Source organism: Amia ocellicauda, unplaced genomic scaffold (assembly GCF_036373705.1).
Source record: "Amia ocellicauda isolate fAmiCal2 unplaced genomic scaffold, fAmiCal2.hap1 HAP1_SCAFFOLD_26, whole genome shotgun sequence".
NCBI classification, from domain to species: Eukaryota; Metazoa; Chordata; class Actinopteri; order Amiiformes; family Amiidae; genus Amia; species Amia ocellicauda.
The window spans coordinates 1,929,396-2,066,945 of record NW_027102823.1 but is presented as its reverse complement, the minus strand read 5'-3'; the positions used below and the strand labels follow the sequence as shown (position 1 = coordinate 2,066,945).

The window sequence follows — 137,550 nt, the reverse complement described above, 5'->3', positions numbered from 1 at the left end:
GTGAACTATAAGGTTCAGCAACCCGGCCGCCGACCCCCAGAACAAATATATCATGTCAACTTAATAAAAGCCTGGAAGGACAGGGAAGTGTTGATGTTGACTTACCCCCCTCAGCCACTAGGGACACCGAAGGTGAATATTGCAGCTGCCTTGTCACCTGACCAGTTGAAGGAGGTGAACGACTTGATAATACGTAATAGGGAAGTTTTCTCAGGCATACCGGGGCGTACCCATTTAGTCTCTCACAACATTGTGTCTCTCCCAGGAAAGAAGGTAAATATGAGGCCTTACAGGGTACCAGAAGCTCGCAGGAACACTATTAGAAATGAGGTTAAGGAAATGCTGGAGGCAGGGGTTATTGAAGAATCCCACAGTGAGTGGTCCAGCCCTATAGTCATGGTTTCCAAACCTGATGGCTCCTGGAGATTCTGTAATGATTTTAGAAAGGTTAATGAAATTTCAAAGTTTGATGCATACCCAATGCCCCGAGTAGATGAATTGTTAGAGAATATTGGGAATGCTCACTATATTTCAACTATTGACTTAGCCAAGGGCTACTGGCAGATTCCCTTGACCCCGGGTGCCAAAGAAAAAACAGCCTTTGCAACCCCAGATGGTCTGTTTCACTACACAGTGATGCCCTTTGGCCTGCATGGTGCTCCTGCCACCTTTCAAAGGTTGATGGACCACATACTTAGACCACACAGGACGTATGCGGCAGCATATTTAGATGATGTGGTCATTCACAGTCCAGATTGGGAATCACATTTGTCTCAGCTCCAAGCGGTATTGGATTCAATACATGCAGCAGGCCTGATGGCTAATCCAACCAAATGCAATTTGGGGTTGGAAGAGGCCAAATACTTGGGCTATACAGTAGGGAGGGGTATGGTGAAACGCCAAATATCCAAGGTTGAAGCCATAAACTCTTGGCCTAGGCCTGTCAATAAAAAGCAGGTTAGGGCATTTTTAGGGTTAACTGGGTATTACCGGAGGTTTATTCCCAACTATGCTACCTTAGCGGCCCCTCTGACTGATATGACTAAGGCTACAGAACCCAATATGGTTAGATGGGGTGATACAGCAAACCGGGCTTTCCGGAGCCTACAGGAGGCGCTCTGCCGCAACCCTGTTTTAATGGTACCAGACTTTCAGAAAGAATTTATAGTCCAGATGGACGCCTCTGAGGTGGGGATCGGAGTGGTTTTGTCCCAAAGAATGGGTGATCACGAACACCCGGTGTTGTTCCTTAGCAGAAAGTTGGAATCCAATGAAATAAATTATTTGGTAGTTGAAGAAGAATGTTTGGCAGTGAAGTGGGCTTTGGACAGTCTTCGATACTATTTGTTGGGCAGGCACTTCACCCTGATCACTGACCATGCCCCCCTCACTTGGATGCATCGTTCGAAAGACAGGAATGCCCGTGTGATGAGGTGGTTTTTGAGTCTCCAACATTTTCATTTCACCCTGCAGCACAGGCCAGGGAAGGCCATGGGGAATGTTGATGGGCTGTCCCGGGTGCATGCTTTTTTGCGGCTGTCGCTCGACCTATGGGGTCGCAGCTGGGGGGGAGGATGTGGGACAAACCAAGGGGCAGGGTCATACATGGCAGACATGTCAGGCCAGGTCTGCTGCAAGGTCTGCACTCTAGGGAAGAAAACCGACCCTAGACAACTACACTCCCCAGAAACCCTCAGGCAGCCTAATGTGGTCACTTGGTGCTACTTCCTCAATTATTCACCAAGTATATAAGGCGGAAAGATAGAGTCAAGCTAGAAGGTCAGGCCAGAAGCTAGTTTGATTTCTGTTTGTTATTTACGATGAGAACCTTGGAAACAATGTCAAACGGTATGACCTACGTGCCTGTTCCCTAAAACCATGTGTAGACCTATGGACTCTGTTCTATAATGATATATGTTCTGCTTAGTTAGCCTTTAAGATAACATAGTAATGACTTTCTAGCATGTATGCATGTATGTATGTATATATATATATATATATATGTATGTATGAATGTATGTATGTCCAATTGCTTTGACAATACAAATGAATTGAATTGAGAGGGAGAGAGAGAGAGAGAGAGAGAGAGAGAGAGACAGACAGACTGAAAAACAGACAAACAGACACACACACACACACACAGACATACACACACACACACAGAGCCAGCCAGCCAGCCAGCTCAGCGATGACATCACGAGCCTCTCTCAGCTGACTGCTATGACATCACAGAGCACGTACATTCCGTTGCTTGCCGTCTGACAACCACTCAGTCACCGCCAGCCAGACTGGCTGGCTGGCTGGATGTGGGGGATGCTTGCTGCTGCTGCGTACCTTAGCAAGCTTATTTGCTTGACCGGCCTTCCAACTCCTCTGCCCACATGCCCACCTATGCCCGATCTGCTGTTCACCTGGTCACAGCTCCGCCCCAACAAGGCAGATTCTCCCAAAAATGGTACAAACTGATCCACGTTCCCCTCCACGGAAAGCTTTAGCCCAAAATAAGGGACAAATTCTGTAACAACATAATGGATGCCCACCCAACCTGTGACAAAACTGAGAAAAAAGAAAAACGCCAGTCCTCCTGGGGGAGGGACACACAGCCACCCTGGCTGCCCAATATGTCAGCGCCTACCACAGCCTGAGGAACACAGTGACACACGAGCACCGGCTGTAAATATAATGTAAATACTTGTTTGTTATGCATGTCATTGTATTTCAAAAAAGGAATCTGGAAATAGTAAACCTATTTTCTTTATCTGTATGTATTAAAGATCACATTTTTTTACATTTTCATTTTCTGTACTTCATTACATCTTATTGTGATTCATAATTCTATTATTTATTTTCCGTGTAGATGTATGTATGTATGTATGTATGTATGTATATGTATGTATGTCCAATTGCTTTGACAATACAAATGAATTGAATTGAGAGGGAGAGAGAGAAAGAGAGAGAGAGAGAGAGAGAGAGAGGAATATGAGCTCCTAAAAAACATTTGTTTTTATACATAAGCGGATTTAATTTGTCATTTACAAATGAATATATAGCACTATAAACATACACAGAAGACATGGAATAGAAATTCAGAAGAAAAAGTATTCAAAAAATAATAATTTTAAGAAAAACACAAAAAGAAGAAAGCAGAGAGACAGTTCAGGAAGAAAAGTCAGAAAAGAAAAGCTGAAGACAAGAATTGGAGGTAAGACCTTTCACCTATAGAGACAAATAATTAAACAAAAAAATATGTATTAATAAAATAAATAAGCATTCTCAGTAGTTGACTCAGCCAATGAAAATGCAGAGCTCCAATTTGAATAGAGTGACAGTAGGAGAGAGCCCAACTGCCACTGAGACTGATACAAATCTATCGAACAGCAGTCTGACTGCAGAGCTGCCTTTTGAAATCCGATACCCTGAAGACATTCGCTCTGCACAGGCTAAGAAGGACTACAAACAAGCTGTGATGAGAGCATCTCCTGAGACCCTCATCCTAGACTACACCGGTAAAGGAGAAAACAGGGTCAAGAACAATCTACTGTTCTACACCGCCTTTCACAAAACCCTGTGCCAGACATACCCCAATAACAACAAGAGGGGCATTAGCAGAGGCAGGCAGATCTCAGTGCTGGTAGAGAAAGACACAGACAGTGTGATGCTCACTTTTAATGTATACCACAACGGGACCATCATGGTGCAGGACAGCGAGAGCAGCCTGGACCAATTATCTCTCGGCTTCCACACCTCAAAGCAGCAGACTGAGGTAGAGAAACACGAGCCAGAGCCGGCCACCCTGCAGTCTGCCCCCAGCCACACGGAGCCAGACAGTGCCCCATCTCCCACAGACTGCCCCCCTGTCTCCCCAAAACTCTCCAGCAACATTAAAACACTAAAGGAATGCCTATCAGTGCTGGAGCTGAAGTTTGCGGAGTTCAGGGACTAAAGATGCACCACAAGGCTGAGATCCATAAGCTGAGAGCAGCAGTAAGAGACCAGGAGGAGCAGAGCCAAACCCTGAGGACGGAGCTGCACAGAGCGAGGGAGGAGCTGACCAGGACACCCCAGCACAGCCAGCTGAGGAGCCTGCAGAGCCAGCTGGAGAAGCTAAGAGAGGAGCACAGAGACTGCACTGCACTGACCCCACAACACCTACAACCCCTGACGCACCCACTGACGCACCCACTGATCCACCCACACTCCCCACCACTCCTGACACCCCCACTATCACCAGACCTGCCACTAATACACAAACCCCTGAAACGCCACTCCCCTAAAACACACCCGCTGCCCCCACCACTCCCGACGCAAAACCCGGAGTGGCAGGTCAACACAGAGGTGGTCATTCTGAGCGACTCCAATGGGAAGTTCCTGGATGAGAGGCGCCTCTTCCCTGGGCGAAAAGTGAAAAAGCTTTGGTGCCCGACAGCACAGAGAGCCCTGGAGCTGCTCTCCAAGAGGAGGCTGTGCCAGGTCAAATACATCCTCATCCACACTGGCACTAACGACCTGAGTGCCCGCAGGGGCGATGTGGCCTCAGCCCTGAGACAGGTGGCAAAGAAAGCCACAGAGGAATTCCAAACTGCCAAAATCACCATCTCCACACTGCTGCCCCGCACAGACGTGCCCCTGCACATCATCCAGGCCATCAACGCAGAAGTATCCCGAAGATGTGCCCTCCTCCCCAACGTCCACCTGGCACACCACTGAGACATCCAGCCACATCACCTGTATGACCACGTCCACCTCAACAAGACGGGTGTGAGGAAGGTCCGTTTTTAGTGTTTCTCTGAACACATCCAAGCTTACCTAGGCGCTACATATTATTTTCAATTACCCGTAATTCTGATCTGTATTTTGGCTTGTTAATAGAAGTTATTGAAGTTGGACTCCTAATTCAAAATAACCAATATGTATCTCAACGTAATTTACTGACAGACATCACTCTTTATCACTTTCACTTTTGAAGGAACTGCTTTGTATTCTGTGTATTGTTTTATTGTAGTGCTGCTTCCTTTCTTGGCCAGGTTTTACTTGCAAAAGTGATTTTATTCTCAATGTAAGCTCAAAGTCAAATAGTTTAAATAAGAAAACAATGTATTGAAATGAGAACATCATGAACCTGTGTAATTGTGCTGAAGGACAAGCACTGAAAGCAGAGAGAATTTTGTGTTTGGCATTGAATAGCCTTAAAGAAAACTATGCCGTTTTTGGAAACTTTCATATTTAAGTTGAATGTAGGCAAAAACATTCCAGTCACTCTGAAGAGAGAATACAGTTTACTGTTCGAATAAGTAGCCCCTGAATTGAAGATAAAAATCAAAAGTGCTGTTCGTAATTAGTTTACACTTTTACATCAGATGTCTTGTTTTTGCGTTCCAAATTGAGGAGTTGTGGCATATAATGTAAATGAAGTTACTTCACTAGTAGTGCGATTTCTACGTTGTGTATGTGTGTTTGTATATATGAACTCATACATTTTTTAAAGATTGTATTTGGAAAACAAATTCAGGTATAGCACGTGTCCCCCTTTTGAATGGGTTCTATATATAACATTTTAAAACGAATGGTTCTGTGTAGAACGCTATGTTTGGGGGTTCTTCATGTAACCCCTTTGAAGGGGTTCTACATAGAACCATAAAGGGATCCACCAGAGCGATTACTCGAGGAACCCTTTATGGTTCTGTGCAGAACAATTTCTTCTAAGAGTGTGGAGTGTCGCCACACAATTTCTCTCAGAGGGCTTTTGACCAATGGCAATCCAATCCTGAATGACGTCACCACTATCCTGTTGTACTTTATGGGAGAGATGTATTAAGTAGTTTATAATGAGAAGAATAACAATAATCACCTGTTTTTCATAGGTTTTGTATCCATGGTCTCCTTCATATTAGGAAAGGAAGTTGATCCATAGCCTACTCAGAGACAACTGAGAGTTGGTCTCTGAGCAGCAGCACAAAGGGGTCGAGTCTCTCAATGTCCGTGTGTTGGAGATATTCCACCATATTGGTCCCAGCCTTTAAAACAATGTTAAAGAAGATGTTAAAGATATTGTAGAAATATATTGCAGAAGAGCAGAACTACAATCACACTTTTTCAATGCTATTGCTGTTTTCTACCTCCCTGGTGAGGTACCAATGCGGGAAGTTTGAGAGAGTATTTCTAAAATGTGTATGATCCAATACACACAGTTATTTAAAAAGCTGACGTCTTGTACATGCTCACCAGAACCAAGCCTAATTAAATAACACATTTAATATTAAATAAGTACATGTGCAGTAGCCACTTGGACAATTACAGATCCCCAGGTCAAAACACAACAGAAAGACATGGAAGATCGTATTTTCAAATCACATCTGTGGCCCCCATAACTGTAATTTGGTATTAGTGGGTCAAAGGATTTATTTGGTTCAAGTGATAATAAGATCATATTTTGAAATGAAACACTACAGGATGTCATATTTAAAATGACTGTGAGTACCTTTCATTAGTGACGGTTCTGAGGGGGGCAGGGATTAGTTGAGTGTGCTAATTGGAGCTGTGAAGTGTGCAGAGAAAATACAAATGTTTTCTTTTAATATGAAAACAAAGAACTTTTTTTTAACACCGACCTGGGATTGTGTTTCTTTCCAAGTTTCCTTATTGTTTCTGAGAAGAGACTGTTCACTTGCAAAGTGAACTGGACCCGTGTGACTCGCAGGTAAGGAGAGCCCGTGTTGAACTAAGATGGCTACAGTGAGTTTTCCTGGACAAAGCTCGGGCAAAGGATAGCGCAGAGTGCACCTGCACCTGAGATTGTGTTGAGAAGCTTTGTGATAAGAGCAGGTAAAGAGGGAAAAGAAACACAAGTATTTTCTTTGTTTGAAGAACACATTTTGTTTTAACTGAAACGGGACTACAACTTTTGAAAGGGAAATAGTTGCTAGTGCACTGTATTTTTATTGAGTTTATTAGAAGAAAAAAGCTTATATTTTGGACAGAACGAACTCGTTTGGCATGCAACTAGCAGCAAACGATGTGAAGCAAACAAAACAGTTAGCAAGTTAGCAAGTTAGCAAGTTACAGTCTGTCCTAGGTCCGGGGGTGCTTATGGTTGTTTATGGGTTCCCTTACCTTAGCCAGTGTCATGTACGGGTGTCCGTACCTTACTGGAGTGTTTGTTTTTATTATAATATATATACATAAAATAATATATAATAATGTAATATTTCAGATAAATCGTCACAGTGAGTGACACCAGCATTATTGGTTTTTTGAGAAATAAAAAAACAGAATGTAGAGAAGAAAATGTTGGAAGGAAGTTGGGAGAAAGACTGGTCTCCGAAGGAGCACCGGGACTGGTGGAAGCAACAACAACCAGATAAGACAGAGAAAGGAATTGTGATATTGTGTCAGGTTGGTGAGAATCAAGAAAAGAAAATAACAGAAATGGAAGATCATCATAAACAGTAATGTGAATTGAGAGAAGAAGTTGTGAAAAATACGATAGAATTAATAGAACTACAAGGCAAATTAGAAGGGCAAGAAAAGTGGTCAGAAAAGGTGAAGGTGTAGGTGCGCGATGTGCTGCCATGTTAGCAGCGCGTCGCGACACAGATCACTCCGAGGACGACAGGCCCGATTGGGATGATTTAGATCGCAAAGCATGGGAATATGAAAAAGGAGGTTTTGCTAGCGCTCCTCCCCCATATAATCCGGAATATAAATCAATCACTGATTTTGGTTATAATAATACATTGTATCCAGATCTGACCGCTCTGAAAACGGTCCCAGCTGCACCCATGCAAGTCAAAACTAGACAGAGTAAAGAGGAAGGTCAATCAATAGTCTATACGACTAAACCCATGTCCCCTTCTCCCCAGGAGAAAAAGAAATGATATGGGTGTCCCTCCCAAAATTAAAACCAAACCAGGGTAACACAACTTTTTGGGATATTCTAGATGAAAAGATGGTTATTCACCTCCTTCACCCGCACGATGTACACATCATCGTGAAGGCTAAATGTCCGCCCAACATTTGGATACAGTTACTACGAGAATATCAGACCGGGGAGTGGGCTAATGTAGCCTCTACAGATGAGGAGGAAATAACAGAACTTTTTCACAATGGATCAAGAAAACTGAGATAGTGAAATAATGAAATAATCGAGTGGGATTATTTGACATTTTATTCTAAATAATCATAAGCTTAAATAATAAGTTATAAGGGCTGTTTGAGACACTGCAGGGTCAATAAAACATGCCACAGATCGGATATCTGAATTATCTTTAGATATCAATGTGTATGTGCTTTGTGTGTTTATGAATATGTATAGTTTGAAGGTGATATAAGGTAAATGTCTATGTTTTGGCAATCATTTTAGAATTATATTTAAAAATGTAACAACAGATTTATCATATTCATGAGGATCTTTGGCTCTATACAGAGTGCCTCAAGCATCAGAAATCAGAAAGAAAGACTATTATAAGAAAAGTAATCCAAAATATACATTGAATAAACAGATGGATAATAATAGTAATACATAAATAGTCATGGTGTCTCCACAAGAAGAACCAGAATTTGTTTGTTAAACATCATGTTATGGACAAGCTCTGTCAAAAGTCAAATTCAAGGAAACGAAAGGCTAGAAGAGAGCCTGGTGCAGCCCTGACAGCCTGTGAAAGCAGGAGAATGTAAACAGTCTGGTGACATGTTACAGTCTTTCAGAAAATGTTTGGTTATTGGTGCCTAGCATATAATACCTGAAATGAAAGTCAAAGTAGACCATGGTTTTAAGATGAGTGATGTAGGAAAAGGGTAAGATACCGCAGAAGTATAAGATTACAACTATAGAATAAGTAAGCTCAAGTAATATAAAATGCTTTACAGGAGAAAAGTAAGAATGGAAAGGAAGAGTAAAAGAGAAGGTGTCCTAGGATTATGGGAATCATTATTGAGATCAATGGCCTATTGGCTAATATTTTGTTAGGTACATATATGACTTCAATAAACGAATAATGGAGTGACATCTGTATAAATATAAATAAAACATATTGATAAAAAAACCTGAATACATTTCTTGTAAGAAATTAAGAATAGGAGAAAGAATAGCTGTTAGAATGCAGAGCAATGTTAACCAAAGTTGAAGAGGGTTTGAGTAAGTTGACGAGGGTCTGAGTAAGTTGATAAGGCTTGGGAAGCAGGAAAAGGTGAGTTTGATGTGTGTGAGACAAATGTGCTGCCACTTTTAGCACAGAGAGCTTCTGATGGTGATTGAATGAAACGTGGGAAAATAAATAAACTTGATGTAGGATAAATGAATAAATAATTGAATGAGATATGAGCCGCAGAGACCTCCCACATTGGAAAGTGGACTACAGCAGATAATCCTCTCCTCTCCCAGGGCAGGGTGATTAAGTGGGGACGCGTGTGAAGAGTGCAGGTGGACCCAGGTGAGTTGTGAAAGAAAGAAGAAACAAAAATAATAAGGCACGCGTGCAAACAATCAAAATAATACTAAGTGAATAACAAATTAAACAATAAAGTGAAAGATAATCAACACACAAAATAATGGCAATATAGAACCAAACAAAATACACAAGCCATATTGCATAAAGTGAAGTGAAATATAAATATAATAAGTAATGGTGATTAAGGAGCTAATTAACACCGTCCGTGACATTTACATTGGTTGGGTGTGTGGATACCAGTAATAATTTTTGTTTTATTGAAATACAAAATAATTCTATTTTTCCGAAGTGCTGAACTTTAATACAGTCTAGAAAGATTAATATTTTTTGTCTTGGGCTATATTATTATTACCATAGTTTTTCTATTGTATAAGTATCTTGGAGTAGAGGCATAGGTGGGCATGTGGGCAGAGGAGTAGGAAGGCCGGTCAAGCAAATAAGCTTGCTAAGGTACGCAGCAGCAGCAAGCAGCCCCCACATCCAGCCAGCCAGCCAGTCTGGCTGGCAGTGACTGAGTGGTTGACAGACGGCAAGCAACGGAATGTACGTGCTCTGTGATGTCATAGCAGTCAGCTGAGAGAGGCTCGTGATGTCATCGCTGAGCTGGCTGGCTGGCTGGCTGGCTGGCGGGCTGGCTGGCTCTGTGTGTGTGTGTGTTTGTGTGTGTGTCTGTTTTTCTGTTTGTCAGTCTGTCTGTCTGTCTCTCTCTCTCTCTCTCTCCCTCTCAATTCATTTGTATTGTCAAAAGCAATTGGACATACATACATTCATACATATATATATATATATATATATATATATATATATACATGCATACATACATGCTAGAAAGTCATTACTATGTTATCTTAAAGGCTAACTAAGCAGAACATATATCATTATCGAACAGAGTTCATAGGTCTATACATGGTATTAGTGAACAGGCACGTAGGTCATTCTGTTTGACATTGTCTCCAAGGTTCTCATTGTAAATAACAAAGAGAAATCAAACTACCTTATGGCCTCCTGACCTTCTAGCTTGACCTTATCTTTCTTAAGTATACAAGAGAGAAAAACAGTTGTGAGAAAAGAATTTCTAACTTTCCTTCCACACATACATACATACATACATACATACATACATACATACATACAAACCAGAGGCATGCAAAAAAATATAAAGAGGAAGAAAATGTTGTATAGCACATACAAAAGGGATGGTGATGAAACAAAATACATAGAATATGTTGAGCTGCAAAGAGATCTTAAGAAAGGGATCAGGAAAGCAAAGAGGGAAATAGAAAGAAACATAGCTCTTGGAGCTACAACCAATGCAATGAGCTTTTTTCAAAATTACAACAGCAAGCGGTCAATTAAGGAGGAGGTGAAACAGATAAAGGGCAAAAATGGAGGTATCTTGGAAAACGAACAAGATGTGGCAAATATTCTAAATGAGTATTTCACAGAGGTTTTTACAAAAGAAAAAACAGATGACATGCCACAGGTTGACAATCAATCCAGTCAAACCCTAAGAGAGATCAGGATAAATGAGGAGGAGGTACTAAAGGGACTAGCAGAATTAAAATCAAACAAATCACCTGGGCCAGATGGGATATTTCCAACAGTACTTAAAGAAATGAGGGAAATTATGTATAGGCCGTTAACTCGATTATTTCAAATGACACTTAGAACAGGGGATGTTCCCACTGACTGGAAGACAGCAAATTTCATACCAATCCACAAGAAAGGGGACAAAACTGAGCCAGGAAATTACAGACCAATCAGTCTCACCTGCATCACCTGTAAAATGTTGGAAAAAATGATTAGACAGAAAATAGAGGAGCATCTCAATGAAAACCATATTCTTGGAGATAGTCAACATGGGTTTAGACGAGGCAGATCATGTCTTACTAACTTAATACATTTTTTTGAACATGCAACTGCAGCTGTAGATCACGTGAAAGCATATGATATGATATACTTAGATTTCCAAAAAGCTTTTGATAAGGTTCCACACCAAAGACTGATCCTCAAATTGGAAGCTGTAGGCATTCAGGGTCATGTAAGTAGATGGATTATGAACTGGTTGATGTATAGGAAACAGATTAGAGGAGTCACTTCTAACTGGAGTGAGGTTGTTAGTGGAGTTCCACAGGGATCAGTACTAGGGCCTTTGCTTTTTCTAATCTATATTAATGATCTGGACTCTGGGATACTTAGCAACCTTGTCAAATTTGCAGATGATACTAAAATAGGTGGCTTAGCAGATACAATCTTGGCAGCACATGCTATTCAGAGGAACTTAGATAAATTCAGTTGTGGGCTGACACCTGGCAAATGAAATTCAATGTGGACAAGTGCAAGGTAATACATGCAGTAAAACAAAAATGTCCACTATAATTACACTATGGGAGGTACAGATCTAGATGAAGTAATGCATGAGAAAGACCTAGGAATCTATGTGGATTCACTTTCTCCATCCAAACAATGTGGGGAAGCAATACAAAAGGCATACAGAATGCTAGGGTATATCGTCAAAAGTGTAGAATTTAAGTAATGTTAAGACTGTACAATGCGCTAGACCTCATCTGGAATACTGTGTACAGTTCTGGGCACCACACTTCAAGAAGGATATTGCTGCTTTAGAGACAGTTCAGAGGAGAGCAACCAGACTTATTCCAGGTCTGAAGGGAAAGTCCTACTCGGAGAGACTGAGGGAACTGAACCTTTTCACCCTGGAACAGAGGAGATTACGTGGGGACTTGATCCAAGTCTTCAAAATCATGAAAGGTTCCTCAAACCAGAGGAGCTTTTCCAGATCAGCAGGGACACACGCACCAGGGGACAACAAATGGAAATTGGGCTTCAAGGCATTCAAGATGGAAAGTGGTAGAAGCTGAAAGTTTGAGAACATTTAAAAATAGACTGGATAGGATCCATGGATCACTTAGATATTAATGGACACCAAACGAGCATGATGGGTCGAATGGCCTCCTCTCGTTTGTAAACTTTCTTATATTCTTATGTTCTTATGAATGTTCCCTAAGCATGTTTCAAATGTTCCCTAATTTATGTTACAAATGTGCCTTAGCACCTCTCTCTCTCTCTCTCTCTCTCTCTCTCTGTCTCAATTCAGGATTTAGCATTTCCTCTCCATTTTGATAAGTATCCTTAATCATTTCTGCAAAATACTTCTATGATACCTATGTATGTTTTTTACTTGTACTATATTATACTATCAAGTATCAGTGTACACATACAATGTGACCTGTTACATTAATACAGAGGCCACGGAAGGCCAGATCAGTAATAGCCACTGTCCCCTGATATTACACTTTTTTACAATCACTTTGGCACTCATTTCAGAACCTTGATGTCATTTTTCAAAACTCTAGACACTAAACTCACACCCGATGATCAAAATGCACATTTTTCAATTGCTTGGATACAATACACATCAACCTCAGATCATTTGTTCATTGAACTAAAATGATACAACTTAACGTCAAAGTATTACCATTTCAAAATGCAATTCACACATTACATCTGAGATCACTGTCTATTCATTTCATTACAAAGATCTAACTATCAATTGATACAGCTGCTCAAAATGATAAGTGACTGTTGCATTACTCTTAATGCATAATTTTATGGAAACTGACGAACAGTATTCCATGTTTCGATCATGAAAGTTTCAGGATAATGAGATCCATTGACACCAATAACCGAGGAGCATGAACCAGTTGAACTACATTATCTATGGATGTAATATTTCATCATCATTCATCATCATGTAGCACTTTTCCACACCATGTTTTCAGTGTGGAAGGAAAGTTAGAAATTCTTTCTCTAATACCTGTTTTTCTCTCTTGTATACTTAAGAAAGATAAGGTCAAGCTAGAAGGTCAGGCCAGAAGGTAGTTTGATTTCTGCTTGTTATTTACGATGAGAATCTTGGAGACAATGTCAAACAGTATGATTGAAGTGCCTGCTCCCTAATCCATGTGTTGATCTATGAACTCTGTCCTATAATGATATAAATTCTGCTTAGCTAACTTTTAAGATAACATAGTAATGACTTTCTGATTATAACCAGCTCTTTGATTTTTGTGTATAAAAGCTCTGACTGTTAAAATGAAGGCAGAGCGACTTTGGGATCTTCTTGAGTCACTGTTCCTCTCCACGCTGCGTGTATTAAAGGCATTGCAACTAACGCTCCAACCTGGTTGAAGATGATTGTTCTTCCACATCAGATTTGACATTACTGTACGTATGCAGGCCCTTGTAATTGCTATTCCAATACTGCCAACTGGTTATTGATGATTGATTTCACATTGTGGTACGAGTATCGAGTGAAATGAGTGCTATCCACCCGAGCAACACAGTGATAACATGGAGCCGGCAGGTCATCCAGGTCACAATAGAGGTCAAGCAGTGGGAGGAGGAAGACGTGGTGGTCAAAGGAATGGAAGGGGACATGCACCCCTTCTGAGAGGTGGTCGTGGGCCTCGTCATAGAGGAGGGCTTAGGCCTCACCAGAGAGGCAGCCATGGGCCTCATTTGAGAGGTGTTGGGGGAACGTGGTAGAGGACAAGGCCACGGACCAGACAGCGGCAGCAACAGCAAATAGTGTCCAGTGAAATCCGAGAAATAGTTGTAGAACATGTTGTAAATCATGGCATGACCATGACTGAGGCAGCTACAATGATTCAATCAAACCTCAGAATCAACTCAGGATCAACTGTGGCCTCAATCATCAGAAATGTCCGTACTGAGAAGCGGCAAGTCTTCAGCATGCACTAAACATTAGGCTACTCTCAATTGTCAAATGACTGTATACTGCATACCAATGTGTAGCACAGAGTATAGTGTGCCTTTTGAAAGAAATGCAGACAGAGTGAAGCAGCTGATGACTGAGTATGTTCAGGTATGTTCAGTTTCAAGATGCCTCTTGTGAAAAATGGTTGTGAGAACCTGAACCTGAACACAGGGCTGATGGAAATTTAGAAGTACAGTAATCAATCCTTTGTTTTGCTTTTTACACTAAGCCAGGTGAGGAACACTGCAGTTGACATTTTACTGTAGTTTTGTTCGTTTTTGTAGCTAATTATTTTTGCATGGATTCAAAGAAACCTATGGTGTGATTTGATTGTATTGCATCAATACATTTCAGATTTTGTTCAATGATTCCACTGTGTCTGTAGTATTCTCTCTACTAGTCCTTTTACAGTGATGTATTTATGTGTAGTACCATAATGAAACATGTATCACATATTTTGTACTACAATATTTAATGATTGTACGAACAACTACACAGTGAAACTATCGGTATCTTCTGTGTTACTATGTTACTATGGTATTTCATGATAAATGAGTTATTTGAACCAACAAGTCTGCAAGTGCTAGGTTTCTATAAAGATATGAATGCACAATGCAATGTTTTGAACATTGGACAGCCTGTGTTACAAGTGATGACCGTTTTGAGTTTTGTGTCTAGAGTTTTGAAAAATGACATCAAGGTTCTGAAATTAGTGACAAAGTGATTGTAAAAAACTGTATATTCATCCTATTTAATGTGCTCTTTTAAAATGTACTTTTCTTTTTTATGTTGCCATTTCTGTTCTACCAATGTTTCAGTTGTTAGCCAAAGATTGACAGAGTACATCTCATACACACAGGCCAGACAGCAAAGATTTCTTTTTGAAATTCAATTACAAATGCTGCATGAACTCATCAATACGATTAGAGCTCCTGAAAGCAATATAACTAACTCACTCTACAGCATCTCATTAGCAGTGAAAAGAAACCAAGAAAGTTGGGACAGTCGACTGTTTACCACTATGTAACATCACCTTTTCTTTTAATAACACTTATTAAGCACTTGGGCACTGAAGACACCACTTGGTTAAGTTTAGCAAGCGGGATTTTCCCCCATTCATCCATTATGCATTTCCTCAGCTGCGCAACTGCACAGGGCCTTCGTTGTCTTAATTTGCACTTCATAGTGCGCCACACATTCTCAATTCGGAGACAGGTCAGGACTGCAGGCAGGCCATGCTAGCACCCGCACTCTCTGCCTATGCAACCATGCGCTTGAAATCTGGGCAGAATGTGGTTTGGCGTTATCCTGCTGAAAAATGCAGGTACGTCCCTGGAAAAGATGATGTCTGGATGGCAGCATATGTTGCTCCAAAATGTGTACATCTCTTTCTGCAAAAATGGTGCCCTCACAGATGTGCGAGTTACATGACAGACACTCATACACACTGTCACACCCATACACACACAAACACACACTTTCACAGACAGACACACGCACACACACACACACACACACACACTTTCACAGACAGACAGACAGACACACACACTTTCACACACAATCACTTTCACAGACAGACACACACACACACTTTCACACAGAGACAGACACACACACACTTACATACATACATACATACATACATACAGTGAGGGAAAAAAGTATTTGATCCCCTGCTGATTTTGTACGTTTGCCCACTGACAAAGAAATGATCAGTCTATAATTTTAATGGTAGGTGTATTTTAGCAGTGAGAGACAGAATAACAACAAGAAAATCCAGAAAAACGCATTTCAAAAAAGTTATAAATTGATTTGCATGTTAATGAGGGAAATAAGTATTTGATCCCCTATCAATCAGCAAGATTTCTGGCTCCCAGGTGTCTTTCATACAGGTAACGAGCTGAGATTAGGAGCACTCTCTTAAAGGGAGTGCTCCTAATCTCAGCTCGTTACCTGTATAAAAGACACTTGTCCACAGAAGCAATCAATCAATCAGATTCCAAACTCTCCACCATGGCCAAAGAGCTGTCCAAGGATGTCAGGGACAAGATTGTAGACCTACACAAGACTGGAATGGGCTACAAGACCATCACCAAGCAGCTTGGTGAGAAGGTGACAACAGTTGGTGCGATTATTCGCAAATGGAAGAAACACAAAATAACTGTCAGTCTCCCTCAGTCTGGGGCTCCATGCAAGATCTCACCTCGTGGAGTTTCAATGATCATGAGAACGGTGAGGAATCAGCCCAGAACTACATGGGAGGATCTTGTTAATGATCTCAAGGTAGCTGGGACCATAGTCACCAAGAAAACAATTGGTAACACACTATGCCGTGAAGGACTGAAATCCTGCAGCGCCCGCAAGGTCCCCCTGCTCAAGAAAGCACATGTACAGACCCGTCTGAAGTTTGCCAATGAACATCTGAATGATTCAGAGGAGAACTGGGTGAAAGTGGTCTCAGATGAGACCAAAATCAAGCTCTTTGCCATCAACTCAACTCGCCGTGTTTGGAGGAGGAGGAATGACCCCAAGAACACCATTCCCACCATCAAACATGGAGGTGGAAACATTATGCTTTGGGGCTGTTTTTCTGCTAAGGGGACAGGACAACTGCACCGCATCAAAGGGACGATGGACGGGGCCATGTACCGTCAAATCATGGGTGAGAACCCTAAGCCAGGGCATTGAAAATGGGTCAAATACTTATTTCCCTCATTAACATGCAAATCAATTTTATAACTTTTTTGAAATGCATTTTTCTGGATTTTCTTGTTGTTATTCTGTCTCTCACTGCTAAAATACACCTACCATTAAAATTATAGACTGATCATTTCTTTGTCAGTGGGCAAACGTACAAAATCAGCAGGGGATCAATTACTTTTTTCCCCCACTGTACATACATATATATGGAAAAGAAACATTACAAGTATAAATCACAATAAGATGTAATAAAGTACAGATAAACAAAGTGTAATAAAATGTGATCTGTTTGAAAATGCAGGGACGTCACTGGAAAAGATGATGTCTGGATGGCAGCATATGTTGCTCCAAAATGTGTACATCTCTTCTGCAAAAATGGTGCCCTCACAGATGTGCGAGTTACATGACAGACAGACAGACAGACAGACACTCACACACACTGTCACACCCACACACACACTTTCACAGAGAGACATATACACACACACACACACACACACACACACACTATCACACAGAGACAGGCACACACACGTACAGACACACACACTAACTTTCACACAGAGACAGACACACACACACACACACACACACATACATACATACATATGGAAAAGAAACAATACTTTTATAAATCACAATAAGATGTAATAAAGTACAGAAAAACTAAATGTAAGAAAATGTGATCTTTAATACACACAAATATGTATGGCTGGTCGGATGCGTCTTGGACTCGGGTTCCTCTTCATTACGTATAACGCTTTTGCCTTTTGCTAAAGCTTTCCGTGGAGGGGATCGTGGGTGAGTTTGTACCATTCTTGGGGGGCTCTGCCTTGTTGGGGCGGAGCTGTGATCCAGGTGAACAGCAGATCGGGCATAGGTGGGCATGTGGGCAGAGGAGTAGGAAGGCCGGTCAAGCAAATAAGCTTGCTAAGGTACGCAGCAGCAGCAAGCAGCCCCCCCATCCAGCCAGCCAGCCAGTCTGGCTGGCAGTGACTGAGTGGTTGACAGACGGCAAGCAACGGAATGTACGTGCTCTGTGATGTCATAGCAGTCAGCTGAGAGAGGCTCGTGATGTCATCGCTGAGCTGGCTGGCTGGCTGGCTCTGTGTGTGTGTGTGTCTGTGTCTGTCTGTTTTTCTGTTTGTCAGTCTGTCTGTCTGTCTCTCTCTCTCTCTCTCTCTCTCTCTCAATTCAATTCATTTGTATTGTCAAAGCAATTGGACATACATACACACATACATACATATATGTAGCGTAAGGTACACTTATACATTTCAATTAAAGAAGTGAATTCATAGTATCACCTTATCACGAATCCTGGAGTCTTGTAGAACTCAATTTCTGTAATAATTGGACGCAGACACCAATTCCAAAGATATAAATTGTCAAATTTATTTAAAAACAAAGACTAAATGTAGCACTACACTAATTATACAAAAGGGAAAAACTAATTAAAATTCAACTCTAGATCAACAAATCAAAGACAAATCACTTCCGTGACCAAATCAAAAACCATGGGATCCCATAGGATAACACACAAATCGTTAAACAAAAAAGGTTATAAACACATTGACTACAATACCGGTTAGTAATTCTAGGAATCACTAAGAAACAGTTGAAAGTGCTAAATTGCAGTTCCAGAAGATGAAAAAAAACTGTAACTGATGGGATATGTAGTACTTTATACTCGAGTGGTCTATGCGATTACACCCTGTTGGTGTTATTAAGAACGCCAAGTACCAGAATGCAGAGCGGGACTGTTTTTTGTGCCGTGACTTGTCGGGGGAAAAAGGCGCAGAAAAAACGGACGAGAAGGTGAAGGTAGTATGGCGGTGATGCACGCGTTGGTGAAGTGGGAAAGCGGGGTCGACAAAGACTCTTACAGCGTGATTCCCACTGCTTGCTTTCGCAATTTTGATTTATTCAGCATTGCTGATGATGACGAAGAGACGACTCGAAACTTCAGAGCAGAGTGGAGAGACACGAACAAACCTCCAAAAGGTGGATGGCCTGTCCATGAAGCGCAGATCATTATGACTGGTAACAATGTTTATTTAAAAAAAAAACATTAAAGTCTTTACATGCTATTTGATATATACAATCACAGTATATTTGAAATGAATGTTTAAGTTATTAATGTGTTGTACTTCTAACATACTCTTATAACATGGTAGGTGGTGGTGAGGGCGCTAAAAACTCGTCATACTTGACTGGCATTTGTAAGAACGATTTATTGTGTGTTGTGCTTTACAATAAAATCCCCCAAATCACAAAATAAATTAAACCAGATATAATTTAACTTCAGTTTTGATTCAGTGTTGGCTGTTCATCTTAATTTGTATGGTCAAAGCACAGTATTTTTATGACAAATAAATATAATCCCCAAATATCTGTGGACATAATGCAGGGTTTTATTTATTTTATTTTTATTTTAGGAAAAGAAGGCAAACTAAGAAGAAAACTTAATGACCTAACAAAAATGCCCTCTCCTAAAATGAAGAGAGTACCTAAACCAAACAAAAAACTTCAAATTTCAGATGATAGTGACCTTGATGAACCACAGTTACCGGTGAGATAATTACTGCAAATATTAAATAAATGTATTGCAGGATTGTTTTTTTTTAAATCATTTTCATATATATATATATATATATATATATTCATTTTAAACTCTTTTCCTCTCTGAATACAGCACAAAATAAGAAAAAACCGATGGAGCTTCAAGAATTAGATCCCGTCATATTCTACAGACATTTAAAGAGTCCAGTGAAGTTGAGCTACAGCAAAAAGTTAAGCAGCTCGAAAAGGAAAACACTTAAAAAGACTTAAAAATGAAAACCAATGTCTTCGAAACCGTATGGTTGATGGTAAGTTTTTTTATTTATAGCAAATAATTCCTTACCTTGATAAATGTTATTCTTCAGTAATTTATATTCCAGAGTAATGTATTATAGTTGATCATACTGAAGTAATCTAGAACCACAATACAGACTCTTAATGTGCACTGTCTAATAGTTTAATAATACTGATTATTAAATAAAGTTTTTCAACATAACTTCATAATCCTACATTAATGACTATATGCATTACATTAGACCTGGTAATTCTTGTATTTTATCTTTTTTATATTTTTCGTAGCTAATGTTAATGACCCACAAAAAGGTCAGTTTGCCAATAACATAGAGCAAGTCTCTCAAGTATAATTGCAGGCATTGATGGTTTTGTTTTCACTTTGTATTAAATATATTATTAGAAATGATTATCATTTAATACTAAGGTTTTTTTCTCCAGAGATTCCAGACCTTTTGGACAATCTGAAAAAAATTGTAACAAAAGCCACATTTATCAGCAATGAAGACAAAAGTGTGTCACCATCAAGTGGTTCTGACAGCCCCACAGCAAATTGTTCTGAATCTGACAAAGAATCACCAAAACAGGTATAACACTCTTGGTCTACAATATTACAAAGACAAGGTAAAAATATATATATTGAAAACAAATATTGGTTGTAAACAATCTAATGATGCTACATTATCAGTTATATTCATAGTTATAGTTGATAATAAGAATGTAATTGAATTATGGGTGTCACAGATTCACTGACTTTATTATGTCTGTAAATTAATAAACTTAGAATTGAGACATACTGTGGTCTTTAATAACACATTTCTGTAACAAAATCACAGCCTTACTGATAATGTATTCCACTTAACATAATATAAGAATAGTTTGGGGATAAACTTGTTTTTTATTTACCATTGTCTTTTAGGTGGAAATATTCCCAGGCACTGGAGTTTACATTGACAAACTGTCCTGGATCCTTGCAGAGAGGTGCAGCACGAATACGTCATATGCAAGAACCCTGACGGTTGCTGTCTTTGACTTTCCAACATTATTAAAGAGCAATCTTCGTGGTGGTGGCAGCAAGAGAGATCCAACTTCGGAGAAAAAGACACCTCTGGATCGCTTAAAGGTGGAAGCCATATATGGTATGTAAATGCTGTTGTACAAAATTTCTAACTCTCCTTTTTAACTGTATAGAACACAAAGGGTTAGCATTTGAAATGTTCCTTTGGCCTTTGTTTTAGTTTCAGAGACTAGAGTTAATTTATTAATAAATAATAATACCTTACATGTAGCAGCTGGAAAGATCCCGAAGTGCTCTACAGACTCACTTCACCCACCACCCTCTGGGGTGCAGCCATTTTGTACCAGCAGATTACTACACAGCAGTAAAGGTGGAGTCATAACAAATTTGTTAGACCTGATTGAGGGAAGCCTGACTTAGAATTCAGCCACGTCACTCTTTCAACAACACCTTGTAAATCACCTTGGATTAATGCTTCAGACATATTAATACATAATAATAATGAATAGTGCCATGGGATCCTTGACAATATAAACTTTCATGTCTCATTTAAATTTGACTTTTGAGCAAATACTTCACATTTCAGTCCAGTTGTGCCACATCAATGTAATGCTTAAGCAAGGTATTAATGGAGAAAAGACTGCCTTTGCATAGCTGCTTCGCCAAGTACAGATTTTACTATGAACTAGTGTAAGACAAGTTTAAGAGCATACACCAAAACGTTTAAATACACCCACACACAAAAATGTTGATTTACTGTGGCAATATGTAACTAATGAACCCTTCTCAAAGATATGTGGTATGTTTATTAAAAGATTTTTATATATCTATGTGCAAGTCATTAAATCTATGTGATACATGTTTTTTAGGGGCTACCTTGAAAAAATTGCCCAGTAACCCAAAGAGTGTAATTGGTGGTGCAATTAACAGCAAGATAAATGAACTACGACACAGAATGAAACCAGAGTGAAGATTTGAAGAACCAGATCTGTATTTTTTGTTTTGTTTTCAACAGGGTTGGGGTCAATTCCAATTAAATTTTTAATTCCCTTTTCAATTCAATTCCAATAAAGAATATTCTGTGAATGCAAAAAGTAATTGCAATTTTGAATTGATTTGTAGGAGGAATTGGAACTGAAAAACAGGAATTGACCCCAACCATGGTTTTCAGTGAGTGTTGTACAAATTGATAGGTCAGGGTTTCTGTAAAAACTTAATAGAGGCCAGCAGGCGTGCACGATCTGGGAAAAACTGCTCCACTACAACAGACCTCTTTCCCTTCGTTTTCTCTAAAAACCTCCTGATATCCTTCACTGCAGCTCTGACTCACCGAGGACGAGGAGGCGAGAGAGGAATCCGTGAAGCCGCCCTCACTGTCACTCCGAGCCCGAGGCGTCCCCGGTGGCTGCCGCGATGCTCCAGCGTGTAGCCGGACCTTTCCCCACCAAGCCGCTCGCTACCCCAGCTTCACTACTGTGCCACCACTTCTTTTACTGCCACTATTTACCAACACCGTCCGTGCTCCCTCCCAGCACCTTCTTAGTGCGTTTTTTCCACCCGGTGCCTCGGCTTGTACCGCCGAGCCTGGCCCTGCCTCCTCCTCGGCTACACCCTGTGTGTCTGTCCGCCCGTCTGCTGGCTGCTGAGGTTGTTCCTCGTCACTAACCAGCGCCCCGTGCACCGCCTCAACACCATCTCCCCCCGGCGTCTCGGTCGTCACTATCCCCCGCTGCCTCGACCCCGTCCCCCAGCTGTGCGTCATCGCCTCCGGGCAGCTCTTCCCCCGTCACGGCATCAGTGGTACCATCGGTCCGACCGGCGACTGTCTCCTCCGCCGGGGCTCGATCTCTGTCTGCCCGCTGCATCTGTGGCTGCGGGCCGGTGTCTCTATTCCTCCCCGCGTCGCCCCGCTCCTCCTCCCGCTCCCTGTCCTGTTCGGGACAGTTCCTCACGACATGCCCCTCGCTCCCACACCTGAAACACTTCATGGACTCCGAAGTAGCGAACACGACGTAGTCGGTATTGTCGATCTTAAATTTAAAAATGACATTAAGATCCTCATTGATGTTATTGAGGATCATATACAGCTGCCTTCGGAAGGACACGACGTGTTTCAGTTGCGGGGCTTTGCAGCCCAGCGGGACCCTCTTAATGCCGGACATCAGCTGCCCGAGCCGGTGCGGATGAACGGAGGGACGTTAGACAGCGTTACCTTCCGGGCAGGAGCAGCGAGCGGCAACACCGGGGTGAAAGTGTCGTCTAACACTGTGCCATTAGCCACTAGCTGATTGAGCAGATCAGTGGTTTTTAAGAAGATAACAATGGCAGCAGACTTGATATTTTCACACCCTGCTACCTCCCCAACCGCTAACACACACTGCTCTAGGGGGCAGAACTGCACCGGAGCGATCTTGACTCCATGGCGTCGGGTCAGTTTTTCAAAAGACGCATTCAGGGGGTCCGACCCCCCGACCCGGGAAGAACTACCGGTACTCCCCCCTCCCCTCCCCTGTTCCCCCACAATAAGAAAAGCACTGAAAACAGAAGACAAAATAAACAAACTGAAAAAAGTAAAGCAACAAAAAAACGCAGCCAAAGGACAGAGCTCTCAGCAGCACTCCCGCTCACTGCAGACCCCTCCCACACACTCCCAGCTGAGAGAGAGAGAGAGAGAGAGAGAGAGAGAGAGAGTTAGTGTCTGTCTGTCTCTCTCTCTCTCTCTCTGTAGATGCATCATAGGGAACATATGTAACAATCTCTCTTTTTGTTTACCAAAAATGAGAATGAACGTATTTCAAGTGGGTGTTGCCTTGGTTGGAAACGTTTTAAGATTATTTATGAAGTGTAAAGTGGATTTGTCTCAGTTCTCCGTAGTTTTCAATGTATGTGCCATTCAGTAGCGTTCATGTTACAGATGTGCCCTATGCAGTGGTAGGGTCAATAAAATGTCAGTAAAACTTTATTTTAGCAATTATGGAGGGGAAGAACTGCAAATAGCGGGTCCCCACTAATTATCTAACTTACCAACAACGTTTAAAATTAGGTCTTGCGAAGCTGCCAAATAATGCTGTATAATCGTATGTGTCTTCATACACCGGCTGCTATAGTCTGATAGCTTTGATTATATATACATATTTTCTCGTGAACCACAAATGCTATTTGCTTGATTTTTACAGAGTATGTTATAAATACCATTGTTATGAAGCCTGACAAATTGTATGCTGTAATTATGAATATTTTCAAATCATTTGTTTGTTTTTCCTAACATGTTACAAATGTTCCCTATGTGAAAGATGCATTATATCTTAATAACGTCTAAACAATTAAAGATATACAGATTATTATTTTTGGTAAAGTTATAACACATTGCTATTAACTATGTGTGTCAGTAAAAGTTTAAAAAATCCTAATAATTTTTTATTGATCCTGCAAAATAGGTGTTTAGGGAACATTTGTAACATTAGGGTTACGATTTGCCATAGACGCGGAATGAGTTTGATTGTGATGTTAAATGGGGTTTAAAGACGCAGTCGCCTCGGTGCTGATTACTATTGCTGTGTTTCTCCACTTCTACTCCATGCTTGGGAACGCCCACATCCAGTGACGTCAAAACCGGTGGAAAAGCGGGCCGGTTCAAAAAAGATCAGCTGGATCCCAGGCCGAGCAGCAGCTCCGGCTCCAGCACCGGCACCATGTCGCTGGAAAAGCGCTAAGTGAGCTCACAGTGAGCTCAGTGTAATGTCTGCTCTGGTGAGCTCACAGTGTGACCTAGTCGTGAGTTCACGTCTTCACTGGGTAGTCCATGACAACTTAATTGACTCAATTCTTGGGCTTAATTGGTCAAAATGACCATTGGTTGAAGGTACTCAGGGACTGATGTGTAGAGAGACTTATTAAACCTGCAGGATTGTGGTTTTCCCAGAACAGAATTAACCAGTGTAGCGTTATGTTGGGTGTATTCTGATAAGAGCATTTTAGCTCTGAGCTGAAGCACTGATCTAAAGAAGACCTCTCCCCCCCAAATTTATCAGATTTCCTTAACTCATCAGCATGTGAACTGGTTTACATCAAAGTGACAGTCTTGGGAGGATGGCACCGAGAATAGGCCAAATAGTTTGGAATCCTGCTATGAGATAGGAGAAAGGGGCCTGTAGGTAATAAAAACTCTTTGAAGTGGACGAGAGCCGAAATCCCGACATAGAGCTACGAACCCGGGCCAACCGGCATTTCCAAAAGATGGCATGGATTGACATCAGTCATAAATCAAGCCCCCCTCCAATAGGACACTGGGGGCTGAAACCGAAATCCAATCTAAAAAAATCAAGAACCAATCACCTATTGATCTGACAGACTATAAAGAACAGCGTACGGTCTCTCTCTCTTACTCTCTCTCTCACCTGAACCAGAAACTCGCAACCTGTAGCTCTGTTGCCAGAACCGGAACCAGAAACCAACCAAGTCTTTGCCGGTAACAGAAGAATTAAACTGGGAGAAGGAGATTGAGCCGTACGAAGAATTCTTTTAAAGGACTTTATTAAATAAATAACTTTACAGACCCACCTGATCAGTGGAGTTTTACAGCTGGACAATTGACTAAGTCGACTGAATACGAAAGTGTCAGTCATTTAAATAGCTATTTGAGTCTTAAGAAACTTGACCCTTGGAACGAACAGGGCCCTGCTTTCCTCAAAGACTTTGTCTTCAAGTAACTACGGTGGAACCCTGCTTACAAAGAAGATTTTGTGCACAACCTTGGAGCCTTCAAACCAATGGAAAATCTGTTTGGAAAAGACTCTACATTCGCGAAACCCCAACTTCCAGGTGCATCGACTGAGTGGAAGTTCTTGGACAAAGCCGAACCGGACTGCCTTTGTTCCAAACCACACGGACCTCGTGCCGTGTGCTGTTATCTGAGCCCGAAGCCAGAGAGGCCTCTCTGCGACGAAGTTCACATAAGTTTAACAGTTTGGAGTTTGTGATTCATGACATTTGAGAAATCAATTAGAAATGTTAATCTGTGATTCATAACTCTAGAATGTGTAATATCATTTAGTTTTCTTAAATATAGATGTGTGTTGCATTCAACTGTTTTGTTGATAATTTTAGAAATAAAATCTGTCAACGCCGAGAAATATCTTCTCATTCCTGTTTAACTGTTTAGTCTGAAATTGACACAAGTGAATAGACATTAGATTATTGGTGGCCCTGCCTATCCTTAATCATTGAATAATAATCAGTTAAGGGAAATTGTGGTAACAAGTAATGATAGGATCTTTCTCTGTACCTAAACGTTAATGAGACTGATATATATATATATATATAACGAGAAGTTACCTGACATAAATACTAACCTGCGTAGTTATTTAATGTCTGACTAACAATACTAATGAGAGACTCACCTTCGTCTTACTAACCGGTGTTGTAGTCAATGTGTTTATAACCTTTTTTGTTTAAAGATTTGTGTGTTATCATATGCGATCCCATGGTCTTTGATTTGGTCACGGAAGTGATTTGTCTTTGATTTGTTGATCTAGAGTTGAATTTTAATTAGTTTTTCCCTTTTGTATAATTAGTGTAGTGCTACATTTAGTCTTTGTTTTTGAATAAATTTGACAATTTATATCTGTCTGCGTCCAATTATTACAGAAATTGAGTTCTACAAGACTCCAGGATTCGTGATAAGGTAATACTATAAATTCACTTCTTTAATTGAAATTTATAAGTGTACCTTATACATAATGTATCTATTAAATTAACTGAACAATATGAAGCTAGTAACTATGTTTAATTAGTGCTGGTTTTACAGTTATAAATTGCTCAAATATTGTAAGAAAGACAATTTGACCGCCTGTTCTAAAGTGAAAGTTATATTCACATTAATTATTGCACTAATTCAGTGATATTTATGTTTATTGGCCTAGAATAAGGCAATAATTATGGCTAAACTGCCAACAACACAGTACTAAAGAGAATTGGACTCCCTGTTGTAAAGATTTACACTAGGGGTGTCCCGAAGCACAATACCTTATTCGGAAAGGCACGGATAATGGCTTCAAAACCAATAACGAATAATTTTGCCGAATAATATGCGGCTAAGGCTGAGACAGTCACAGCTTGTGTTTGATGGATAACAGGTGAGCCAGGGGATCATATCACGAAACTTAAATGTCTGAAATCACTAGGCAATAATGTCCGTGTGAAATGAATGTGTGTAAACTTTAGGAATGAAATGAGCGCAAATCAAATAGCAGCTCTCTGCGCTTCTCTCTGAAATCAGAGCTTTAACGGGGTGCTTGAATATGATTTCACTTTTCTAACTTTAGTTAGTGTGTAATGTTGCTGTTTGAGCATAAACAACATCTGCAAAGTTACGAAGCTCAAAGTTCAAAGCAAAGGGAGATATTTGCTGTTAAAGAAATCGTTTTTTAAGGACTACAACAAACGGCTGGGTTAGTGACATCACTAACCCTAGAATTGACATAAACCCCGTCCCCTGAACACAATTCAGAGATTATCAAGACAGAATATGCTAATCAATGGGTAGAAGATAACTAAACATAGTCCAGTTAACATAATAGATGGTGAGGTACATTACTACACACAAATAATATGGTTTGCTAAGTTGTTAATATGAAAGAATGTTGATCCTTCAAATGTTTAATACATGTTAAATAATGGGTAATATGTCCTTACTAATCAGAATTACTAGTGTACTTATGCTTAACTAATGCATCATTCTGGACTATTCAAATAAAGTGTTACCACAGTTCTTAATGACATGCATATTTTGGACATAGTCAGGTGCAAAAACAAGAAGGTTACTTTGTTGTCGGTGTTTGCGCAGAGGTTGCGTATGTTTGCGCACAGATAGCGGATAATCGCTCGCACCTTGGAACCTATTTCCGGGAGCGCGTTGTTGAGCCACCAGGCTCTGTTTTGTGCGGATGGGCGGCCGGAGCGCGTTAAGGGTTTTCTGTTACAACGTTGTCGTTAATAACTAATGATCTTCGCATGCAAGTCAATCAATCAAAACTAACTTGAGCTGGACAATAACTTTATTCTAGAGCTGCTGTAAAGCCAAAACAATCTCTGTCACTTTCATTTCTTATCACTGGAAAGCTGCTTTCAAACAATTCATATTGTTAAAAGCGCTATATAAATGAAGGTGATTGACTTCCCTTGCATAGACTTTTTGTCACTGCTGGTTTTACTGTTCTAAATAACAGTAGGACTTAGCCTAGATTTAATACCAGATTTCTTTGTTTTTTAAGTTCAAATGTATTATTATGTGAATTGGTACTTAAGTAAATGGTGTGTGATTATATGCATGACATTCATTCGGTGACAGTGGAATACAAACAGTCTTACCGGTGTATTCTCAACATCAGTTTCATCTGAATCCGTATATCCGTGTATCATAACAGCTTCACATTATTTATTGGCCCCGACAGTGTAAAAACAAATTAAATGCATTAGATAGGTCTACTTACTGCTCACAAACTTGATAGAGGCAGCGTACACTGGCCAGCCATGTTTTGGCTTTTTCCCTTTCTGCCATCCCACAGCAGCTGAACAGTCAGTTTGCGGGTATCCATCGTCATCCATCTTGGTGTCATCATATTTACGTATGGCTTCGGTTTCCACCTCGCTATACATCCCAGCATCCTCCCCACTGACCCATTGGACCACTGCAAACTTTCTCATCACACCTTGGGCTTTAGAAGAGTTTGGCTTTTAGTGAATTTAGATCACGGCTGTTTCATCAGATCTCACATGGGAAGGTCACAGTTTTGTGTCTTGTGAGTCTGATTGTAGCGTCATGGGCATCATTTTTGCTTTGTAAGACCAGTTTGCCAGACACAGACATAATGCTAGGCCAGCTAAATGTCAGCTGCATGCAAGTTAGCTGCAGATCTGTGAAAGATTAGTACAATCGATAATGAGGGCTGTCGATTTAACGCGGTAATCTGATTCATTAACGTTAGTTGTGAGAAACTAACGCGATTCAAATATTTTAACTCAATTAACCCACCCGCCCCTGACCAACGTAGGTAGATTTGTGTAATGAAATAGATTCAAAACTGAATCGCTTGACAGTAAAAAAAGTAAATGTAGTCTAATGTTAACGGTATAATACCCATTCAACATAAACCAACAAATACATGAATCCAGTTCACGTTACCTAAATACACGAAGCAAGGGCAATATCAAAGTTGTTGCTGGCTCAGTTAGCTCCTAGCAAGGTAACCTTAACTCTTGCAACTGTTGTCTTATTGAACAAACCAACTACTTTGCTTATAAATTACTAAATGAACCAACCTGAATCAACACAAATCCCTGAGTAATAATTACAACAAGATACAATTATTCTTTCCTTCGGGGTGACGTTAGAAATCCATGTTTAATCGATCTGAAACCTCTGTTGAAACTTAAAGCAACGGCCCGTGTTACCGCTGTCTGGCTGCTTCAATGAGTCAGTGATCTGGATTTCTATTGGATCCCGCGCAGCAGTTCAAACATCAACCAATCGGCATATTGTATGGGCTTATGGCCCTAATTCACTTGCCTACATGTAGCGATGTGTTTTCTATTATGCAAAATGGCGAAACGAAAATTGTGTTGCTTTAACAGTTGCCAAGAAGAAAGAATGATTCCTCGTCGTACTCGGACCAGGTGGAAAACAAGGCAAAACTTGTTTTTCCAGCAAAGTTTTGGTCATATTGATAATTTATAGGCCCTAGAAATGTGTGTATTAAATATGATAAACTATAATATATTCATAAATAGGCATTATACTTATTGTTGAACATAATTGTACAAATAATGTTTAGTTTAAGTTATGTTAAGTTTTAAGGTTTTAAAAATGTGTTTAAAATGTTGTAAAATGCATTGACAAACATATCTGAAGGCGAGTAGATTTCCCACTACAGCTGGTCATGTTGTTTTTAAATGCTGCCCGTGAACTGAACAATGAACGAAGTCACCATATCTAAATATTCACAACAAACACCCTTTCGACATGAAACCAAGAAATGAGAGCAATGCTTTCACTGCTCGCCATAGCGTCTCAATGTTAGTGTCCCTCAGCAGGATATGTCGCCCATTTTAGGTTTACAGACATTCTATAAATTAGCAGCCTGGCATTAGTACTGTCAGTAAAATATTATGCATGGCTAATAATTTTATGTCATAATAATATATTCATCTGTAGCCTATGGAGATGGCTTCCATCTCAAGACACCAATATAAATCTAAGCACAACAGCAATGCTAAAATGTAATGTATTATTGTGTCTGTAAAAGTGAAAGGAGCATACAGGTAGACGGTGGGGTGGGTTGTGAACACTAGCTTTAATCTTGATGAACATCCTGGGAATTAATAACAGTCAAAACAGCTTGCCATATTGTTGAACAAGAATATCAACATTTAGAGTAAAACAGGTTTCTTTTGGTACACACTTTGCTTATGATCACTCAAATTTGGATTCTTTCCCATTTGTTACAGAATACCAACCAATCAAACCTGGTGTCTTCAGGTCCCTCAAATGACCATGTCACAGATGCCAGTTGGCTGAACATCCTCGCATTTTCCATGAAGCACAATGTAACAGAGGCTTTAATGGAGGACCTACTGAAGCTGTTAAGGTTATGTAGTGGGGATGCTGCAAGCATCCCAAGTAGCAAGTACATGCTAGAGAAGGAGTTTAAAGATTATGTAGACAAATCAGAATACCATCTGTGAGACAAAGTTTAGAGCTGGGTCAATTTTTTATTTGTATACCTTTGAGGAATCAACTTCAAGCTCTTTTGGAGAATGAGCCTATTCCAAATATTTACAATGACCAAAACAGATGGAATAACAGATTTTTCAGATGGGAAGTTGTACAAATATCTGAAATCAGTTAGTGATTCATTCTTTTCCCTGTCTTTCAATTGTGATGGAGTGCCAGTGTTCCAGTCATCTAAATACAGCATATGGCCCTTACTATGCTCTGTTAATGAATTACCCCCAGAGGAAAGAGATACAAATGTCATACTATGTGCCTTGTGGTTTGGGTCATCAAAACCACAAATGACTAGCTTCCTCAAACCTTTTGTGGAGGAATGCAAAAGTCTTGGACAAACAGGTCTTCAGTGGCAGGATCCAGTAGATCACTCAATCAAAACGACAAAGGTCTATGCATTATGTGCCATATGTGATGCTGTTGCACGACCTTTACTGCAAAATTTCAAGCAGTTTAATGGAGAGTATGGGTGTGGGCACTGTCTTCATCCAGGTGTTCCTTAGAGATCATGACACAACTGTGCAAATAGGTGAGATTGCCAAAAATAATGAACAGAGCATTTTGGGCATAAAAGGGCCATCTCCAATTGTGGACTTGCCAGATTTTGACCTGATCAATGGCATGGTCCCTGATTACATGCATTGTGTGTTGCTGGGGGTTTGCCGGCAAATAGCCACTTTATGGTTTGATTCCAAAAGCTATAGTAAACCATGGTATGTTGGTTTGAACACTGTAACAGTGGATGTAAATCTTTTAGCAATCAAGCCTCTAAGCATTTTTTCCAGAATCCCACGGTCTATTGTTGAGCTAAGGTTTTGGAAAGCTCACGAATGACAGAACTGGCTTTTATATTACAGTTTGCCAGTCCTGGAGGGGATACTTCCAAACAGGTATCTTTGCCACTGGGCTCTACTTGTGGAGGGTGTGAGCATTTTGCTAGGTTCAGACATTAGCCAAGAGGATATTGACCATGCTCATGAGGCTCTTGAGCTTTATGTTAAATCAGTTCAGTCTTTGTATGGCGAAGATCAGGTGACCTACAATATGCATTCACTTCTGCATTTGACTAAGAGTGTTGAGAATTTGGGTCCTCTCTGGGCCCAGTCTGCTTTCATGTTTGAGAGCTATAATGGCTACTTGCTCAAGCAAGTCAAAAGCAGTAATGCAGTGCCTCAGCAGCTTTGCAAAAGAGTAGCATGGTCTCGGGCATTGCCACGCATAGCTAAGGCCTGCTCATCCAATGATGTTTCACCTGAAATTAAATCATTCTACACAGAAATGACCTCTGGTAAACGTCATGTAAAGAATTATACTAGATATGACTTGCACTTGGAGTGCCAAAGATTAGGCCAGTGTCTGAAAATAATATGAATGCATTGCATGCATTGCTAGATGTACCTGGGACCTCTATTGGCAGGTACTACAACAGAATAGTTATCAACGGAGAGGTCATTCAAAGCCAAACATACACAAAGACAAAGAAAAGGAACAACTCGGTTGTGATATTGAAAGATGGCAGTATTTTCACGGTTTCACACTTTCTCTGTGTCAGTGATGACCAATATCACTTATATGCAGTTGGCAAATTTGGAAATTGTACAGTGCAGAAACTGGTTCGAGGATCTGCTGTCAAAATATCACTGACCTTTATGCGGACTGTTCATTTTCCTACAGGATTTGAAAGAGCAGTTGATCTAAGGTTGATTATACAGTATATGACCATGTTTGATTATAGGCATAGGGCTCCACTTAGGACAAGGCAAGAGCATGAGTTAAGTACAGCCTTATACTGCTAAACTGCACTGTGTTCTATACATGTCTTCATATGCTGGACATTCATATTAAATTTGCACTATTTTCCTATGTTTTTACTTCATCAAAAACTATATGCCTTTAGTTGTATGTAGGACATATATGATTAAAAATACATTAATATTATGCAATTTATATATGTGTTTTTTGCAGCATATATGTCCCTTACAATATTCGGTTTGAACATATAAGAATCACAGGTTTTTTTAGGAAAAGGAAAGGATCCAAGTGCAGGCTTTAGCGTTGAAGCAGATAATCCAATAAGGGCAAAACGAGAGAGCATAAACAGGGACAGTCCAGGTCAAACGATCAAGCGAACAGGCTAGTAGAGAGATCCGAAAGGGGTAAACGAGAGAAGGAAGCAAGAGGTCAAAAATACACGGGAAGGCAATCAAGAAACAAGGCTTAGAATTGATTCAGGAGAGAATGCAAGACTTCGCGATGAATCTAGGAAACAGAGGGGTACTGTGTACTGTGAAGGAGAGAGGGATTGAACGAGGTGAATGAAGGATTGACCAATGATAGGAGAGGAGGACAGAACAGGTGCACCTGGTAGGGAAGAATGTGGAAAGACTGGTTTGACTGGACAAAGGACAAGAGAAGCACTAAACTAGTATTTGGGAGAGGGAGACCTCTGGTGGTGAACTAAGGTAGAAGCAGGGGAGACCGTGACAGTCTCCAAGGTTCTCATCGTAAATAACAAACAGAAATCAAACTACCTTCTGGCCTGACCTTCTAGCTTGACCTTATCTTTCTTAAGTATACAAGAGAGATTAACAGGTGTGAGAAAATAATTTCTAACTTTCCTTCCACACATACATACATACATACATACATACATACATACATACGGAAAATAAATAATAGAATTTTGAATCACAATAAGATGTTATCAAGTACAGAAAAAGAAAATGTAATAAAATGTGATCTTAAATACATACAAATAAAGAAAATTGGTTTACTATTTCCAGATTCCTTTTTTGAAATACAATGACATGCATTACAAATGAGTATTTACATTATATTTACAGCCGGTGCTCGTGTGTCACTGTGTCCCTCAGGCTGTGGTAGGCGCTGACATATTGGGCAGCCAGGGTGGCTGTGTGTCCCTCCCCCAGGAGGACTGACCGTTTTTCTTTTTTCTAAGTTTTGTCACAGGTTGGGTGGGCATCCATTATGTTGTTACAGAATGTGTCCCTTATTTTGGGCTAAAGCTTTCCGTGGAGGGGAACGTGGATCAGTTTGTACCATTTTTGGGAAGATCTGCCTTGTTGGGGCGGAGCTGTGATCCAGGTGAACAGCAGATCGGGCATAGGTGGGCATGTGGGCAGAGGAGTAGGAAGGCCGGTCAAGCAAATAAGCTTGCTAAGGTACGCAGCAGCAGCAAGCAGCCCCCCCATCCAGCCAGCCAGCCAGTCTGGCTAGCAGTGACTGAGTGGTTGACAGACGGCAAGCAACGGAATGTACGTGCTCTGTGATGTCATAGCAGTCAGCTGAGAGAGGCTCGTGATGTCATCGCTGAGCTGTCTGTCTGTCTGTCTGTCTCTCTCTCTCTCTCTCTCTCTCTCTTCCTCTCAATTCAATTCATTTGTATTGTCAAAGCAATTGGACATACATACATACATACATACATATATACACTCACCTAAAGGATTATTAGGAACACCATACTAATACTGTGTTTGACCCCCTTTCGCCTTCAGAACTGCCTTAATTCTACGTGGCATTGATTCAACAAGGTGCTGAAAGCATTCTTTAGAAATGTTGGCCCATATTGATAGGATAGCATCTTGCAGTTGATGGAGATTTGTGGGATGCACATCCAGGGCACGAAGCTCCCGTTCCACCACATCCCAAAGATGCTCTATTGGGTTGAGATCTGGTGACTGTGGGGGCCAGTTTAGTACAGTGAACTCATTGTCATGTTCAAGAAACCAATTTGAAATTATTCGACCTTTGTGACATGGTGCATTATCCTGCTGGAAGTAGCCATCAGAGGATGGGTACATGGTGGTCATAAAGGGATGGACATGGTCAGAAACAATGCTCAGGTAGGCCGTGGCATTTAAACGATGACAATTAGCACTAAGGGGCCTAAAGTGTGCCAAGAAAACATCCCCCACACCATTACACCACCACCACCAGCCTGCACAGTGGTAACAAGGCATGATGGATCCATGTTCTCATTCTGTTTACGCCAAATTCTGACTCTACCATCTGAATGTCTCAACAGAAATCGAGACTCATCAGACCAGGCAACATTTTTCCAGTCTTCAACTGTCCAATTTTGGTGAGCTTGTGCAAATTGTAGCCTCTTTTTCCTATTTGTAGTGGAGATGAGTGGTACCCGGTGGGGTCTTCTGCTGTTGTAGCCCGTCCGCCTCAAGGTTGTACGTGTTGTGGCTTCACAAATGCTTTGCTGCATACCTCGGTTGTAACGAGTGGTTATTTCAGTCAAAGTTGCTCTTCTATCAGCTTGAATCAGTCGGCCCATTCTCCTCTGTCCTCTAGCATCAACAAGGCATTTTCGCCCACAGGACTGCTGCATACTGGATGTTTTTCCCTTTTCACACCATTCTTTGTAAACCCTAGAAATGGTTGTGCGTGAAAATCCCAGTTACTGAGCAGATTGTGAAATACTCAGACCGGCCCGTCTGGCACCAACAACCATGCCACGCTCAAAATTGCTTAAATCACCTTTCTTTCCCATTCAGACATTCAGTTTGGAGTTCAGGAGATTGTCTTGACCAGGACCACACCCCTAAATGCATTGAAGCAACTGCCATGTGATTGGTTGGTTAGATAATTGCATTAATGAGAAATTGAACAGGTGTTCCTAATAATCCTTTAGGTGAGTGTATATATATATATATATATATACATACATACATACATCCATACATGCTAGAAAGTCATTACTATGTTATCTTAAAGGCTAACTAAGCAGAACATATATCATTATAGAACAGAGTTCATAGGTCAACACATGGTTTTAGGGAACAGGCACATAGGTCAAACCGTTTGACATTGTCTCCAAGGTTCTCATCGTAAATAACAAACAGAAATCAAACTATCTTCTGGGCTGACCTTCTAGTTTGACCGTATCTTTCTTAAGTATACAAGAGAGAAAAACAGGTGTAAGAAAATAATTTCTAATTTTCCTTCTACACATATATACATACATACATACATATGTAGCGTTATGTTGGGTGTATTTGGATAAGAGCATTTGGGCTCTGAGCTGAAGCACGGATCTAAAGAAGACCTCTCCCCCCCCAAAGTTATCAGATTTCCTTAGCTCATCAGCTTGGAACTGGTTTGCATCAAAGTGACAGTTTTGGGGAGGATGGCACCGAGAAGAGGCCAAATAGTTTGGAATTCTGCTATGAGATGTCTGGAGAAAGGGGCCTGTAGGTGATAAAAACTCTTTGAAGTGGATGAGAGCCGAAATCCCGACATAGAGCTACGAACCCGGGCCAACCGGCATTTCCAAAAGATGGCATGGATTGACATCAGTCATAAATCAAGCCCCCCTCCAATAGGACACTGGGGGCTGAAACCGAAATCCAATCTCAAGAACTCAGGGACCAATCACCTACTGATCTGACAGACTTTAAGGAACAGCGGACAGTCTTTCTCTCTCTCTTTCTCTCACCTGAACCAGAAACTCGCTGCCACAGCTCAACCTGTAGCTCTGTTGCCAGAACCGGAATCAGAAACCAACCAAGTCTTTGCCGGCAACAGAAGAGTTAAACTGGGAGAAGGAGATTGAGCCGTACGAAGAATTCTTTTAAAGGACTTTATTAAATAAATAACTTTACAGACCCACCTGATCAGTGGAGTTTTACAGCTGGACAATTGACTAAGTCGACTGAATACGATAGTGTCAGTCACTTAAATAGCTATTTGAGTCTTAAGAAACTTGACCCTTGGAACAAACAGGGCCCTGCTTTCCTCAAAGACTTCGTCTTCAAGTAACTACGGTGGAACCCTGCTTACAAAGAAGATTTTGTGCACAGTCTTGGAGCATTCAAACCAGTGGAAAATCTGTTTGGAAAAGACTCTACATTCCCGAAACCCCAACTTCCAGGTGCATCGACTGAGTGGAAGTTCTTGGACAAAGCCGAACCAGACTGCCTTTGTTCCAAACCACACAGACCTCGTGCCGTGTGCTGTTATCTGAGCCCGAAGCCAGAGAGGCCTCTCTGCGACGAAGTTCAGATAAGTTTAACAGTTTGGAGTTTGTGATTCATGACATTTGAGAAATCAATTAGAAATGTTAATCTGTGATTCATAACTCTAGAATGTGTAATATCATTTAGTTTTCTTAAATATAAATGTGTGTTGCATTAAACTGTTTTGTTGATAATTTTAGAAATAAAATCTGTCAACGCCGAGAAATATCTTCTCATTCCTGTTTAACTGTTTAGTCTGAAATTGACACAAGTTAATAGACATTAGATTATTGGTGGCCCTGCCTATCCTTAATCATTGAATAATAATCAGTTAAGGGAAATTGTGGTAACAAATAGGATCTTTCTCGGCACCTAAACGTAAATGAGACTGATATATATATAACGAGAAGTTACCTGACATAAATACTAACCTGCGTAGTTATTTAATGTCTGACTAATAATACTAACGAGAGACTCACCTTCGTCTTACTAACCGGTATTGTAGTCAATGTAATTATAACCTTTTTTGTTTAACGATTAGTTAAACGGAATGTACGTGCTCTGTGCTGTCATAGCAGTAAGCTGAGAGAGGCTCGTCATGTCATCACTGAGCTGGCTGGCTGGCTGGCTCTCTGTGTGTGTGTGTGTGTGTATGTGTGTCTCTCTGTCTGTCTGTCTGTCTCTCTCTCTCTCTCTCTCTCTCCCTCTCAATTCAATTCATTTGTATTGTCAAAGCAATTGGACATGCATACATACATACATACATATATATGGAAAATAAACAATATGTGTACATCTCTTTCGGCATTAGTGGTGCCCTCACAGATGTGCAAGTTACATGACAGACAGACAGACAGACACACACACACTTTCACACACAGACAGACAGACACACACAGAAACACACACACATACTTTGACAGACAGACAGACAGACACACGCATATTATGGGTCTTTGTTGGGTAGTGAAATGGATAGCATCAGTCGCAGTGTGGGTAATGTCAGGGAGCCAATCATAGTCCCCGTTATTTGCATATCGTGGCGCAAAGCATTCTGGGAAAAGCAACTAAACACGTTTAGTGATGTATTTGTCCATAGTTTACACATGAGATGAAAGAGACAGTATGACGTATTGAGCACCTGGTATTCCTCATGTGTATGTGAGGGGCAGAGGAACCGGATCCCAAGTGTGCGTCCCAGGTGCTATAGGTTTCAAAGCATGCAGGGGAATAGGCACCCCACCCTGACACCTATAGAAGACTGGATAGGGAGATATAAATAGCAATGGGGAGACTCTTGTACTTGGTGTGGCTCTATCCATATAGTGGGGCCAGCAGCCACTTAGCAGGTGCAGCAATAGAAGCTCAGCCTGGGGAGACTGGATTTAGCATTTCCTCTCCATTTTGATAACTATCCATAATCATTTCTGCAAAATACTTCTATGATACCTATGTATGTTTTTTACTTGTACTATATTATACTATCAAGTATCAGTGTACACATACAATGTGACCTGTTACATTAATACAGAGGCCACGGAAGGCCAGATCACTAATAGCCACTGTCCCCTGATATTACACTTTTTTACAATCACTTTGGCACTCATTTCAGAACCTTGATGTCATTTTTCAAAACTCTAGACACTAAACTCACACCCGATGATCAAAATGCACATTTTTCAAAACTCTAACACTTTTTTACAATTGCTTGGATACAATACACATCAACCTCAGATCATTTGTTCATTGAACTAAAATGACACAACTTAACATCAAAGTATTACCATTTCAAAATGCAATTCACACATTACATCTGAGATCACTGTCTATTCATTTCATTACAAAGATCTAACTATCAATTGATACAGCTGCTCAAAATGATAAGTGACTGTTGCATTACTCTTAATGCATAGTTTTATGGAAACTGACAAACAGTATTCCATGTTTCGATCATGAAAGTTTCAGGATAATGAGATCCATTGACACCAATAACCGAGGAGCATGGTTTCTTAGGGTTACCATAGACTTGACTGTGTCTTCTTGTTTGTGAAGGATCAGGACTGTGTTTTCCTGTCTGGGTTCCCGCAGGCTTAAGTGGGTTTGACCTACTATTAGAAAAAAAAAAAAAAAGGAGCGCTAATTAATTGTTCAATATCTGATACGCCGGTGATAATATAAAATAACATGTTTATAGTTTATAGAAGTTTATAGTGTTTATGGTAAATGAAGAAAAGTCATTAAGTTATATACAAGTTCTATAAATGCAAACATTGAAAAGCATGTTTGTTGTTATTCCTATATAGGATTTAGTATTATTTGTGTTTTCTTGTTTTTTGCTATGTTTTCTCCCCTGTCGTTTATTGTTATTTTGCGGGCTTGCACGCCTTGGTTGTTGTGTACAAAACGATACATAGAAAATGGGAAAACGTGTTACTGTGTGGGAACAGCTCTAGTAAGACGGGCGACCCGCCACTTAAAGGTACACATGTAAGGTACATGTATGATAACTATGGAGTGAAGCGGTGCGTTTGACTGGACAATAGGTGACAGAAAATTAAGGTTTCCAGAAGATGGGACTTTTGATTCAGATAGACTTGAGCACCTAAAAACGGTTTTGCAAAATAGGAATACAAAGCATTAAGAAATGAGAAACCAAAGCTAGCTATCTTAAAACATTTGTTAGAGAAAAGAAAGAAAAGACAACAGGCATAATTCAATCTGAATGCCCCGAAGACAAATTAAATATATATATATATATGTTTTTCAGTATAAATGACAGTCCTCAAGATACTGAAGGAAAATTACTAGATAAGTAATAAATAAGGGTAGTTTGAGACACTGCAGGTCAATATAACATGCCAACCAAAACCATGGTATCTGAATTTACTATGGATATAAATTAATATGTGTCTCTTTGTATGTTTGTACGTTTTCAGTTTGCGCAAGGTAAATGTCCATATTTTGACTTTTTCATGTACTGTATAGTCCAGAATATGACTAAGAGAGTCATAAGTCACAAATAGTTACAGAATGATAGCTAAAAAACGCCAGTTAAATATGTTGTAATAACAGACCTACAAGAAAGTCAGCATTTAACTGTACACAGAATGCTATTGCAAACAGAAATAATAATACAAAATTAAGTTATTTAAATAGGTCTTACGAATACAGAAGTTAAAAGTAACATGTTAGAAATGGAATTAGAGCCAAATTTAGAAATAGGAATCCGAGGCAACCACAAACATTCGGTGAAGGTTTCTTACATATTGATAAATAGATAACCAGATACTCCAGGAAATTAACGATGTGCTCATTTGGAAGCTATGAGTTCCACAATGAAGAGTTTTTAAATCCCTAGAAATAGATCCCTAAATACAATGTGTAGGTAAGAAATTAACTATTGATCAGTTCAATCTGGATTCGGGAACAGTTCTTCTGAACCTGTACTGGTGTAGATTGGACTTCAATAGGAGGAAGTGACACAATAAAGACATGAGCCGCGCAGGAGGACAGTCTTAGTGCCCACGCAGGTTCTTAGTTGGGGAAATCATTGACTGGACACATTTTTTGAAAATGTGCTTTCCTGAAGTACCTGGACATCATTATTGAGATCAATGAAAAGGCTTATTTTCCAAAGATTAAATACATTCATTAACTACAATAATGTAGTGAAATGTATATAAATAGTAATAATACAAATCGATCAAATATAACTTGCATTTTCTTGTAAGAAATTAGGAATAGGAGAAAGAACAGCTGTTGGGATGCAGTGCGATGTTATCCAAAATTGAAAGCGGTTGAGAAAGGAGAGTTTGTTCTGTGTGAGACAAATGTACTGCCACGAGAGACTCTGATGGTGATTGACTGGAATATGAGGGAAAATAATGAAGTTACTACAGGTATAACTAAAGGTGTAACATAACTAATTTAATGAAACATAGTCATGGCAAGTTATAAAACTGTTTGGAAATAGTCCTTTCACAAACAGAAATACCCTATCAATTAGGAAGAGGGGGGCAGGGGGCAAGGGCCGTATGTGCTCCTCTGCTCCCCCTGTTCGCCTGAGCAGACAAGCAGCCTGAGATGAGAGAGAGAGAGAGAGAGAGAGAGAGAGAGAGAGAGAGAGAAGTCAGAGACAAGGCAGAGACTGTAAGTACGTGTAAGGGTTCATAACTTATTACAAACAGAGCAAGAGTGTAATGAATGGTAATTTACACTGCTTGTATTAATAATGATAATAATATTGATGTTGATACAGACGAATACATCACATACTAGATGACAACCGCATAAAACTAATAATAATGAAAATAGGAATAATAGGAGTATGGAAATAATTTCAAATTATGGTTTATTGGTAAAAAATGAATTGAGAAACAAAGATTAATAACTGCCATCATTTACCCAACTACTATTAACTATGGTGTTGAAGGAGCTGCTGTAATAATTATTGTAATGTTCTCAGGTATTTAAGTTAGATAAAAGGACAAAGATAAGCACATTGTTTTGAAACTTTGACAACTCCACACAAAAAGAGTATCTACACTAGGAAGTAAAGCTGATTCAATAAACACAGGAGATATGATGCTGCTGACGACAGCTGAGTGCTGTACTGAAATAATTTGATAAATGAGATAAATTGGAATCAAGATTATTATTATTTTGAATTGTCCCTTTACTAGAAACCTTATAGATTGTGCGAATGTCAACTAATGTGATAGAGATGCCTTTTATAAGGACGATCTCTGATGTTGTGTGAACCACACATTGTGTCTTCAGACTGATTTATTCCACATGGCAGATATGCATATTATGAATCGTGTCCTGAAGGAACCGATGTCTGACCCATATGGAGAAGATGCTGGTGTTCTTGTTGAGACACAGTAGGCCGAGGGCGCGGCTTTAAAGACAGCCTCACAGCAACTTGAACAGACCAATGCTGAGGTCCACTACGCTGAAGTGATGCTTGACTCAGTGGAGAAATAAGTTAAAATACTATAATTAAAGGTTTTCCAGATTATAGGAATCTACAATATATTGTGAAACTGCTCAGATGACGTCCGCAGTAGCACATATTCTTCTATTGATAGTTTAATTTATAATGTACTTTTAGTGGAGATGTCACATTATTCAAATGAATAGAATGACAGCCATGAAGTCAGAATCAGTCCATTGCCCTTCACTTAAGATTTGTACAATGTATAATGTTTATAAATCAAAACGCAACAAATATATGTACAATACAGTTTACAAACTGAATTTGTAAATAAGAATGTTTTGCTGACTTTTGTATTCTCTTTGAAGCAACAAAATGTATGTGTTATGTATGTCGTAACTAGGGTTTGACTTTTATGACCTGGGGCTGGATGAAATTTAATTTGAGATGCACTGTAAAAGCTCCAGGAAATTGCAACTGGCCACTGCACCTTCCATAAGAGAGCTCAAACATTTGCTAATGCATTGGTTGCCTCACAGGCACTCTTTCCCTGGTTTGCCCATGTGGCGCATGGTGTTGGCCACACGGGCAAAGGGGGGATGTGTGCATCAGTCTTTTAAATTGGTTTGCCCCAGGTTTTATAGTAACAGCTTAGCAATATTGTAGAACTTGCCACATTTGTCAAGCTCATAATCCTGCAATATGCAAATAGATTGTGTTCAAAAGCTTAAATGTTGTGGATATGAATATATACTTGTAATAATATATAGGTGTTCTAAATGGGTTGAAGCCTATCCCGTAGGAAGGCTGAAGTAGTAAAAGTAGCAAAAATACAGTTAAGGGATGTTATATGTAGATTTCGCATTCCAGGGAAATTTCCAGTGATAGGAACACTCACTTCACTGGGACAATAGTGCAGGAACTATGCAAAGCCCTGCGAGGTAAACAACATTTTCACTGCCCCATCAGGCTCAGTCAGCTGGAGCAGTGGAGAAACAAAATGGGATATTAAAGAATAAGCTGTCTAATATATGCAAACAAACAGGACTCAAACGTCCAGATCCCCTTCCTATAGTCCTAATGACAATGAAATCGTCAGCAAATTGAGAAAAACAGGTCTTTCTCTGTGTGAGATTATTATGGGATGACTTATGAGACTCTCCATCACTCCTCCATTGTCTGTAAGGGAAATGGACATCCACTTGATGGATGATGCTCTGTTGTCTTTTTGTATGGGACTAACACGTGCTTTCGAAGCTGTCCATTCACAGATGAAAGCCGCCCAGACTGAACCATCCCAGCAGGTTTACCACCCCTTCCAGCAAGGTGACTGTGTATATCAAAGCACACAAGAGAAAGTCCTCCCAACAGCCCAGGTGGACAGGGCCCTACCAGGTGCTCCTGACCACCCACACAGCTGTGAAGTGCCTAGGAACGACGACATGGATCCACTCCTCACACTGCAAACTTGCCAATCGAGGCGAACAGCACAACCCTGGTGGAGAACAGAGGGATAAAGGAATTGTTCTTCCACATCAGATTTGACATTACTGTATGTATGCAGGCCCTTGTAATTGCTTTTCCAATACTGCCAACTGGTTATTGATGATTGATTTCACATTGTGGTACGAGTATCGAGTGAAATGAGTGCTATCCACCTCAACAACACAGCGATAACATGGAGCCGGCAGGTGATCCAGGTCACAATAGAGGTCAAGCAGTGGGAGGAGGAAGACGTGGTGGTCAAAGGTGTAGCGTAAGGTACACTTATAAAATTCAATTAAAGAAGTGAATTTATAGTATCACCTTATCACGAATCCTGGAATCTTGTAGAACTCAATTTCTGTAATAATTGGACGCAGACACCAATTCCAAAGATATAAATTGTCAAATTTATTCAAAAACAAAGACTAAATGTAGCACTACACTAATTATACAAAAGGGAAAAACTAATTAAAATTCAACTCTAGATCAACAAATCAAAGACAAATCACTTCCGTGACCAAATCAAAGACCATGGGATCGCATATGATAACACACAAATCATTAAACAAAAAAGGTTATAAACACATTGACTACAATACCGGTTAGTAAGACGAAGGTGAGTCTCTCATTAGTATTGTTAGTCAGACATTCAATAACTATGCAGGTTAGTATTTATGTCAGGTAACTTCTCGTTATATATATATCAGTCTCATTAACGTTTAGGTGGAGAGAAAGATCCTATCATTACTTGTTACCACAATTTCCCTTAACTGATTATTATTCAATGATTAAGGATAGGCAGGGCCACCTATAATCTGGTGTCTATTAACTTGTGTCAATTTCAGACTAAACAGTTAAACAGGAATGAGAAGATATTTCTCGGCGTTGACAGATTTTATTTCTAAAATTATCAACAAAACAGTTGAATGCAACACACATTTATATTTAAGAAAACTAAATGATATTACACATTCTAGAGTTATGAATCACAGATTAACATTTCTAATTGATTTCTCAAATGTCATGAATCACAAACTCCAAACTGTTAAACTTATGTGAACTTCGTCGCAGAGAGGCCTCTCTGGCTTCGGGCTCAGATAACAGCACACGGCACGAGGTCCGTGTGGTTTGGAACAAAGGCAGTCCGGTTCGGCTTTGTCCAAGAACTTCCACTCAGTCGATGCACCTGGAAGTTGGGGTTTCGCGAATGTAGAGTCTTTTCCAAACAGATTTTCCACTGGTTTGAAGGCTCCAAGGTTGTGCACAAAATCTTCTTTGTAAGCAGGGTTCCACCGTAGTTACTTGAAGACAAAGTCTTTGAGGAAAGCAGGGCCCTGTTCGTTCCAAGGGTCAAGTTTCTTAAGACTCAAATAGCTATTTAAATGACTTTCGTATTCAGTCGACTTAGTCAATTGTCCAGCTGGATGGCTGGGCACAGGCGGGCAGCGCAGTCTGTAAAGTTCTTTATTTAATAAAGTCCTTTAAAAGAATTCTTCGTACGGCTCAATCTCCTTCTCCCAGTTTAACCCTTCTGTTGCTGGTAAAGACTTAGTTGGTTTCTGGTTCCGGTTCTGGCAACAGAGATACAAGTTGAGCTGTGGCAGCGAGTTACTGGTTTAGGTGAGAGAGAGAGAGAGATGCCGTGCGTTACCCTTTATACGCCTGTCAGATCAATAGGTGATTGGTTCTTTAGTTTGTGAGATTGGATTTCGGCTTCAGCCCCCAGTGTCCTATTGGAGGGGGGCTTGATGTATGACTGATGTCAATCCATGCCATCTTTTGGAAATGCCGGTTGGCACGGGTTCGTAGCTCTGTGTCGGGATTTCGGCTCTCGTCCATTTCAAAGAGTTTTTATTTCCTACAGGCCCCCTTCCCCAGACATCTCACAGCAGGGATTCCAAGCTATTTGGCCCATTCTTGGTGCCATCCTCCCAAGACTGTCACTTTGATGTAAACCAGTTCACATGCTGATGAGTTAAGGAAATCTGATAAATTTGGGGGGGAGAGGTCTTCTTTAGATCAGTGCTTCAGCTCAGAGCTAAAATGCTCTTATCAGAATACACCCAACATAACGCTACACTGGTTAATTCTGTTCTGGGAAAACCACAATCCTGCAGGTTTAATAAGTCTCTCTACACATCAGTCCCTGAGTACCTTCAACCAATGGTCATTTTGACCAATTAAGCCCAAGAATTGAGTCAATTAAGTTGTCATGGACTACCCAGTGAAGACGTGAACTAACGACTAGGTCACACTGTGAGCTCACCAGAGCAGACATTACACTGAGCTCACTGTGAGCTCACTTAGCGCTTTTCCAGCGACATGGTGCCGGTGCTGGAGCCGGAGCTGCTGCTCGGCCTGGGATCCAGCTGATCTTTTTTGAACCGGCCCGCTTTTCCACCGGTTTTGACGTCACTGGATGTGGGCGTTCCCAAGCATGGAGTAGAAGTGGAGAAACACAGCAATAGTAATCAGCACCGAGGCGACTGCGTCTTTAAACCCCATTTAACATCACAATCAAACTCATTCCGCGTCTATGGCAAATCGTAACCCTAATGTTACAAATGTTCCCTAAACACCTATTTTGCAGGATCAATAAAAAATTATTAGGATTTTTTAAACTTTTACTGACACACATAGTTAATAGCAATGTGTTATAACTTTACCGAAAATAATAATCTGTATATCTTTAATTGTTTAGACGTTATTAAGATATAATGCATCTTTCACATAGGGAACATTTGTAACATGTTAGGAAAAACAAACAAATGATTTGAAAATATTCATAATTACAGCATACAATTTGTCAGGCTTCATAACAATGGTATTTATAACATACTCTGTAAAAATCAAGCAAATAGCATTTGTGGTTCACGAGAAAATATATATATATATAATCAAAGCTATCAGACTATAGCAGCCGGTGTATGAAGACACATACGATTATACAGCATTATTTGGCAGCTTCGCAAGACCTAATTTTAAACGTTGTTGGTAAGTTAGATAATTAGTGGGGACCCGCTATTTGCAGTTCTTCCCCTCCATAATTGCTAAAATAAAGTTTTACTGACATTTTATTGACCCTACCACTGCATAGGGCACATCTGTAACATGAACGCTACTGAATGGCACATACATTGAAAACTACGGAGAACTGAGACAAATCCACTTTACACTTCATAAATAATCTTAAAACGTTTCCAACCAAGGCAACACCCACTTGAAATACGTTCATTCTCATTTTTGGTAAACAAAAAGAGAGATTGTTACATATGTTCCCTATGATGCATCTACAGAGAGAGAGAGACAGACAGACACTAACTCTCTCTCTCTCTCTCTCTCTCTCTCTCTCTCTCAGCTGGGAGTGTGTGGGAGGGGTCTGCAGTGAGCGGGAGTGCTGCTGAGAGCTCTGTCCTTTGGCTGCGTTTTTTTGTTGCTTTACTTTTTTCAGTTTGTTTATTTTGTCTTCTGTTTTCAGTGCTTTTCTTATTGTGGGGGAACAGGGGAGGGGAGGGGGGAGTACCGGTAGTTCTTCCCGGGTCGGGGGGTCGGACCCCCTGAATGCGTCTTTTGAAAAACTGACCCGACGCCATGGAGTCAAGATCGCTCCGGTGCAGTTCTGCCCCCTAGAGCAGTGTGTGTTAGCGGTTGGGGAGGTAGCAGGGTGTGAAAATATCAAGTCTGCTGCCATTGTTATCTTCTTAAAAACCACTGATCTGCTCAATCAGCTAGTGGCTAATGGCACAGTGTTAGACGACACTTTCACCCCGGTGTTGCCGCTCGCTGCTCCTGCCCGGAAGGTAACGCTGTCTAACGTCCCTCCGTTCATCCGCACCGGCTCGGGCAGCTGATGTCCGGCATTAAGAGGGTCCCGCTGGGCTGCAAAGCCCCGCAACTGAAACACGTCGTGTCCTTCCGAAGGCAGCTGTATATGATCCTCAATAACATCAATGAGGATCTTAATGTCTCCGAAGTTGGATCTCTCTTGCTGCCACCACCACGAAGATTGCTCTTTAGTAATGTTGGAAAGTCAAAGACAGCAACCGTCAGGGTTCTTGCATATGACGTATTCGTGCTGCACCTCTCTGCAAGGATCCAGGACAGTTTGTCAATGTAAACTCCAGTGCCTGGGAATATTTCCACCTAAAAGACAATGGTAAATAAAAAACAAGTTTATCCCCAAACTATTCTTATATTATGTTAAGTGGAATACATTATCAGTAAGGCTGTGATTTTGTTACAGAAATGTGTTATTAAAGACCACAGTATGTCTCAATTCTAAGTTTATTAATTTACAGACATAATAAAGTCAGTGAATCTGTGACACCCATAATTCAATTACATTCTTATTATCAACTATAACTATGAATATAACTGATAATGTAGCATCATTAGATTGTTTACAACCAATATTTGTTTTCAATATATATATTTTTACCTTGTCTTTGTAATATTGTAGACCAAGAGTGTTATACCTGTTTTGGTGATTCTTTGTCAGATTCAGAACAATTTGCTGTGGGGCTGTCAGAACCACTTGATGGTGACACACTTTTGTCTTTATTGCTGATAAATGTGGCTTTTGTTACAATTTTTTTCAGATTGTCCAAAAGGTCTGGAATCTCTGGAGAAAAAAACCTTAGTATTAAATGATAATCATTTCTAGTAATATATTTAATGCAAAGTGAAAACAAAACCATCAATGCCTGCAATTATACTTGAGAGACTTGCTCTATGTTATTGGCAAACTGACCTTTTTGTGGGTCATTAACATTAGCTACGAAAAAAATAAAAAAGATAAAATACAAGAATTTCCAGGTCTAATGTAATGCATATAGTCATTAATGTAGGATTATGAAGTTATGTTGAAAAACTTTATTTAATAATCAGTATTATTAAACTATTAGACAGTGCACATTAAGAGTCTGTATTGTGGTTCTAGATTACTTCAGTATGATCAACTATAATACATTACTCTGGAATCTAAATTACTGAAGAATAACATTTATCAAGGTAAGGAATTATTTGCTATAAATAAAAAAACTTACCATCAACCATACGGTTTCGAAGACATTGGTTTTCATTTTTAAGTCTTGTGTTTTCCTTTTCGAGCTGCTTAACGTTTTGCTGTAGCTCAACTTCACTGGACTCTTTAAATGTCTGTAGAATATGACGGGATCTAATTCTTGAAGCTCCATCGGTTTTCTTTCTTATTTTGTGCTGTATTCAGAGAGGAAAAGAGTTTAAAATGAAAATATATATATATATATGAATATGATTAAAAAAAAACAATCCTGCAATACATTTATTTAATATTTGCAGTAATTATCTCACCGGTAACTGTGGTTCATCAAGGTCACTATCATCTGAAATTTGAAGTTTTTTGTTTGGTTTAGGTACTCTCTTCATTTTAGGAGAGGGCATTTTTGTTAGGTCATTAAGTTTTCTTCTTAGTTCGCCTTCTTTTCCTAAAATAAAAATAAAATAAATAAAACCCTGCATTATGTCCACAGATATTTGGGGATTATATTTATTTGTCATAAAAATACTGTGCTTTGACCATACAAATTAAGATGAACAGCCAACACTGAATCAAAACTGAAGTTAAATTATATCTGGTTTAATTTATTTTGTGATTTGGGGGATTTTATTGTAAAGCACAACACACAATAAATCGTTCTTACAAATGCCAGTCAAGTATGACGAGTTTTTAGCGCCCTCACCACCACCTACCATGTTATAAGAGTATGTTAGACGTACAACACATTAATAACTTAAACATTCATTTCAAATATACTGTGATTGTATATATCATATAGCATGTAAAGACTTTAATGTTTTTTTTTTTTAAATAAACATTGTTACCAGTCATAATGATCTGCGCTTCATGGACAGGCCATCCACCTTTTGGAGGTTTGTTCGTGTCTCTCCACTCTGCTCTGAAGTTTCGAGTCGTCTCTTCGTCATCATCAGCAATGCTGAATAAATCAAAATTGCGAAAGCAAGCAGTGGGAATCACGCTGTAAGAGTCTTTGTCGACCCCGCTTTCCCACTTCACCAACGCGTGCATCACCGCCATACTACCTTCACCTTCTCGTCCGTTTTTCCCCCGACAAGTCACGGCACAAAAAACAGTCCCGCTCTGCATTCTGGTACTTGGCGTTCTTAATAACACCAACAGGGTGTAATCGCATAGACCACTCGAGTATAAAGTACTACATATCCCATCTGTTACAGTTTTTTTTCTTCTTCTGAAACTGCAAGCGCACTACATAAAGTTTGGCAAATGAAGAAATTTGGATGATGAGTTTACAATCTTATAAACAGTATTTAAGTAAACCTAGATATGCAATTCCAAAAAGAACAGCATCGAGATGGAGAAACAGGATACAAAAATAATAATACAATGTTTATACTTTTTGTATTTTAATTACAGTATGTAATTATTGCCTTTTGATTTACATTTACAGAAAAAGAACGGCGGCAAACGTGGACTACCCAACAAGAAGCAACAAAGTTACTAAAATATCAGATTCTCAGGTAAGCTTCATGCAGCCATACATGTATAATTATAAAATCAATCCAAAAAATAGACCTTGTTTACCCTACAACTGATTTGAGTGTTAATTCTATTTAAGATATAAAAAAATATTTTATTTTCTGAACTAATAATCTGTGAACATTCTATTATCTCTATAATTTTAATTAATACATTTATTTTATTATTGGTGGAACATTATGTTTTTCAGCTCAGATGATTTCACATACCATCAATTTTTCTGTTAATAAATGTGCAAAAACAAATCAGATGGATAGGCCCCTACATATGAACATTAAGTTAAAGGCCTAGAGTGAGTGTTCTTCACTTCCAGTCATGGCGGGCCACAATCCAGCTCTTTGTAACTCATCAACAACCAAAGACCTGGGAAAAGGGTTAAATGGCTTCAGTTAAGCCAATTAGGTAATTAAGAGCTCAACTGGAAAAAAAACAGCAGGCATAGGGGTACTTTAGGACCACAGTCACTGATATAACCTACAATGTTGTTGTAATGAAAATCAGCAGACAGTGGGCCTCCTCCAGGACTAAGGTTGAGAAGCACTGGTCTTGAAGACCACAATAACAATCGACCTCAAGGGCTAGGGATATTCGAGGTGATGCTAAACCAGTCCTGAATGTTTAAATATAATGTTATTTTCTTGTAGTGTGCCGTTGCTGTTAATGCAACCAGTTATATTGAGCCATCAAATACAGAAGCTGACGAAAGACATCAACATGTAAATTTAGTTGTAAATTTAAAGTGTGTGTGAAAAGTATTTTGTATATGGAGATTAACCCATAGTTTCACAGATAAATTGTGGACCAGTGATATTCAGGATCTTCAAAACAAGTCCTGAATGCTCAAACTTAACACTTCTTTTTTTAGAGTGTCGTTGCTGTCAATCCAGCCAGTGATGTGGAGCCATCAGATACAGAAGCTGATGAAAAACAACATGTAAATTTCCTAAATTAATATGGTGCATCAAAATACTTATTTAGCACTTTCAACTGTTTCTTTGTGATTCCTAAAATTACTTTACAGGCTGGGGCTGGGGGAAGACACTGCGCCCGCCTGGAGAAGCCTGTACAAGCCCCCCTCAATAAGAGAGCTGGCAATCTGCAGTGGAGGGTGTTACACACCATTATTGCTGTCAATTCTTTTATTACTGTTCTTAACCCTGCTGTGTCCGACGCCTGCCCATTCTGTGCTCAGAGAGAGACCGTGTTTCACTGTTTCAGCACTTGCTCTCGGTTGTCACCCATTTTTAGTCTTTTAACTCGTCTTTTTACTGATCTTAACCTGATTTTTAACACAAAGGTTTTTATTTTAGGGGCGCGATACACCAGAAAGACCAAACATGTGGACCAGCTGGTAAACTTCTTGCTGGGCCAGGCTAAAATGGCCGTCTATAAGACTAGGAAGAACAGAGTGTGTGGGGAGGGCAGTGAGGATGCAGTGAGAGTGTTTGCCATGCTGGTCAAGTGCAGAGTCAGACTAGAGTTTAACTATTACAGGCTGATTTTTGAACAGGTCTGGTGTATTAATGATGCCCTTTGTGAATTGTATGACGGGGAGTTGGTTTTTATTATGTAATTCATTTATAGGGTTTAGTATTTGATGGTTGTTTTGTTGTGTGTATTGGGTTGCTTTCTTTAAAAGTGTACAGATCAGTGGCGGAGTTAATGCTTGTTGGGGGGAGACAAACAAAGGGGAACACTATTTTTTATTTATTTATTTTCTTTTGTATGAATTATTGCGTGTTGCAAACAGGCAATGAAGTCTGATAAAAGTCAAAAAGTCTCTCTCTCTCTCACACACACACACACAGCCAGCAAGACACACAGAGCCAGCCAGCTCAGCGATGACATCACAAACATCTCTCTCAGGTGACTCCTATGACATCACAGAGCACGTACATTCCGTTGCTTGCCGTCTGTCAACCACTCAGTCACTGCCAGCCAGACTGGCTGGCTGACTGGATGGTGGGGCTGCTTGCTGCTGCTGCGTACCTTAGCAAGCTTATTTGCTTGACCGGCCTTCCTCCTCCGCCCACATGCCCACCTATGTCCGATCTGCTGTTCACCTGGATCACAGCTCCGCCCCAACAAGGCAGAGCCCCCCAAGAATGGTACAAACTCACCCACGATCCCCTCCACGGAAAGCTATAGCAAAAGGCAAAAGCATTATACGTAATGAAGAGGAACCCGAGTCCAAGACGCATCCGACCAGCCATACATATTTGTGTGTATTAAAGATCACATTTTATTACATTTAGATTTTCTGTACTTTATTACATCTTTTTGTGATTTTTAAATGTATTGTTTCTTTTCCTTATATATGTATGTATGTATGTATGTATGTGTGTGTGTGTCTGTGTGAAAGTGTATGTGTTTGTGTGTCTCTGTGTGAAAGTGAGTGTGTGTGTGTCTGTCTCTGTGTTTGTGTGTCTGTCTCTGTGTGAAAGTGAGTGTGTGTGCGTGTGTCTGTCTGTGAAAGTGTGTGTGTGTGTGTGGGTGTGACAGTGTGTATGAGTGTCTGTCTGTCATGTAACTCGCACATCTGTGAGGGCACCATTTTTGCAGAAAGAGATGTACACATTTTGGAGCAACATATGCTGCCATCCAGACATCGTCTTTTCCAGGGACATCCCTGCATTTTTCAGCAGGATAACGCCAAACCACATTCTGCCCAGATTACAAGCGCATGGTTGCGTAGGCAGAGAGTGCGGGTGCTAGCATGGCCTGCCTGCAGTCCTGACCTGTCTCCGAATTGAGAATGTGTGGCGCACTATGAAGTGCAAATTAAGACAACGAAGGCCCTGTGCAGTTGCGCAGCTGAGGAAATGCATAATGGATGAATGGGGGGAAATCCCACTTGCTAAACTTAACCAAGTGGTGTCTTCAGTGCCCAAGTGCTTAATAAGTGTTATTAAAAGAAAAGGTGATGTTACATAGTGGTAAACAGTCGACTGTCCCAACTTTCTTGGTTTCTTTTCACTGCTAATGAGATGCTGTAGAGTGAGTTAGTTATATTGCTTTCAGGAGCTCTAATCGTATTGATGAGTTCATGCAGCATTTGTAATTGAATTTCAAAAAGAAATCCTTGCTGTCTGGCCTGTGTGTATGAGATGTACTCTGTCAATCTTTGGCTAACAACTGAAACATTGGTAGAACAGAAATGGCAACATAAAAAAGAAAAGTACATTTTAAAAGAGCACATTAAATAGGATGAATATACAGTTTTTTACAATCACTTTGTCACTAATTTCAGAACCTTGATGTCATTTTTCAAAACTCTAGACACAAAACTCAAAACGGTCATCACTTGTAACACAGGCTGTCCAATGTTCAAAACATTGCATTGTGCATTCATATCTTTAAAGAAACCTTGCACTTGCAGACTTGTTGGTTCAAATAATTCATTTATCATGAAATACCATAGTAACATTTATTTAGATCACCCACACAGAAGATACCGATAGTTTCACTGTGTAGTTGTTCGTACAATCATTAAATATTGTAGTACAAAATATGTGATACATGTTTCATTATGGTACTACACATAAATACATCACTGTAAAAGGACTAGTAGAGAGAATACTACAGACACAGTGGAATCATTGAACAAAATCTGAAATGTATTGATGCAATACAATCAAATCACACCATAGGTTTCTTTGAATCCATGCAACAATAATTAGCTACAAAAAAGAACAAAACTACAGTAAAATGTCAACTGCAGTGTTCCTCACCTGGCTTAGTGTAAAACAAAGGATTGATTACTGTACTTCTGAATTTCCATCAGCCCTGTGTTCAGGTTCAGGTTCTCACAACCATTTTTCACAAGAGGCATCTTGAAACTGAACATACCTGAACATACTCAGTCATCAGCTGCTTCACTCTGTCTGCATTTCTTTCAAAAGGCACACTATACTCTGTGCTACACATTGGTATGCAGTATACAGTCATTTGACAATTGAGAGTAGCCTAATGTTTAGTGCATGCTGAAGACTTGCCGCTTCTCAGTACGGAAATTTCTGATGATTGAGGCCACAGTTGATCCTGAGTTGATTCTGAGGTTTGATTGAATCATTGTAGCTGCCTCAGTCATGGTCATGCCATGATTTACAACATGCTCTACAACTATTTCTCGGATTTCACTGGACACTATTTGCTGTTGCTGCCGCTGTCTGGTCCGTGGCCTTGTCCTCTACCACGTTCCCCCAACACCTCTCAAATGAGGCCCATGGCTGCCTCTCTGGTGAGGCCTAAGCCCTCCTCTATGACGAGGCCCACGACCACCTCTCAGAAGGGGTGCATGTCCCCTTCCATTCCTTTGACCACCACGTCTTCCTCCTCCCACTGCTTGACCTCTATTGTGACCTGGATGACCTGCCGGCTCCATGTTATCACTGTGTTGCTGGGGTGGATAGCACTCATTTCACTCGATACTCGTACCACAATGTGAAATCAATCATCAATAACCAGTTGGCAGTATTGGAAAAGCAATTACAAGGGCCTGCATACATACAGTAATGTCAAATCTGATGTGGAAGAACAATCATCTTCAACCAGGTTGGAGCGTTAGTTGCAATGCCTTTAATACACGCAGCGTGGAGAGGAACAGTGACTCAAGTAGATCCCAAAGTCGCTCTGCCTTCATTTTAACAGTCAGAGCTTTTATACACAAAAATCAAAGAGCTGGTTATAATCAGAAAGTCATTACTATGTTATCTTAAAAGTTAGCTAAGCAGAATTTATATCATTATAGGACAGAGTTCATAGATCAACACATGGATTAGGGAGCAGGCACTTCAATCATACTGTTTGACATTGTCTCCAAGATTCTCATCGTAAATAACAAACAGAAATCAAACTACCTTCTGGCCTGACCTTCTAGCTTGACCTTATCTTTCTTAAGTATACAAGAGAGAAAAACAGGTATTAGAGAAAGAATTTCTAACTTTCCTTCCACACTGCAAACATGGTGTGGAAAAGTGCTACATGATGATGAATGATGATGAAATATTACATCCATAGATAATGTAGTCCAACTGGTTCATGCTCCTCGTTTATTGATGTCAATGGATCTCATTATCCTGAAACTTTCATGATCGAAACATGGAATATTGTTTGTCAGTTTCCATAAAATTATGCATTAAGAGTAATGCAACAGTCACTTATCATTTTGAGCAGCTGTATCAATTGATAGTTAGATCTTTGTAATGAAATGAATAGACAGTGATCTCAGATGTAATGTGTGAATTGCATTTTGAAATGGTAATACTTTGATGTTAAGTTGTGTCATTTTAGTTCAATGAACAAATGATCTGAGGTTGATGTGTATTGTATCCAAGCAATTGTAAAAAAGTGTTAGAGTTTTGAAAAATGTGCATTTTGATCATCGGGTGTGAGTTTAGTGTCTAGAGTTTTGAAAAATGACATCAAGGTTCTGAAATGAGTGCCAAAGTGATTGTAAAAAAGTGTAATATCAGGGGACAGTGGCTATTAGTGATCTGGCCTTCCGTGGCCTCTGTATTAATGTAACAGGTCACATTGTATGTGTACACTGATACTTGATAGTATAATATAGTACAAGTAAAAAACATACATAGGTATCATAGAAGTATTTTGCAGAAATGATTATGGATAGTTATCAAAATGGAGAGGAAATGCTAAATCCAGTCTCCCCAGGCTGAGCTTCTATTGCTGCACCTGCTAAGTGGCTGCTGGCCCCACTATATGGATAGAGCCACACCAAGTACAAGAGTCTCCCCATTGCTATTTATATCTCCCTATCCAGTCTTCTATAGGTGTCAGGGTGGGGTGCCTATTCCCCTGCATGCTTTGAAACCTATAGCACCTGGGACGCACACTTGGGATCCGGTTCCTCTGCCCCTCACATACACATGAGGAATACCAGGTGCTCAATACGTCATACTGTCTCTTTCATCTCATGTGTAAACTATGGACAAATACATGACTAAACGTGTTTAGTTGCTTTTCCCAGAATGCTTTGCGCCACGATATGCAAATAACGGGGACTATGATTGGCTCCCTGACATTACCCACACTGCGACTGATGCTACCCATTTCACTACCCAACAAAGACCCATAATATGCGTGTGTCTGTCTGTCTGTCTGTCAAAGTATGTGTGTGTGTTTCTGTGTGTGTCTGTGTCTGTCTGTCTGTGTGTGAAAGTGTGTGTGTGTCTGTCTGTCTGTCTGTCATGTAACTTGCACATCTGTGAGGGCACCACTAATGCAGAAAGAGATGTACACATATTGTTTATTTTCCATATATATGTATGTATGTATGTATGCATGTCCAATTGCTTTGACAATACAAATGAATTGAATTGAGAGGGAGAGAGAGAGAGTAAGAGAGAGAGAGAGAGAGACAGACAGACAGACAGACAGAGAGACACACACACACACACACACACACACACAGAAAGCCAGCCAGCCAGCTCAGCGATGACATGACGAGCCTCTCTCAGCTTACTGCTATGACATCACAGAGCACGTACATTCCGTTTAACAAATCGTTAAACAAAAAAGGTTATAAACACATTGACTACAACACCGGTTAGTAAGACGAAGGTGAGTCTCTCGTTAGTATTATTAGTCAGACATTAAATAACTACGCAGGTTAGTATTTATGTCAGGTAACTTCTCGTTATATATATATCAGTCTCATTTACGTTTAGGTGCCGAGAAAGATCCTATTTGTTACCACAATTTCCCTTAACTGATTATTATTCAATGATTAAGGATAGGCAGGGCCACCAATAATCTAATGTCTATTAACTTGTGTCAATTTCAGACTAAACAGTTAAACAGGAATGAGAAGATATTTCTCGGCGTTGACAGATTTTATTTCTAAAATTATCAACAAAACAGTTTAATGCAACTCACATTTATATTTAAGAAAACTAAATGATATTACACATTCTAGAGTTATGAATCACAGATTAACATTTCTAATTGATTTCTCAAATGTCATGAATCACAAACTCCAAACTGTTAAACTTATGTGAACTTCGTCGCAGAGAGGCCTCTCTGGCTTCGGGCTCAGATAACAGCACACGGCACGAGGTCCGTGTGGTTTGGAACAAAGGCAGTCCGGTTCGGCTTTGTCCAAGAACTTCCACTCAGTCGATGCACCTGGAAGTTGGGGTTTCGGGAATGTAGAGTCGTTTCCAAACAGATTTTCCATTGGTTTGAAGGCTCCAAGGTTGTGCACAAAATCTTCTTTGTAAGCATGGTTCCACCGTAGTTACTTGAAGACGAAGTCTTTGAGGAAAGCAGGGCCCTGTTTGTTCCAAGGGTCAAGTTTCTTAAGACTCAAATAGCTATTTAAGTGACTGACACTTTCGTATTCAGTCGACTTAGTCAATTGTCCAGCTGTAAAACTCCACTGATCAGGTGGGTCTGTGAAGTTATTTATTTAATAAAGTCCTTTAAAATAATTCTTCGCTCAATCTCCTTCTCATAGTTTAACTCTTCTGTTGCCGGCAAAGACTTGGTTGGTTTCTGATTCCGGTTCTGGCAACAGAGCTACAGGTTGAGCTGTGGCAGCGAGTTTCTGGTTCAGGTGAGAGAGAGAGAGAGAGAAAGACTGTCCGCTGTTCCTTATAGTCTGTCAGATCAGTAGGTGATTGGTCCCTGAGTTCTTGAGATTGGATTTCGGTTTCAGCCCCCAGTGTCCTATTGGAGGGAGGCTTTATTTATGACTGATGTCAATCCATGCCATCTTTTGGAAATGCCGGTTGGCCTGGGTTCGTAGCTCTATGTCGGGATTTCGGCTCTCATCCACTTCAAAGAGTTTTTATCACCTACAGGCCCCTTTCTCCAGACATCTCATAGCAGAATTCCAAACTATTTGGCCTCTTCTCGGTGCCATCCTCCCCAAAACTGTCACTTTGATGCAAACCAGTTCCAAGCTGATGAGCTAAGGAAATCTGATAACTTTGGGGGGGGAGAGGTCTTCTTTAGATCAGTGCTTCAGCTCAGAGCCCAAATGCTCTTATCCAAATACACCCAACATAACGCTACATATGTATGTATGTATGTATATATGTGTAGAAGGAAAATTAGAAATTATTTTCTTACACCTGTTTTTCTCTCTTGTATACTTAAGAAAGATACGGTCAAGCTAGAAGGTCAGCCCAGAAGATAGTTTGATTTCTGTTTGTTATTTACGATGAGAACCTTGGAGACATTGTCAAACGGTATGACCTACGTGCCTGTTCCCTAAAACCATGTGTTGACCTATGAACTCTGTTCTATAATGATATATGTTCTGCTTAGTTAGCCTTTAAGATAACATAGTAATGACTTTCTAGCATGTATGGATGTATGTATGTATGTATATATATATATATATATATATATATATATATATATGTATGTATGTCCAATTGCTTTGACAATACAAATGAATTGAATTGAGAGGAAGAGAGAGAGAGAGAGAGAGAGAGAAAGAGAGAGAGAGAGACAGACAGACAGACAGACAGCTCAGCGATGACATCACGAGCCTCTCTCAGCTGACTGCTATGACATCACAGAGCACGTACATTCCGTTGCTTGTCGTCTGTCAACCACTCAGTCACTGCTAGCCAGACTGTCCCTAAGACAAAGTGTACAATACTTCAATTATATCTCCTCCAGACAGATAAAGAGTATTAAGAGCTACGATGAAGATACCCAGGAGACGTAAAAAGCTTGCATCACCTGGTATTTCCTGGAGGTCACCCATCCAAGTACTAACCAGGCCCTGGCCCGTTTAGTTTCCAAGGTCTGACGAGACCGGGCACGTTCAGGACGGTGTGGCCGCAAGCCGAGATGCCTGGCTGCATGATGTCTCTTAAAGGCTGGCGGGTATTGACGGAATTTCCAGCAAAAAATAAAAAATAAAAAAATAAAAAAATGGAGGGAAAAATAACAGTGCAGGAAAGGGTGTTGAAAGTAGCCGGGAACGTGTACAATTCTTCAATTATATCTCCTCCAGACAGAAAGAGAGTATTAAGAGCTACGATGAAGTTACCCAGGAGACGTAAAAAGCTTGCAGCACCTGGTATTTCTAGGAGATCTCCCATCCAAGTACTGACCAGGCCATGCCCCGTTTAGCTTCCGAGATCTGACGAGACGGGGTGCGTCCAGGACGGTGTAGCCGCAAGCCGAGAGGCCTGGCTGCATGATGTCTCTTAAAGGCTGACGGGTGTTGACGGAACTTCCAGCAAATAAAAAAAGAAAAATGGAGGGAAAAATATCAGTTCAGCAAAGGGTGTTGAAAGTAGCCGGGTACGTGTACATTTCTTCAATTATATCTCCTCCAGACAGAAAGAGAGTATTAAGATCTACGATGATGTTACCCAGGAGACGTATAAAGCTTGCAGCACCTGGTATTTCCAGGAGGTCACCCATCCAAGTACTGACCAGGCCCTGCCCTGTATAGCTTCCGAGATCTGATGAGATCGGTCGCGTTCAGGACGGCGTGGCCGCAAGCCGAGACGCCTGGCAGCATGATGTCTCTTAAAGGCGGGCGGGTTTTGACGGACCTTCCAGCAAAAAAAAAAAGAAAAATGAAAAATGGAGGGAAAAATATCAGTGCAGCAAAGGGTGTTGAAAGTTGCCGGGTACGTGTACATTTCTTCAATTGTATCTTCTCCTGACAGAAAGAGAGTATTAAGAGCTACAATGAAGTTACTCAGGAGACTAAGAAGCTTGCAGCACCAGGTATTTCCAGAAGGTCTCCCATCCAAGTACTGACCAGGTCTTGCCCCGTTTAGCTTCCGAGATCTGATGAGATCGGGCGCGTTCAGGACGGTGTGGCCGCAAACCTAGAGGCCTGGATGTATGAAGTCTCTTAAAGGCTGGCGGGTATTGACGGAAGTTCCAGCAAAAAAAAAAGAAATAAGAAAAATGGAGGGAAAAATATCAGTGCAGCAAAGGGTGTTAAATGTAGCTGGGTACGTGTACAATACTTCAATTATATCTCCTCCAGACAGAAAGCGAGTATGAAGAGCTACGATGAAGTTACCCAAGTGATGTAAAAAGCTTGCAGCACCTGGTATCTCCAGGAGGTCTCCCATCTAAGTACTGACCAGGCCCTGCCCCGTTTAGCTTCCGAGATCTGACGAGATCGTGCGCATTCAGGATGGTGTGGCCACAAGCCGAGATGCCTGGCTGCATGATGTCTCTTAAAGGCTGGAGGATATTGACAGAACTTCCAGCAAAATAAAGAAGAAAAAAGAAAAATGGAGGGAAAAATATCAGTGCAGCAAAGGGAGTTGAAAGTAGCCGGGTACGTGTACAATTCTTCAATTATATCTCCTCCAGACAGAAAGAGAGTATTAAGAGCTATGATGAAGTTACCCAGGAGACGTAAGAAGCTTGCAGCACCTGGTATTTCCAGGAGGTCTCCCATCCAAGTACAGAATAGACACTGCCCCGTTTAGCTTCCGAGATCTGATGAGATTGGGCGCGTTCAGGATGGTGTGGCCGCAAACCAAGAGGCCTGGCTGCATGATGTCTCTTAAAGGCTGGCGGGTATTGACGGAACTGCCAGCAAAAAAAAAAAAGAAAAATAGAGGGAAATATACCAGTGCAGCAAAGGGTGTTGAAAGTAGCCGGGTACGTGTACAATTCTTCAATTATATCTCCTGGAGACAGAAAGAGAGTATTAAGAGCTACGATGAAGTTACCCAGGAGACGTAAAAAGTTTGCAGCACCTGGTATTTCTAGGAGGTCTCCCATCCAAGTACTGACCAGGCCCTGCCCCGTTTAGCTTCCGAGATCTGACGAGATCGGGCGCATTCAGGACGGTGTGGCCGCAAGCCGAGAGGCCTGGCTACATGATGTCTCTTAATGGCTGGCGGGTATTGACGGAACTTCCAGCAAAAAAAAAAAAAAAAAAAAAAGAAAAAGAAAAATGGAGGGAAAAATATCAGTGCAGTAATGGGTTTTGAAAGTAGCCGGGTACGTGTACAATACTTCAATTATATCTCCTCCAGACAGATAGAGAGTATTAAGAGCTACGATAAAGTTACCCAGGAGAAGTAAAAGCTTGCAGCACCAGGTATTTCCAGGAGGTCTCACATTCATGTACTGACCAGGTCCTGCCCCGTTTAGCTTCCGAGATCTGACGAGATCGGGCGCGTTCAGGATGGTGTGGCCGCAAGCCGAGATGCCTGGCTGCATGATGTCTCTTAAAGGCTGGCGGGTATTGACGGAACTGCCAGCAAAAAAAAAAAAGAAAAATAGAGGGAAATATACCAGTGCAGCACAGGGTGTTGAAAGTAGCCGGGTACGTGTACAATTCTTCAATTATATCTCCTGGAGAAAGAAAGAGAGTATTAAGAGCTACGATGAAGTTACCCAGGAGACGTAAAAAGCTTGCAGCACCTGGTATTTCCAGGAGGTCACACATCCAAGTACTGACCAGGCCCTGCCCCGTTTAGCTTCCGAAATCTGATATGATCGGGCGCGTTCAGGACGGTGTGACTACAAGCCAAGAGGCCTGGCTGCATGATGTCTCTTAAAGGCTGGCGGATATTGACGGAACTTCCAGCAAAAAAATAAAATAAAAAGAAAAATGGAGGGAAAAATATCAGTGCAGCAAAGGCTGTTGAAAGTAGCCTAGTACGTGTACAATTCTTCAATTATATCTCCTCCAGACAGAAAGAGAGTATTAAGAGCTACGATGAAGTTACCCAGGAGACGTAAAAAGCTTGCAGCACCTGGTATTTCTAGGAGGTCTCCCATCCAAGTACTGACCAGGCCCTGCCCCGTTTAGCTTCCGAGATCTGACGAGATCGGGCGCATTCAGGACGGTGTGGCCGCAAGCCGAGAGGCCTGGCTACATGATGTCTCTTAATGGCTGGCGGGTATTGACGGAACTTCCAGCAAAAAAAAAAAAAAAAAAAAAGAAAAAGAAAAATGGAGGGAAAAATATCAGTGCAGTAATGGGTTTTGAAAGTAGCCGGGTACGTGTACAATACTTCAATTATATCTCCTCCAGACAGATAGAGAGTATTAAGAGCTACGATAAAGTTACCCAGGAGAAGTAAAAGCTTGCAGCACCAGGTATTTCCAGGAGGTCTCACATTCATGTACTGACCAGGTCCTGCCCCGTTTAGCTTCCGAGATCTGACGAGATCGGGCGCGTTCAGGATGGTGTGGCCGCAAGCCGAGATGCCTGGCTGCATGATGTCTCTTAAAGGCTGGCGGGTATTGACGGAACTGCCAGCAAAAAAAAAAAAGAAAAATAGAGGGAAATATACCAGTGCAGCACAGGGTGTTGAAAGTAGCCGGGTACGTGTACAATTCTTCAATTATATCTCCTGGAGAAAGAAAGAGAGTATTAAGAGCTACGATGAAGTTACCCAGGAGACGTAAAAAGCTTGCAGCACCTGGTATTTCCAGGAGGTCAAACATCCAAGTACTGACCAGGCCCTGCCCCGTTTAGCTTCCGAAATCTGATATGATCGGGCGCGTTCAGGACGGTGTGACTACAAGCCAAGAGGCCTGGCTGCATGATGTCTCTTAAAGGCTGGCGGATATTGACGGAACTTCCAGCAAAAAAATAAAATAAAAAGAAAAATGGAGGGAAAAATATCAGTGCAGCAAAGGCTGTTGAAAGTAGCCTAGTACGTGTACAATTCTTCAATTATATCTCCTCCAGACAGAAAGAGAGTATTAAGAGCTACGATGAAGTTACCCAGGAGACGTAAAAAGCTTGCAGCACCTGGTATTTCTAGGAGGTCTCCCATCCAAGTACTGACCAGGCCCTGCCCCGTTTAGCTTCCGAGATCTGACGAGATCGGGCGCATTCAGGACGGTGTGGCCGCAAGCCGAGAGGCCTGGCTACATGATGTCTCTTAATGGCTGGCGGGTATTGACGGAACTTCCAGCAAAAAAAAAAAAAAAAAAAAAAGAAAAAGAAAAATGGAGGGAAAAATATCAGTGCAGTAATGGGTTTTGAAAGTAGCCGGGTACGTGTACAATACTTCAATTATATCTCCTCCAGACAGATAGAGAGTATTAAGAGCTACGATAAAGTTACCCAGGAGAAGTAAAAGCTTGCAGCACCAGGTATTTCCAGGAGGTCTCACATTCATGTACTGACCAGGTCCTGCCCCGTTTAGCTTCCGAGATCTGACGAGATCGGGCGCGTTCAGGATGGTGTGGCCGCAAGCCGAGATGCCTGGCTGCATGATGTCTCTTAAAGGCTGGCGGGTATTGACGGAACTGCCAGCAAAAAAAAAAAAGAAAAATAGAGGGAAATATACCAGTGCAGCACAGGGTGTTGAAAGTAGCCGGGTACGTGTACAATTCTTCAATTATATCTCCTGGAGAAAGAAAGAGAGTATTAAGAGCTACGATTAAGTTACCCAGGAGACGTAAAAAGCTTGCAGCACCTGGTATTTCCAGGAGGTCACACATCCAAGTACTGACCAGGCCCTGCCCCGTTTAGCTTCCGAAATCTGATATGATCGGGCGCGTTCAGGACGGTGTGACTACAAGCCAAGAGGCCTGGCTGCATGATGTCTCTTAAAGGCTGGCGGATATTGACGGAACTTCCAGCAAAAAAATAAAATAAAAAGAAAAATGGAGGGAAAAATATCAGTGCAGCAAAGGCTGTTGAAAGTAGCCTAGTACGTGTACAATTCTTCAATTATATCTCCTCCAGACAGAAAGAGAGTATTAAGAGCTACGATGAAGTTACCCAGGAGACGTAAAAAGCTTGCAGCACCTGGTATTTCTAGGAGGTCTCCCATCCAAGTACTGACCAGGCCCTGCCCCGTTTAGCTTCCGAGATCTGACGAGATCGGGCGCATTCAGGACGGTGTGGCCGCAAGCCGAGAAGCCTGGCTACATGATGTCTCTTAATGGCTGGCGGGTATTGACGGAACTTCCAGCAAAAAAAAAAAAAAAAAAAAAAGAAAAAGAAAAATGGAGGGAAAAATATCAGTCCAGTAATGGGTTTTGAAAGTAGCCGGGTACGTGTACAATACTTCAATTATATCTCCTCCAGACAGATAGAGAGTATTAAGAGCTACGATAAAGTTACCCAGGAGACGTAAAAGCTTGCAGCACCAGGTATTTCCAGGAGGTCTCACATTCATGTACTGACCAGGTCCTGCCCCGTTTAGCTTCCGAGATCTGACGAGATCAGGCGCGTTCAGGATGGTGTGGCCGCAAGCCGAGATGCCTGGCTGCATGATGTCTCTTAAAGGCTGGCGGGTATTGACGGAACTGCCAGCAAAAAAAAAAAAGAAAAATAGAGGGAAATATACCAGTGCAGCACAGGGTGTTGAAAGTAGCCGGGTACGTGTACAATTCTTCAATTATATCTCCTGGAGAAAGAAAGAGAGTATTAAGAGCTACGATGAAGTTACCCAGGAGAAGTAAAAAGCTTGCAGCACCTGGTATTTCCAGGAGGTCACACATCCAAGTACTGACCAGGCCCTGCCCCGTTTAGCTTCCGAAATCTGATATGATCGGGCGCGTTCAGGACGGTGTGACTACAAGCCAAGAGGCCTGGCTGCATGATGTCTCTTAAAGGCTGGCGGATATTGACGGAACTTCCAGCAAAAAAATAAAATAAAAAGAAAAATGGAGGGAAAAATATCAGTGCAGCAAAGGGTGTTGAAAGTAGCCTAGTACGTGTACAATTCTTCAATTATATCTCCTGGAGACAGAAAGAGAGTATTAAGAGCTACGATGAAGTTACCCAGGAGACGTAAAAGGCTTGCAGCACCTGGTATTTCTAGGAGGTCTCCCATCCAAGTACTGACCAGGCCCTGCCCCGTTTAGCTTCCGAGATCTGACGAGATCGGGCGCAATCAGGACGGTGTGGCCGCAAGCCGAGAGGCCTGGCTGCATGATGTCTCTTAAAGGTTGGCGGGTATTGACGGAACTTCCAGCAAAAAAAAAAAAAAAAAAGAAAAATGGATGGAAAAATATCAGTGCAGCAAAGGGTGTTGACAGTAGCTGGGTACGTGTACAATACTTCAAATATATCTCCTCCAGACAGATAGAGAGTATTAAGAGCTACGATAAAGTTACCCAGGAGACATAAAAGCTTGCAGCACCAGGTATTTCCAGGAGGTCTCACATTCATGTACCGACCAGGTCCTTCCCCGTTTAGCTTCCAAGATCTGACGAGATCGGGCGAGTTCAGGATGGTGTGGCCGCAAGCCGAAAGGCCTGGCTGCATGATGTCTCTTAAAGGTTGGCGGGTATTGACGGAACTTCCAGCAAAAAAAAATAAAAAAAAAATAGAAAAATGGAGGGAAAAATATCAGTGCAGGAAAGGGTGTTGAAAGTAGCCGGGTACGTGTACAATTCTTCAATTATATCTCCTGCAGACTGAAAGAGAGTATTAAGAGCTACGATAAAGTTACCCAGGAGACGTAAAAGCTTGCAGCACCTGGTATTTCCAGGAGGTCTCACATTCAAGTACTGACCAGGTCCTGCCCCGTTTAGCTTCCGAGATCTGACGATATCATGCGCATTCAGGACGGTGTGGCCAAAAGCCGAGAGGCCCGGCTGCATGATGTCTTTTTAAGGCTGGCGGGTATTGACGGAACTTCCAGCAAAAAAAAAAAGAAAAAAGAAAAATGGAGGGAAAAATATCAGTGCAGCAAAGGCTGTTGAAAGTAGCCGGGTACGTGTACAATACTTCAATTATATCTCCTCCAGACAGATAGAGAGTATTAAGAGCTACGATGAAGTTTCCCAGGAGACGTAAAAAGCATGCAGCACCTGGTATTTCCAGGAGGTCTCCCATCCAAGTACTGACCAGGCCCTGCCCCGATTGGCTTCCGAGATCTGACGAGATCGGGCGTGTTCAGGACGGTGTGGCCGCAAGCCAAGAGGCCGGGCTGCATGATGTCTCTTAAAGGCTAGCGGGTATTGACGGAACTTCCAGCAAAAAATAAAAAATAAATAAATAGAAAAATGGAGGGAAAAATATCAGTGCAGGACAGGGTGTTGAAAGTAGCCGGGTACATGTACAATTCTTCAATTATATCTCCTCCAGACTGAATGAGAGTATTAAGAGCTACTCTGAAGTTACCCAGGAGATGTAAAAAGCTTTCAGCACCTGGTATTTCCAGGAGGTCACCCATCCAATTACTGACCAGGCCCTGCCTAGTTTCTCTTCCGAGATCTGACGAGATCTTGCGTCTTCAGGACGGTGTGGCCTCAAGCCAAGAGGCCTGGCTGCATGATGTGTCTTAAAGGCTGGAGGGTATTGATGGAACTTCCAGCAAAAAACAAAAGAAAAAAGAAAAATGGAGGGAAAAATATCAGTGCAGCAAATGGTGTTGACAGTAGCTGGGTACGTGTACAATTCTTCAATTATATCTCCTCCAGACAGATAGAGAGTATTAAGAGCTACGATAAAGTTACCCAGGAGACGTAAAAGCTTGCAGCACCAGGTATTTCCAGGAGGTCTCACATTCAAGTACTGACCAGGTCCTGCCCCGTTTAGCTTCCGAGATCTGACGAGATCGGGCGCGTTCAGGACGGTGTGGCCGCAAGCCGAGATGTCTGGCTGCATGATGTCTCTTAAAGGCTGGCGGGTATTGACGGAACTTCCAGCAAAAAAAAAAAAAAAAAGAAAAATGGATGGAAAAATATCAGTGCAGCAAAGGGTGTTGACAGTAGCTGGGTACGTGTACAATACTTCAATTATATCTCCTCCAGACAGATAGAGAGTATTAAGAGCTACGATAAAGTTACCCAGGAGACGTGAAAGCTTGCAGGACCAGGTATTTCCAGGAGGTCTCACATTCATGTACTGACCAGGTCCTGCCCCGTTTAGCTTCCAAGATCTGACGAGATCGGGCGAGTTCAGGATGGTGTGGCCGCAAGCCGAAAGTCCTGGCTGCATGATGTCTCTTAAAGGTTGGCGGGTATTGACGGAACTTCCAGCAAAAAAAAAAAAAAAAAATGGATGGAAAAATATCAGTGCAGCAAAGGGTGTTGACAGTAGCTGGGTACGTGTACAATACTTCAATTAAATCTCCTCCAGACAGATAGAGAGTATTAAGAGCTACGATAAAGTTACCCAGGAGACGTAAAAGCTTGCAGCACGAGGTATTTCCAGGAGGTCTCACATTCATGTACTGACCAGGTCCTGCCCCATTTAGCTTCCGAGATCTGACGAGATCGGGCGCGTTCAGGATGGTGTGGCTGCAAGCCGAGATGCCTGGCTGCATGATGTCTCTTAAAGGCTGGCGGGTATTGACGGAACTGCCAGCCAAAAAAAAAAAGAAAAATAGAGGGAAAAATACCAGTGCAGCAAAGGGTGTTGAAAGTAGCCGGGTACGTGTACAATTCTTCAATTATATATTCTCCAGACAGAAAGAGAGTATTAAGAGCTACGATGAAGTTCCCCAGGAGACGTAAAAAGCTGGCAGCACCTGGTATTTCCAGAAGGTCTCCCATCCAAGTACTGACCAGGCCCTGCCCCATTTAGTTTCCGAGATCTTCCGAGATCGGGCGGGTTCAGGACTGTGTGTCCGCAAACCGAGAGGCCTGGTTGCATGATGTCTCTTAAAGGCTGGCGGGTATTGACGGAACGTCCAGCAAAAAAAAAAAAAAAAAAAAAAAAAAAAAAAATGGACGGAAAAATATCAGTGCAGCAAAGGATGTTGACAGTAGCTGGGTACGTGTACAATACTTCAATTATATCTCCTCCAGACAGATAGAGAGTATTAAGAGCTACGATAAAGTTACCCAGGAGACGTAAAAGCTTGCAGCACCAGGTATTTCCAGGAGGTCTCACATTCATGTACTGACCAGGTCCTGCCCCGTTTAGCTTCCGAGATCTGACGAGATCGGGCACGTTCAGGATGGTGTGGCCGCAAGCCGAGATGCCTGGCTGCATGATGTCTCTTAAAGGCTGGCGGGTATTGACGGAACTGCCAGCAAAAAAAAAAAAGAAAAATTGAGGGAAATATACCAGTGCAGCAAAGGGTGTTGAAAGTAGCCTAGTACGTGTACAATTCTTCAATTATATCTCCTGGAGACAGAAAGAGAGTATTAAGAGCTACGATGAAGTTACCCAGGAGACGTAAAAGGCTTGCAGCACCTGGTATTTCTAGGAGGTCTCCCATCCAAGTACTGACCAGGCCCTGCCCCGTTTAGCTTCCGAGATCTGACGAGATCGGGCGCATTCAGGACGGTGTGGCCGCAAGCCGAGAGGCCTGGCTGCATTATGTCTCTTAAAGGTTGGCGGGTATTGACGGAACTTCCAGCAGAAAAAAAAAAAAAAAAGAAAAATGGATGGAAAAATATCAGTGCAGCAAAGGATGTTGACAGTAGCTGGGTACGTGTACAATACTTCAATTATATCTCCTCCAGACAGATAGAGAGTATTAAGAGCTACGATAAAGTTACCCAGGAGACGTAAAAGCTTGCAGCACCAGGTATTTCCAGGAGGTCTCACATTCATGTACTGACCAGGTCCTGCCCCGTTTAGCTTCCGAGATCTGACGAGATCGGGCGCGTTCAGGATGGTTTTGCCGCAAGCCGAGATGCCTGGCTGCATGATGTCTCTTAAAGGCTGGCGGGTATTGTCGGAACTGCCAGCAAAAAAAAAAAAAAGAAAAATACAGGGAAATATACCAGTGCAGCAAAGGGTGTTGAAAGTAGCCTAGTACGTGTACAATTCTTCAATTATATCTCCTGGAGACAGAAAGAGAGTATTAAGAGCTACGATGAAGTTACCCAGGAGACGTAAAAGGCTTGCAGCACCTGGTATTTCTAGGAGGTCTCCCATCCAAGTACTGACCAGGCCCTGCCCCGTTTAGCTTCCGAGATCTGACGAGATCGGGCGCATTCAGGACGGTGTGGCCGCAAGCCGAGAGGCCTGGCTGCATTATGTCTCTTAAAGGTTGGCGGGTATTGACGGAACTTCCAGCAAAAAAAAAAAAAAAAAAGAAAAATGGATGGAAAAATATCAGTGCAGCAAAGGGTGTTGACAGTAGCTGGGTACGTGTACAATACTTCAATTATATCTCCTCCAGACAGATAGAGAGTATTAAGAGCTACGATAAAGTTACCCAGGAGACGTAAAAAGCTTGCAGCACCTGGAATTTCTAGGAGGTCTCCCATCCAAGTACTGACCAGGCCCTGCCCCGTTTAGCTTCCGAGATCTGACGAGATCGGGAGCGTTGAGGATGGTGTGGCCGCAAGCCAAGATGCCTGGCTGCATGATGTCTCTTAAAGGTTGGCGGGTATTGACGGAACTGCCAGCAAAAAAAAAAAAGAAAAATAGAGGGAAAAATACCAGTGCAGCAAAGGGTGTTGAAAGTAGCCGGGTACGTGTACAATTCTTCAATTATATCTTCTCCAGACAGAAAGAGAGTATTAAGAGCTACGATGAAGTTACCCAGGAGACGTAAAAAGCTGGCAGCACCTGGTATTTCCAGGAGGTCTCACATTTAAGTACTGACCAGGCCCTGCACCGTTTAGCTTCCGAGATCTGACGAGATCGGGCGCGTTCAGGACGGTGTGGCCGCAAGCCGAAAGCCCTGGCTGCATGATGTCTCTTAAAGGCTGGCGGGTATTGACGGAACTGCCAGCAAAAAAAAAAAAAAAAAAAAAAAAAAAAAGAAAAATGGATGGAAAAATATCAGTGCAGCAAAGGATGTTGACAGTAGCTGGGTACGTGTACAATACTTCAATTATATCTCCTCCAGACAGATAGAGAGTATTAAGAGCTACGATAAAGTTACCCAGGAGACGTAAAAGCTTGCAGCACCAGGTATTTCCAGGAGGTCTCACATTCATGTACTGACCAGGTCCTGCCCCGTTTAGCTTCCGAGATCTGACGAGATCGGGCACGTTCAGGATGGTGTGGCCGCAAGCCGAGATGCCTGGCTGCATGATGTCTCTTAAAGGCTGGCGGGTATTGACGGAACTGCCAGCAAAAAAAAAAAAGAAAAATAGAGGGAAATATACCAGTGCAGCAAAGGGTGTTGAAAGTAGCCTAGTACGTGTACAATTCTTCAATTATATCTCCTGGAGACAGAAAGAGAGTATTAAGAGCTACGATGAAGTTACCCAGGAGACGTAAAAGCTTGCAGCACCAGGTATTTCCAGGAGGTCTCACATTCATGTACTGACCAGGTCCTGCCCCGTTTAGCTTCCGAGATCTGACGAGATCGGGCACGTTCAGGATGGTGTGGCCGCAAGCCGAGATGCCTGGCTGCATGATGTCTCTTAAAGGTTGGCGGGTATTGACAGAACTTCAAGCAAAAAAAAAAAAAATAAAAAAAATAAAAATGGATGGAAAAATATCAGTGCAGCAAAGGGTGTTGACAGTAGCTGGGTACGTGTACAATACTTCAATTATATCTCCTCCAGACAGATAGAGAGTATTAAGAGATACGATAAAGTTACCCAGGAGACGTAAAAGCTTGCAGCACCAGGTATTTCCAGGAGGTCTCACATTCATGTACTGACCAGGTCCTGCCCCGTTTAGCTTCCGAGATCTGACGAGATCGGGCACGTTCAGGATGGTGTGGCCGCAAGCCGAGATGCCTGGCTGCATGATGTCTCTTAAAGGCTGGCGGGTATTGACGGAACTGCCAGGAAAAAAAAAAAAGAAAAATAGAGGGAAATATACCAGTGCAGCAAAGGGTGTTGAAAGTAGCCTAGTACGTGTACAATTCTTCAATTATATCTCCTGGAGACAGAAAGAGAGTATTAAGAGCTACGATGAAGTTACCCAGGAGACGTAAAAGGCTTGCAGCACCTGGTATTTCTAGGAGGTCTCCCATCCAAGTACTGACCAGGCCCTGCCCCGTTTAGCTTCCGATATCTGACGAGATCGGGCGCATTCAGGACGGTGTGGCCGCAAGCCGAGATGCCTGGCTGCATGATGTCTCTTAAAGGTTGGCGGGTATTGACAGAACTTCCAGCAGAAAAAAAAAAAAAAAAGAAAAATGGATGGAAAAATATCAGTGCAGCAAAGGATGTTGACAGTAGCTGGGTACGTGTACAATACTTCAATTATATCTCCTCCAGACAGATAGAGAGTATTAAGAGCTACGATAAAGTTACCCAGGAGACGTAAAAGCTGGCAGCACCAGGTATTTCCAGGAGGTCTCACATTCATGTACTGACCAGGTCCTGCCCCGTTTAGCTTCCGAGATCTGACGAGATCGGGCACGTTCAGGATGGTGTGGCCGCAAGCCGAGATGCCTGGCTGCATGATGTCTCTTAAAGGTTGGCGGGTATTGACAGAACTTCAAGCAAAAAAAAAAAAAAAATAAAAAATAAAAATGGATGGAAAAATATCAGTGCAGCAAAGGGTGTTGACAGTAGCTGGGTACGTGTACAATACTTAAATTATATCTCCTCTGGACAGATAGAGAGTATTAAGAGCTACGATGAAGTTACCCAGGAGACGTAAAAGGCTTGCAGCACCTGGTATTTCTAGGAGGTCTCCCATCCAAGTACTGACCAGGCCCTGCCCCGTTTAGCTTCCGAGATCTGACGAGATCGGGCGCATTCAGGACGGTGTGGCCGCAAGCCCAGAGGCCTGGCTGCATTATGTCTCTTAAAGGTTGGCGGGTATTGACGGAACTTCCAGCAGAAAAAAAAAAAAAAAAAGAAAAATGGATGGAAAAATATCAGTGCAGCAAAGGGTGTTGACAGTAGCTGGGTACGTGTACAATACTTCAATTATATCTCCATCCAGACAGATAGAGAGTATTAAGAGCTACGATAAAGTTACCCAGGAGACGTAAAAGCTTGCAGCACCAGGTATTTCCAGGAGGTCTCACATTCATGTACCGACCAGGTCCTGCCCCGTTTAGCTTCCAAGATCTGACGAGATCGGGCGAGTTCAGGATGGTGTGGCCGCAAGCCGAGACGCCTGGCTGCATGATGTCTCTTAAAGGTTGGCGGGTATTGACAGAACTTCAAGCAAAAAAAAAAAAAAAAAAAAAAAAAAAAATGGATGGAAAAATATCAGTGCAGCAAAGGGTGTTGACAGTAGCTGGGTACGTGTACAATACTTAAATTATATCTCCTCCGGACAGATAGAGAGTATTAAGAGCTACGATGAAGTTCCCCAGGAGACGTAAAAAGCTGGCAGCACCTGGTATTTCCAGGAGGTCTCACATTTAAGTACTGACCAGGTCCTGCCCCGTTTAGCTTCCGAGATCTGACAAGATCGGGCGCGTTCAGGACGGTGTGGCCGCAAGCCGAGATGTCTGGCTGCATGATGTCTCTTAAAGGCTGGCGGGTATTGACGGAACTGCCAGCAAAAAAAAAAAAGAAAAATAGAGGGAAATATACCAGTGCAGCAAAGGGTGTTGAAAGTAGCCGGGTACGTGTACAATTCTTCAATTATATCTCCTGGAGACAGAAAGAGAGTATTAAGAGCTACGATGAAGTTACCCAGGAGACGTAAAAAGCTTGCAGCACCTGGTATTTCTAGGAGGTCTCCCATCCAAGTACTGACCAGGCCCTGCACCGTTTAGCTTCCGAGATCTGACGAGATCGGGCGCATTCAGGACGGTGTGTCCACAAGCCGAAAGCCCTGGCTGCATGATGTCTCTTAAAGGTTGGCGGGTATTGACGGAACTTCCAGCAAAAAAATAAAAGAAAAAAAGAAAAAAGAAAAATGGATGGAAAAATATCAGTGCAGCAAATGGTGTTGACAGTAGCTGGGTACGTGTACAATACTTCAATTATATCTCCTCCAGACAGATAGAGAGTATTAAGAGTTACGATGAAGTTACCCAGGAGACGTAAAAAGCTTGCAGCACCTGGTATTTCTAGGAGGTCTCCCATCCAAGTACTGACCAGGCCCTGCACCGTTTAGCTTCCGAGATCTGACGAGATCGGGCGCGTTCAGGACGGTGTGGCCGCAAGCCGAAAGCCCTGGCTGCATGATGTCTCTTAAAGGCTGGCGGGTATTGACGGAACTGCCAGCAAAAAAAAAAAAAAAAAAAAAAAAAAAAAGAAAAATGGATGGAAAAATATCAGTGCAGCAAAGGATGTTGACAGTAGCTGGGTACGTGTACAATACTTCAATTATATCTCCTCCAGACAAATAGAGAGTATTAAGAGCTACGATAAAGTTACCCAGGAGACGTAAAAGCTTGCAGCACCAGGTATTTCCAGGAGGTCTCACATTCATGTACCGACCAGGTCCTGCCCCGTTTAGCTTCCGAGATCTGACGAGATCGGGCGAGTTCAGGATGGTGTGGCCGCAAGCCGAGACGCCTGGCTGCATGATGTCTCTTAAAGGCTGGCGGGTATTGACGGAACTGCCAGGAAAAAAAAAAAAGAAAAATAGAGGGAAATATACCAGTGCAGCAAAGGGTGTTGAAAGTAGCCTAGTACGTGTACAATTCTTCAATTATATCTCCTGGAGACAGAAAGAGAGTATTAAGAGCTACGATGAAGTTACCCAGGAGACGTAAAAGGCTTGCAGCACCTGGTATTTCTAGGAGGTCTCCCATCCAAGTACTGACCAGGCCCTGCCCCGTTTAGCTTCCGAGATCTGACGAGATCGGGCGCATTCAGGACGGTGTGGCCGCAAGCCGAGAGGCCTGGCTGCATTATGTCTCTTAAAGGTTGGCGGGTATTGACGGAACTTCCAGCAGAAAAAAAAAAAAAAAAGAAAAATGGATGGAAAAATATCAGTGCAGCAAAGGATGTTGACAGTAGCTGGGTACGTGTACAATACTTCAATTATATCTCCTCCAGACAGATAGAGAGTATTAAGAGCTACGATAAAGTTACCCAGGAGACGTAAAAAGCTTGCAGCACCTGGTATTTCTAGGAGGTCTCCCATCCAAGTACTGACCAGGCCCTGCACCGTTTAGCTTCCGAGATCTGACGAGATCGGGCGCATTCAGGACGGTGTGTCCACAAGCCGAAAGCCCTGGCTGCATGATGTCTCTTAAAGATTGGCGGGTATTGACGGAACTTCCAGCAAAAAAATAAAAGAAAAAAAGAAAAAAGAAAAATGGATGGAAAAATATCAGTGCAGCAAATGGTGTTGACAGTAGCTGGGTACGTGTACAACACTTCAATTATATCTCCTCCAGACAGATAGAGAGTATTAAGAGTTACGATGAAGTTACCCAGGAGACGTAAAAAGCTTGCAGCACCTGGTATTTCTAGGAGGTCTCCCATCCAAGTACTGACCAGGCCCTGCACCGTTTAGCTTCCGAGATCTGACGAGATCGGGCGCGTTCAGGACGGTGTGGCCGCAAGCCGAAAGCCCTGGCTGCATGATGTCTCTTAAAGGCTGGCGGGTATTGACGGAACTGCCAGCAAAAAAAAAAAAAAAAAAAAAAAAAAAAAAAGAAAAATGGATGGAAAAATATCAGTGCAGCAAAGGATGTTGACAGTAGCTGGGTACGTGTACAATACTTCAATTATATCTCCTCCAGACAAATAGAGAGTATTAAGAGCTACGATAAAGTTACCCAGGAGACGTAAAAGCTTGCAGCACCAGGTATTTCCAGGAGGTCTCACATTCATGTACCGACCAGGTCCTGCCCCGTTTAGCTTCCGAGATCTGACGAGATCGGGCGAGTTAAGGATGGTGTGGTCGCAAGCCGAGACGCCTGGCTGCATGATGTCTCTTAAAGGCTGGCGGGTATTGACGGAACTGCCAGGAAAAAAAAAAAAGAAAAATAGAGGGAAATATACCAGTGCAGCAAAGGGTGTTGAAAGTAGCCTAGTACGTGTACAATTCTTCAATTATATCTCCTGGAGACAGAAAGAGAGTATTAAGAGCTACGATGAAGTTACCCAGGAGACGTAAAAGGCTTGCAGCACCTGGTATTTCTAGGAGGTCTCCCATCCAAGTACTGACCAGGCCCTGCCCCGTTTAGCTTCCGAGATCTGACGAGATCGGGCGCATTCAGGACGGTGTGGCCGCAAGCCGAGAGGCCTGGCTGCATTATGTCTCTTAAAGGTTGGCGGGTATTGACGGAACTTCCAGCAGAAAAAAAAAAAAAAAAGAAAAATGGATGGAAAAATATCAGTGCAGCAAAGGATGTTGACAGTAGCTGGGTACGTGTACAATACTTCAATTATATCTCCTCCAGACAGATAGAGAGTATTAAGAGCTACGATAAAGTTACCCAGGAGACGTAAAAGGCTTGCAGCACCTGGTATTTCCAGGAGGTCTCACATTCATGTACTGACCAGGTCCTGCCCCGTTTAGCTTCCGAGATCTGACGAGATCGGGCACGTTCAGGATGGTGTGGCCGCAAGCCAAGATGCCTGGCTGCATGATGTCTCTTAAAGGTTGGCGGGTATTGACGGAACTTCCAGCAGAAAAAAAAAAAAAAAAAGAAAAATGGATGGAAAAATATCAGTGCAGCAAAGGGTGTTGACAGTAGCTGGGTACGTGTACAATACTTCAATTATATCTCCATCCAGACAGATAGAGAGTATTAAGAGCTACGATAAAGTTACCCAGGAGACGTAAAAGCTTGCAGCACCAGGTATTTCCAGGAGGTCTCACATTCATGTACCGACCAGGTCCTGCCCCGTTTAGCTTCCAAGATCTGACGAGATCGGGCGAGTTCAGGATGGTGTGGCCGCAAGCCGAGACGCCTGGCTGCATGATGTCTCTTAAAGGTTGGCGGGTATTGACAGAACTTCAAGCAAAAAAAAAAAAAAAAAAAAAAAAAAAAATGGATGGAAAAATATCAGTGCAGCAAAGGGTGTTGACAGTAGCTGGGTACGTGTACAATACTTAAATTATATCTCCTCCGGACAGATAGAGAGTATTAAGAGCTACGATGAAGTTACCCAGGAGACGTAAAAAGCTTGCAGCACCTGGTATTTCTAGGAGGTCTCCCATCCAAGTACTGACCAGGCCCTGCCCCGTTTAGCTTCCGAGATCTGACGAGATCGGGCGCGTTCAGGATGGTGTGGCCGCAAGCCAAGATGCCTGGCTGCATGATGTCTCTTAAAGGCTGGCGGGTATTGCCGGAACTGCCAGCAAAAAAAAAAAAGAAAAATAGAGGGAAAAATACCAGTGCAGCAAAGGGTGTTGAAAGTAGCCGGGTACGTGTACAATTCTTCAATTATATCTTCTCCAGACAGAAAGAGAGTATTAAGAGCTACGATGAAGTTCCCCAGGAGACGTAAAAAGCTGGCAGCACCTGGTATTTCCAGGAGGTCTCACATTTAAGTACTGACCAGGTCCTGCCCCGTTTAGCTTCCGAGATCTGACAAGATCGGGCGCGTTCAGGACGGTGTGGCCGCAAGCCGAGATGTCTGGCTGCATGATGTCTCTTAAAGGCTGGCGGGTATTGACGGAACTGCCAGCAAAAAAAAAAAAGGAAAATAGAGGGAAATATACCAGTGCAGCAAAGGGTGTTGAAAGTAGCCGGGTACGTGTACAATTCTTCAATTATATCTCCTGGAGACAGAAAGAGAGTATTAAGAGCTACGATGAAGTTACCCAGGAGACGTAAAAAGCTTGCAGCACCTGGTATTTCTAGGAGGTCTCCCATCCAAGTACTGACCAGGCCCTGCACCGTTTAGCTTCCGAGATCTGACGAGATCGGGCGCATTCAGGACGGTGTGTCCACAAGCCGAAAGCCCTGGCTGCATGATGTCTCTTAAAGGTTGGCGGGTATTGACGGAACTTCCAGCAAAAAAATAAAAGAAAAAAAGAAAAAAGAAAAATGGATGGAAAAATATCAGTGCAGCAAAGGGTGTTGACAGTAGCCGGGTACGTGTACAATACTTCAATTATATCTCCTCCAGACAGAGAGAGAGTATTAAGAGCTACGATAAAGTTACCCAGGAGACGTAAAAGCTTGCAGCACTAGGTATTTCCAGGAGGTCTCACTATCATGTACTGACCAGGTCCTGCCCCGTTTAGCTTCCGAGATCTGACGAGATCGGGCGCGTTCAGGATGGTGTGGCCGCAAGCCAAGAGGCCTGGCTACATGATGTCTCTTAAAGGTTGGCGGGTATTGACGGAACTTCCAGCAAAAAAAAAAAAAAAAAAAAGAAAAATGGATGGAAAAATATCAGTGCAGCAAATGGTGTTGACAGTAGCTGGGTACGTGTACAATACTTCAATTATATCTCCTCCAGACAGATAGAGAGTATTAAGAGTTACGATGAAGTTACCCAGGAGACGTAAAAAGCTTGCAGCACCTGGTATTTCTAGGAGGTCTCCCATCCAAGTACTGACCAGGCCCTGCCCCGTTTAGCTTCCGAGATCTGACGAGATCGGGCGCATTCAGGACGGTGTGGCCACAAGCCGAAAGGCCTGGCTGCATGATGTCTCTTAAAGGTTGGCGGGTATTGACGGAACTTCCAGCAAAAAAAAAAAAAAAAAAAAATAGAAAAATGGAGGGAAAAATATCAGTGCAGGAAAGGGTGTTGAAAGTAGCCGGGTACGTGTACAATTCTTCAATTATATCTCCTGCAGACTGAAAGAGAGTATTAAGAGCTACGATAAAGTTACCCAGGAGACGTAAAAAGCTTGCAGCACCTGGTATTTCTAGGAGGTCTCCCATCCAAGTACTGACCAGGACCTGACCCGTTTAGCTTCCGAGATCTGACGAGATCGGGCGCATTCAGGACGGTGTGGCCACAAGCCGAAAGGCCTGGCTGCATGATGTCTCTTAAAGGTTGGCGGGTATTGACGGAACTTCCAGCAAAAAAAAAAAAAAAAAATGGATGGAAAAATATCAGTGCAGCAAAGGGTGTTGACAGTAGCTGGGTACGTGTACAATACTTCAATTAAATCTCCTCCAGACAGATAGAGAGTATTAAGAGCTACGATGAAGTTTTCCAGGAGACGTAAAAAGCTTTCAGCACCTGGTATTTCCAGGAGGTCACCCATCCAATTACTGACCAGACCCTGCCCAGTTTTTCTTCCGAGATCTGACGAGATTTTGCATCTTCAGGACGGTGTGGCCTCAAGCCAAGAGGCCTGGCTGCATAATGTCTCTTAAAGGCTGGAGGGTATTGATGGAACTTCCAGCAAGAAACAAAAGAAAAAAGAAAAATGGAGGGAAAAATATCAGTGCAGCAAAGCTTGTTGAAGGTAGCCAGGTACGTGTACAATTCTTCAATTATATCTCCTCCAGACAGATAGAGAGTATTAAGAGCTACGATAAAGTTACCCAGGAGACGTAAAAGCTTGCAGCACCAGGTATTTCCAGGAGGTCTCACATTCAAGTACTGAACAGGTCCTGCCCCGTTTAGCTTCCGAGATCTGACGAGATCGGGCGCGTTCAGGACGGTGTGGCCGCAAGCCGAGATGCCTGGCAGCATGATGTCTCTTAAAGGCTGGCGGGTATTGACGGAACTGCCGGAAAAAAAAAAAAAGAAAAATAGAGGGAAAAATACCAGTGCAGCAAAGGGTGTTGAAAGTAGCCGGGTACGTGTACAATTCTTCAATTATATCTTCTCCAGACAGAAAGAGAGTATTAAGAGCTACGATGAAGTTCCCCAGGAGACGTAAAAAGCTGGCAGCACCTGGTATTTCTAGGAGGTCTCCCATCCAAGTACTGACCAGGTCCTGCCGCGTTTAGCTTCCGAGATCTGACGAGATCGGGCGCGTTCAGGACGGTGTGGCCGCAAGCCGAGAGGCCTGGCTACATGATGTCTCTTAATGGCTGGCGGGTATTGACGGAACTTCCAGCAAAAAAAAAAAAAAAAAAAAAAAGAAAAAGAAAAATGGAGGGAAAAATATCAGTGCAGTAATGGGTTTTGAAAGTAGCCGGGTACGTGTACAATACTTCAATTATATCTCCTCCAGACAGATAGAGAGTATTAAGAGCTACGATAAAGTTACCCAGGAGAAGTAAAAGCTTGCAGCACCAGGTATTTCCAGGAGGTCTCACATTCATGTACTGACCAGGTCCTGCCCCGTTTAGCTTCCGAGATCTGACGAGATCGGGCGCGTTCAGGATGGTGTGGCCGCAAGCCGAGATGCCTGGCTGCATGATGTCTCTTAAAGGCTGGCGGGTATTGACGGAACTGCCAGCAAAAAAAAAAAAGAAAAATAGAGGGAAATATACCAGTGCAGCACAGGGTGTTGAAAGTAGTCGGGTACATGTACAATTCTTCAATTATATCTCCTGGAGAAAGAAAGAGAGTATTAAGAGCTACGATGAAGTTACCCAGGAGACGTAAAAAGCTTGCAGCACCTGGTATTTCCAGGAGGTCACACATCCAAGTACTGACCAGGCCCTGCCCCGTTTAGTTTCCGAAATCTGATATGATCGGGCGCGTTCAGGACGGTGTGACTACAAGCCAAGAGGCCTGGCTGCATGATGTCTCTTAAAGGCTGGCGGATATTGACGGAACTTCCAGCAAAAAAATAAAATAAAAAGAAAAATGGAGGGAAAAATATCAGTGCAGCAAAGGCTGTTGAAAGTAGCCTAGTACGTGTACAATTCTTCAATTATATCTCCTCCAGACAGAAAGAGAGTATTAAGAGCTACGATGAAGTTACCCAGGAGACGTAAAAAGCTTGCAGCACCTGGTATTTCTAGGAGGTCTCCCATCCAAGTACTGACCAGGCCCTGCCCCGTTTAGCTTCCGAGATCTGACGAGATCGGGCGCATTCAGGACGGTGTGGCCGCAAGCCGAGAAGCCTGGCTACATGATGTCTCTTAATGGCTGGCGGGTATTGACGGAACTTCCAGCAAAAAAAAAAAAAAAAAAAAAAAGAAAAAGAAAAATGGAGGGAAAAATATCAGTCCAGTAATGGGTTTTGAAAGTAGCCGGGTACGTGTACAATACTTCAATTATATCTCCCCCAGACAGATAGAGAGTATTAAGAGCTACGATAAAGTTACCCAGGAGACGTAAAAGCTTGCAGCACCAGGTATTTCCAGGAGGTCTCACATTCATGTACCGACCAGGTCCTGCCCCGTTTAGCTTCCGAGATCTGACGAGATCGGGCGCGTTCAGGATGGTGTGGCCGCAAGCCGAGATGCCTGGCTGCATGATGTCTCTTAAAGGCTGGCGGGTATTGACGGAACTGCCAGCAAAAAAAAAAAAGAAAAATAGAGGGAAATATACCAGTGCAGCACAGGGTGTTGAAAGTAGCCGGGTACGTGTACAATTCTTCAATTATATCTTCTCCAGACAGAAAGAGAGTATTAAGAGCTACGATGAAGATCCCCAGGAGACGTAAAAAGCTGGCAGCACCTGGTATTTCCAGGAGGTCTCACATTTAAGTACTGACCAGGTCCTGCCCCGTTTAGCTTCCGAGATCTGACGAGATCGGGCGCGTTCAGGATGGTGTGGCCGCAAGCCGAGATGTCTGGCTGCATGATGTCTCTTAAAGGCTAGCGGGTATTGTCGGAATTTCCAGCAAAAAAAAAAAAGAAAAATAGAGGGAAATATACCAGTGCAGCAAAGGGTGTTGAAAGTAGCCGGGTACGTGTACAATTCTTCAATTATATCTCCTGGAGACAGAAAGAGAGTATTAAGAGCTACGATGAAGTTACCCAGGAGACGTAAAAAGTTTGCAGCACCTGGTATTTCTAGGAGGTCTCCCATCCAAGTACTGACCAGGCCCTGCCCCGTTTAGCTTCCGAGATCTGACGAGATCGGGCGCATTCAGGACGGTGTGGCCGCAAGCCGAGAGGCCTGGCTACGTGATGTCTCTTAATGGCTGGCGGGTATTGACGGAACTTCCAGCAAAAAAAAAAAAAAAAAAAAAAGAAAAAGAAAAATGGAGGGAAAAATATCAGTGCAGTAATGGGTTTTGAAAGTAGCCGGGTACGTGTACAATACTTCAATTATATCTCCTCCAGACAGATAGAGAGTATTAAGAGCTACGATAAAGTTACCCAGGAGAAGTAAAAGCTTGCAGCACCAGGTATTTCCAGGAGGTCTCACATTCATGTACTGACCAGGTCCTGCCCCGTTTAGCTTCCGAGATCTGACGAGATCGGGCGCGTTCAGGATGGTGTGGCCGCAAGCCAAGATGCCTGGCTGCATGATGTCTCTTAAAGGCTGGCGGGTATTGACGGAACTGCCAGCAAAAAAAAAAAAGAAAAATAGAGGGAAATATACCAGTGCAGCACAGGGTGTTGAAAGTAGCCGGGTACGTGTACAATTCTTCAATTATATCTCCTGGAGAAAGAAAGAGAGTATTAAGAGCTACGATGAAGTTACCCAGGAGACGTAAAAAGCTTGCAGCACCTGGTATTTCCAGGAGGTCACACATCCAAGTACTGACCAGGCCCTGCCCCGTTTAGCTTCCGAAATCTGATATGATCGGGCGCGTTCAGGACGGTGTGACTACAAGCCAAGAGGCTTGGCTGCATGATGTCTCTTAAAGGCTGGCGGATATTGACGGAACTTCCAGCAAAAAAATAAAATAAAAAGAAAAATGGAGGGAAAAATATCAGTGCAGCAAAGGCTGTTGAAAGTAGCCTAGTACGTGTACAATTCTTCAATTATATCTCCTCCAGACAGAAAGAGAGTATTAAGAGCTACGATGAAGTTACCCAGGAGACGTAAAAAGCTTGCAGCACCTGGTATTTCTAGGAGGTCTCCCATCCAAGTACTGACCAGGCCCTGACCCGTTTAGCTTCCGAGATCTGACGAGATCGGGCGCATTCAGGACGGTGTGGCCGCAAGCCGAGAAGCCTGGCTACATGATGTCTCTTAATGGCTGGCGGGTATTGACGGAACTTCCAGCAAAAAAAAAAAAAAAAAAAAAAGAAAAAGAAAAATGGAGGGAAAAATATCAGTCCAGTAATGGGTTTTGAAAGTAGCCGGGTACGTGTACAATACTTCAATTATATCTCCTCCAGACAGATAGAGAGTATTAAGAGCTACGATGAAGTTCCCCAGGAGACGTAAAAAGCTGGCAGCACCTGGTATTTCCAGGAGGTCTCACATTTAAGTACTGACCAGGTCCTGCCCCGTTTAGCTTCCGAGATCTGACAAGATCGGGCGCGTTCAGGACGGTGTGGCCGCAAGCCGAGATGTCTGGCTGCATGATGTCTCTTAAAGGCTGGCGGGTATTGACGGAACTGCCAGCAAAAAAAAAAAAGAAAAATAGAGGGAAAAATACCAGTGAAGCAAAGGGTGTTGAAAGTAGCCGGGTACGTGTACAATTCTTCAATTATATCTTCTCCAGACAGAAAGAGAGTATTAAGAGCTACGATGAAGTTCCCCAGGAGACGTAAAAAGCTGGCAGCACCTGGTATCTCCAGGAGGTCTCACATTTAAGTACTGACCAGGTCCTGCCCCGTTTAGCTTCCGAGATCTGACAAGATCGGGCGCGTTCAGGACGGTGTGGCCGCAAGCCGAGATGTCTGGCTGCATGATGTCTCTTAAAGGCTGGCGGGTATTGACGGAACTGCCAGCAAAAAAAAAAAAGAAAAATAGAGGGAAATATACCAGCGCAGCAAAGGGTGTTGAAAGTAGCCGGGTACGTGTACAATTCTTCAATTATATCTCCTGGAGACAGAAAGAGAGTATTAAGAGCTACGATGAAGTTACCCAGGAGACGTAAAAAGCTTGCAGCACCTGGTATTTCTAGGAGGTCTCCCATCCAAGTACTGACCAGGCCCTGCACCGTTTAGCTTCCGAGATCTGACGAGATCGGGCGCATTCAGGACGGTGTGTCCACAAGCCGAAAGCCCTGGCTGCATGATGTCTCTTAAAGGTTGGCGGGTATTGACGGAACTTCCAGCAAAAAAATAAAAGAAAAAAAGAAAAAAGAAAAATGGATGGAAAAATATCAGTGCAGCAAAGGGTGTTGACAGTAGCCGGGTACGTGTACAATACTTCAATTATATCTCCTCCAGACAGAGAGAGAGTATTAAGAGCTACGATAAAGTTACCCAGGAGACGTAAAAGCTTGCAGCACTAGGTATTTCCAGGAGGTCTCACATTCATGTACTGACCAGGTCCTGCCCCGTTTAGCTTCCGAGATCTGACGAGATCGGGCGCGTTCAGGATGGTGTGGCCGCAAGCCGAGATGCCTGGCTGCATGATGTCTCTTAAAGGCTGGCGGGTATTGACAGAACTGTCAGCAAAAAAAAAAAAGAAAAATAGAGGGAAATATACCAGTGCAGCAAAGGGTGTTGAAAGTAGCCGGGTACGTGTACAATTCTTCAATTATATCTCCTCCAGACAGATAGAGAGTATTAAGAGCTACGATGAAGTTTCCCAGGAGACGTAAAAAGCTTGCAGCACCTGGTATTTCTAGGAGGTCTCCCATCCAAGTACTGACCAGGCCCTGCCCCGTTTAGCTTCCGAGATCTGACGAGATCGGGCGCATTCAGGACGGTGTGGCCACAAGCCGAAAGGCCTGGCTGCATGATGTCTCTTAAAGGTTGGCGGGTATTGACGGAACTTCCAGCAAAAAAAAAAAAAAAAAAAAATAGAAAAATGGAGGGAAAAATATCAGTGCAGGAAAGGGTGTTGAAAGTAGCCGGGTACGTGTACAATTCTTCAATTATATCTCCTGCAGACTGAAAGAGAGTATTAAGAGCTACGATAAAGTTACCCAGGAGACGTAAAAGTTTGCAGCACCTGGTATTTCCAGGAGGTCTCACATTCAAGTACTGACCAGGTCCTGCCCCGTTTAGCTTCCGAGATCTGACGATATCATGCGCATTCAGGACGGTGTGGCCGAAAGCCGAGAGGCACGGCTGCATGATGTCTCTTTAAGGCTGGCGGGTATTGACGGAACTTACAGCAAAAAAAAAAAGAAAAAAGAAAAATGGAGGGAAAAATATCAGTGCAGCAAAGGGTTTTGAAAGTAGCCGGGTACGTGTACAATTCTTCAATAATATCTCCTACAGACTGAAAGAGAGTATTAAGAGCTATGATGAAGTTACCCAGGAGACGTAAAAAGCTTGGAGCACCTGGTATTTCCAGGAGGTCACCCATCCAAGTACTGACCAGGCCCTGCCCCGTTAGCTTCCGAAATCTGATGAGATGGGGCGCGTTCAGGACGGTGTGGCCGCAAGCCAAGAGGCCTGGCTGCATGATGTCTCTTAAAGGCTGGCGGGTATTGACGGAACTTCCAGCAAAAAAAAAAAAAAAAAAATGGAAAATGGAGGGAAAAATATCAGTACAGCAAAGGCTGTTGAAAGTAGCCGGGTACATGTACAATTCTTCAATTATATCTCCTCCAGACTGAATGAGAGTATTAAGAGCTATGCTGAAGTTACCCAGGAGATGTAAAAAGCTTTCAGCACCTGGTATTTCCAGGAGGTCACCCATCCAATTACTGACCAGACCCTGCCCAGTTTTTCTTCCGAGATCTGACGAGATTTTGCATCTTCAGGACGGTGTGGCCTCAAGCCAAGAGGCCTGGCTGCATGATGTCTCTTAAAGGCTGGAGGGTATTGATGGAACTTCCAGCAAGAAATAAAAGAAAAAAGAAAAATGGAGGGAAAAATATCAGTGCAGCAAAGCGTGTTGAAGGTAGCCGGGTACGTGTACAATTCTTCAATTATATCTCCTCCAGACAGATAGAGAGTATTAAGAGCTACGATAAAGTTACCCAGGAGACGTAAAAGCTTGCAGCACCAGGTATTTCCAGGAGGTCTCACATTCAAGTACTGAACAGGTCCTGCCCCGTTTAGCTTCCGAGATCTGACGAGATCGGGCGCGTTCAGGACGGTGTGGCCGCAAGGCGAGATGTCTGGCTGCATGACGTCTCTTAAAGGCTGGCGGGTATTGACGGAATTTCCAGCAAAAAAAAAAAAAAAAAAATAGAAAAATGGAGGGAAAAATATCAGTGCAGGAAAGGGTGTTGAAAGTAGCCGGGTACGTGTACAATTCTTCAATTATATCTCCTGGAGACAGAAAGAGATTATTAAGAGCTACGATGAAGTTACCCAGGAGACGTAAAAAGCTTGCAGCACCTGGTATTTCTAGGAGGTCTCCCATCCAAGTACTGACCAGGCCCTGCCCCGTTTAGCTTCCGAGATCTGACGAGATCGGGCGCATTCAGGACGGTGTGGCCGCAAGCTGAGATGCCTGGCTGCATGATGTCTCTTAAAGGCTGGCGGGTATTGACGGAACTGCCAGCAAAAAAAAAAAAGAAAAATAGAGGGAAAAATACCAGTGCAGCAAAGGGTGTTGAAAGTAGCCGGGTACGTGTACAATTCTTCAATTATATCTTCTCCAGACAGAAAGAGAGTATTAAGAGCTACGATGAAGTTCCCCAGGAGACGTAAAAAGCTGGCAGCACCTGGTATTTCCAGGAGGTCTCACATTTAAGTACTGACCAGGTCCTGCCCCGTTTAGCTTCCGAGATCTGACAAGATCGGGCGCGTTCAGGACGGCGTGGCCGCAAGCCGAGATGTCTGGCTGCATGATGTCTCTTAAAGGTTGGCGGGTATTGACGGAACTTCCAGCAAAAAAAAAAAAAAAAAGAAAAATGGATGGAAAAATATCAGTGCAGCAAAGGGTATTGACAGTAGCTGGGTACGTGTACAATTCTTCAATTATATCTCCTCCAGACAGAAAGAGAGAATTAAGAGCTATGATAAAGTTACCCAGGAGACGTAAAAGCTTGCAGCACCAGGTATTTCCAGGAGGTCTCCCATCCAAGTACTGACCAGGTCCTGCCCCGTTTAGCTTCCGAGATCTTACGAGATCGGGCACGTTCAGGACAGTGTGGCCGCAAGCCAAGAGGCCTGGCTGCATGATGTCTCTTAAAGGTTGGCGGGTATTGACGGAACTTCCAGCAAAAAAAAAAAAAAAAAAAAGAAAAAAGAAAAATGGATGGAAAAATATCAGTGCAGCAAAGGGTGTTGACAGTAGCTGGATACGTGTACAATACTTCAATTATATCTCCTCCAGACAGAGAGAGATTATTAAGAGCTACGATAAAGTTACCCAGGAGACGTAAAAGCTTGCAGCACTAGGTATTTCCAGGAGGTCTCACTTTCATGTACTGACCAGGTCCTGCCCCGTTTAGCTTCCGAGATCTGACAAGATCGGGCGCGTTCAGGATGGTGTGGCCGCAAGCCGAGATGCCTGGCTGCATGATGTCTCTTAAAGGCTGGCGGGTATTGACGGAACTGCCAGCAAAAAAAAAAAAGAAAAATAGAGGGAAATATACCAGTGCAGCAAAGGGTGTTGAAAGTAGCCGGGTACGTGTACAATTCTTCAATTATATCTCCTGGAGACAGAAAGAGAGTATTAAGAGGTACGATGAAGTTACCCAGGAGACGTAAAAAGCTTGCAGCACCTGGTATTTCTAGGAGGTCTCCCATCCAAGTACTGACCAGGCCCTGCCCCGTTTAGCTTCCCGAGATCTGACAAGATCGGGCGCGTTCAGGATGGTGTCGCCGCAAGCCGAGATGCCTGGCTGCATGATGTCTCTTAAAGGCTGGCGGGTATTGACGGAACTGCCAGCAAAAAAAAAAAGAAAAATAGAGGGAAATATACCAGTGCAGCAAAGGGTGTTGAAAGTAGCCGGGTACGTGTACAATTCTTCAATTATATCTCCTGGAGACAGAAAGAGAGTATTAAGAGCTACGATGAAGTTACCCAGGAGACGTAAAAAGCTTGCAGCACCTGGTATTTCTAGGAGGTCTCCCATCCAAGTACTGACCAGGCCCTGCCCCGTTTAGCTTGCGAGATCTGACGAGATCGGGCGCATTCAGGACGGTGTGGCCACAAGCCGAAAGGCCTGGCTGCATGATGTCTCTTAAAGGTTGGCGGGTATTGACGGAACTTCCAGCAAAAAAAAAAAAAAAAAAAAAAAAAAGAAAAATGGATGGAAAAATATCAGTGCAGCAAAGGGTGTTGACAGTAGCTGGATACGTGTACAATACTTCAATTATATCTCCTCCAGACAGAGAGAGAGTATTAAGAGCTACGATAAAGTTACCCAGGAGACGTAAAAGCTTGCAGCACTAGGTACTTCCAGGAGGTCTCACTTTCATGTACTGACCAGGTCCTGCCCCGTTTAGCTTCCGAGATCTGACGAGATCGGGCGCGTTCAGGATGGTGTGGCCGCAAGCCGAGATGCCTGGCTGCATGATGTCTCTTAAAGGCTGGCGGGTATTGACGGAACTGCCAGCAAAAAAAAAAAAGAAAAATAGAGGGAAATATACCAGTGCAGCAAAGGGTGTTGAAAGTAGCCGGGTACGTGTACAATTCTTCAATTATATCTCCTGGAGACAGAAAGAGAGTATTAAGAGCTACGATGAAGTTACCCAGGAGACGTAAAAAGCTTGCAGCACCTGGTATTTCTAGGAGGTCTCCCATCCAAGTACTGACCAGGCCCTGCCCCGTTTAGCTTCCGAGATCTGACGAGATCGGGCGCATTCAGGACGGTGTGGCCACAAGCCGAAAGGCCTGGCTGCATGATGTCTCTTAAAGGTTGGCGGGTATTGACGGAACTTCCAGCAAAAAAAAAAAAGAAAAAAAGAAAAAAGAAAAATGGATGGAAAAATATCAGTGCAGCAAAGGGTGTTGACAGTAGCTGGATACGTGTACAATACTTCAATTATATCTCCTCCAGACAGAGAGAGAGAATTAAAAGCTACGATAAAGTTACCCAGGAGACGTAAAAGCTTGCAGCAACAGGTATTTCCAGGAGGTCTCCCATCCAAGTACTGACCAGGTCCTGCCCCTTTTAGCTTCCGAGATCTTACGAGATCGGGCACGTTCAGGACGGTGTGGCCGCAAGCCAAGAGGCCTGGCTGCATGATGTCTCTTAAAGGTTGGCGGGTATTGACGGAACTTCCAGCAAAAAAAAAAAAAAAAAAAAAAAAAAAAAAAATGGATGGAAAAATATCAGTGCAGCAAAGGGTGTTGACAGTAGCTGGATACGTGTACAATACTTCAATTATATCTCCTCCAGACAGAGAGAGAGTATTAAGAGCTACGATAAAGTTACCCAGGAGACGTAAAAGCTTGCAGCACTAGGTACTTCCAGGAGGTCTCACTTTCATGTACTGACCAGGTCCTGCCCCGTTTAGCTTCCGAGATCTGACGAGATCGGGCGCGTTCAGGATGGTGTGGCCGCAAGCCGAGATGCCTGGCTGCATGATGTCTCTTAAAGGCTGGCGGGTATTGACGGAACTGCCAGCAAAAAAAAAAAAGAAAAATAGAGGGAAATATACCAGTGCAGCAAAGGGTGTTGAAAGTAGCCGGGTACGTGTACAATTCTTCAATTATATCTCCTGGAGACAGAAAGAGAGTATTAAGAGCTACGATGAAGTTACCCAGGAGACGTAAAAAGCTTGCAGCACCTGGTATTTCTAGGAGGTCTCCCATCCAAGTACTGACCAGGCCCTGCCCCGTTTAGCTTCCGAGATCTGACAAGATCGGGCGCGTTCAGGATGGTGTGGCCGCAAGCCGAGATGCCTGGCTGCATGATGTCTCTTAAAGGCTGGCGGGTATTGACGGAACTGCCAGCAAAAAAAAAAAGAAAAATAGAGGGAAATATACCAGTGCAGCAAAGGGTGTTGAAAGTAGCCGGGTACGTGTACAATTCTTCAATTATATCTCCTGGAGACAGAAAGAGAGTATTAAGAGCTACGATGAAGTTACCCAGGAGACGTAAAAAGCTTGCAGCACCTGGTATTTCTAGGAGGTCTCCCATCCAAGTACTGACCAGGCCCTGCCCCGTTTAGCTTCCGAGATCTGACGAGATCGGGCGCATTCAGGACGGTAAGGCCACAAGCCGAAAGGCCTGGCTGCATGATGTCTCTTAAAGGTTGGCGGGTATTGTCGGAACTTCCAGCAAAAAAAAAAAGAAAAAAAGAAAAAAGAAAAATGGATGGAAAAATATCAGTGCAGCAAAGGGTGTTGACAGTAGCTGGATACGTGTACAATACTTCAATTATATCTCCTCCAGACAGAGAGAGAGTATTAAGAGCTACGATAAAGTTTCCCAGGAGACGTAAAAGCTTGCAGCACTAGGTATTTCCAGGAGGTCTCACTATCATGTACTGACCAGGTCCTGCCCCGTTTAGCTTCCGAGATCTGACGAGATCGGACGCGTTCAGGATGGTGTGGCCGCAAGCCGAGATGCCTGGCTGCATGATGTCTCTTAAAGGCTGGCGGGTATTGACGGAACTGCCAGCAAAAAAAAAAAAGAAAAATAGAGGGAAATATACCAGTGCAGCAAAGGGTGTTGAAAGTAGCCGGGTACGTGTACAATTCTTCAATTATATCTCCTGGAGACAGAAAGAGAGTATTAAGAGCTACGATGAAGTTACCCAGGAGACGTAAAAAGCTTGCAGCACCTGGTATTTCTAGGAGGTCTCCCATCCAAGTACTGACCAGGCCCTGCCCCATTTAGCTTCCGAGATCTGAGAAGATCGGGCGCGTTCAGGATGGTGTGGCCGCAAGCCGAGATGCCTGGCTGCATGATGTCTCTTAAAGGCTGGCGGGTATTGACGGAACTTCCAGCAAAAAAAAAAAGAAAAATAGAGGGAAATATACCAGTGCAGCAAAGGGTGTTGAAAGTAGCCGGGTACGTGTACAATTCTTCAATTATATCTCCTGGAGACAGAAAGAGAGTATTAAGAGCTACGATGAAGTTACCCAGGAGACGTAAAAAGCTTGCAGCACCTGGTATTTCTAGGAGGTCTCCCATCCAAGTACTGACCAGGCCCTGCCCCGTTTAGCTTCCGAGATCTGACGAGATCGGGCGCATTCAGGACGGTGTGGCCACAAGCCGAAAGGCCTGGCTGCATGATGTCTCTTAAAGGTTGGCGGGTATTGACGGAACTTCCAGCAAAAAAAAAAAAGAAAAAAAGAAAAAAGAAAAATGGATGGAAAAATATCAGTGCAGCAAAGGGTGTTGACAGTAGCTGGATACGTGTACAATACTTCAATTATATCTCCTCCAGACAGAGAGAGAGTTTTAAGAGCTACGATAAAGTTACCCAGGAGACGTAAAAGCTTGCAGCACTAGGTATTTCCAGGAGGTATCACTTTCATGTACTGACCAGGTCCTGCTCCGTTTAGCTTCCGAGATCTGACGAGATCGGGCGCGTTCAGGATGGTGTGGCCGCAAGCCGAGATGCCTGGCTGCATGATGTCTCTTAAAGGCTGGCGGGTATTGACGGAATTTCCAGCAAAAAAAAAAAAAAAAAATAGAAAAATGGAGGTAAAAATATCAGTGCAGGAAAGGGTGTTGAAAGTAGCCGGGTACGTGTACAATTCTTCAATTATATCTCCTGGAGACAGAAAGAGAGTATTAAGAGCTACGATGAAGTTACCCAGGAGACGTAAAAAGCTTGCAGCACCCGGTATTTCTAGGAGGTCTCCCATCCAAGTACTGACCAGGCCCTGCCCCGTTTAGCTTCCGAGATCTGACGAGATCGGGCGCGTTCAGGACGGTGTGGCCACAAGCCGAAAGGCCTGGCTGCATGATGTCTCTTAAAGGTTGGCGGGTATTGACGGAACTTCCAGCAAAAAAAAAAAAAAAAAAAAGAAAAAAGAAAAATGGATGGAAAAATATCAGTGCAGCAAAGGGTGTTGACAGTAGCCGGGTACGTGTACAATACTTCAATTATATCTCCTGCAGACTGAAAGAGAGTATTAAGAGCTACGATAAAGTTACCCAGGAGACGAAAAAGCTAGCAGCACCTGGTATTTCCAGGAGGTCACCCATCCAAGTACTGACCAGGACCTGCCCCGTTTAGCTTCCGAGATCTGATGAGATTGGGCGCGTTCAGGACGGTGCGGCCGCAAGCCAAGAGGCCTGGCTGCATGATGTCTCTTAAAGGCTGACGGGTATTGATGGAACTGCCAGCAAAAAAAAAATGGATAAAGAAAAATGGAGGGAAATATACCAGTGCAGCAAAGGGTGTTGAAAGTAGCCGGGTACGTGTACAATTCTTCAATTATATCTCCTGGAGACAGAAAGAGAGTATTAAGAGCTACGATGAAGTTACCCAGGAGACGTAAAAAGCTTGCAGCACCTGGTATTTCTAGGAGGTCTCCCATCCAAGTACTGACCAGGCCCTGCCCCATTTAGCTTCCGAGATCTGAGAAGATCGGGCGCGTTCAGGATGGTGTGGCCGCAAGCCGAGATGCCTGGCTGCATGATGTCTCTTAAAGGCTGGCGGGTATTGACGGAACTGCCAGCAAAAAAAAAAAGAAAAATAGAGGGAAATATACCAGTGCAGCAAAGGGTGTTGAAAGTAGCCGGGTACGTGTACAATTCTTCAATTATATCTCCTGGAGACAGAAAGAGAGTATTAAGAGCTACGATGAAGTTACCCAGGAGACGTAAAAAGCTTGCAGCACCTGGTATTTCTAGGAGGTCTCCCATCCAAGTACTGACCAGGCCCTGCCCCGTTTAGCTTCCGAGATCTGACGAGATCGGGCGCATTCAGGACGGTGTGGCCACAAGCCGAAAGGCCTGGCTGCATGATGTCTCTTAAAGGTTGGCGGGTATTGACGGAACTTCCAGCAAAAAAAAAAAAAGAAAAAAAGAAAAAAGAAAAATGGATGGAAAAATATCAGTGCAGCAAAGGGTGTTGACAGTAGCTGGATACGTGTACAATACTTCAATTATATCTCCTCCAGACAGAGAGAGAGTATTAAGAGCTACGATAAAGTTACCCAGGAGACGTAAAAGCTTGCAGCACTAGGTATTTCCAGGAGGTATCACTTTCATGTACTGACCAGGTCCTGCCCCGTTTAGCTTCCGAGATCTGACGAGATCGGGCGCGTTCAGGATGGTGTGGCCGCAAGCCGAGATGCCTGGCTGCATGATGTCTCTTAAAGGCTGGCGGGTATTGACGGAATTTCCAGCAAAAAAAAAAAAAAAAAATAGAAAAATGGAGGTAAAAATATCAGTGCAGGAAAGGGTGTTGAAAGTAGCCGGGTACGTGTACAATTCTTCAATTATATCTCCTGGAGACAGAAAGAGAGTATTAAGAGCTACGATGAAGTTACCCAGGAGACGTAAAAAGCTTGCAGCACCTGGTATTTCTAGGAGGTCTCCCATCCAAGTACTGACCAGGCCCTGCCCCGTTTAGCTTCCGAGATCTGACGAGATCGGGTGCGTTCAGGACGGTGTGGCCACAAGCCGAAAGGCCTGGCTGCATGATGTCTCTTAAAGGTTGGCAGGTATTGACGGAACTTCCAGCAAAAAAAAAAAACAAAAAAAGAAAAAAGAAAAATGGATGGAAAAATATCAGTGCAGCAAAGGGTGTTGACAGTAGCCGGGTACGTGTACAATTCTTCAATTATATCTCCTGCAGACTGAAAGAGAGTATTAAGAGCTACGATAAAGTTACCCAGGAGACGAAAAAGCTAGCAGCACCTGGTATTTCCAGGAGGTCACCCATCCAAGTACTGACCAGGACCTGCCCCGTTTAGCTTCCGAGATCTGATGAGATTGGGCGCGTTCAGGACGGTGTGGCCGCAAGCCAAGAGGCCTGGCTGCATGATGTCTCTTAAAGGCTGACGGGTATTGACGGAACTTCCAGCAAAAAAAAAATGGATAAAGAAAAATGGAGGGAAAAATATCAGTGCAGCAATGGGTGTTGAAAGTAGCCGGGTACGTGTACAATACTTCAATTATATCTCCTCCAGACAGAAAGAGAGTATTAAGAGCTACGATGAACTCACCTAAAGGATTATTAGGAACACCATACTAATACTGTGTTTGACCCCCTTTCGCCTTCAGAACTGCTTTAATTCTACGTGGCATTGCTTCAACAAGGTGCTGAAAGCATTCTTTAGAAATGTTGGCCCATATTGATAGGATAGCATCTTGCAGTTGATGGAGATTTGTGGGATGCACATCCAGGGCACGAAGCTCCCGTTCCACCACATCCCAAAGATGCTCCATTGGGTTGAGATCTGGTGACTGTGGGGGCCAGTTTAGTACAGTGAACTCATTGTCATGTTCAAGAAACCAATTTGAAATGATTCGACCTTTGTGACATGGTGCATTATCCTGCTGGAAGTAGCCATCAGAGGATGGGTACATGGTGGTCAAAAAGGGATGGACATGGTCAGAAACAATGCTCAGGTAGGCCGTAGCATTTAAACAATGCCCAATTGGTACTAAGGGGCCTAAAGTGTGCCAAGAAGACATCCCCCACACCATTACACCACCACCACCAGCCTGCACAGTGGTAACAAGACATGATGGATCCATGTTCTCATTCTGTTTACGCCAAATTCTGACTCTACCATCTGAATGTCTCACCTCTTTTTCCTATTTGTAGTGGAGATGAGTGGTACCCGGTGGGGTCTTCTGCTGTTGTAGCCCATCCGCCTCAAGGTTGTACGTGTTGTGGCTTCACAAATGCTTTGCTGCATACCTCGTTTGTAACTAGTGGTTATTTCAGTCAAAGTTGCTCTTCTATCAGCTTGAATCAGTCGGCCCATTCTCCTCTGACCTCTTGCATCAACAAGGCATTTTCGCCCACAGGACTGCCGCATACTGGATGTTTTTCCCTTTTCACACCATTCTTTGTAAACCCTAGAAATGGTTGTGCGTGAAAATCCCAGTAACTGAGCAGATTGTGAAATACTCAGACCGGCCCGTCTGGCACCAACAACCATGCCACGCTCAAAATTGCTTAAATCACCTTTCATTCCCATTCAGACATTCAGTTTGGAGTTCAGGAGATTGTCTTGACCAGGACCACACCCCTAAATGCATTGAAGCAACTGCCATGTGATTGGTTGATTAAATAATTGCATTAATGAGAAATTGAACAGGTGTTCCTAATAATCCTTTAGGTGAGTGTATATGTATGTATGTGTATGTATGTCCAATTGCTTTGACAATACAAATGAAATGAATTGAGAGAGAGAGAGAGAGAGAGAGAGAGAGAGAGAGAGAGGAATATGAGCTCCTAAAAAACATTTGTTTTTATACATAAGCGGATTTAATTTGTGATTTACAAATGAATATATAGCACTATAAACATACACAGAAGACATGGAATAGAAATTCAGAAGAAAAAGTATTCAAAAAATAATAATTTTAAGAGAAACACAAAAAGAAGAAAGCAGAGAGACAGTTCAGGAAGAAAAGTCAGAAAAGAAAAGCTGAAGACAAGAATTGGAGGTAAGAGACAAATAATTAAACAAAAAAATATGTATTAATAAAATAAATAAGCATTCTCAGTAGTTGACTCAGCCAATGAAAATGCAGAGCTCCGATTTGAATAGAGTGACAGTAGGAGAGAGCCCAACTGCCACTGAGACTGATAGAAATCTATCGAACAGCAGTCTGACTGCAGAGCTGCCTTTTGAAATCCGATACCCTGAAGACATTCGCTCTGCACAGGCTAAGAAGGACTACAAACAAGCTGTGATGAGAGCATCTCCTGAGACCCTCATCCTAGACTACACCGGTAAAGGAGAAAACAGGGTCAAGAACAATCTACTGTTCTACACCGCCTTTCACAAAACCCTGTGCCAGACATACCCCAATAACAACAAGAGGGGCATTAGCAGAGGCAGGCAGATCTCAGTGCTGGTAGAGAAAGACACAGACAGTGTGATGCTCACTTTTAATGTATACCACAACGGGACCATCATGGTGCAGGGCAGCGAGAGCAGCCTGGACCAATTAGCTCTCGGCTTCCACACCTCAAAGCAGCAGACTGAGGTAGAGAAACAAGAGCCAGAGCCGGCCACCCTGCAGTCTGCCCCCAGCCACACGGAGCCAGACAGTGCCCCATCTCCCACAGACTGCCCCCCTGTCTCCCCAAAACTCTCCAGCAACATTAAAACACTAAAGGAATGCCTATCAGTGCTGGAGCTGGAGTTTGCGGAGTTCAGGGAGCAGACCTTGAGCACCCTGGCCCAGACCTCCTTGTGTGATCAGCTCCGGGATGAGATGCACAGACTAAAGATGCAGCACAAGGCTGAGATCCATGAGCTGAGAGCAGCAGTGAGAGACCTGGAGGAGCAGAGCCAAACCCTGAGGACGGAGCTGCGCAGAGCGAGGGAGGAGCTGACCTGGACACCCCAGCACAGCTAGCTGAGGAGCCTGCAGAGCCAGCTGGAGGAGCTAAGAGAGGAGCTACACATCACTGGAGCACAGAGACTGCACTGCACTGACCCCACAACACCTCCAACCCCTGACGCACCCACTGATCCACCCACACTCCCCACCACTCCTGACACACCCACTATCACCAGACCTGCCACTAATACACAACCCCCTGAAACGCCACTCCCCCAAAACACACCCGCTGCCCCCACCACTCCCGACACAAACCCGGAGTGGCAGGTCAATGCAGAGGTGGTCATTCTGAGCGAATCCAATGGGAAGTTCCTGGTTGAGAGGCGCCTCTTCCCTGGGCGAAAAGTGAAAAAGCTTTGGTGCTCCACAGCACAGAGAGCCCTGGAGCTGCTCTCCAAGAGGAGGCTTTGCCAAGTCAAACACATCCTCATCCACACCGGCACTAACGACCTGAGTGCCCGCAGGGGTGATGTGGCCTCAGCCCTGAGACAGGTAGCAACGAAAGCCACAGAGGAATTCCCAACTGCCAAAATTTCCATCTCCACACTGCTGCCCCGCACAGACGTGCCCCTGCACATCATCCAGGCCATCAACGCAGAAGTGTCCCGAAGATGTGCCCTCCTCCCCAACGTCCACCTGGCACACCACTGAGACATCCAGCCACATCACCTGTATGACCACGTCCACCTCAACAAGACGGGTGTGAGGATCATCTCAAAGGTCCTCAAGGACACAACCCTGGGCCGAAACCCCACACACCCCCACCTCGAGACCAGGAGCAAACCCCCCAGCCCCCGGCCACATCCCCAGCCACCGGCTCCACCCCAGCCCCAACCCCTGAGACCCCGCGGCCCCATTCCCCACCCCCCCATCCCCAGAGGGCCCGTCCAGCACAGCAGAGCGGACAGCCGGGGACCAGCACAGCCACACAGCCACGCAGCAGCGGCTTCCAGAGCCTGGAGGCCCGATGCTGCCCAGCTGGCCCAGATAAGGCAACTCCTCAGTGTCATCTGTTCCACACTGCTGAGTTAACTGAGCCTCAACACACATATATATGGTTGTGGAGATGGAGAGTAAGAAAAAATGTGATTTAATTATTCTGATATTTTGATGCAAACATAAAATCTTTGAGTGATTATTATGTATATCCATATATAATTATTAATAGTAATATAATATCAGTTGTAGACCACAAATTAAACTTTCTTATGTAGAAGAGACAAGTATAATAAAATATATTAACATGTCCTTTAAAATAAGCAGTTGGAATATGCAGGGTTTACGCTCCTCAACTTTTGGAATGAAGAGCACAGGCCCTGAACTGATCAACACTGTAAATAGTTCAGATGTTTTCATTCTTGTAGAGACTTGGTGCTGTGCAGATATGTCTATACACTGGATGGATACAATGGATATAGGGAGCTGATTGTGCCCTCCTATATAAAACCCAAAGTCAGGTGTGGCAGGGCCTCGTGGGGGATTATCGTGTGGTACAGGGAGGAGCTCCGAGCAGCCCTATGCCCAGTACAGAGAGGAGACACACACCTGTGGATGAAAATCAGAAAAGACACCCTACAAAATAACACAGATATATACCTATGTGCAATTTATATGCCACCCGCAGACTCCCCCTACTATAATGAGGAAGGCTTTCATGAGCTTCAAAACGAAATCTGCCACTTCCAGACCCTGGGCTCTGTACTGCTGTGTGGCGATCTCAATGCCAGGACTGGCAGAGAGATGGACTACATCAATACAGAGGGGAACACACACCTGTTCGGAGACTCCCCGCTGTGCCACACACACACCTCCACACTGACACAGCCACGACAGCGTGGTAAACAAGAGCAGGAAGCAGGTAGTGCGCCTATGTAAAAGCCTGGGTCTATATATCATCAATGGCAGGACCAGGGGGTACTCTCTGGGGAGATTCACATACTGCTCGGCTCTGGGCAGCAGTGTGGTGGACTACGCCATAACTGACCTGGACCCACAAGCCAACAATGCGTTTATAGTCAGACAACAATCTCCACTATCAGACCACAGCCAAATAACACTTTACCTAAAAAGATCAGCGCAGCCACAAGTCAGAGCCAAACTTCCCACAAAACTGGTCTCCCTGCCACCCAGTTAGAGATGGTCAGAGCCCAGCACAGAGAACTACACAAGAGCCCTGAATAGTGATGAGATTGAAAACATGTTAGACAGATATCAATCCTCACACTATCAAATAAACCAAAACGGAATAAACTCAGCCACCAAAACACTGAATGAAATATTTGAGAGACTGGCTTTAAAATCAAACATTAAAACAATTAAAAACCAAAATATGAAATCGTCTAAAAGAAAAAAAGAACAGTGGTGTGACCAGGAGTGTGAAACTTCTAGGAAACACCTGAGACATCTCTCCAACACTAAACACAGAGAGCCCGACAACCAGGAGGCTCGCCTCAGCTACTGCCAGGCCCTGCGGCACTACAAGCAACTCCTCAGTAAGAAAAAAGACCACTATATGGGCAGAATAAATACCCCAAAAACAAAAAATGAAATACCAATTCAAAATGGAGAAATCTGGAAAACACACTTTGAAAAACTTTACCAAAATGTTGAAAACAATCCAAAGCCAGAACAGGTTAAAATATTAAAAAACCTAAATAAATTGGAAGAAATCATTAAGAATAACCAAAATCCCTTAGATAACCCATTTACAATATAGGAACTAAAACATCAACTCAAAATCCTCAAACCCAGGAAAGCCAGCGGCCCCGACAGCATCAGCCCTGAGATGCTGAAGCACAGCAGCCCGCAGCTGCAGGAGGCTCTGCTCAAACTCTTTAACCTGGTGCTGAGAGCCGGGTGTTTCCCTGAGGTCGGGAATCAAGGATTGATCACCCCGATTTTTAAAAGTGGAGACAAATTAGACCCCAATAACTACTGGGGCAGCTGTGTGAGCAGTAACCTGGGGAAGGTGTTCTGCAGTATCATCAACGCCCAGATACTGGCCTTCCTTACCAAGCACAGTGTCCTGAATAAGAGTCAGATTGGCTTCCTACCAAAACACCGCACAACCGATCATATTTACACTCTACACACCCTCATAAATAAATATACCCAAAACAATAAAGGAAAAATATTTGCCTGTTTTGTAGACTTTAGAAAGGCATTTGACTCAATCTGGCACAAGGGATTATTTTATAAACTTCTACAGAGTGGTGTAGGGGGTAAAGTTTATGACATCATTAAATCAATGTATTCTGAAAACAAATGCGGAGTTCAAATTGGCAACTCAAGAACAGAGTTCTTCACTCAGGGGCGGGGAGTGAGACAGGGCTGCAGTCTGAGTCCAACACTGTTCAACATCTACATCATCGAGTTGGCCACAGTGTTGGAGCAGTCTGACGCCCGCAGCCTAACTCTCCATGACACAGAGATCAAGTTCCTGCTCTATGCAGACGACCTGGTGCTGCTGTCGCCCACAGAGCAGGGGCTTCAGCAGAACCTGGCGCTGCTAGAGCAGTACTGTCAGAAATGGGCCCTGGCAGTCAATCTGGACAAGACCAGAGTTATGGTTTTCCAGAAAAAAGCCCCATCTCAGGGAAACAGGTACCGCTTCACTCTGGGCAGCACTGGATTAGAGCACTGCACCAGATACAACTACCTTGGCCTGACCATCAGTGCGTCAGGGAGCTTCAGCCTGGCTATAAACGCATTAAAAGACAAGGCACGCCGGGCATTTTATGCCATAAAGACACAATTTGGGAAAACAACAATACCAATAACTATTTGGATTAAAATATTAAACTCCATCATCCAACCAATCCTGCTATATGGGAGCGAAGTGTGGGGTCCCCTCATGAACCTCAATAACAACAATTGGGACAAAAGCCCCATGGAAATATTCCACCTAGAATTTAATAAAAACATCTTACACGTACACAGAAACGCCCCCACGGCTCTGAGGCTCACAGAGCCCGAACACACAATGACCAAAACAACAACAATTGGGAAAATTGACATGTACCTGAAAAGCAAATACACAAAAGATTAGAGACACGAATTAGAATTACAAAACAAATTGGAATGCTACCGGGCCCTGAATAGAAACATTACATTGGCTGAATACTTAAAAATCCAAAATATAAAAGAGAGACAAAATCTAACTAAATACAGGCTCAGTGACCACAGCCTCGCCATTGAAAAAGGCCGCTACAGAAAATTCTGGGTTGCCAGAGAAGAGCGGCTGTGCAGCCAGTGTGACCTAGGGGAGGTCGAAACACAGGCGCATTTCCTGCTGTCCTGCCCTAAATACACAAAAATCAGGGAGACATACTTTAAAATATTAAAAATGCATATCCCTGAGTTCAGCATGATCCCCGATTGCTGCAAACTCCCCGTCCTGCTGGGAGAGGAGGAGCGCACTGCCTTCTTAGCAGCGCAATATGTATCCACCTGCCACAGCCTGCGAGACAGTGTGTAGACACCAGCCTGTGGCACTCCATTTGCAAAACAAAATAAAAACAGTGATTTTTCTGATGTCATGACACAAATTTTGATACAAACAACAAATATGGTTTATATCCTACTTAATTTTATTTCAATGTGTACTATATTTGTTCCACTGAATCTTGTATTGCAATGTTTTGTCTTGATTGATAGAACATTTGTATCTGCTTTGGCAATATTGTGATAGATCATGCCAATAAAGCACCTTTGAATTGAATTGAAATGAATTGACAGACAGACAGACACACGCACACACACACACACACACACACACACACACACACACACACACACACACACACACACACACACACACACAGAGCCAGCCAGCCAGACAGCCAGCCAGCTCAGCCATGACATCACGAGCCTCTCTCAGCTGACTGCTATGACATCACAGAGCACGTACATTCCATTGCTTGCCGTCTGTCAACCACTCAGTCACTGCCAGCCAGACTGGCTGGCTGGCTGGATGGGGGGGCTGCTTGCTGCTGCTGCGTATCTTAGCAAGCTAATTTGCCTGACCGGCCTTCCTACTCCTATGCCCAAATGCCCACCTAAGCCTCGTTTGTAATGCATGTCATTGTATTTCAAAAAGGAATCTGGAAATAGTAAACCTATTTTCTTTATTTGAATGTATTAAAGATCACATTTTATTACATTTTCTTTTTCTGTACTTCATTACATTATATTGAGATTCATAATTCTATTATTTATTTTCCGTATGTATGTATGTATGTATTATTGTATGGAAGGAAAGTTAGAAATGATTTTCTCAAACCTGTTTTTCTCTCTTGTATACTTAAGAAAGATAAGGTCAAGCTAGAAGGTCAGGAGGCCATAAGGTAGTTTGATTTCTGTTTGTTATTTACGATGAGAACCTTGGAGACAATGTCAAACGGTATGACCTACGTGCCTGTTCCTTAAAACCATGTGTAGATCTATGAACTCTGTTCTATAATGAAATATGTTCTGCTTAGTTAGCCTTTAAGATAACATAGTAATGATTTTCTAGCATGTATGTATGTATGTATGTATGTCCAATTGCTTTGACAATGAATTGAATTGAGAGGGAGAGAGAGAGAGAGAGAGAGAGAGAGAGACAGACAGACTGACAAACACAAACAGACACACACACACACACACACACACACACACACACAGACACACACACAGCCAGCCAGCCAGCTCAGCGATGACATCACAAGCCTCTCTCAGCTGACTGCTATGACATCACAGAGCATGAACATTCCGTTGCTTGCCGTCTGTCAACCACTCAGTCACTGCCAGCCAGACTGGCTGGCTGGCTGGATGGGGGGGCTGCTTGCTGCTGCTGTGTACCTTAGCAAGCTTATTTGCTTGACCGGCCTTCCTACTCCTCTGCCCACATGCCCACCTATGCCCGATCTGCTGTTCACCTGGATCACAGCTCCGCCCCAACAAGGCAGATCCTCCCAAAAATGGTACAAACTGATCCACGTTCCCCTCCACAGAAAGCTTTAGCCCAAAATAAGGGACACATTCTGCCCAATATGTCAGCGCCAACCACAGCCTGAGGGACACAGTGACACACGAGCACCGGCTGTAAATATAATGTAAATACTCGTTTGTAATGCATGTCATTGTATTTCAAAAAAGGAATCTGGAAATGGTATACCTATTTTCTTTATTTGTATGTATTAAAGATCACATTTTATTACATTTTCTTTTTCTGTACTTCATTACATCTTATTGTGATTCATAATTCTATTATTTATTTTCCGTGTATATGTATGTATGTATGTATTGTGACAAACCAAGGGGCAGGGTCATACATGGCAGATATGTCAGGCCAGGTCTGCTGCAAGGTGTGTACTCTAGGGTAGAATACCGACCCTAGGCAACTACACTCCCCAGAAACCCTCAGGCAGCCATTCTAGCACCTAATGTGGTCACTTGGTGTTACTTCCTCAATTATTCACCAGGTATATAAGGCGGGCCTGAGAGAGAGAGAAGTGAGAGACAATAGGGTGAGTTATCTGGAAAACAGAGGTAGCTCATAAGGAGAAAGCCAAGACTTATTTATTCCAGACTTTGTTTAAAATAGAATGATTATGTAAGATTAGTTACAACTCCAGTGTGAGTTAGGTTTTGTTTTCAGATTTGTTTTGTTTGAAGTAAACATACAGGCACAGCCCTGTATTTGCAACCTCCTCCCTGGGTCATGACTGGTTTTTACTCCTAAGAAGATCACAGAGAAGACCCGCACATGTGTACAGCCAAGGCGTTTTGTCACATTTGGTGTAGAATGCGGGCAGCACCTCATGAAACCCAGACTGGCTGAGTGAATTTTTTTATCCAAAAAAAAAAAACTACAGGCTGTAATAGCCCAACAGGAAGCGACCAGGGTGCAGCAGGTGGCTCACCAGGATGCTATGCGGATGCATCAGGAAGCACTGCAGGTCCAGCATGATACAAATAAAATGTTTAGAGAAGAGCAGGAAAAGGTGACTAAAGAGCTGAAAGAGAGTGATGAAGCACTTGCAACCAGGATTGGGCCACAGGGGGCTGCAACCCATTCCACTCCCCGCACCAATCACTTTCTGCAGAAAATGACAAAACAGGACGATGTTGAGGCCTTCCTTATGACCTTTGAGAGGACAGCGGAGAGAGGGATGGCCAAAAGATTCCTGGGCAGGGCTTGTGGCACCTTATCTGGCAGGGGATGCACAGAAAGCGTACTTTGATCTGGAGCTGAAGGACGCCCAGGACTATGATAAATTGAAAGCGGAGATAATGACCCGATTGGGCGTGACCACCGCAGTGAGGGCACATCGGTTTCAGCAGTGGGCCTACCAACCAGGACAACCAATCTGAACGCAGATGTTTGATCTGATCCATCTGGCCAGGAAATGGCTACAGCCAGAGGTCCATTCATCAGCCGAGGTGGTGGAGGCCATAGTCCTTGACAACTACCAACGCTGTTTGCCCAAGGACGTTCGACGCTGGGTTGGCCAGAATGAGGTGCTGTCCGCTGACACCTTGGTGGCCATTGTAGAGCGGTTCTATACAGCCGGAGCAGCAGAGCATGTACCGGAGGTTAAAAACTCGTTCCCCAGGCCATGACGAACCAGCGGACCGGGTAAGATGGTTCCAAAGTTCTCTGGGAAACATGACGCGCTGGGTTGGAAGAAAAGAGCAAGACTGGGGGGGGCAAAGGTGGGGCCTAAAGCCGAGACTAAGGGTTATAGGGGGTCACCATCACAACCAATTGTCTGCTACAATTGTGACAAAGTAGGACATATTGCGGCCCACTGCCCAGGTAGAGAGGAACCAATGCAATGTAATGTGTGTGATATGGGGAAAGAGAAACCGGTATTTTATGCCTGCCCTGTTGGGACGGATGTTTTCATAGGCGGAGTACCTAATCCAAAACACATGTGTACAGTGATAGTCGATGAGAAAGAAGTGGCTGCTCTACTCGACTCTGGCAGTATGGTTACACTGGTCACAGAAAAATTAGTAGCGACCAACAAGCTGGATAGACATCAGGAGCTCAGTATCACATGCACACATGGTGACACACGCCCCTATCCCACAGCCCTTGTAAACATACAGACAGAGGCCGGGAAACTAGATTACGAAGTCGGTGTGGTACCCAACATGCCATATGATGTGATACTGGGACGATATTTTCCTAATTTTGGAAAACTAGATAGAAAACATAGTAAATTGGAAATGCACACTGAAAACTGTAAGCCAGAAGTTGCCTCGATCCCACAACTAGAGCTAAAAGTAGACCTGGTTCCAGTTGAGTCGACAGTGAAGGTTTTGGTTGGGGAAAATTAAACTGAAAACATAGGGGTGGAATGTAGTGACGTAGATGACCCTATGGAGGGTGAGGAACCCAGCACTAGCAGGGTGGGTGAGAATCCATTCATAGAGACCCCTGAAGCTGACAATGTAGAAGTGTCAGTGTTAGAGGGACTCCCCACTGATTTTGGCAGCGCACAGGTGCGAGATCTCACTCTACACTATGCTAAAGAAAATGTGAAGGTAGTAAATGGGACCCCTATGACTACTGCAGACCCGCCAACAGCTTATCCTTATTTTATGGTAAAAAATGACCTATTGTACCGTGTAAATAAGATAGGGGTGGACATTGTGGAGCAATTGCTAGTTCCCACCCCATTCAGACGAACAGTTCTCAATCTGGCACATGGGCATATCCTGGGGGGACATCTGGGGATGGACAAAACCAAGGATAGACTCCTGAGGAGGTTTTACTGGCCAGGCGTACATGCAGACGTGACAGAACATTGTAGCTCATGTCCTGAATGTCAACTACATGCTCCTAAACCAGCCTTCAGAAGCCCACTGGTCCCTTTGCCCATCATAGAGACCCCCTTTGCTAGGATAGCTATGGATGTGGTGGGACCTCTCCCGAAATCAGCCAGAGGGCATCAGTATATACTGGTTATTTTGGATTATGCCACCAGGTACCCAGAAGCCATTCCACTGCGGACCATGGCTTCAAAAGGTATTGCAAAAGAGCTAATGTTGATGTGTAGTAGGGTGGGGATACCGAGGGAGATATTAACAGATCAGGGCACACCCTTTATGTCTAAGGTTATGACCGATCTGTGTAAATTGTTGCAGGTTAAGCAGTTGAGAACATCAGTCTACCACCCACAAACAGATGGGTTGGTTGAGAGATTTAATAGGACCCTGAAGTCCATGCTAAGAAAGGTAATCGATAAGGATGGGAAAAATTGGGAATTCATGCTGCCCTACTTGATGTCTGCCATTAGGGAAGTCCCACAGGCTTCCCTGGGCTTTTCGCCTTTTGAACTGTTATATGGGAGGCACCCCAGGGGGATATTAGACATAGCCCGTGAAACGTGGGAACACGAGTCCACTCCTTTCCGGAGTGTAGTCGAGCACATCAATGCTATGCAAGAGAGAATAGCCACAGTCACTCCCATTGTGAGAGAGCACCTAAGGCAGGCACAGGAACACCAACAATTCGCCTATAATCGTCAGGCTACACTGAGGGTGTTCCAGCCTGGTGATAGGGTGTTGGTGTTGGTTCCCACTGTAGAATGTAAATTTCTGGCTACGTGGATGGGACCTTATGAGATTATAGAGCGAATACGGGAAGTGAACTATAAGGTTCAGCAACCCGGCCGCCGACCCCCAGAACAAATATATCATGTCAACTTAATAAAAGCCTGGAAGGACAGGGAAGTGTTGATGTTGACTTACCCCCCTCAGCCACTAGGGACACCGAAGGTGAATATTGCAGCTGCCTTGTCACCTGACCAGTTGAAGGAGGTGAACGACTTGATAATACGTAATAGGGAAGTTTTCTCAGGCATACCGGGGCGTACCCATTTAGTCTCTCACAACATTGTGTCTCTCCCAGGAAAGAAGGTAAATATGAGGCCTTACAGGGTACCAGAAGCTCGCAGGAACACTATTAGAAATGAGGTTAAGGAAATGCTGGAGGCAGGGGTTATTGAAGAATCCCACAGTGAGTGGTCCAGCCCTATAGTCATGGTTTCCAAACCTGATGGCTCCTGGAGATTCTGTAATGATTTTAGAAAGGTTAATGAAATTTCAAAGTTTGATGCATACCCAATGCCCCGAGTAGATGAATTGTTAGAGAATATTGGGAATGCTCGCTATATTTCAACTATTGACTTAGCCAAGGGCTACTGGCAGATTCCCTTGACCCCGGGTGCCAAAGAAAAAACAGCCTTTGCAACCCCAGATGGTCTGTTTCACTACACAGTGATGCCCTTTGGCCTGCATGGTGCTCCTGCCACCTTTCAAAGGTTGATGGACCACATACTTAGACCACACAGGACGTATGCGGCAGCATATTTAGATGATGTGGTCATTCACAGTCCAGATTGGGAATCACATTTGTCTCAGCTCCAAGCGGTATTGGATTCAATACATGCAGCAGGCCTGATGGCTAATCCAACCAAATGCAATTTGGGGTTGGAAGAGGCCAAATACTTGGGCTATACAGTAGGGAGGGGTATGGTGAAACCCCAAATATCCAAGGTTGAAGCCATAAACTCTTGGCCTAGGCCTGTCAATAAAAAGCAGGTTAGGGCATTTTTAGGGTTAACTGGGTATTACCGGAGGTTTATTCCCAACTATGCTACCTTAGCGGCCCCTCTGACTGATATGACTAAGGCTACAGAACCCAATATGGTTAGATGGGGTGATACAGCAAACCGGGCTTTCCGGAGCCTACAGGAGGCGCTCTGCCGCAACCCCGTTTTAATGGTACCTGACTTTCAGAAAGAATTTATAGTCCAGACGGACGCCTCTGAGGTGGGGATCGGAGTGGTTTTGTCCCAAAGAATGGGTGATCACGAACACCCGGTGTTGTTCCTTAGCAGAAAGTTGGAATCCAATGAAATAAATTATTTGGTAGTTGAAGAAGAATGTTTGGCAGTGAAGTGGGCTTTGGACAGTCTTCGATACTATTTGTTGGGCAGGCACTTCACCCTGATCACTGACCATGCCCCCCTCACTTGGATGCATCGTTCGAAAGACAGGAATGCCCGTGTGATGAGGTGGTTTTTGAGTCTCCAACATTTTCATTTCACCCTGCAGCACAGGCCAGGGAAGGCCATGGGGAATGTTGATGGGCTGTCCCGGGTGCATGCTTTTTTGCGGCTGTCGCTCGACCTATGGGGTCGCAGCTGGGGGGGAGGATGTGGGACAAACCAAGGGGCAGGGTCATACATGGCAGACATGTCAGGCCAGGTCTGCTGCAAGGTCTGCACTCTAGGGAAGAAAACCGACCCTAGACAACTACACTCCCCAGAAACCCTCAGGCAGCCTAATGTGGTCACTTGGTGCTACTTCCTCAATTATTCACCAAGTATATAAGGCGGAAAGATAGAGTCAAGCTAGAAGGTCAGGCCAGAAGCTAGTTTGATTTCTGTTTGTTATTTACGATGAGAACCTTGGAAACAATGTCAAACGGTATGACCTACGTGCCTGTTCCCTAAAACCATGTGTAGACCTATGGACTCTGTTCTATAATGATATATGTTCTGCTTAGTTAGCCTTTAAGATAACATAGTAATGACTTTCTAGCATGTATGCATGTATGTATGTATATATATATATATATATATGTATGTATGAATGTATGTATGTCCAATTGCTTTGACAATACAAATGAATTGAATTGAGAGGGAGAGAGAGAGAGAGAGAGAGAGAGAGAGAGAGACAGACAGACTGAAAAACAGACAAACAGACACACACACACACACACAGACATACACACACACACACACAGAGCCAGCCAGCCAGCCAGCTCAGCGATGACATCACGAGCCTCTCTCAGCTGACTGCTATGACATCACAGAGCACGTACATTCCGTTGCTTGCCGTCTGACAACCACTCAGTCACCGCCAGCCAGACTGGCTGGCTGGCTGGATGTGGGGGATGCTTGCTGCTGCTGCGTACCTTAGCAAGCTTATTTGCTTGACCGGCCTTCCAACTCCTCTGCCCACATGCCCACCTATGCCCGATCTGCTGTTCACCTGGTCACAGCTCCGCCCCAACAAGGCAGATTCTCCCAAAAATGGTACAAACTGATCCACGTTCCCCTCCACGGAAAGCTTTAGCCCAAAATAAGGGACAAATTCTGTAACAACATAATGGATGCCCACCCAACCTGTGACAAAACTGAGAAAAAAGAAAAACGCCAGTCCTCCTGGGGGAGGGACACACAGCCACCCTGGCTGCCCAATATGTCAGCGCCTACCACAGCCTGAGGAACACAGTGACACACGAGCACCGGCTGTAAATATAATGTAAATACTTGTTTGTTATGCATGTCATTGTATTTCAAAAAAGGAATCTGGAAATAGTAAACCTATTTTCTTTATTTGTATGTATTAAAGATCACATTTTTTTACATTTTCATTTTCTGTACTTCATTACATCTTATTGTGATTCATAATTCTATTATTTATTTTCCGTGTAGATGTATGTATGTATGTATGTATGTATGTATATGTATGTATGTCCAATTGCTTTGACAATACAAATGAATTGAATTGAGAGGGAGAGAGAGAAAGAGAGAGAGAGAGAGAGAGAGAGAGGAATATGAGCTCCTAAAAAACATTTGTTTTTATACATAAGCGGATTTAATTTGTCATTTACAAATGAATATATAGCACTATAAACATACACAGAAGACATGGAATAGAAATTCAGAAGAAAAAGTATTCAAAAAATAATAATTTTAAGAGAAACACAAAAAGAAGAAAGCAGAGAGACAGTTCAGGAAGAAAAGTCAGAAAAGAAAAGCTGAAGACAAGAATTGGAGGTAAGACCTTTCACCTATAGAGACAAATAATTAAACAAAAAAATATGTATTAATAAAATAAATAAGCATTCTCAGTAGTTGACTCAGCCAATGAAAATGCAGAGCTCCAATTTGAATAGAGTGACAGTAGGAGAGAGCCCAACTGCCACTGAGACTGATACAAATCTATCGAACAGCAGTCTGACTGCAGAGCTGCCTTTTGAAATCCGATACCCTGAAGACATTCGCTCTGCACAGGCTAAGAAGGACTACAAACAAGCTGTGATGAGAGCATCTCCTGAGACCCTCATCCTAGACTACACCGGTAAAGGAGAAAACAGGGTCAAGAACAATCTACTGTTCTACACCGCCTTTCACAAAACCCTGTGCCAGACATACCCCAATAACAACAAGAGGGGCATTAGCAGAGGCAGGCAGATCTCAGTGCTGGTAGAGAAAGACACAGACAGTGTGATGCTCACTTTTAATGTATACCACAACGGGACCATCATGGTGCAGGACAGCGAGAGCAGCCTGGACCAATTATCTCTCGGCTTCCACACCTCAAAGCAGCAGACTGAGGTAGAGAAACACGAGCCAGAGCCGGCCACCCTGCAGTCTGCCCCCAGCCACACGGAGCCAGACAGTGCCCCATCTCCCACAGACTGCCCCCCTGTCTCCCCAAAACTCTCCAGCAACATTAAAACACTAAAGGAATGCCTATCAGTGCTGGAGCTGAAGTTTGCGGAGTTCAGGGACTAACGATGCACCACAAGGCTGAGATCCATAAGCTGAGAGCAGCAGTAAGAGACCAGGAGGAGCAGAGCCAAACCCTGAGGACGGAGCTGCACAGAGCGAGGGAGGAGCTGACCAGGACACCCCAGCACAGCCAGCTGAGGAGCCTGCAGAGCCAGCTGGAGAAGCTAAGAGAGGAGCACAGAGACTGCACTGCACTGACCCCACAACACCTACAACCCCTGACGCACCCACTGACGCACCCACTGATCCACCCACACTCCCCACCACTCCTGACACCCCCACTATCACCAGACCTGCCACTAATACACAAACCCCTGAAACGCCACTCCCCTAAAACACACCCGCTGCCCCCACCACTCCCGACGCAAAACCCGGAGTGGCAGGTCAACACAGAGGTGGTCATTCTGAGCGACTCCAATGGGAAGTTCCTGGATGAGAGGCGCCTCTTCCCTGGGCGAAAAGTGAAAAAGCTTTGGTGCCCGACAGCACAGAGAGCCCTGGAGCTGCTCTCCAAGAGGAGGCTGTGCCAGGTCAAATACATCCTCATCCACACTGGCACTAACGACCTGAGTGCCCGCAGGGGCGATGTGGCCTCAGCCCTGAGACAGGTGGCAAAGAAAGCCACAGAGGAATTCCAAACTGCCAAAATCACCATCTCCACACTGCTGCCCCGCACAGACGTGCCCCTGCACATCATCCAGGCCATCAACGCAGAAGTATCCCGAAGATGTGCCCTCCTCCCCAACGTCCACCTGGCACACCACTGAGACATCCAGCCACATCACCTGTATGACCACGTCCACCTCAACAAGACGGGTGTGAGGAAGGTCCGTTTTTAGTGTTTCTCTGAACACATCCAAGCTTACCTAGGCGCTACATATTATTTTCAATTACCCGTAATTCTGATCTGTATTTTGGCTTGTTAATAGAAGTTATTGAAGTTGGACTCCTAATTCAAAATAACCAATATGTATCTCAACGTAATTTACTGACAGACATCACTCTTTATCACTTTCACTTTTGAAGGAACTGCTTTGTATTCTGTGTATTGTTTTATTGTAGTGCTGCTTCCTTTCTTGGCCAGGTTTTACTTGCAAAAGTGATTTTATTCTCAATGTAAGCTCAAAGTCAAATAGTTTAAATAAGAAAACAATGTATTGAAATGAGAACATCATGAACCTGTGTAATTGTGCTGAAGGACAAGCACTGAAAGCAGAGAGAATTTTGTGTTTGGCATTGAATAGCCTTAAAGAAAACTATGCCGTTTTTGGAAACTTTCATATTTAAGTTGAATGTAGGCAAAAACATTCCAGTCACTCTGAAGAGAGAATACAGTTTACTGTTCGAATAAGTAGCCCCTGAATTGAAGATAAAAATCAAAAGTGCTGTTCGTAATTAGTTTACACTTTTACATCAGATGTCTTGTTTTTGCGTTCCAAATTGAGGAGTTGTGGCATATAATGTAAATGAAGTTACTTCACTAGTAGTGCGATTTCTACGTTGTGTATGTGTGTTTGTATATATGAACTCATACATTTTTTAAAGATTGTATTTGGAAAACAAATTCAGGTATAGCACGTGTCCCCCTTTTGAATGGGTTCTATATATAACATTTTAAAACGAATGGTTCTGTGTAGAACGCTATGTTTGGGGGTTCTTCATGTAACCCCTTTGAAGGGGTTCTACATAGAACCATAAAGGGATCCACCAGAGCGATTACTCGAGGAACCCTTTATGGTTCTGTGCAGAACAATTTCTTCTAAGAGTGTGGAGTGTCGCCACACAATTTCTCTCAGAGGGCTTTTGACCAATGGCAATCCAATCCTGAATGACGTCACCACTATCCTGTTGTACTTTATGGGAGAGATGTATTAAGTAGTTTATAATGAGAAGAATAACAATAATCACCTGTTTTTCATAGGTTTTGTATCCATGGTCTCCTTCATATTAGGAAAGGAAGTTGATCCATAGCCTACTCAGAGACAACTGAGAGTTGGTCTCTGAGCAGCAGCACAAAGGGGTCGAGTCTCTCAATGTCCGTGTGTTGGAGATATTCCACCATATTGGTCCCAGCCTTTAAAACAATGTTAAAGAAGATGTTAAAGATATTGTAGAAATATATTGCAGAAGAGCAGAACTACAATCACACTTTTTCAATGCTATTGCTGTTTTCTACCTCCCTGGTGAGGTACCAATGCGGGAAGTTTGAGAGAGTATTTCTAAAATGTGTATGATCCAATACACACAGTTATTTAAAAAGCTGACGTCTTGTACATGCTCACCAGAACCAAGCCTAATTAAATAACACATTTAATATTAAATAAGTACATGTGCAGTAGCCACTTGGACAATTACAGATCCCCAGGTCAAAACACAACAGAAAGACATGGAAGATCGTATTTTCAAATCACATCTGTGGCCCCCATAACTGTAATTTGGTATTAGTGGGTCAAAGGATTTATTTGGTTCAAGTGATAATAAGATCATATTTTGAAATGAAACACTACAGGATGTCATATTTAAAATGACTGTGAGTACCTTTCTTTAGTGACGGTTCTGAGGGGGGCAGGGATTAGTTGAGTGTGCTAATTGGAGCTGTGAAGTGTGCAGAGAAAATACAAATGTTTTCTTTTAATATGAAAACAAAGAACTTTTTTTTAACACCGACCTGGGATTGTGTTTCTTTCCAAGTTTCCTTATTGTTTCTGAGAAGAGACTGTTCACTTGCAAAGTGAACTGGACCCGTGTGACTCGCAGGTAAGGAGAGCCCGTGTTGAACTAAGATGGCTACAGTGAGTTTTCCTGGACAAAGCTCGGGCAAAGGATAGCGCAGAGTGCACCTGCACCTGAGATTGTGTTGAGAAGCTTTGTGATAAGAGCAGGTAAAGAGGGAAAAGAAACACAAGTATTTTCTTTGTTTGAAGAACACATTTTGTTTTAACTGAAACGGGACTACAACTTTTGAAAGGGAAATAGTTGCTAGTGCACTGTATTTTTATTGAGTTTATTAGAAGAAAAAAGCTTATATTTTGGACAGAACGAACTCGTTTGGCATGCAACTAGCAGCAAACGATGTGAAGCAAACAAAACAGTTAGCAAGTTAGCAAGTTAGCAAGTTACAGTCTGTCCTAGGTCCGGGGGTGCTTATGGTTGTTTATGGGTTCCCTTACCTTAGCCAGTGTCATGTACGGGTGTCCGTACCTTACTGGAGTGTTTGTTTTTATTATAATATATATACATAAAATAATATATAATAATGTAATATTTCAGATAAATCGTCACAGTGAGTGACACCAGCATTATTGGTTTTTTGAGAAATAAAAAAACAGAATGTAGAGAAGAAAATGTTGGAAGGAAGTTGGGAGAAAGACTGGTCTCCGAAGGAGCACCGGGACTGGTGGAAGCAACAACAACCAGATAAGACAGAGAAAGGAATTGTGATATTGTGTCAGGTTGGTGAGAATCAAGAAAAGAAAATAACAGAAATGGAAGATCATCATAAACAGTAATGTGAATTGAGAGCAGAAGTTGTGAAAAATACGATAGAATTAATAGAACTACAAGGCAAATTAGAAGGGCAAGAAAAGTGGTCAGAAAAGGTGAAGGTGTAGGTGCGCGATGTGCTGCCGTGTTAGCAGCGCGTCGTGACACAGATCACTCCGAGGACGACAGGCCCGATTGGGATGATTTAGATCGCAAAGCATGGGAATATGAAAAAGGAGGTTTTGCTAGCGCTCCTCCCCCATATAATCCGGAATATAAATCAATCACTGATTTTGGTTATAATAATACATTGTATCCAGATCTGACCGCTCTGAAAACGGTCCCAGCTGCACCCATGCAAGTCAAAACTAGACAGAGTAAAGAGGAAGGTCAATCAATAGTCTATACGACTAAAACCCATGTCCCCTTCTCCCCAGGAGAAAAAGAAATGATATGGGTGTCCCTCCCAAAATTAAAACCAAACCAGGGTAACACAACTTTTTGGGATATTCTAGATGAAAAGATGGTTATTCACCTCCTTCACCCGCACGATGTACACATCATCGTGAAGGCTAAATGTCCGCCCAACATTTGGATACAGTTACTACGAGAATATCAGACCGGGGAGTGGGCTAATGTAGCCTCTACAGATGAGGAGGAAATAACAGAACTTTTTCACAATGGATCAAGAAAACTGAGATAGTGAAATAATGAAATAATCGAGTGGGATTATTTGACATTTTATTCTAAATAATCATAAGCTTAAATAATAAGTTATAAGGGCTGTTTGAGACACTGCAGGGTCAATAAAACATGCCACAGATCGGATATCTGAATTATCTTTAGATATCAATGTGTATGTGCTTTGTGTGTTTATGAATATGTATAGTTTGAAGGTGATATAAGGTAAATGTCTATGTTTTGGCAATCATTTTAGAATTATATTTAAAAATGTAACAACAGATTTATCATATTCATGAGGATCTTTGGCTCTATACAGAGTGCCTCAAGCATCAGAAATCAGAAAGAAAGACTATTATAAGAAAAGTAATCCAAAATATACATTGAATAAACAGATGGATAATAATAGTAATACATAAATAGTCATGGTGTCTCCACAAGAAGAACCAGAATTTGTTTGTTAAACATCATGTTATGGACAAGCTCTGTCAAAAGTCAAATTCAAGGAAACGAAAGGCTAGAAGAGAGCCTGGTGCAGCCCTGACAGCCTGTGAAAGCAGGAGAATGTAAACAGTCTGGTGACATGTTACAGTCTTTCAGAAAATGTTTGGTTATTGGTGCCTAGCATATAATACCTGAAATGAAAGTCAAAGTAGACCATGGTTTTAAGATGAGTGATGTAGGAAAAGGGTAAGATACCGCAGAAGTATAAGATTACAACTATAGAATAAGTAAGCTCAAGTAATATAAAATGCTTTACAGGAGAAAAGTAAGAATGGAAAGGAAGAGTAAAAGAGAAGGTGTCCTAGGATTATGGGAATCATTATTGAGATCAATGGCCTATTGGCTAATATTTTGTTAGGTACATATATGACTTCAATAAACGAATAATGGAGTGACATCTGTATAAATATAAATAAAACATATTGATAAAAAAACCTGAATACATTTCTTGTAAGAAATTAAGAATAGGAGAAAGAATAGCTGTTAGAATGCAGAGCAATGTTAACCAAAGTTGAAGAGGGTTTGAGTAAGTTGACGAGGGTCTGAGTAAGTTGATAAGGCTTGGGAAGCAGGAAAAGGTGAGTTTGATGTGTGTGAGACAAATGTGCTGCCACTTTTAGCACAGAGAGCTTCTGATGGTGATTGAATGAAACGTGGGAAAATAAATAAACTTGATGTAGGATAAATGAATAAATAATTGAATGAGATATGAGCCGCAGAGACCTCCCACATTGGAAAGTGGACTACAGCAGATAATCCTCTCCTCTCCCAGGGCAGGGTGATTAAGTGGGGACGCGTGTGAAGAGTGCAGGTGGACCCAGGTGAGTTGTGAAAGAAAGAAGAAACAAAAATAATAAGGCACGCGTGCAAACAATCAAAATAATACTAAGTGAATAACAAATTAAACAATAAAGTGAAAGATAATCAACACACAAAATAATGGCAATATAGAACCAAACAAAATACACAAGCCATATTGCATAAAGTGAAGTGAAATATAAATATAATAAGTAATGGTGATTAAGGAGCTAATTAACACCGTCCGTGACATTTACATTGGTTGGGTGTGTGGATACCAGTAATAATTTTTGTTTTATTGAAATACAAAATAATTCTATTTTTCCGAAGTGCTGAACTTTAATACAGTCTAGAAAGATTAATATTTTTTGTCTTGGGCTATATTATTATTACCATAGTTTTTCTATTGTATAAGTATCTTGGAGTAGAGGCATAGGTGGGCATGTGGGCAGAGGAGTAGGAAGGCCGGTCAAGCAAATAAGCTTGCTAAGGTACGCAGCAGCAGCAAGCAGCCCCCACATCCAGCCAGCCAGCCAGTCTGGCTGGCAGTGACTGAGTGGTTGACAGACGGCAAGCAACGGAATGTACGTGCTCTGTGATGTCATAGCAGTCAGCTGAGAGAGGCTCGTGATGTCATCGCTGAGCTGGCTGGCTGGCTGGCTGGCTGGCGGGCTGGCTGGCTCTGTGTGTGTGTGTGTTTGTGTGTGTGTCTGTTTTTCTGTTTGTCAGTCTGTCTGTCTGTCTCTCTCTCTCTCTCTCTCCCTCTCAATTCATTTGTATTGTCAAAAGCAATTGGACATACATACATTCATACATATATATATATATATATATATATATATATATATATACATGCATACATACATGCTAGAAAGTCATTACTATGTTATCTTAAAGGCTAACTAAGCAGAACATATATCATTATCGAACAGAGTTCATAGGTCTATACATGGTATTAGTGAACAGGCACGTAGGTCATTCTGTTTGACATTGTCTCCAAGGTTCTCATTGTAAATAACAAAGAGAAATCAAACTACCTTATGGCCTCCTGACCTTCTAGCTTGACCTTATCTTTCTTAAGTATACAAGAGAGAAAAACAGTTGTGAGAAAAGAATTTCTAACTTTCCTTCCACACATACATACATACATACATACATACATACATACAAACCAGAGGCATGCAAAAAAATATAAAGAGGAAGAAAATGTTGTATAGCACATACAAAAGGGATGGTGATGAAACAAAATACATAGAATATGTTGAGCTGCAAAGAGATCTTAAGAAAGGGATCAGGAAAGCAAAGAGGGAAATAGAAAGAAACATAGCTCTTGGAGCTACAACCAATGCAATGAGCTTTTTTCAAAATTACAACAGCAAGCGGTCAATTAAGGAGGAGGTGAAACAGATAAAGGGCAAAAATGGAGGTATCTTGGAAAACGAACAAGATGTGGCAAATATTCTAAATGAGTATTTCACAGAGGTTTTTACAAAAGAAAAAACAGATGACATGCCACAGGTTGACAATCAATCCAGTCAAACCCTAAGAGAGATCAGGATAAATGAGGAGGAGGTACTAAAGGGACTAGCAGAATTAAAATCAAACAAATCACCTGGGCCAGATGGGATATTTCCAACAGTACTTAAAGAAATGAGGGAAATTATGTATAGGCCGTTAACTCGATTATTTCAAATGACACTTAGAACAGGGGATGTTCCCACTGACTGGAAGACAGCAAATTTCATACCAATCCACAAGAAAGGGGACAAAACTGAGCCAGGAAATTACAGACCAATCAGTCTCACCTGCATCACCTGTAAAATGTTGGAAAAAATGATTAGACAGAAAATAGAGGAGCATCTCAATGAAAACCATATTCTTGGAGATAGTCAACATGGGTTTAGACGAGGCAGATCATGTCTTACTAACTTAATACATTTTTTTGAACATGCAACTGCAGCTGTAGATCACGTGAAAGCATATGATATGATATACTTAGATTTCCAAAAAGCTTTTGATAAGGTTCCACACCAAAGACTGATCCTCAAATTGGAAGCTGTAGGCATTCAGGGTCATGTAAGTAGATGGATTATGAACTGGTTGATGTATAGGAAACAGATTAGAGGAGTCACTTCTAACTGGAGTGAGGTTGTTAGTGGAGTTCCACAGGGATCAGTACTAGGGCCTTTGCTTTTTCTAATCTATATTAATGATCTGGACTCTGGGATACTTAGCAACCTTGTCAAATTTGCAGATGATACTAAAATAGGTGGCTTAGCACATACAATCTTGGCAGCACATGCTATTCAGAGGAACTTAGATAAATTCAGTTGTGGGCTGACACCTGGCAAATGAAATTCAATGTGGACAAGTGCAAGGTAATACATGCAGTAAAACAAAAATGTCCACTATAATTACACTATGGGAGGTACAGATCTAGATGAAGTAATGCATGAGAAAGACCTAGGAATCTATGTGGATTCACTTTCTCCATCCAAACAATGTGGGGAAGCAATACAAAAGGCATACAGAATGCTAGGGTATATCGTCAAAAGTGTAGAATTTAAGTAATGTTAAGACTGTACAATGCGCTAGACCTCATCTGGAATACTGTGTACAGTTCTGGGCACCACACTTCAAGAAGGATATTGCTGCTTTAGAGACAGTTCAGAGGAGAGCAACCAGACTTATTCCAGGTCTGAAGGGAAAGTCCTACTCGGAGAGACTGAGGGAACTGAACCTTTTCACCCTGGAACAGAGGAGATTACGTGGGGACTTGATCCAAGTCTTCAAAATCATGAAAGGTTCCTCAAACCAGAGGAGCTTTTCCAGATCAGCAGGGACACACGCACCAGGGGACAACAAATGGAAATTGGGCTTCAAGGCATTCAAGATGGAAAGTGGTAGAAGCTGAAAGTTTGAGAACATTTAAAAATAGACTGGATAGGATCCATGGATCACTTAGATATTAATGGACACCAAACGAGCATGATGGGTCGAATGGCCTCCTCTCGTTTGTAAACTTTCTTATATTCTTATGTTCTTATGAATGTTCCCTAAGCATGTTTCAAATGTTCCCTAATTTATGTTACAAATGTGCCTTAGCACCTCTCTCTCTCTCTCTCTCTCTCTCTCTCTGTCTCAATTCAGTGCATTTGTATTGTCAAAGCAATTGGACATGCATACATACATACATACATACATATATATGGAAAATAAACAATATGTGTACATCTCTGCATTAATGGTGCCCTAACAGATGTGCAAGTTACATGACAGACAGACAGACAGACACTCACACACACTTTCACACACACACACACACACACACTTTCACAGACAGACAGACAGACAGACAGACAGACACACACACACACACACACTTGTATACCTGACACGTATAGAAGACTGGATAGGGAGATATAAATAGCAATGGGGAGACTCTTGTACTTGGTGTGGCTCTATCCATATAGTGGGGCCAGCAGCCACTTAGCAGGTGTAGCAATAGAAGCTCAGCCTGGGGAGACTGGATTTAGCATTTCCTCTCCATTTTGATAAGTATCCTTAATCATTTCTGCAAAATACTTCTATGATACCTATGTATGTTTTTTACTTGTACTATATTATACTATCAAGTATCAGTGTACACATACAATGTGACCTGTTACATTAATACAGAGGCCAGATCTCTAATAGCCACTGTCCCCTGATATTACACTTTTTTACAATCACTTTGGCACTCATTTCAGAACCTTGATGTCATTTTTCAAAACTCTAGACACTAAACTCACACTCGATGATCAAAATGCACATTTTTCAAAACTCTAACACTTTTTTACAATTGCTTGGATACAATACACATCAACCTCAGATCATTTGTTCATTGAACTAAAATGACACAACTTACATCAAAGTATTACCATTTCAAAATGCAATTCACACATTACATCTGAGATCACTGTCTATTCATTTCATTACAAAGATCTAACTATCAATTGATACAGCTGCTCAAAATGATAAGTGACTGTTGCATTACTCTTAATGCATAATTTTATGGAAACTGACAAACAATATTCCATGTTTCGATCATGAAAGTTTCAGGATAATGAGATCCATTGACACCAATAACCGAGGAGCATGAACCAGTTGGACTACATTATCTATGGATGTAATATTTCATCATCATTCATCATCATGTAGCACTTTTCCACACCATGTTTTCAGTGTGGAAGGAAAGTTAGAAATTCTTTCTCTAATACCTGTTTTTCTCTCTTGTATACTTAAGAAAGATAAGGTCAAGCTAGAAGGTCAGGCCAGAAGGTAGTTTGATTTCTGTTTGTTATTTACGATGAGAATCTTGGAGACAATGTCAAACAGTATGATTGAAGTGCCTGCTCCCTAATCCATGTGTTGATCTATGAACTCTGTCCTATAATGATATAAATTCTGCTTAGCTAACTTTTAAGATAACATAGTAATGACTTTCTGATTATAACCAGCTCTTTGATTTTTGTGTATAAAAGCTCTGACTGTTAAAATGAAGGCAGAGCGACTTTGGGATCTACTTGAGTCACTGTTCCTCTCCACGCTGCGTGTATTAAAGGCATTGCAACTAACGCTCCAACCTGGTTGAAGATGATTGTTCTTCCACATCAGATTTGACATTACTGTATGTATGCAGGCCCTTGTAATTGCTTTTCCAATACTGCCAACTGGTTATTGATGATTGATTTCACATTGTGGTACGAGTATCGAGTGAAATGAGTGCTATCCACCCCAGCAACACAGTGATAACATGGAGCCGGCAGGTCATCCAGGTCACAATAGAGGTCAAGCAGTGGGAGGAGGAAGACGTGGTGGTCAAAGGAATGGAAGGGGACATGCACCCCTTCTGAGAGGTGGTCGTGGGCCTCGTCATAGAGGAGGGCTTAGGCCTCACCAGAGAGGCAGCCATGGGCCTCATTTGAGAGGTGTTGGGGGAACGTGGTAGAGGACAAGGCCACGGACCAGACAGCGGCAGCAACAGCAAATAGTGTCCAGTGAAATCCGAGAAATAGTTGTAGAGCATGTTGTAAATCATGGCATGACCATGACTGAGGCAGCTACAATGATTCAATCAAACCTCAGAATCAACTCAGGATCAACTGTGGCCTCAATCATCAGAAATTTCCGTACTGAGAAGCGGCAAGTCTTCAGCATGCACTAAACATTAGGCTACTCTCAATTGTCAAATGACTGTATACTGCATACCAATGTGTAGCACAGAGTATAGTGTGCCTTTTGAAAGAAATGCAGACAGAGTGAAGCAGCTGATGACTGAGTATGTTCAGGTATGTTCAGTTTCAAGATGCCTCTTGTGAAAAATGGTTGTGAGAACCTGAACCTGAACACAGGGCTGATGGAAATTTAGAAGTACAGTAATCAATCCTTTGTTTTGCTTTTTACACTAAGCCAGGTGAGGAACACTGCAGTTGACATTTTACTGTAGTTTTGTTCTTTTTTGTAGCTAATTATTGTTGCATGGATTCAAAGAAACCTATGGTGTGATTTGATTGTATTGCATCAATACATTTCAGATTTTGTTCAATGATTCCACTGTGTCTGTAGTATTCTCTCTACTAGTCCTTTTACAGTGATGTATTTATGTGTAGTACCATAATGAAACATGTATCACATATTTTGTACTACAATATTTAATGATTGTACGAACAACTACACAGTGAAACTATCGGTATCTTCTGTGTTACTATGTTACTATGGTATTTCATGATAAATGAGTTATTTGAACCAACAAGTCTGCAAGTGCTAGGTTTCTTTAAAGATATGAAAGGCTGTTCAATGTTCAAAACATTGTATTGTGCAGTGTTACAAGTGATGACCGTTTTGAGTTTTGTGTCTAGTTTTGAAAAATGACATCAAGGTTCTGAAATTAGTGACAAAGTGATTGTAAAAAACTGTATATTCATCCTATTTAATGTGCTCTTTTAAAATGTACTTTTCTTTTTTATGTTGCCATTTCTGTTCTACCAATGTTTCAGTTGTTAGCCAAAGATTGACAGAGTACATCTCATACACACAGGCCAGACAGCAAGGATTTCTTTTTGAAATTCAATTACAAATGCTGCATGAATTCATCAATACGATTAGAGCTCCTGAAAACTCACTCTACAGCATCTCATTAGCAGTGAAAAGAAACCAAGAAAGTTGGGACAGTCGACTGTTTACCACTATGTAACATCACCTTTTCTTTTAATAACACTTATTAAGCACTTGGGCACTGAAGACACCACTTGGTTAAGTTTAGCAAGTGGGATTTCCCCCCATTCATCCATTATGCATTTCCTCAGCTGCGCAACTGCACAGGGCCTTCGTTGTCTTAATTTGCACTTCATAGTGCGCCACACATTCTCAATTCGGAGACAGGTCAGGACTGCAGGCAGGCCATGCTAGCACCCGCACTCTCTGCCTACGCAACCATGCGCTTGTAATCTGGGCAGAATGTGGTTTGGCGTTATCCTGCTGAAAAATGCAGGGACGTCCCTGGAAAAGATGATGTCTGGATGGCAGCATATGTTGCTCCAAAATGTGTACATCTCTTTCTGCAAAAATGGTGCCCTCACAGATGTGCGAGTTACATGACAGACAGACACTCATACACACTGTCACACCCACACACACACACACACTTTCACAGACAGACACACGCACACACACACACACACACACACACACTTTCACAGACACACACACACACACACACACTTTCACACAGAGACAGACACACACACACTTACATACATACATACATACATACATACAGTGAGGGAAAAAAGTATTTGATCCCCTGCTGATTTTGTGCGTTTGCCCACTCACAAAGAAATGATCAGTCTATAATTTTAATGGTAGGTGTATTTTAACAGTGAGAGACAGAATAACAGCCAAAAAATCCAGAAAAACGCATTTCAAAAAAGTTATAAATTGATTTGCATGTTAATGAGGGAAATAAGTATTTGATCCCCTATCAATCAGCAAGATTTCTGGCTCCCAGGTGTCTTTCATACAGGTAACGAGCTGAGATTAGGTGCACTCTCTTAAAGGGAGTGCTCCTAATCTCAGCTCGTTACCTGTATAAAAGACACCTGTCCACAGAAGCAATCAATCAATCAGATTCCAAACTCTCCACCATGGCCAAGACCAAAGAGCTGTCCAAGGATGTCAGGGACAAGATTGTAGACCTACACAAGGCTGGAATGGGCTACAAGACCATCACCAAGCAGCTTGGTGAGAAGGTGACAACAGTTGGTGCGATTATTCGCAAATGGAAGAAACACAAAATAACTGTCAGTCTCCCTCAGTCTGGGGCTCCATGCAAGATCTCACCTCGTGGAGTTTCAATGATCATGAGAACGGTGAGGAATCAGCCCAGAACTACATGGGAGGATCTTGTTAATGATCTCAAGGTAGCTGGGACCATAGTCACCAAGAAAACAATTGGTAACACACTACGCCATGAAGGACTGAAATCCTGCAGCGCCCGCAAGGTCCCCCTGCTCAAGAAAGCACATGTACAGGCCCGTCTGAAGTTTGCCAATGAACATCTGAATGATTCAGAGGAGAACTGGGTGAAAGTGGTCTCAGATGAGACCAAAATCAAGCTCTTTGCCATCAACTCAACTCGCCGTGTTTGGAGGAGGAGGAATGACCCCAAGAACACCATTCCCACCATCAAACAAGGAGGTGGAAACATTATGCTTTGGGGCTGTTTTTCTGCTAAGGGGACAGGACAACTGCACCGCATCAAAGGGACGATGGACGGGGCCATGTACCGTCAAATCATGGGTGAGAACCTCCTTCCCTAAGCCAGGGCATTGAAAATGGGTCAAATACTTATTTCCCTCATTAACATGCAAATCAATTTATAACTTTTTTGAAATGCATTTTTCTGGATTTTGTGGCTGTTATTCTGTCTCTCACTGTTAAAATACACCTACCATTAAAATTATAGACTGATCATTTCTTTGTCAGTGGGCAAACGTACAAAATCAGCAGGGGATCAAATACTTTTTTCCCCCACTGTACATACATATATATGGAAAAGAAACATTACAAGTATAAATCACAATAAGATGTAATAAAGTACAGATAAACAAAATGTAATAAAATGTGATCTTTTTGAAAATGCAGGGACGTCACTGGAAAAGATGATGTCTGGATGGCAGCATATGTTGCTCCAAAATGTGTACATCTCTTCTGCAAAAATGGTGCCCTCACAGATGTGCGAGTTACATGACAGACAGACAGACAGACACTCACACCCACACACACACACTTTCACAGACAGACATACACACACACACACACACACTCACTTTCACACAGAGACAGGCACACACACACACACATACATACATACATACATATGGAAAAGAAACAATACATTTATAAATCACAATAAGATGTAATAAAGTACAGAAAAACTAAATGTAAGAAAATGTGATCTTTAATACACACAAATATGTATGGCTGGTCGGATGCGTCTTGGACTCGGGTTCCTCTTCATTACGTATAACGCTTTTGCCTTTTGCTAAAGCTTTCCGTGGAGGGGATCGTGGGTGAGTTTGTACCATTTTTGGGAGGATCTGCCTTGTTGGGGCGGAGCTGTGATCCAGGTGAACAGCAGATCGGGCATAGGTGGGCATGTGGGCAGAGGAGTAGGAAGGCCGGTCAAGCAAATAAGCTTGCTAAGGTACACAGCAGCAGCAAGCAGCCCCCACATCCAGCCAGCCAGCCAGTCTGGCTGGCAGTGACTGAGTGGTTGACAGACGGCAAGCAACGGAATGTACGTGCTCTGTGATGTCATAGCAGTCAGCTGAGAGAGGCTCGTGATGTCATCGCTGAGCTGGCTGGCTGGCTGGCTCTGTGTGTGTGTGTGTGTGTGTGTGTGTCTATGTCTGTCTGTTTTTCTGTTTGTCAGTCTGTCTGTCTGTCTGTCTCTCTCTCTCTCTCTCCCTCTCAATTCTATTCATTTGTATTGTCAAAGCAATTGGACATACATACATACATATATATATATATATGTAGCGTAAGGTACACTTTTAAATTTCAATTAAAGAAGTGAATTCATAGTATCACCTTATCACGAATCCTGGAGTCTTGTAGAACTCAATTTCTGTAATCATTGGACGCAGACACCAATTCCAAAGATATAAATTGTCAAATTTATTTAAAAACAAAGACTAAATGTAGCACTACACTAACTATACAAAAGGGAAAAACTAATTAAAATTCAACTCTAGATCAACAAATCAAAGACAAATCACTTCCGTGACCAAATCAAAGACCATGGGATCACATAGGATAACACACAAATCGTTAAACAAAAAAGGTTATAAACACATTGACTACAATACCGGTTAGTAATTCTAGGAATCACTAAGAAACAGTTGAAAGTGCTAAATTGCAGTTTCAGAAGATGAAAAAAAACTGTAACTGATGGGATATGTAGTACTTTATACTCGAATGGTCTATGCGATTACACCCTGTTGGTGTTATTAAGAACGCCAAGTACCAGAATGCAGAGCGGGACTGTTTTTTGTGCCGTGACTTGTTGGGGGAAAAAGGCGCAGAAAAAACGGACGAGAAGGTGAAGGTAGTATGGCGGTGATGCACGCGTTGGTGAAGTGGGAAAGCGGGGTCGACAAAGACTCTTACAGCGTGATTCCCACTGCTTGCTTTCGCAATTTTGATTTATTCAGCATTGCTGATGATGACGAAGAGACGACTCGAAACTTCAGAGCAGAGTGGAGAGACACGAACAAACCTCCAAAAGGTGGATGGCCTGTCCATGAAGCGCAGATCATTATGACTGGTAACAATGTTTATTTAAAAAAAAAAAAACATTAAAGTCTTTACATGCTATTTGATATATACAATCACAGTATATTTGAAATGAATGTTTAAGTTATTAATGTGTTGTACTTCTAACATACTCTTATAACATGGTAGGTGGTGGTGAGGGCGCTAAAAACTCGTCATACTTGACTGGCATTTGTAAGAACGATTTATTGTGTGTTGTGCTTTACAATAAAATCCCCCAAATCACAAAATAAATTAAACCAGATATAATTTAACTTCAGTTTTGATTCAGTGTTGGCTGTTCATCTTAATTTGTATGGTCAAAGCACAGTATTTTTATGACACATAAATATAATCCCCAAATATCTGTGGACATAATGCAGGGTTTTATTTATTTTATTTTTATTTTAGGAAAAGAAGGCGAACTAAGAAGAAAACTTAATGACCTAACAAAAATGCCCTGTCCTAAAATGAAGAGAGTACCTAAACCAAACAAAAAACTTCAAATTTCAGATGATAGTGACCTTGATGAACCACAGTTACCGGTGAGATAATTACTGCAAATATTAAATAAATGTATTGCAGGATTGTTTTTTTTTAAATCATTTTCATATATATATATATATATATATATTCATTTTAAACTCTTTTTCTCTCTGAATACAGCACAAAATAAGAAAGAAAACCGATGGAGCATCAAGAATTAGATCCCGTCATATTCTACAGACATTTAAAGAGTCCAGTGAAGTTGTGCTACAGCAAAACGTTAAGCAGCTCGAAAAGGAAAACACAAGACTTAAAAATGAAAACCAATGTCTTCGAAACCGTATGGTTGATGGTAAGTTTTTTTATTTATAGCAAATAATTCCTTACCTTGATAAATGTTATTCTTCAGTAATTTAGATTCCAGAGTAATGTATTATAGTTGATCATACTGAAGTAATCTAGAACCACAATACAGACTCTTAATGTGCACTGTCTAATAGTTTAATAATACTGATTATTAAATAAAGTTTTTCAACATAACTTCATAATCCTACATTAATGACTATATGCATTGCATTAGACCTGGTAATTCTTGTATTTTATCTCTTCTATTTTTTTCGTAGCTAATGTTAATGACCCACAAAAAGGTCAGTTTGCCAATAACATAGAGCAAGTCTCTCAAGTATAATTGCAGGCATTGATGGTTTTGTTTTCACTTTGTATTAAATATATTACTAGAAATGATTATCATTTAATACTAAGGTTTTTTTCTCCAGAGATTCCAGACCTTTTGGACAATCTGAAAAAAATTGTAACAAAAGCCACATTTATCAGCAATGAAGACAAAAGTGTGTCACCATCAAGTGGTTCTGACAGCCCCACAGCAAATTGTTCTGAATCTGACAAAGAATCACCAAAACAGGTATAACACTCTTGGTCTACAATATTACAAAGACAAGGTAAAAATATATATATTGAAAACAAATATTGGTTGTAAACAATCTAATGATGCTACATTATCAGTTATATTCATAGTTATAGTTGATAATAAGAATGTAATTGAATTATGGGTGTCACAGATTCACTGACTTTATTATGTCTGTAAATTAATAAACTTAGAATTGAGACATACTGTGGTCTTTAATAACACATTTCTGTAACAAAATCACAGCCTTACTGATAATGTATTCCACTTAACATAATATAAGAATAGTTTGGGGATAAACTTGTTTTTTATTTACCATTGTCTTTTAGGTGGAAATATTCCCAGGCACTGGAGTTTACATTGACAAACTGTCCTGGATCCTTGCAGAGAGGTGCAGCACGAATACGTCATATGCAAGAACCCTGACGGTTGCTGTCTTTGACTTTCCAACATTATTAAAGAGCAATCTTCGTGGTGGTGGCAGCAAGAGAGATCCAACTTCGGAGAAAAAGACACCTCTGGATCGCTTAAAGGTGGAAGCCATATATGGTATGTAAATGCTGTTGTACAAAATTTCTAACTCTCCTTTTTAACTGTATAGAACACAAAGGGTTAGCATTTGAAATGTTCCTTTGGCCTTTGTTTTAGTTTCAGAGACTAGAGTTAATTTATTAATAAATAATAATACCTTACATGTAGCAGCTGGAAAGATCCCGAAGTGCTCTACAGACTCACTTCACCCACCACCCTCTGGGGTGCAGCCATTTTGTACCAGCAGATTACTACACAGCAGTAAAGGTGGAGTCATAACAAATTTGTTAGACCTGATTGAGGGAAGCCTGACTTAGAATTCAGCCACGTCACTCTTTCAACAACACCTTGTAAATCACCTTGGATTAATGCTTCAGACATATTAATACATAATAATAATGAATAGTGCCATGGGATCCTTGACAATATAAACTTTCATGTCTCATTTAAATTTGACTTTTGAGCAAATACTTCACATTTCAGTCCAGTTGTGCCACATCAATGTAATGCTTAAGCAAGGTATTAATGGAGAAAAGACTGCCTTTGCATAGCTGCTTCGCCAAGTACAGATTTTACTATGAACTAGTGTAAGACAAGTTTAAGAGCATACACCAAAACGTTTAAATACACCCACACACAAAAATGTTGATTTACTGTGGCAATATGTAACTAATGAACCCTTCTCAAAGATATGTGGTATGTTTATTAAAAGATTTTTATATATCTATGTGCAAGTCATTAAATCTATGTGATACATGTTTTTTAGGGGCTACCTTGAAAAAATTGCCCAGTACCCCAAAGAGTGTAATTGGTGGTGCAATTAACAGCAAGATAAATGAACTACGACACAGAATGAAACCAGAGTGAAGATTTGAAGAACCAGATCTGTATTTTTTGTTTTGTTTTCAACAGGGTTGGGGTCAATTCCAATTCAATTTTTAATTCCCTTTTCAATTCAATTCCAATAAAGAATATTCTGTGAATGCAAAAAGTAATTGCAATTTTGAATTGATTTGTAGGAGGAATTGGAATTGAAAAACAGGAATTGACCCCAACCATGGTTTTCAGTGAGTGTTGTACAAATTGATAGGTCAGGGTTTCTGTAAAAACTTAATAGAGGCCAGCAGGCGTGCACGATCTGGGAAAAACTGCTCCACTACAACAGACCTCTTTCCCTTCGTTTTCTCTAAAAACCTCCTGATATCCTTCACTGCAGCTCTGACTCACCGAGGACGAGGAGGCGAGAGAGGAATCCGTGAAGCCGCCCTCACTGTCACTCCGAGCCCGAGGCGTCCCCGGTGGCTGCCGCGATGCTCCAGCGTGTAGCCGGACCTTTCCCCACCAAGCCGCTCGCTACCCCAGCTTCACTACTGTGCCACCACTTCTTTTACTGCCACTATTTACCAACACCGTCCGTGCTCCCTCCCAGCACCTTCTTAGTGCGTTTTTTCCACCCGGCGCCTTGGCTTGTACCGCCGAGCCTGGCCCTGCCTCCTCCTCGGCTACACCCTGTGTGTCTGTCCGCCCGTCTGCTGGCTGCTGAGGTTGTTCCTCGTCACTAACCAGCGCCCCGTGCACCGCCTCAACACCATCTCCCCCGGCGTCTCGGTCGTCACTATCCCCCGCTGCCTCGACCCCGTCCCCCAGCTGTGCGTCATCGCCTCCGGGCAGCTCTTCCCCCGTCACGGCATCAGTGGTACCATCGGTCCGACCGGCGACTGTCTCCTCCGCCGGGGCTCGATCTCTGTCTGCCCGCTGCATCTGTGGCTGCGGGCCGGTGTCTCTATTCCTCCCCGCGTCGCCCCGCTCCTCCTCCCGCTCCCTGTCCTGCTCGGGACAGTTCCTCATGACATGCCCCTCGCTCCCACACCTGAAACACTTCATGGACTCCGAAGTAGCGAACACGACGTAGTCGGTATTGTCGATCTTAAATTTAAAAATGACATTAAGATCCTCATTGATGTTATTGAGGATCATATACAGCTGCCTTCGGAAGGACACGACGTGTTTCAGTTGCGGGGCTTTGCAGCCCAGCGGGACCCTCTTAATGCCGGACATCAGCTGCCCGAGCCGGTGCGGATGAACGGAGGGACGTTAGACAGCGTTACCTTCCGGGCAGGAGCAGCGAGCGGCAACACCGGGGTGAAAGTGTCGTCTAACACTGTGCCATTAGCCACTAGCTGATTGACCAGATCAGTGGTTTTTAAGAAGATAACAATGGCAGCAGACTTGATATTTTCACACCCTGCTACCTCCCCAACCGCTAACACACACTGCTCTAGGGGGCAGAACTGCACCGGAGCGATCTTGACTCCATGGCGTCGGGTCAGTTTTTCAAAAGACGCATTCAGGGGGTCCGACCCCCCGACCCGGGAAGAACTACCGGTACTCCCCCCTCCCCTCCCCTGTTCCCCCACAATAAGAAAAGCACTGAAAACAGAAGACAAAATAAACAAACTGAAAAAAGTAAAGCAACAAAAAAAACGCAGCCAAAGGACAGAGCTCTCAGCAGCACTCCCGCTCACTGCAGACCCCTCCCACACACTCCCAGCTGAGAGAGAGAGAGAGAGAGAGAGAGAGAGAGAGAGAGAGAGTTAGTGTCTGTCTGTCTCTCTCTCTCTCTCTCTGTAGATGCATCATAGGGAACATATGTAACAATCTCTCTTTTTGTTTACCAAAAATGAGAATGAACGTATTTCAAGTGGGTGTTGCCTTGGTTGGAAACGTTTTAAGATTATTTATGAAGTGTAAAGTGGATTTGTCTCAGTTCTCCGTAGTTTTCAATGTATGTGCCATTCAGTAGCGTTCATGTTACAGATGTGCCCTATGCAGTGGTAGGGTCAATAAAATGTCAGTAAAACTTTATTTTAGCAATTATGGAGGGGAAGAACTGCAAATAGCGGGTCCCCACTAATTATCTAACTTACCAACAACGTTTAAAATTAGGTCTTGCGAAGCTGCCAAATAATGCTGTATAATCGTATGTGTCTTCATACACCGGCTGCTATAGTCTGATAGCTTTGATTATATATACATATTTTCTCGTGAACCACAAATGCTATTTGCTTGATTTTTACAGAGTATGTTATAAATACCATTCTTATGAAGCCTGACAAATTGTATGCTGTAATTATGAATATTTTCAAATCATTTGTTTGTTTTTCCTAACATGTTACAAATGTTCCCTATGTGAAAGATGCATTATATCTTAATGACGTCTAAACAATTAAAGATATACAGATTATTATTTTTGGTAAAGTTATAATACATTGCTATTAACTATGTGTGTCAGTAAAAGTTTAAATTTCCTAAAGGATTTTTATTGATCTTGCAAAATAAGTGTTTAGGGAACATTTGTAACATAGAGGTGGGTTAGCCACCGGCTAAGGGCAGCGGCTCCGGCTCCAGCACCATCACCATGTCGCTGGAAAAGCGCTAAGTGAGCTCAGTGTAATGTCTGCTCTGGTGAGCTCACAGTGTGACCTAGTCGTGAGTTCACGTCTTCACTGGGTAGTCCTTGACAACTTAATTGACTCAAATCTTGGGCTTAATTGGTCAAAATGACCATTGGTTGAAGGTACTCAGGGACTGATGTGTAGAGAGACTTATTAAACCTGCAGGATTGTGGTTTTCCCAGATCAGAATTAACCAGATCACCACAAAGGAACATGGTAGGTGCTATTGCAACACAGATTACACAAATACATTGAAATCCAAGTTTGCAGTGGTCCTTGGGCCATTGTGTGGTGATCCAGATCACTTCAGCAGGAATTTTGCAGTGGTCTGGACTACAACTCTCTCTCTCTCTCTCTCTCTCTCTCTCTCTCTCAATTCAGTGCATTTGAATTGTCAAAGCAATTGGACATGCATGCATACATACATACATACATATACACTCACCTAAAGGATTATTAGGAACACCTGTTCAATTTCTCATTAATGCAATTATCTAACCAACCAATCACATGGCAGTTGCTTCAATGCATTTAGGGGTGTGGTCCTGGTCAAGACAATCTCCTGAACTCCAAACTGAATGTCTGAATGGGAATGAAAGGTGATTTAAGCAATTTTGAGCGTGGCATGGTTGTTGGTGCCAGACGGGCCGGTCTGAGTATTTCACAATCTGCTCAATTACTGGGATTTTCACGCACAACCATTTCTAGGGTTTACAAAGAATGGTGTGAAAAGGGAAAAACATCCAGTATGCGGCAGTCCTGTGGGCGAAAATGCCTTGTTGATGCTAGAGCTCAGAGGAGAATGGGCCGACTCGATTCAAGCTGATAGAAGAGCAACTTTGACTGAAATAACCACTCGCTACAACCGAGGTATGCAGCAAAGCATTTGTGATGCCACAACACGTACAACCTTGAGGCGGATGGGCTACAACAGCAGAAGACCCCACTGGGTACCACTCATCTCCACTACAAATAGGAAAAAGAGGCTACAATTTGCACAAGCTCACCAAAATTGGACAGTTGAAGACTGGAAAAATGTTGCCTGGTCTGATGAGTCTCGATTTCAGAGTCAGAATTTGGCGTAAACAGAATGAGAACATGGATCCATCATGCCTTGTTACCACTGTGCAGGCTGGTGGTGGTTGTGTAATGGTGTGGGGGATGTTTTCTTGGCACACTTTAGGCCCCTTAGTGCCAATTGGGCATCGTTTAAATGCCACGGCCCGTTGTTTCTGACCATGTCCATCCCTTTATGACCACCATGTACCCATCCTCTGATGGCTACTTCCAGCAGGATAATGCACCATGTCACAAAGGTCGAATCATTTCAAATTGGTTTCTTGAACATGACAATGAGTTCACTGTACTAAACTGGCCCCCACAGTCACCAGATCTCAACCCAATAGAGCATCTTTGGGATGTGGTGTGTAACGTTATGTTGGGTGTATTTGGATAAGAGTATTTGGACTCTGAGCTGAAGCACGGATCTAAAGAAGACCTCTCCCCCCCAAAGTTATCAGATTTCCTTAGCTCATCAGCTTGGAACTGGTTTGCATCAAAGTGACAGTTTTGGGGAGGATGGCACCGAGAAGAGGCCAAATAGTTTGTTATTCTGCTATGAGATGTCTGGAGAAAGGGGCCTGTGGGTGATAAAAACTCTTTGAAGTGGATGAGAGCCGAAATCCCGACATAGAGCTACGAACCCAGGCCAACCGGCATTTCCAAAAGATGGCATGGATTGACATCAGTCATAAATCCAAAGTCACAAAAGATTAAGTCTGTTTTAGTTACTTGTGATAAATTGTTGATATCCTAAGCGTTGGCATTAGAGTCATTAGGTGATTAATCGAGTACTGTTCTGTTGGGTTGTTACTGAATAGCCAAAACAATGATTACCCAAATGTCCCCATGTGAAGCATTGATTGTTAAGGTACCAGGAACAGAGATTCCTGAATTCCTTGGACGCCTAGGCAGTTTGGACTTTGAAGTAGAGTCGCGTCGAACTCAGTTGGCAAACGACACTACGACGCAACTCGAAAAAGAGTCGATAGAGGTGATGAAAGTTATGGCTAGCTTAGCACTTGCGAGCTCAAGGGTAGTGAACTGGATCATAAGCAAGTTTGAAAAACTGAAAAAGCTAGGAGAAAAGTATGCTAAAGCGAAAGAAGAAAGAGCCAAACGGCATGGAATGGTTTTAGAATTTGAAGGAAAGCTAGATACTTGTGGAAAACAAGTCATTGTGTTGAATGCTGAAAAAGAGGACTTAATTGAACAGAGAGAGCAATTAGGAAATGATTTAAGACAATGTCAAGTTGAATTGGAAACAACTCTGATCCAAGTAAAAGGTCTGCAAAATGACAGATGTAAAGCGGTTGAAAATGAAAGGATAGTTTTGAAGGACCGGGATGTTTTGGAAATGCGTCTTTGCAAAACAGTCAGGGAGAAAAATTTGGGCACTGTAAAAATGGAGATACTCGAAGGCGAGGTCATACATTTAAAAAGGGACAGTGAAGAAATGAGGAGAGTAAATCAGGTGCTTAGGGGAGAACTCAAATCAACTGAAGTTGAAAATGAGCGTCTCAAGCAACAAATAGGGGCCCTGAAAGCTGCCTCTTGGTGGGCTGCAAAGCTGACACCTGACAGCATAAAGGAACAGCCGGAACCGGCCAATGCACGGAGTCGCACACCGTCTCCACATTTAGGCCCCGGGTTGCCTCGTCCTGATCGTACCCCTCCCTGTAGTCTTTCTCCACCCAGGGTAAGAAGCTCGTCGCACAGACGAACTTCCTCTCCCGAGAGTCCAGACCGAAAGGTTAACATGCGCCAGTTGAGAGAACTGGCTAAAGATTGTGAAACCTTTAACCCAGCAGACAAGGAAGGAAATGTGGAAGCGTATATTAAGGACATTAAGTATGCTTTGAGTTTCTATCCTGAGGCTACGGAGAAGGAAAAGGTTCTCCTAATCCGCAAAACTACCTCTCGCCAAGTCCATTCTTGGATGGAGAGGCAAGGGTCCATGGTCTGCGATAGGTTTCAACGCTTGTGCAGAGCATTAGTTAGGGACTATTCCAGGTTCATTGATCCAGTGGCAGCAGTGACTGCCGCACAGCAGATCAAACAGGGTAAGCATGAGTCCCCCCGTGATTACTATGAAAAGCTTAGGAAAACCTATTTTGCGGGTCAAGATCGACCCGGGGCCGAGGAAGAGGTGAGCTTTAAAGGGTTGTTTGTTGCTAATTTGTTCCCAGCGATTAAGGAAATGATCATATTACATGCAGACGCAATGTATATGAACATAGCTGAAATTCGAAAAAATGGCACAGAAAGCTTGTGAAAGCAAGTACAATAGCACTTCTGATCGTAAAGATTCAAGCACCCAAGTACTGGCAAGGCGCTCTGAGAGCCCTATTTCTCCACTGGAGTTAGAGGGGACAGAGATTCAAAGAAGGAAAGAACCTCCCAAGGATGGAATCCAAGACACCCAGGCTTACAATAAAAAAAAGAAATCTGCTCCTAGCCTAGGTGGGTTAACTCAGTCTCTGAGCAATGTTGCAGTTTCTGAGCTACTGCTACGCTTAGCTCTGCTCCCTTTGCCCCCTCTTCCCAAACTGGAAGTTAGTAGCCAGGGTAAAGGGCCGGACTCGCCACCTAAGGAATGACTAGCTCTGGAACCACCCCCTGTCCCCGCCTCTGTGTTTTTGATTGGATGTGAGGAACAGCAGGGGGGTTTCTCTGACACATCAGCCCACTGGGACCTCCCAGTGGGGGAAGTTGCCTGCAGGCAAGCTGAACCTTTGGTGATGTTACTGGGTGATCTGACACAGAGAGGCAGAGCCAAGCAAGTTTACATAGAAGTGACCATTGAGAATGTGTGGGAGTGAGGAGCCTTGTTGGACACTGGGGCTGAAATTTGTTTAATGTCTGCCACCACAATGGGCAACCTGAAACAAATTATGGAAACCTCAGACCAACGACTGAAAGTGGAAGCTTGTAGTGTGAACATTACAAGTTACACAGAGACTAAGGCACAGCTCACTCAAAAGGCATTGTTAGAGTTCACCTTTGGGAAGATTAAGTTGGTTCATCCAGTTTATATTTCCAAATTTGAAACAGAGAAGTTGATCATTGGTCAGGATCTATTGAACAGGTTGTGGGCTCAAGTTGAATCACCAAAGCCGGTGGAATTGAATGACAGATATGATACAGCCACCAAGGTACAACTTCCCAATGAGACCATTTTTTGTGCATGTCCCTAAAGGGGGCACCGGCTTACCATGTAAGCCAACCATTCGAACCCAGGTCCCTACCAACTATTATAGACATAGTGAAGGTCAGGTGCCTGAATAACACCTGAATTCCCAGTCACCTCCCTCTGTTAATCAACTTCCACCTATTGGTTACCGTCAGTAACCATACTCAATACTGAGTAATACCAATTGTTTTTTTGTTTTAATGTACTAGTGTTATAATATGTAACCTGTATATGTGCTAGTATAGGATTGTCAATTTGATTGGAATACATTCTGCTTAAATAATGAACTATTAGTTTGTTTTCTTTGATTTCTCGGGGTCATGAATGGTGAAGTCCACTGTTGAATTCTGTTACATAACTTTGAGATAAATGCTTAACGTCTTATTTTGTCTTGAAGGGGATAACGTCCTAGTCGACCTCAGTCCCATTCAAGAAAGGGGGTATGTAGCGTTATGTTGGGTGTATTTGGATAAGAGTATTTGGGCTCTGAGCTGAAGCACGGATCTAAAGAAGACCTCTCCCCCCCAAAGTTATCAGATTTCCTTAGCTCATCAGCTTGGAACTGGTTTGCATCAAAGTGACAGTTTTGGGGAGGATGGCACCGAGAAGAGGCCAAATAGTTTGTTATTCTGCTATGAGATGTCTGGAGAAAGGGGCCTGTAGGTGATAAAAACTCTTTGAAGTGGATGAGAGCCGAAATCCCGACATAGAGCTACGAACCCAGGCCAACCGGCATTTCCAAAAGATGGCATGGATTGACATCAGTCATAAATCAAGCCCCCCTCCAATAGGACACTGGGGGCTGAAACCGAAATCCAATCTCAAGAACTCAGGAACCAATCACCTATTGATCTGACAGACTATAAAGGACAAACAAGGCCTTTCTTTCTCTCTCTCTCTCACCTGAACCAGTAACTCGCTGCCACAGCTCAACCTGTAGCTCTGTTGCCCGAACCGGAACCAGAAACCAACCAAGTCTTTGCCGGCAACAGAAGAGTTAAACTGGGAGAAGGAGATTGAGCCGTACAAAGAATTATTTTAAAGGACTTTATTAAATAAAGAACTTTACAGACTGCGCTGCCCGCCTGTGCCCACCTGATCAGTGGAGTTTTACAGCTGGACAAATGACTAAGTCGACTGAATACGAAAGTGTCAGTCATTTAAATAGCTATTTGAGTTTTAAGAAACTTGACCCTTGGAACAAACAGGGCCCTGCTTTCCTCAAAGACTTTGTCTTCAAGTAACTACGGTGGAAACCTGCTTACAAAGAAGATTTTGTGCACAACCTTGGAGCCTTCAAACCAGTGGAAAATCTGTTTGGAAACGACTCTACTTTCGCGAAACCCCAACTTCCAGGTGCATCGACTGAGTGGAAGTTCTTGGACAAAGCCGAACCGGACTGCCTTTGTTCCAAACCACACGGACCTCGTGCCGTGTGCTGTTATCTGAGCCCGAAGCCAGAGAGGCCTCTCTGCGACGAAGTTCAGATAAGTTTAACAGTTTGGAGTTCATGATTCATGACATTTGAGAAATCAATTAGAAATGTTAATCTGTGATTCATAACTCTAGAATGTGTAATATCATTTAGTTTTCTTAAATATAAATGTGTGTTGCATTAAACTGTTTTGTTGATAATTTTAGAAATAAAATCTGTCAACGCCGAGAAATATCTTCTCATTCCTGTTTAACTGTTTAGTCTGAAATTGACACAAGTTAATAGACATTAGATTATTGGTGGCCCTGCCTATCCTTAATCATTGAATAATAATCAGTTAAGGGAAATTGTGGTAACAAGTAATGATAGGATCTTTCTCTGTACCTAAACGTTAATGAGACTGATATATATATAACGAGAAGTTACCTGACATAAATACTAACCTGCGTAGTTATTTAATGTCTGACTAATAATACTAACAAGAGACTCACCTTCATCTTACTAACTGGTATTGTAGTCAATGTGTTTATAACCTCTTTTGTTTAAGATTTGTGTTATCATATGCGATCCCATGGTCTTTGATTTGGTCACGGAAGTGATTTGTCTTTGATTTGTTGATCTAGAGTTGAATTTTAATTAGTTTTTCCCTTTTGTATAATTAGTGTAGTGCTACATTTAGTCTTTGTTTTGAATAAATTTGACAATTTATATCTTTGGAATTGGTGTCTGCGTCCAATTATTACAGAAATTGAGTTCTACAAGATTCCAGGATTCGTGATAAGGTGATACTATAAATTCACTTCTTTAATTTAAATTTATAAGTGTACCTTACGCTACAGGTGGAACGGGAGCTTCGTGCCCTGGATGTGCATCCCACAAATCTCCATCAACAGCAAGATGCTATCCTATCAATATGGGCCAACATTTCTAAAGAATGCTTTCAGCACCTTGTTGAATCAATGCCACGTAGAATTAAGGCAGTTCTGAAGGCGAAAGGGGGTCAAACACAGTATTAGTATGGTGTTCCTAATAATCCTTTAGGTGAGTGTATATGGAAAAGGAACAATATGTGTACATCTCTGCATATGGTGCCCTAACAGATGTGCAAGTTACATGACAGACAGACACTCACACACACTTTCACACACTCACTTTCACAGACAGACAGACACAGACACAGACACACTCACTTTCACACAGAGACAGGCACATTTTCACACAGAGACAGACACACAAACACACACAAACAGACACAGACACACATACTTTGACAGACAGACAGACAGACACACGCATATTATGGGTCTTTGTTGGGTAGTGAAATGGGTAGCATCAGTCGCAGTGTGGGTAATGTCAGGGAGCCAATCATAGTCCCCGTTATTTGCATATCGTGGCGCAAAGCATTCTGGGAAAAGCAACTAAACACGTTTAGTCATGTATTTGTCCATAGTTTACACATGAGATGAAAGAGACAGTATGACGTATTGAGCACCTGGGATTCCTCATGTGTATGTGAGGGGCAGAGGAACCGGATCCCAAGTGTGCGTCCCAGGTGCTATAGGTTTCAAAGCATGCAGGGGAATAGGCACCCCACCCTGACACATAAAGAAGACTGGATAGGGAGATATAAATAGCAATGGGGAGACTCTTGTACTTGGTGTGGCTCTATCCATATAGTGGGGCCAGCAGCCACTTAGCAGGTGTAGCAATAGAAGCTCAGCCTGGGGAGACTGGATTTAGCATTTCCTCTCCATTTTGATAACTATCCATAATCATTTCTGCAAAATACTTCTATGATACCTATGTATGTTTTTTACTTGTACTATATTATACTATCAAGTATCAGTGTACACATACAATGTGACCTGTTACATTAATACAGAGGCCACGGAAGGCCAGATCACTAATAGCCACTGTCCCCTGATATTACACTTTTTTACAATCACTTTGGCACTCATTTCAGAACCTTGATGTCATTTTTCAAAACTCTAGACACTAAACTCACACCCGATGATCAAAATGCACATTTTTCAAAACTCTAACACTTTTTTACAATTGCTTGGATACAATACACATCAACCTCAGATCATTTGTTCATTGAACTAAAATGACACAACTTAACATCAAAGTATTACCATTTCAAAATGCAATTCACACATTACATCTGAGATCACTGTCTATTCATTTCATTACAAAGATCTAACTATCAATTGATACAGCTGCTCAAAATGATAAGTGACTGTTGCATTACTCTTAATGCATAGTTTTATGGAAACTGACAAACAGTATTCCATGTTTCGATCATGAAAGTTTCAGGATAATGAGATCCATTGACACCAATAACCGAGGAGCATGGTTTCTTAGGGTTACCATAGACTTGACTGTGTCTTCTTGTTTGTGAAGGAACAGGACTGTGTTTTCCTGTCTGGGTTCCCGCAGGCTTAAGTGTGTTTGTAAACTGCAGCGTAGGTTTGACCTACTATTAGAAAAAAAAAAAAAAAGGAGCGCTAATTAATTGTTCAATATCTGATACGCCGGTGATAATATAAAATAACGTGTTTATAGTTTATAGAAGTTTATAGTGTTTATGGTAAATGAAGAAAAGTCATTAAGTTATATACAAGTTCTATAAATGCAAACATTGAAAAGCATGTTTGTTGTTATTCCTATATAGGATTTAGTATTATTTGTGTTTTCTTGTTTTTTGCTATGTTTTCTCCCCTGTCGTTTATTGTTATTTTGCGGGCTTGCACGCCTTGGTTGTTGTGTACAAAACGATACATAGAAAATGGGAAAACGTGTTACTGTGTGGGAACAGCACTAGTAAGACGGGCGACCCGCCACTTAAAGGTACACATGTAAGGTACATGTATGATAACTATGGAGTGAAGCGGTGCGTTTGACTGGACAATAGGTGACAGAAAATTAAGGTTTCCAGAAGATGGGACTTTTGATTCAGATAGACTTGAGCACCTAAAAACGGTTTTGCAAAATAGGAATACAAAGCATTAAGAAATGAGAAACCAAAGCTAGCTATCTTAAAACATTTGTTAGAGAAAAGAAAGAAAAGACA

The 137,550-nt window shown here is 42.5% G+C and overlaps 35 non-coding genes and 65 pseudogenes across 35 annotated transcripts; 2 read left to right on the top strand and 98 right to left on the bottom strand.

Annotated features, from left to right (window-relative positions):
* The first annotated feature begins 17,676 nt into the window (after positions 1-17,676).
* LOC136726878 (U5 spliceosomal RNA) lies at positions 17,677-17,791 on the top strand. Its single transcript, XR_010808258.1, has one exon. It is a non-coding gene; the product is annotated as a U5 spliceosomal RNA (small nuclear RNA).
* Positions 17,792-51,643: 33,852 nt separating this feature from the next.
* Positions 51,644-51,758, bottom strand: LOC136726892 (U5 spliceosomal RNA). Its single transcript, XR_010808271.1, has one exon. It is a non-coding gene; the product is annotated as a U5 spliceosomal RNA (small nuclear RNA).
* A 6,511-nt stretch (positions 51,759-58,269) lies between these two features.
* On the bottom strand, positions 58,270-58,388 carry LOC136727296 (uncharacterized; annotated as a pseudogene).
* Positions 58,389-58,609: 221 nt separating this feature from the next.
* On the bottom strand, positions 58,610-58,728 carry LOC136726596 (uncharacterized; annotated as a pseudogene).
* Positions 58,729-58,937: 209 nt separating this feature from the next.
* LOC136727022 (5S ribosomal RNA) lies at positions 58,938-59,056 on the bottom strand. Its single transcript, XR_010808389.1, has one exon. It is a non-coding gene; the product is annotated as a 5S ribosomal RNA (ribosomal RNA).
* A 215-nt stretch (positions 59,057-59,271) lies between these two features.
* On the bottom strand, positions 59,272-59,390 carry LOC136727016 (5S ribosomal RNA). The gene has a single exon (XR_010808384.1). It is a non-coding gene; the product is annotated as a 5S ribosomal RNA (ribosomal RNA).
* A 215-nt stretch (positions 59,391-59,605) lies between these two features.
* On the bottom strand, positions 59,606-59,724 carry LOC136727113 (uncharacterized; annotated as a pseudogene).
* Positions 59,725-59,940: 216 nt separating this feature from the next.
* On the bottom strand, positions 59,941-60,059 carry LOC136726683 (uncharacterized; annotated as a pseudogene).
* Positions 60,060-60,269: 210 nt separating this feature from the next.
* On the bottom strand, positions 60,270-60,388 carry LOC136726925 (5S ribosomal RNA). The gene has a single exon (XR_010808301.1). It is a non-coding gene; the product is annotated as a 5S ribosomal RNA (ribosomal RNA).
* Positions 60,389-60,613: 225 nt separating this feature from the next.
* LOC136727230 (uncharacterized) lies at positions 60,614-60,732 on the bottom strand (annotated as a pseudogene).
* A 210-nt stretch (positions 60,733-60,942) lies between these two features.
* LOC136727324 (uncharacterized) lies at positions 60,943-61,061 on the bottom strand (annotated as a pseudogene).
* Positions 61,062-61,277: 216 nt separating this feature from the next.
* Positions 61,278-61,396, bottom strand: LOC136727307 (5S ribosomal RNA). The gene has a single exon (XR_010808422.1). It is a non-coding gene; the product is annotated as a 5S ribosomal RNA (ribosomal RNA).
* Positions 61,397-61,620: 224 nt separating this feature from the next.
* LOC136727229 (uncharacterized) lies at positions 61,621-61,739 on the bottom strand (annotated as a pseudogene).
* A 210-nt stretch (positions 61,740-61,949) lies between these two features.
* Positions 61,950-62,068, bottom strand: LOC136726524 (uncharacterized; annotated as a pseudogene).
* A 216-nt stretch (positions 62,069-62,284) lies between these two features.
* On the bottom strand, positions 62,285-62,403 carry LOC136727294 (5S ribosomal RNA). Its single transcript, XR_010808421.1, has one exon. It is a non-coding gene; the product is annotated as a 5S ribosomal RNA (ribosomal RNA).
* A 225-nt stretch (positions 62,404-62,628) lies between these two features.
* On the bottom strand, positions 62,629-62,747 carry LOC136727227 (uncharacterized; annotated as a pseudogene).
* Positions 62,748-62,957: 210 nt separating this feature from the next.
* Positions 62,958-63,076, bottom strand: LOC136727323 (uncharacterized; annotated as a pseudogene).
* Positions 63,077-63,292: 216 nt separating this feature from the next.
* On the bottom strand, positions 63,293-63,411 carry LOC136727281 (5S ribosomal RNA). The gene has a single exon (XR_010808420.1). It is a non-coding gene; the product is annotated as a 5S ribosomal RNA (ribosomal RNA).
* Positions 63,412-63,636: 225 nt separating this feature from the next.
* On the bottom strand, positions 63,637-63,755 carry LOC136727359 (uncharacterized; annotated as a pseudogene).
* A 210-nt stretch (positions 63,756-63,965) lies between these two features.
* LOC136727322 (uncharacterized) lies at positions 63,966-64,084 on the bottom strand (annotated as a pseudogene).
* Positions 64,085-64,300: 216 nt separating this feature from the next.
* LOC136726585 (5S ribosomal RNA) lies at positions 64,301-64,419 on the bottom strand. Its single transcript, XR_010808215.1, has one exon. It is a non-coding gene; the product is annotated as a 5S ribosomal RNA (ribosomal RNA).
* A 215-nt stretch (positions 64,420-64,634) lies between these two features.
* Positions 64,635-64,753, bottom strand: LOC136726701 (uncharacterized; annotated as a pseudogene).
* Positions 64,754-64,972: 219 nt separating this feature from the next.
* On the bottom strand, positions 64,973-65,091 carry LOC136726845 (uncharacterized; annotated as a pseudogene).
* Positions 65,092-65,307: 216 nt separating this feature from the next.
* On the bottom strand, positions 65,308-65,426 carry LOC136726989 (5S ribosomal RNA). Its single transcript, XR_010808359.1, has one exon. It is a non-coding gene; the product is annotated as a 5S ribosomal RNA (ribosomal RNA).
* A 221-nt stretch (positions 65,427-65,647) lies between these two features.
* Positions 65,648-65,766, bottom strand: LOC136726851 (uncharacterized; annotated as a pseudogene).
* Positions 65,767-65,981: 215 nt separating this feature from the next.
* Positions 65,982-66,100, bottom strand: LOC136727089 (uncharacterized; annotated as a pseudogene).
* A 214-nt stretch (positions 66,101-66,314) lies between these two features.
* Positions 66,315-66,433, bottom strand: LOC136726734 (uncharacterized; annotated as a pseudogene).
* Positions 66,434-66,642: 209 nt separating this feature from the next.
* Positions 66,643-66,761, bottom strand: LOC136726642 (uncharacterized; annotated as a pseudogene).
* Positions 66,762-67,313: 552 nt separating this feature from the next.
* On the bottom strand, positions 67,314-67,432 carry LOC136727340 (uncharacterized; annotated as a pseudogene).
* A 210-nt stretch (positions 67,433-67,642) lies between these two features.
* LOC136727036 (5S ribosomal RNA) lies at positions 67,643-67,761 on the bottom strand. The gene has a single exon (XR_010808397.1). It is a non-coding gene; the product is annotated as a 5S ribosomal RNA (ribosomal RNA).
* A 215-nt stretch (positions 67,762-67,976) lies between these two features.
* Positions 67,977-68,095, bottom strand: LOC136727351 (uncharacterized; annotated as a pseudogene).
* A 212-nt stretch (positions 68,096-68,307) lies between these two features.
* LOC136727024 (5S ribosomal RNA) lies at positions 68,308-68,426 on the bottom strand. The gene has a single exon (XR_010808391.1). It is a non-coding gene; the product is annotated as a 5S ribosomal RNA (ribosomal RNA).
* A 216-nt stretch (positions 68,427-68,642) lies between these two features.
* Positions 68,643-68,761, bottom strand: LOC136726958 (5S ribosomal RNA). The gene has a single exon (XR_010808331.1). It is a non-coding gene; the product is annotated as a 5S ribosomal RNA (ribosomal RNA).
* A 210-nt stretch (positions 68,762-68,971) lies between these two features.
* On the bottom strand, positions 68,972-69,090 carry LOC136727374 (uncharacterized; annotated as a pseudogene).
* Positions 69,091-69,316: 226 nt separating this feature from the next.
* On the bottom strand, positions 69,317-69,435 carry LOC136727338 (uncharacterized; annotated as a pseudogene).
* A 209-nt stretch (positions 69,436-69,644) lies between these two features.
* Positions 69,645-69,763, bottom strand: LOC136727336 (uncharacterized; annotated as a pseudogene).
* Positions 69,764-69,983: 220 nt separating this feature from the next.
* Positions 69,984-70,102, bottom strand: LOC136727335 (uncharacterized; annotated as a pseudogene).
* A 210-nt stretch (positions 70,103-70,312) lies between these two features.
* Positions 70,313-70,431, bottom strand: LOC136726942 (5S ribosomal RNA). Its single transcript, XR_010808316.1, has one exon. It is a non-coding gene; the product is annotated as a 5S ribosomal RNA (ribosomal RNA).
* Positions 70,432-70,646: 215 nt separating this feature from the next.
* LOC136726538 (uncharacterized) lies at positions 70,647-70,765 on the bottom strand (annotated as a pseudogene).
* A 221-nt stretch (positions 70,766-70,986) lies between these two features.
* LOC136727012 (5S ribosomal RNA) lies at positions 70,987-71,105 on the bottom strand. Its single transcript, XR_010808380.1, has one exon. It is a non-coding gene; the product is annotated as a 5S ribosomal RNA (ribosomal RNA).
* A 217-nt stretch (positions 71,106-71,322) lies between these two features.
* Positions 71,323-71,441, bottom strand: LOC136726656 (uncharacterized; annotated as a pseudogene).
* Positions 71,442-71,662: 221 nt separating this feature from the next.
* LOC136726516 (uncharacterized) lies at positions 71,663-71,781 on the bottom strand (annotated as a pseudogene).
* A 210-nt stretch (positions 71,782-71,991) lies between these two features.
* LOC136727178 (uncharacterized) lies at positions 71,992-72,110 on the bottom strand (annotated as a pseudogene).
* A 225-nt stretch (positions 72,111-72,335) lies between these two features.
* On the bottom strand, positions 72,336-72,454 carry LOC136726966 (5S ribosomal RNA). Its single transcript, XR_010808338.1, has one exon. It is a non-coding gene; the product is annotated as a 5S ribosomal RNA (ribosomal RNA).
* A 226-nt stretch (positions 72,455-72,680) lies between these two features.
* LOC136726544 (uncharacterized) lies at positions 72,681-72,799 on the bottom strand (annotated as a pseudogene).
* Positions 72,800-73,009: 210 nt separating this feature from the next.
* Positions 73,010-73,128, bottom strand: LOC136727000 (5S ribosomal RNA). The gene has a single exon (XR_010808369.1). It is a non-coding gene; the product is annotated as a 5S ribosomal RNA (ribosomal RNA).
* A 216-nt stretch (positions 73,129-73,344) lies between these two features.
* Positions 73,345-73,463, bottom strand: LOC136727177 (uncharacterized; annotated as a pseudogene).
* Positions 73,464-73,688: 225 nt separating this feature from the next.
* LOC136726965 (5S ribosomal RNA) lies at positions 73,689-73,807 on the bottom strand. Its single transcript, XR_010808337.1, has one exon. It is a non-coding gene; the product is annotated as a 5S ribosomal RNA (ribosomal RNA).
* A 228-nt stretch (positions 73,808-74,035) lies between these two features.
* Positions 74,036-74,154, bottom strand: LOC136726729 (uncharacterized; annotated as a pseudogene).
* Positions 74,155-74,364: 210 nt separating this feature from the next.
* Positions 74,365-74,483, bottom strand: LOC136726988 (5S ribosomal RNA). Its single transcript, XR_010808358.1, has one exon. It is a non-coding gene; the product is annotated as a 5S ribosomal RNA (ribosomal RNA).
* A 216-nt stretch (positions 74,484-74,699) lies between these two features.
* On the bottom strand, positions 74,700-74,818 carry LOC136727287 (uncharacterized; annotated as a pseudogene).
* Positions 74,819-75,035: 217 nt separating this feature from the next.
* Positions 75,036-75,154, bottom strand: LOC136726655 (uncharacterized; annotated as a pseudogene).
* Positions 75,155-75,375: 221 nt separating this feature from the next.
* LOC136727380 (5S ribosomal RNA) lies at positions 75,376-75,494 on the bottom strand. The gene has a single exon (XR_010808429.1). It is a non-coding gene; the product is annotated as a 5S ribosomal RNA (ribosomal RNA).
* Positions 75,495-75,704: 210 nt separating this feature from the next.
* On the bottom strand, positions 75,705-75,823 carry LOC136726515 (uncharacterized; annotated as a pseudogene).
* Positions 75,824-76,033: 210 nt separating this feature from the next.
* On the bottom strand, positions 76,034-76,152 carry LOC136727176 (uncharacterized; annotated as a pseudogene).
* Positions 76,153-76,376: 224 nt separating this feature from the next.
* LOC136726671 (uncharacterized) lies at positions 76,377-76,495 on the bottom strand (annotated as a pseudogene).
* A 218-nt stretch (positions 76,496-76,713) lies between these two features.
* On the bottom strand, positions 76,714-76,832 carry LOC136726863 (5S ribosomal RNA). Its single transcript, XR_010808245.1, has one exon. It is a non-coding gene; the product is annotated as a 5S ribosomal RNA (ribosomal RNA).
* Positions 76,833-77,053: 221 nt separating this feature from the next.
* On the bottom strand, positions 77,054-77,172 carry LOC136727026 (5S ribosomal RNA). The gene has a single exon (XR_010808393.1). It is a non-coding gene; the product is annotated as a 5S ribosomal RNA (ribosomal RNA).
* A 544-nt stretch (positions 77,173-77,716) lies between these two features.
* LOC136727160 (uncharacterized) lies at positions 77,717-77,835 on the bottom strand (annotated as a pseudogene).
* A 210-nt stretch (positions 77,836-78,045) lies between these two features.
* LOC136727135 (uncharacterized) lies at positions 78,046-78,164 on the bottom strand (annotated as a pseudogene).
* A 226-nt stretch (positions 78,165-78,390) lies between these two features.
* Positions 78,391-78,509, bottom strand: LOC136727226 (uncharacterized; annotated as a pseudogene).
* A 210-nt stretch (positions 78,510-78,719) lies between these two features.
* Positions 78,720-78,838, bottom strand: LOC136726571 (uncharacterized; annotated as a pseudogene).
* A 216-nt stretch (positions 78,839-79,054) lies between these two features.
* LOC136727269 (5S ribosomal RNA) lies at positions 79,055-79,173 on the bottom strand. The gene has a single exon (XR_010808419.1). It is a non-coding gene; the product is annotated as a 5S ribosomal RNA (ribosomal RNA).
* Positions 79,174-79,399: 226 nt separating this feature from the next.
* Positions 79,400-79,518, bottom strand: LOC136727382 (uncharacterized; annotated as a pseudogene).
* A 210-nt stretch (positions 79,519-79,728) lies between these two features.
* Positions 79,729-79,847, bottom strand: LOC136727237 (uncharacterized; annotated as a pseudogene).
* A 210-nt stretch (positions 79,848-80,057) lies between these two features.
* On the bottom strand, positions 80,058-80,176 carry LOC136726924 (5S ribosomal RNA). The gene has a single exon (XR_010808300.1). It is a non-coding gene; the product is annotated as a 5S ribosomal RNA (ribosomal RNA).
* Positions 80,177-80,401: 225 nt separating this feature from the next.
* LOC136727225 (uncharacterized) lies at positions 80,402-80,520 on the bottom strand (annotated as a pseudogene).
* A 210-nt stretch (positions 80,521-80,730) lies between these two features.
* LOC136727321 (uncharacterized) lies at positions 80,731-80,849 on the bottom strand (annotated as a pseudogene).
* A 216-nt stretch (positions 80,850-81,065) lies between these two features.
* LOC136726610 (5S ribosomal RNA) lies at positions 81,066-81,184 on the bottom strand. The gene has a single exon (XR_010808217.1). It is a non-coding gene; the product is annotated as a 5S ribosomal RNA (ribosomal RNA).
* Positions 81,185-81,410: 226 nt separating this feature from the next.
* On the bottom strand, positions 81,411-81,529 carry LOC136726514 (uncharacterized; annotated as a pseudogene).
* Positions 81,530-81,739: 210 nt separating this feature from the next.
* Positions 81,740-81,858, bottom strand: LOC136726675 (uncharacterized; annotated as a pseudogene).
* A 210-nt stretch (positions 81,859-82,068) lies between these two features.
* Positions 82,069-82,187, bottom strand: LOC136727175 (uncharacterized; annotated as a pseudogene).
* Positions 82,188-82,411: 224 nt separating this feature from the next.
* LOC136726492 (uncharacterized) lies at positions 82,412-82,530 on the bottom strand (annotated as a pseudogene).
* Positions 82,531-82,740: 210 nt separating this feature from the next.
* LOC136726862 (5S ribosomal RNA) lies at positions 82,741-82,859 on the bottom strand. Its single transcript, XR_010808244.1, has one exon. It is a non-coding gene; the product is annotated as a 5S ribosomal RNA (ribosomal RNA).
* A 555-nt stretch (positions 82,860-83,414) lies between these two features.
* On the bottom strand, positions 83,415-83,532 carry LOC136726606 (uncharacterized; annotated as a pseudogene).
* A 552-nt stretch (positions 83,533-84,084) lies between these two features.
* LOC136727378 (uncharacterized) lies at positions 84,085-84,203 on the bottom strand (annotated as a pseudogene).
* Positions 84,204-84,422: 219 nt separating this feature from the next.
* Positions 84,423-84,541, bottom strand: LOC136727257 (5S ribosomal RNA). The gene has a single exon (XR_010808418.1). It is a non-coding gene; the product is annotated as a 5S ribosomal RNA (ribosomal RNA).
* A 210-nt stretch (positions 84,542-84,751) lies between these two features.
* LOC136726588 (uncharacterized) lies at positions 84,752-84,870 on the bottom strand (annotated as a pseudogene).
* A 214-nt stretch (positions 84,871-85,084) lies between these two features.
* Positions 85,085-85,203, bottom strand: LOC136727056 (uncharacterized; annotated as a pseudogene).
* Positions 85,204-85,427: 224 nt separating this feature from the next.
* On the bottom strand, positions 85,428-85,546 carry LOC136726740 (uncharacterized; annotated as a pseudogene).
* Positions 85,547-85,756: 210 nt separating this feature from the next.
* On the bottom strand, positions 85,757-85,876 carry LOC136727255 (uncharacterized; annotated as a pseudogene).
* A 209-nt stretch (positions 85,877-86,085) lies between these two features.
* LOC136727045 (uncharacterized) lies at positions 86,086-86,204 on the bottom strand (annotated as a pseudogene).
* Positions 86,205-86,427: 223 nt separating this feature from the next.
* Positions 86,428-86,546, bottom strand: LOC136726663 (uncharacterized; annotated as a pseudogene).
* A 210-nt stretch (positions 86,547-86,756) lies between these two features.
* LOC136726861 (5S ribosomal RNA) lies at positions 86,757-86,875 on the bottom strand. The gene has a single exon (XR_010808243.1). It is a non-coding gene; the product is annotated as a 5S ribosomal RNA (ribosomal RNA).
* Positions 86,876-87,099: 224 nt separating this feature from the next.
* Positions 87,100-87,218, bottom strand: LOC136727389 (uncharacterized; annotated as a pseudogene).
* A 223-nt stretch (positions 87,219-87,441) lies between these two features.
* LOC136726662 (uncharacterized) lies at positions 87,442-87,560 on the bottom strand (annotated as a pseudogene).
* A 210-nt stretch (positions 87,561-87,770) lies between these two features.
* On the bottom strand, positions 87,771-87,889 carry LOC136726947 (5S ribosomal RNA). Its single transcript, XR_010808321.1, has one exon. It is a non-coding gene; the product is annotated as a 5S ribosomal RNA (ribosomal RNA).
* A 209-nt stretch (positions 87,890-88,098) lies between these two features.
* Positions 88,099-88,217, bottom strand: LOC136726904 (5S ribosomal RNA). The gene has a single exon (XR_010808282.1). It is a non-coding gene; the product is annotated as a 5S ribosomal RNA (ribosomal RNA).
* Positions 88,218-88,440: 223 nt separating this feature from the next.
* On the bottom strand, positions 88,441-88,559 carry LOC136726754 (uncharacterized; annotated as a pseudogene).
* Positions 88,560-88,769: 210 nt separating this feature from the next.
* On the bottom strand, positions 88,770-88,888 carry LOC136727123 (uncharacterized; annotated as a pseudogene).
* A 209-nt stretch (positions 88,889-89,097) lies between these two features.
* On the bottom strand, positions 89,098-89,216 carry LOC136726859 (5S ribosomal RNA). The gene has a single exon (XR_010808241.1). It is a non-coding gene; the product is annotated as a 5S ribosomal RNA (ribosomal RNA).
* A 224-nt stretch (positions 89,217-89,440) lies between these two features.
* Positions 89,441-89,559, bottom strand: LOC136726774 (uncharacterized; annotated as a pseudogene).
* A 218-nt stretch (positions 89,560-89,777) lies between these two features.
* LOC136726921 (5S ribosomal RNA) lies at positions 89,778-89,896 on the bottom strand. The gene has a single exon (XR_010808297.1). It is a non-coding gene; the product is annotated as a 5S ribosomal RNA (ribosomal RNA).
* A 224-nt stretch (positions 89,897-90,120) lies between these two features.
* Positions 90,121-90,239, bottom strand: LOC136727189 (uncharacterized; annotated as a pseudogene).
* A 216-nt stretch (positions 90,240-90,455) lies between these two features.
* On the bottom strand, positions 90,456-90,574 carry LOC136727121 (uncharacterized; annotated as a pseudogene).
* Positions 90,575-90,783: 209 nt separating this feature from the next.
* On the bottom strand, positions 90,784-90,902 carry LOC136726858 (5S ribosomal RNA). The gene has a single exon (XR_010808240.1). It is a non-coding gene; the product is annotated as a 5S ribosomal RNA (ribosomal RNA).
* Positions 90,903-91,127: 225 nt separating this feature from the next.
* On the bottom strand, positions 91,128-91,246 carry LOC136726697 (uncharacterized; annotated as a pseudogene).
* Positions 91,247-91,464: 218 nt separating this feature from the next.
* Positions 91,465-91,583, bottom strand: LOC136726487 (5S ribosomal RNA). Its single transcript, XR_010808206.1, has one exon. It is a non-coding gene; the product is annotated as a 5S ribosomal RNA (ribosomal RNA).
* A 224-nt stretch (positions 91,584-91,807) lies between these two features.
* Positions 91,808-91,926, bottom strand: LOC136727080 (uncharacterized; annotated as a pseudogene).
* A 30,152-nt stretch (positions 91,927-122,078) lies between these two features.
* Positions 122,079-122,193, top strand: LOC136726879 (U5 spliceosomal RNA). Its single transcript, XR_010808259.1, has one exon. It is a non-coding gene; the product is annotated as a U5 spliceosomal RNA (small nuclear RNA).
* The last annotated feature ends 15,357 nt before the right edge of the window (positions 122,194-137,550 follow it).